The 144,179-nt window shown below is 39.7% G+C and overlaps 1 protein-coding gene across 1 annotated transcript; it reads right to left on the bottom strand.

Annotated features, from left to right (window-relative positions):
- Window positions 1-25,263: 25,263 nt before the first annotated feature.
- On the bottom strand, window positions 25,264-97,089 carry UNC5D (unc-5 netrin receptor D). The gene is made up of 16 exons (XM_032204017.1): window positions 97,008-97,089; window positions 94,038-94,256; window positions 87,144-87,287; window positions 82,873-82,976; window positions 61,028-61,208; window positions 60,016-60,183; window positions 59,188-59,352; window positions 51,412-51,597; window positions 48,143-48,520; window positions 44,406-44,490; window positions 39,311-39,479; window positions 37,441-37,668; window positions 35,951-36,100; window positions 33,559-33,723; window positions 31,515-31,693; window positions 25,264-30,418 (listed from the first exon to the last, which is right to left on the bottom strand). Exons 1-16 carry the CDS (start codon window positions 97,087-97,089, stop codon window positions 30,214-30,216), a joined length of 2,808 nt encoding a protein of 935 aa, XP_032059908.1. The 3' UTR covers window positions 25,264-30,213.
- Between the last annotated feature and the right edge of the window lie 47,090 nt (window positions 97,090-144,179).

Raw genomic sequence — 144,179 nt, 5'->3', positions numbered from 1 at the left:
AAAAATACTTTTAAAGATAGAGCCTTGATAAATTGAAGAAAATTCTGGATGTATATAAAGCCAGCCTAACCTTCCTGTAGCCCAGTTATGATCCTATTTTATTTAGAGCTGGTTGGATAATATTTGACTATAAAGCCTGCTGTTTTTTAATTATTTAGCAATAGAAGCTTGTGATTTTTGCTGTTTCAAAACTTGCAAAGTTTTGTGCCCTGCAAACACTGGTCCAAGCATTCTGGACTTGATCAGATTGCACACAGTACTGGAACAACAGACAGTTTTGCAGGTCGGGTGCTCTAGAATGAGGAGAGGCTGCCCAGCTCCCATTTGTACTTCGGTAGTTCTAACATTGTGTGTGCTTTACAATTATGAAATGCTGTAGGATCCTGGCATGAGACATTGCTGCAAAATGGACAAAATACTGTCAGTGATCAGTGCTCCCACGATCAATGCATCAGAGTTACCTAGATTGAGATGGAGATTTTCTTCCAGTCTGGCTTCAGATATGTATGCAAACCATGTACATTTATGCGGTTACCCGCATTATAAGACCCATACATTGGACGGGTTGGAGCTAAAAATGATGGGCAAAGGAAAAAAACAAACAAAGCAATACACACACACACACACAAAAAAAAGAACAAAAACCAAAAACATTTCCTAGAGGGTAAGATTCTTTGAATTGTGTTAATTTTAGCCCTAAGAGATTAATGGGTATAGAAAGCTGAGAAGGAATTTATGATTTAAAGTGCCTGTTGAAGAGGAAAGCCAAAATTTGCTCAACCTCATAATGCTCTGACTTTGACTAGGCATCTCTTTGCCTGACAGGCTGGAAAATATCCATCTCTGAAGAGTTAACATTGTATATCCTTTAGGGAGTGCAGTCACAGCTGGTGGGGGCTTTGCTGAAATAAAAAGCCTCTGGCAACTTCCCGCTCGGCAGGCTGCAACGTTCTTCAGAGCAGGGCAGGCTTGAAAAAATGAATGAAAAAGTAGCAGTTGGTTTGCAAAGACAGATAAAGTTGTTCTTCTGAAAAGGAGCTGCTATTTTCTGTCTAGCTTTTCCAACTGCTGGTTTATCATTCACATTCACTACTTCTCATATAATGATATTGTATTCTCTGAAGGTTTTGATTTTTTTTTTCTGCTTTAGCTCTCCAAAGTTCAAGTTGCTCTCCTGGAACTTGCACTTAACCTTTAAGAAACAAGCTGAAGTCTCTGTCTGTGACCTTGAAAGATGGGGGCAGAGAGGGTAAGAAATATCACTGTGTCTCACTAAAGACACCTTTAGAAATATCTAACAAGGCATTTCATCTAAAAGGGGAGAAAAGGGCACTTAACGTAAGTGACAGTATAGGGGATGGGGGGGCCTCTTTCCATAGAGACTAAAAGTCACATCCAGGACAATCAATGACAGACACATGAGCTGGAAAAGTAGTGTCTCTTCTGTCATGTGAGGCTGTTCCTGAAAAAGCTGCCAGAGAAATGAAGATATGAGCAGTGCAGGTAGGAAAGAGAATGGAACCCAGTTCACATGGCAAGATGACTTTTCATAACAGATGTAAAGGTTATCAGTCCAAAGCTTTGGGGTGATAAGCCTAGGAGAAAAAAGCATTTTCCTTCTCACCTCATTTTTTCTTCCTTTCCTTTTCTGTTGATCATTCAGCGCTGTGGTACAAATGTGGGAACATTGCATCTGCTTTTGAAATATCTGCATCACTACTGGAGGCAGAATACTGATTATTAGATGCAGACCTGCTCTGATGCAGGAACGTAATTAGGTCTTTTTGAGACTTCTAAGCCTTCTCTAGTGCCCAGTCTCTGCTACTTATTAGTAATTCTAGCAGTAATTGACAGGAGAGAGTACTGGCAATAAATTGTCCATCTTTGACATCACTAATCTGACTGTAACCTTAAAACAGACCTTACACATTCTACGTGGGAGCAGCTGATAATCATTTTTGGGTCTGTAAATTGCTTACAAATCAGGAGATACTGTCCTGATTTTACAGAATGGCATCCAAACAGCACAGATGAAGTGACTTTAACAGTTTCAGAGGGAGAATCTGTAGCAGAGCAGAATGCTTTCATTAGGTTCACGTAGGTGAGCTCTGCCCGTCATGCTCTTCAGCCTCCTGTGAAAGCTGTGTTCTGCGGGAGCTCGAGGCCCTGTGAGTTCGCTCGTTCTGTGAAAAGCTGCAGGTCTCTCACCAAAACCTTCTTCCTCTTTACCTGCCACATTGCCATTCTGCTTAGCTCAGGGTGGAGCCAATGAAATCAGCGTTGTTGAGTCAATTAGTCTGGCATAAATCTAGTGATGATGCTCTCATGTGGAATCATCCCTCAGGAGGCTACAAATTGGGTAGAATCACAGGATAATTTAAGTTGGTGGTGACCTCTCGGGTCATGTATGGTTAAGCCTAAATCCGCTGTATTCGTTGCATACCTTCTGACAGTGACTGCACAAGGCTTTTGTTTTAGTGATACTTGCTCTCTACTTCAGTTTCAGCACAAGAGTTACCTGCTTCTCTCTCATAAATACACTGCACCTCTTCGTAGAGCCATAATTGAGTTAGGAAGGTTACCATAGCAACTGCTGCGATTAATTAAAGCACTTGGGCATGGGAAGTTTATAGATGCAGAAAACATTTTCATGTACAAATAGTGCAATCTGTTTATGCTCGAAGGATTTGCCCCTTCTCTCTTTTTCTCTTTCTATCTCAGCTGAGTTATTGGGCTTTTTTTTTGTTCTTTGGGGCATTGATAAATCATTGTGTTATTCCCCATAAACTGTGCAAATAAGTCTTTGCAATTAATGTCCACTGAAGACCTAATGAATGCTAAGTGAGAAACACAGCACTGTACCCTTCATGGGAGCGAGCATTTCCAGGGCTGTGAGGACAGCAAACCTCTCCGCTGTCCACACGTATCTTCTGTTATCCTGTGGTAACATAATGTGGGCAAACTGCTGCTGCTTCCATCTTGTCGGGTCTGCAGTTCCATGCCAACAAAATAAGCCACTAGATAGTCTCTTGTCAGCCTGTTCCCAGCTCTGTCACAAGCTAGATGTGTGACCTTGGATAAATCCCTCGTAATCATACAGTGATCCTTCCAGCCTCGCTTCTCGTCAGCTTGGACGTAGTGACAACAGAGCCTGGTGTCTGCTGGTAACAAGCTGATTACCTCTAAAGATAAGAAGCCGATGTTATTTTTTCTGCATCTTTTATGGGCCATTCACAACAACTGGACATTGAAATCTCTAAGGTATAAAAGAAAAAAAAGGAGGGCAGGGGGAGATGCTGACAAACAAGGCTCGATAGTCAGTTGCCTCTTCTGATCTCAGTCAGAAGAGGAGAGGAGGGGAGCTTTTCCTCCTGTTTATTTTTCTTCTGGAAGCAACTACTTCTTGTCAGCTGGAAGCATCAGACAGAATGCAATTTGTATGCAGTGTGGCGAGTGCAGCAGGAAATGTGGACAAAGCGGAGGTGATGCTTCTGAGGAGAGTGTCCAGTTGGACGTGGGGAGCAGCAGGTTTCATATGTGATGAAGAAAAAAGGATATTGAAAGACCAGAAAACACAAAATACAAGGCTTTTTTTTTTTTTTTTTTTTTTTTTTCTCTGTATCTTCTTAAAACGCTGCTGCTTCTACAAGATCTTTCTTTATTCTTGCTCCCAGGTCTATCAACAAGAGATAGTGATTGGCTTACTCTGTAAGATGCTGTTGTTAATAGGGATTAATTCCCCCTCAGTGAACATTACATATCAGCACTGTTCTGTATAGAAGCACTACTTTTATTTAATTTTTTACTGCCCAACAACTTATGCTGTTGTAGGCAGCCTGACGGTTTTAGATAGAAGTCACTGCCTAATGAGAACGGGTTTGAGTCTTTTATTTTCAGTCTGCCTTACTATCAAAGTTGAAAAGGTTCCAGGCATCAGGGAATTAATTCCCTTCTGCTGTGGTTTTTATGTAAAGGGGCATCTGAAATCTGAAGGCAGTAGCACTGATAATGGGAGAATGTAAGCACATGACCTTGTCTGAACAGATACCCTACTTTTAGATATTTATTACATACTCCATTTTACAAAGGAGGAAATTATATACAGAAAGACAAGGCATTTCCCCTTGTAACTTGCACTTAGAGCTGAAAATGAAACCTGTGAGTCTTAGCAGTATCACTCTCAAACCACTAAAATCAGACTTCATTTTCTTTCTTTCAGTGATGTTATTATTACTCTTCCTGGTTGTGGGTTGTGTTTTTTTTTTTTTCTTTTTTTTTTTTTTTTTCTTTTTTTTTTTTTTACAGTAGAAGACAATCATTGGCTCTGTTGAACTGAGGACAAACTTTTCCCTTGCAAGCTATTTGTGGTCAGCTATGTGTATCCTGTTACACTGGCAGCTGAGACATTTTTCAGAATTTGCTTATACCTTGTCTCTTTGAAGTACTTTTAACTAGTCAATGTGAGAGGCAAGGTGGATAATGAACAACATACAGCCAGGAATAGGTCTATATTTCAGTAACTGAGATAAATCTGTAATATCTGACTGAGATGGGAACCCTGTCCTATAGGTGGACAGTCTAACTGTGAGAGGCCCGTGAACATCTAATACAGTTTTTAAATCAAATTTGTTTGTCAATAGAATTGGCTTTATCAGTGGTTTGCAAAATCAAAGGAATGAAGGCAGAAGTGTTACTGAGAGGCCGAGCTTCTGTGCACTCAGCACTGGAAATTATTTTCAAACGCCATTGGCTTCCATCTTGTATCTCTGCTCCTGAAAGTTTGTTCATTACAGTTATTAGCAAAGCACTAAGCATAAATAAACTCCTTAATAAAGTACTTCGAGAATCTCACGTAAAGAATTGGTATAACATAAGCAGATGTTCATTTGCAGACCAAAAGCTTGCCCGACACGGGTGGGAGGTGATGGTGGCTGCGAATGTAAGATATTAGGAAGGATATTAGGAATCCCAGGTAAAAAAGCCTGTAAGAAGCAGTCAGCAGTCATGAAGAAGGTGGAAACACATACGAACATGCAATGCAGCAGCTGGCTATTTCCATTGCTTTTCTGCTTAGGGATCTACCACTGTATTGGAATGAACTGTGCGCACAGCCTATAAGATACAGCAATAGAATGATAGATCTTTTTTAAATACTGGGGCATTTTGTGGTTTTATGATGCTGTAAAACATTCTTGAGGCATGACAAGCACAGACTGACAGGGACAGTTTTATCTGTATCACATTAAAGGATAAGTGCCATGTTGGACGAGTATAATAGAAGAAAAAAAAATCTCTAAGACAGAAGAGCTCCAGAAGCAAGAGGAAAACGAAAGAGAGATTACTTAGTGGCACAGAAGGTGGATTTAGATTGGTCAAATAGCTAATGTTGGGATGGTTTGTGAGCGTGTTTTGTGTTCCTTCAAATTGTTTGCTACATCTTTGATGTTGGAATCTTCAGATACAACATGGGTGAAGTTGTTAGAGTCATCTGTAATAGTAGAAGTTCCCAGATGTCCTATTAGAAATTCCTGAATTAAAGCTGCTGCCATGTATGTGCTGTGTTATCCGTATAATCTTCTGTGTGCCTGTCTCCATGCATTTTCATATATTGGAAAAGTGCAAATTTCACTTTCTAAGCACTATTCCATTTCTTCCTATTATTTAGTCATTTTATCATCAAGTAGTCAAATGCACTGGGGGTTTCTAAATCGTGTGTAAAATGAACATCTGTCTAGTGGCAGAATTGGCACATCTGGATCCATTAATTTTTCATTATTTCCCAGTGTTGGAGGTCAGATGTTCACAATGTAGTAAAGAGTTTCCACTGGTGGATTTTAATGTCTCTGAAGCAGATAATTATACTTACAAAAGTACTAACAAAAACAAATAAACAAAAACAACCACTACCACCACCAAAAAATCCCTGTAGGAGCTTGCTCTCAAGATTTACTTTTCTAATTACCTTTATTTATTTATTTTTAAATCCAGGCATCCTACAGCACTTATCCAAATAGCAACCTATTTCTGATTTATGACAGTTTTGGCAACCAACTTCATTTAGCTACTATCACTGCTGTTTCATAGGTGGGTAGATAGATTCGTAGATTTAAGGAGCCTTCCAGTATCATAAGAATTAGCACTCATCACAGCAGTCTTCATCATTCCCTGCCACAGCTGTGGTGCTATATTATGGAGTTGTCACATGGCGGATTGGTCTCTCCTGGTGCACATATGCAAAGAAAATGTCACACAAAGGTCACCCAGCATCAAAGTACTTCACTAAAATGTATGTTGAATTTCAATGGTGTACCTTGTTAAAAAAAAAAAAAAAAATTAAGAAAGACAAAACAAAAAAGTTCGTATTAAATTTTCTTGGCATTTGCTGCATGCTCAGAGGCACTGCCTCAGGCTGGCCTCAGTGTCTGGGGTATGAATAGGAAGATAGACACTGCAAAGTTGAATGTGTTCCTAGATTGTTTATTCATTTCACCTAGAAGAAAATATGAGGGCAAAGAAGGAACAAAGAGAGAAGGGATCCATCTGTCTCTTTCTGTAGGGCAGAGCAGAGTTTTCACCTGGATTTAATAGGAGAATAGTATCTCAGCATACAGAGGAAATCCTTTATATGTTCACTTCTACATGCTACTTGCTTTTGCCTTTCAGTTGGCTCAGTCAAATGTGAATTTTATTTTCTGATTTCCTTCTCCCAGTTTAAGGCCAAAATATTGATTTAGGTCTGACTGGGAGCAGGCTTTGTATTTGAGCACCTAAATCAGGATTTGGCATCTAAAGCCATGTCTTACTCTGTTTCTTATGCTAGGCATAGGTGGCATGGCATTGTTTTAGCTCATACTTGTCAAAGCAATATTTCTGGCTCTGTTATGCATGGGTGCTTTGCAGCATGTGATTATCTGCAAGTCCACTGTCAGGCCAACTCTGTTCTGAAACCAGAAATGTTCTGCTATTTAGAGGCCATGTTTCTGGGGAGGATTTTTACCATATTTTGTTAAGAGCCTAGTGCTTGAAACAGAGATTTGGTCCTGTGCAGTTGTTTATCTGGCACTTGACATTTAATGGCAAGCTTGGTCCTGTGTCAGAAATGAATTACTACATCTTCTTGGCAACTTTTTGCTAGGCTCTTCTCCATTTGCTTTTTATCCCAACTTCTCTGCCAGATGTCAGCCTAATGTAGGAATAACAATTCTTGCTGGTGAGACTTGAAGTGATAAATGTTTCTAAGAGTAGAAATGGTGCTTTCCTGTAATAGTGTATAAACGGTAGCACTGTTTCTTCTGCTAGGTCCCAGAGATCTTTTTTTTTTTTTTTTCTTGGCATTTGGAATAGTTAAAGAAACAGCTCTCCTACCTTCTGGCTCACACCTCAGACTAACATTTGGCTGCAAGTCTAAAGTAATGGATATTCTTAGGAGTAGCTGTAATGGGCAGAATTTAGGAAATGAGGAGAGAGCAAGTGTGTGGGCATAAAGCTTTTGATCTCTGTAAAGGCACAGAAACAACAGCCACTTGGAAAAATGAGGAGGCAGTGCATGCTGACTGTGTTCAGGTTTCTGTTTGTGAACAGCAGGAAGAAGTTTGTGTATCACAAATGTTCAGTTCACACCAGACTTGTGTTATTTCTGCTGGGAAATCTAAGAGATGAACGGAGCCAGCGTTTCCACAGTGTTGCAACGCAGTGAGCCTAAATGGCAAAACACTTGTGCTGTTGAATATTTAAATGACTGTCAACTACTTGTTACTGTAGCAAAAGGAAAAAAAAAAAAAAAAAAAAAAAAAAAAAAAAACCCTTGTCATGTTTTAGGTTGCATTTCCTCATGATTGTGAAACAGGTTAATCAGTGGGCAACACAGAGGAACAGAGCAGAAAGATTTGGTCAAAGGCTCTTTGTTAGGATTACTCTGCCTTTTAGCCACCAGCTAGAATCTGGCCCAATTGCTTATGTATGACCTCTTCTGTCACAGGTGGCTTGTGCTAAATTACTTTGTGGAAATGGGTTTCAGTATAGTTTTCTTAGATCCGATCTGTCCACTTCATTGGTAGTCCCCGAAACAAGGCTCTCACGAATTTTAAGATTATTTTGGAATAATCTCTGCCATTCCTAGTCCTTGGTTGTCCTTTCTGGGTTCTCTTCAAGACGTAACCTTCTCAGTGACAGACTGAAAGTGTATCATGGTGTTCTTGTTCTCTTCCATTTAAGATTTGATCTGTGGACTGGAGCTGAAAGCCATGTCTGAGTGAAGCTGCTTCCCTGGTTGGTAGGAAGGGCAGCGTAATTTTTATAGCCACTGAATGAATTAATAAAAATAAGAAGTGGAAATTTTCAACCTTTTAAGTCACAGAAGAAAATACAGCAAGCTTTGAGACTCTGGTATCTGCTCAATCTGCTATTTGTCTTCATAGATGGCTTGAGGGAATGCTGTTTAATCTGTCGTGTCCTCCATAACATGTTTTACAATGCTAAAGGTTGCTGCAAACGCATGAAGTGTGCATGGATGTGCTCAAATGTGCATACAGGGAGAAGGTGAGTCAGGTTTAAAGGATAATCTGCAGCTGCCTTAAAGACAACAGCAGAAATAAGCAGATGCAATTTGTTATGTTTGCAGTGCTGACAAGATTACTGTGGAATGCTGTCGGCAAAGACAACAGCACTGAGCTCACTTCTGCCAACTGTTCTGTGTCTTGAGGGAGCGCGTCGATTCGCTGAGTTGACTGAGCTAAGCCATTCTGCAGCATGTATGAGTCTTTCCTCAGATCCGGGCTTTATCTTATTATAGAATTTTCTACTTGCTGACAGGAAAGTACCTTCAGTCCATGTGTGAAAGACCTGGAACCTCTTTTCCTTAGATTTTTTGGAATCCTGTCCTGAATCGGGTGGTTGACACTCAATGCTTTTTAGAGGTGAAAGTGGGCAGAAAAATCTCAGCCCTGCTGTCTTTAGTTCTTGCAGGTGAGCACACCGGCATACAAAGCTTCCCAAATAGCTGTCAAGCCATCTGGTGTAGCTATAGTAGATAAGACCAAATGTAAGGACAAGTCTGTGTTAAAGTATGTCTTCAAGTAAATAGAAGAAATTTAATTTCATAATGATGTTCCTATCTTTCTCTAACCTCACATAATAACCAAGGATTGCAAGGAATTGATAATTTGGATTTAGGTTCCTGATGAGTGCTTTTATGTAAATTAGCAATTGCCCCTGTGATGATGAAATACGATGTCTAGAAACAGAACAATATCAGATTAATTTATACTTTATATGTCCTCCTTCGATGTGGCATACAAATCATAAATGCAACACAAATGCCCTTAGTGGAACTTCTAGTTCTGTTTACTGACATGAAATAAAACGAGGGATCAGTAGATCATCATAAATATATCCCAATAGCAGAAATATACCCAAAATAAGCTATTTACATAAATATGTTGCTGAGGCTAGTCCTTGTGGTATGTCCTTATTCTTATGATAATAGAAGAGGTTTGTTTTGTTTTGTTTTGAAAAGGAAAAGTCCAGGACAAATTGAGCCAAGGTGTTATTAATGTGAAGACAATAGGCAGGCCTTTGCTCTAAATGTGCTTTCAATCAACTAAATGATTTGTTATGATGTGAATGTAGCATCTCCTGTATGCGTAATGTCATTTGGAAATCAGAACCCCAGGTCTGAAAAGTTAACAGGCTGGAGAGCCTCACCTCGCCTCTCCTCACCTCGCCTGTGCCCAACCATTTAACTAGTTGCTGTTCAATATTCCAAAACCAGATTTTGACAAGAGGCCTCCTAAGCACTCAAACTGCTCAATTTAATTTAAAGTCCATTAAGAACCTCAGTTTGGTTCTGAATGTGAAAATTAACATATTTAAACTGTGTTGATTGCCTTTAATTTCTACAGTGATGTATCACTTCAAGCCAGCAGTGTATCTCTTCTTTTCCTTGAGGACTCTATGTTTCAGTAGCCTATAATATTAACAATTAATGCTCAGATTTCTAGGATGGGTTTACTCTAATTTTAATAAAAGGCCTCAAAGGAAGGGTCAGTGAACTGTAAGAAATCAATCTTTCATAAGTAGTCTTTGGTTCTCATTGAAATATTTATGAATGATAAAGCTATCTTGACAAGGCAAAGTTCAGCACAGAGGCCACTTGTGACAACATGGCAAGGTTTCATAACAGACAATGTGTATAATTAAAGCAAGAACGTAGAATGAAAGCAGAAGGAGATGTGTCCGTTTCATTAGATAAGTCTTCAAGGAGTAGTAATCTGATATGACTGCGTATGGCAAGAGGCTGTTCTTGAGTTAAGTCTAATAAAGGCTTCTCGAAGAACACAGCCGTGAACAAGTGAATAAAAAATATTCATTTAAACTTGTCTCAATATTTGTTAGCTTGCTGGATGAGCAAGAAAGTTCTGAAGTAACAAGTATATTTAACCTCATTCAAGCTTTGCCTGAAATGAGGGATGTGTATTTATTCTTTTATGTGTACATAACATGAGGTAAAACAACTGTCTTTTTAAACTTATGTGATACAGAGAAACGTTCCCCCTTTTAGAAGAAATTTGCTCTAGTCACTAACATGTTCTGTAGCTGAACTGGAATCAGAAATTGTTTATTCTGAGTCCCAGTTCCTGTGAATGTTTTCATGTTTTCCTGTGAAAATCTGTTCAATTTGATCTGAGATGTTGGACTGTCAGAGATAGCCATCTCTTAGCTCTGGGATTTGCCCTGCTTGTACCAGCAGCAGGAATTGACAGATCTGGCTGACATCAGGGTGCCGCACTTGGAGGTCAGGGAAAGAAGGAAAGTTTGAGATAGACCTGCTGTATATGTACATATTTAGAGTGTTCCCAGCTGTGATCTTAAGAGTTGTTACCAGCAGATAAATGTCCAGAGTGTTTGCTTTGCCCACGGCAACTATTTTGGTGCATTAACTTCTATTTGTGATGGGATTTTACGTCTGATTTAACATCTAATTTACTGGTGAAATTCATGGGAAAGAGCTTGTCATTTAAAAAATGCAATCTCATGCCTTTGTCTGCTCATCCAGTAGATGGTATGCCTTGAAGTAGGAGCTTCTTTTTGCTCTTTATTGGGAAATAGGCTGAACTGGTACTATAAGTACACTTCTTGTTTATTATTTAAGTATTACTATTTCTGTTACAAGGAAGGACATCAACAGTGTATCTCAGATATTTAAGGGTATTTGTTGGAGAAGACAGAGATTGGGTAGTATATAACGCGAAGCTCCAAACTCATCTTTTGTCCTTTGGCTCACATCTCTTCCACAAGGCAGGGTGCTGCTCTGTTCTTTAACTTCTGGAGCTAGAAGGCAAACGTTTTCTTGCACTCTCTGCTACTGTTAATTACAGTTGAAGTACTGTCCAGGGTGTCCTGGTCTCAGACACCAGCCAGACAAGGTTTGCAGCTGCTTTGCATTGGTAGGAAAGCTGGAAAGGTGTTAGGTTTAGTAAACTGAACCGTATGTAAGCTTTGGCATTCTGGTTGCTAAATAAAAGGTGAGGATGTAAGGGTAAATGTTTGTCGGTAGGTAAAGTGCCTGTCTTCAAAGGCAAGATCTTGCTGTCTTTTACTTACCTGAGTGATGTTACCCACACAGGCTGTTGAAATCAATGCGCAAAGGAGAGAAGGAGAAAGCCAGCTAAACTGCATTATAAAACACAATTTACATCACAACAGGAATACATTAATTTAGAATAAAATTAGCAACCTTCTGCTAACAGAATAATGAATAGTTGTAAAGGTTTATCATATGTAAAAAAAAAAAAAAAAAAGAAAAAAAAAGCACTAATTGTGTTTGTTAATTCAGAACCTCACCACTATTGTAAGAAAAACTAAATGTGAACAAAGCAATAATCTGCCTCATATTCTTGGAAGCTAACACAAATGCTGGTTATCCATTGCCATTATTTCTGCAGATCCCATCTTAATTACAATGAGAAACACAGAGAATAAAAGAGCCATTTCAAATGAGACAAAACTATTGCCTCCCTAAGCTTCTTAACATTAGTTCTTTCTGGGGCTTATGTTGTTCTCTTCCTTTGTCCTCACTGTCGTGTGAGGGTAAATATACTGCCAGGGGTGTCAGTACTGGGTTATCAATACCTTACATTTGATCTAGTTTCACAGGGTTATAATGTAGCAAGAGGGTTTCTTCATGTCTAGTAATTTAGTTCTGAACTCATCTCTTAATGCATCTTTTTTTTTTTTTTTTTTTTTTTTGGTAATATGTATAGTAGGGCAGAATTTATAAAGTATTTTTCTCTCTCTTTCTCTTTTTGAAAATATATTTTCATTTTTTGTGATGAGTTTTAGTTGATGTGCATCTCCAAACATCTCTCTGTTGTTCCGTCCTTTGACATAATGCCCTACTGAAGCACAACCAAGTGCTACCATCCTGTCACAAAAAATATAAGAATATTTTCTTTGCCTTTTGATGGTAACAAAATGGTAGTTTGGGGTTGGATCACAGTCTCTGATCTACCCACTTGTAGATAGATTTTGGTACAGCATTACCACATGACACTATCTAATGCTCCTTCCATTACCATGTCCCAAGGCATAATGAAAGGGCCAGAGTCTGAATGCTGCCCTCTTCTGCCAGCTACTGCAGTAAGACAGTAAAAGGTAAGAAGGAATCACTGCCGAAAATTCCTGAAAAAACATCTTATGACTTAGGAAGGAATCAGGTTGTTCTTCCTTTCATTCTGCCCCTCTGAAGGAACTGGGTTCCTTACTTCTCCAGCCAGACCCTGTCATAGCCCCACATTGCTGGCTGAATGCCAGCGCATTTTTTAAGGAAGAGGTATTGCTCCTGACTTGTCTGTTCATGACACTTATAACATGATTGATTTCAGTCATTGGGCCAGAAATGCCCTTCCAAATTGCCACTGCTTAAGGCCACTGTTCAGGAAAAAATACAGGCACAAATCATTCCCCAAAATAAAAAGGTCAACTAGTATTGAATTAGTTCATTTACAGAACTCTGTGGAATTAGCAATGTACTTTTAAATTGCTTCTTGATTGAGGACTTTTGCCTCATTAATCCCAAACAACCTATGAACACCATTAAAGTCTAATAGAATAATGAGTGAGACTTCAGAGACTGTGCACACATACTGTACTACAGAAGGCAACAGGCTACTTTGTAATGCTGAAGTGTGCACCCGACAGCGGCGTCTGTAAGGCTGCGAGCCCTTTGCTGTCTGTAACGAGAGCACGTCCCCTGCTTTTGCCATGATGAAGACTCAGAGGCTCAAGTTGATAAGTTACCTCCAGATACCCACAACCTGGACTTTAGCTATTATAATCCAGACAATTCTAACAGTCTCCCTGCTCTTCTCACTCATGTAGTAGTTTCGCATCTAGTTTTCTCCTAACTTCTTGCATTTATTCCAGTGACTGAATTTTTAGCTCTATCACGGCCTCCTGACATTCACTATGTGTTGTTATTTTAGTCTTCTCTTTGTTTCTAGTTTTCCTTTCTTTCCTTGCTTTCAAAATAACAAAACCAAAGCAACCCCAAACAACCTTTTTCAGTTTTGCTGTTATTTATCAGAAGTATGGCCTCGCTGATGCCTATGTGCTGTATTATCCAGCTCTCTCACCACACAATGGATGCTGGCTAAACTTGTGGATTTTGAAAATGTTGGCCAATTCCAGATTGCTGCCAGATTCATAATGCAATATTATTTTTTCATGTTGTTTTTCAATATATTCCTCCTCTTCCTTTCCCTTACCTTCCACTTGCCTTTCTTTCCTCCTCTCTTTCAAAGAAGAGATGTCTGTCATCTTGGCTGTCTGGATATCACCAAACATTGCACCTAGCTTTGCATGTAGAAACAGCAAATTAACTGTGTGATGCTATTGCTCTAATCTTTGTCTTTCGTCACCCATCTTTGGAGACACTATTTGTGTCTGACCCAGAGCTGCATGTGTAAATTAGACTGTAAACTCTTCAGCTCTGGGAGCAGGGCTTTTTTTTTTTAATCTGCTCTGTAAAACACCTCAGAAAATTTCTGGTGCTGTTATGAATAATAATGAGGATAATAAGTCAATTTCCCTTATTAGTGGTTTAAAAAGATTCTGAACGTATTGGGAAGGGTGGGGGGAATCACTGGCTTCCTCTTGCAACTTGCCCATTGGCAGCAGGAGCATTCGCTTGGCTTGTCAAGCAGTTCAGGCAGGGCACTGTCTTTTTCCATTCATTTCCCACCTCCTCCATTTCTGTGGCATCAACACGGCTAGATTGCCTCTCTATACGTCTTCACAGGTAACACCCCCTCCCTTTTTATTTTATTAATGTCGAAAGACATTTTCAACCCTGCAGGGGACAGACAGCATTACCGTCTGGTCTCATGTTGAGTTATTAATTTAGCCAAAAATTTCAATTTCAGATAGCCTGAGGTTAGTCTTCTGCATTGGCAGCCCCTCATCATTCCAGAAGTGTCCCTAGTAATAACCTTTGCCTGCCTCATTACCTTTTTGCATGCATAATAGCACCATGTACAGTAGGATTAAAATAAGCATGGATAAAAATGGTGCACAGTTGTCTAGGATATTTTATAATGGTTCACTCACCTGTTCAGAAAAATGACAGTCTGTTCCGCATGTTACTTATTCTTTAAGGAGTATTGGAGTATCAGGGGAAAAAATGCACTTTTAAAAGACCATTGTCCATTTTTGTACACATCTGTAATCTCTGTAAGCTGTATTGCAGGGTTTTAATGAGGCTGATATTTGCAAAGATCTTTCTCCAAGTGTATTAGATGGCAGAGAGTTTTAAACAGGGAAAGTAATTAGTGAAGGACAAAATGCAAGGAAAAAAACAGCACCTTTTTCTAAGTCAAATTTTAATTGAATTTGTATGCAGCAAAACTGTTAAGTTCTCCTTCCCCATAAATATTAAGTACAGAGGTTTCACGACTCTATTATGGCCCCATAAATTAGTTTGATCATAACACATTCTTTAAACAACTGTTGCTTCCTAGAAAAGTTTGTAAATCAAGCCTAAGCTTAATGTACTTTTCTTCCTTTGAATTTTAATGTTATTGATGTTTTCATAAAGCCAGCATCTCTGCTGCTTGCTTCCTACTCAGTTCCAGTTCCCTGAATGTTTATATATATGAACTAGGGATGAAGAAATCGAGGATCCTGCTCTCAGAAGTGCTCGTCACCCCAAATGGGATGACATTTCTCAAAAAACCTCAGCTTCTAATTAGCACCTTTAAAAAGTCAGACTTTTTTCTAAAGCTGTGTGGGTCTCAGCAACTCACAAGTGATGGTAATTGTTCATATATTTTTCAGTGATGAGTCTCAGTGGGGAAGACCAGGATGCTGTGCTTTTGCAAGGGCTGTAATATGCACCCCATGGGGTGTTAGTGAATGCTGTTCTGTTATATGGGGGGGAAGTGAGCGTGGTTTCAAGGTGTGTTTGTATCTTCCTAATTGTGAGTTGTTTCCTGATCCGCAAGTGCAATTTCAGCAACATAATAGGATACAATAAAGGGAGTTACGGCAGTTTGTGTGGGGAAGGGAATGCTGGGGGAAAACTGTAAAATGTTTTTTGTTTTTACTGTGTTCTAATGGAGTGTGACCACTCTGAATGCGTCAAAGAGTAAATAGAAAAGAGTGGGCATTTGCAGTTCTTGAAAGTTTTCTTTGGGGGAAAAGGTAAAATGAAAGCAGAGCTGGTTAGGAAAGATAATGCCTGACTGGTCAAGGAAATAGCGATAACAGAAGGAGGGGAGTAATGGTATGATTGTGAGAATGAAAATGCCATGTTTCCTAGTGGGCTTCTATTTCTAGGATGTCTCTATTAGCATTAGGAAAATATTATAGAATTATGTATAAAACATAAGGAAAGACAGTGCAAGGAGACTGTGACTATTCCAAGTACTGTAGGTTTGACAATCTACACCACCCTTCAAATCACACTGCAGTGCTCGCTGACACTGTAATTATACTTAGCATTTTTACAGCCTTTGCAGCCTCTTATTAATCATGGGATTGCACCAGTGAGGTAGCTGAGTTATTAACCATGAGCTGCAGGTCCCACAGTCAGCCAGTAAAACGCAGAACAAGCGACCAGCAATTCCTGCATCAAACAGGGATTTTGGTGTGGTTTAATGGCTTTGCTATTAACCCTGTTTGTTTTTGTTTTTGTTTTCTTAGATCACTCTTTAATTTGGTAGGGGACCACAGCTGAGCTATTTTCTGTGCAGTCACCGTTCCTTCTTTCTGCTGGGCCCTTTCACAACAGCAGCAGTGGGAACTGTGCTGCAATCTTTCACAGTGCCATCCCAAATGGCTTTAATCTGGGCTGTGCCACACAAAGTTACTGTTCTTTTTTGGTTTAGACCTAAAAGGAAAAGCAACACAGCCTTCAAAACTCTGCAAGAAAAGAAAATCAGTAGAGATTAGAGGCTGGGGAACTCAGGAAGCTTCCTTTGCTTCTTGCTTTACAAGAATATTGGTGGCTTTAGTCACCATCTCCCTCCCCAAATGCCATTTGTCTCGTAGTGCTCCACCAGCTATATTCTTCCTTAAATATAGAGTAAAGAATTTGGGTATGTATCTTCTCATTTGCCTGCCTGCTGCTGCTGTGGTGTTAGGCAGTACATCGCTACAAGGTAGGATCCCCTGCTGCCCTGTGTTGGGCGAGCGCTGTGCTGCTGGGATCATGTGAAGTTCTTTTGAGGACTATAGCAGATACTGATAATCCCAGGTTTGGGCCTCTGCATGAGGCATTAGCTTTTACATTTCAAACTCTAAACTAGCTGCAAAGACTCAGCTTCCTTACTGCTGTAGAGTTTGATTCTAGTTCTTGAAATCACCAGAGGCAGCTTGGTGGCATAGGGAATAATGGCTTTAACACTACCGAAGATATTTACTTCTGCTGTCATGATGGTGGAGGTGCTCCCAGTCCTGCTGCTTTCACTGGGCTGCTGGAAAGCATTGAATAATCAAATAGGTCATATCTGTTCAACTCCTCTAATTTATTGTCCCACTGAATCCAGATTTTCTGAATGTTAATGAAAAAAATACCTATCACACCAGCTCTTGCCATTCTATTTTATGACCTTATTAAATCTTACACTTTCTTATCATGCAGTGACAATTACTGGAGTATAGGACAGAACTCCTTCTCTGCATCAATTGTGGCATGTACACTTTCTCCTGTCACCAGTACAGGCTGAGTGATTTAGACCAAATGAGCAGTCCTGAGAGATATTTTTACACTCCTGACAGGATTATATAACAAGAGAAAGGCCATTAACAAATACAAAGGAATAAGCAGAAGGGAGAAGGCAGGTGAAGAATGGGGAAGTAAATCTTCAGATCTGTCACCTCATAATAAAATAACCTTCATGTTAAGATTTAATGAGCTGGTTATCCCACTAAAGAGGGATGAAAATACTGTCATCCTGCTTATCCCAAGGATTTTTGGCACAGCACATATCTGCTTACTAAGGCAAGACAAGGGCTGTGTGTGTGTGCGTACACACACATACCCAGTGTACCGTCCTGTTCCTTATTAGTGTGATGTTTCTGCCTCTAAAATCAACCCCATACTGAAATGTGTCTGCAGGCAAAACAAAACTTATGCTCTCCTTACATTGGTACAGTGGTCTAGAAAACTTTAGTAAATTGCAACGTTTTAGTTTTATATACTCCCAGAAAACCAGTGTTACTTTTTTTTTTTTTTTTTTTTAATAAGAATTTCTTAGGTGTTGCATATATTTCTGTAGTTCCTCTTCAGCTAGCCTTCTCATCAATTCTCTAGAAAAATTATCCTCGTAGCAGGCATGAATAGGAACCAAGAGCCCTCATTCACAGGGAAGTTTTCTTTACTAATAAATGATTTAAAACAAAGCACTTCAATATTTCTGATATAGGGAACTGACCTTTGTAAAGGGCCTACTTTGAAACTCACTCTGAGCACTGAACTCATCAGCCAGCAGCAGATTGATCGTTTCTTCTGAGGGAAAGCAAAACGGGGGACTTCACTTCCCCAAGAGACAGCTCCTGCGTTTCTCAACAGCAGTGCTTCCAGTGCGTTAGGTTCCTGAAAGTTTTGATTAAAATGGGCAAAAGTCTATGCTAATATTTTCTTTCTAAACTTATGTTGAGGGAAGAAATGTAGCATTACAGATACTTCAACCCTGGGAGATGCTAGGATGTCAAACTGCTGGGTGTCAAACACTGGTAATCTCTGCAAAATACTGCAACACATCAGTAATTGGGCTTGGTTAGGTTTCTTTTTTCCACTAACAAAGCTTTCTGTAGGACTTGAGGCGTTGACCACTACTTGAGGTTTGAATCTGATAGTGGCTGCAGTTATTTATTAAATACAGCTGACAGGAGAAAAGAACAAACAAAAACAAAATTTGGGGAGATAGCCTTGAAGCTGAGGTAAATATTGGAGGGAATGCTAACAACATGAAGTCAAACAAATATCTCACAAGTGAAGGAAGAAAAATACCACGAAAAGGCACAAACCTGCGTAGCAGAGCACAGATTGGGATTTATTCAGTTTGGTTTAAATTAGTCCGTGGTGTTTGTCACCAGCAGTAGTTCTCTGCATTGCTGCCTCCTGTCGCAACAGAAGGGTTTGAGGATTTGAGTAAGCAAGCAAATGGCCTTAAAACAAAAACACATGCAGGGAGAGAATCCATTTCTCTCCTTATCTGCTCTCTATCCACCAACTGAAGCCATCCCTCCTCCCATGTATTCTGTCCTAGCATCGTTCCCAGAACACACTGTGCCCAAACCCTCCGCTCTGTGACGGGGCCTTGGGGACATCGGCTGTCACCGAACAGTCACCTGGTCAAGGGACCAGCCGTGACGGCAGCTGTGAAAGCGGCTCATTGCTTCGTTATTCCTCGCAGATTCTGTAATTATTCCTTCTCAGTTCTGTGGAGGTAGGACTGGAAAGGAGAGCTGAATGCAGCGCGTGTTGAGCTGAAGCACGCTGCTGCTCTTCAGCCGAGCTCCCATTCGTTCCATGACCATATGCTTAACTTACCAGATATTTTTTCTCAAACAGCCTTTATCTGTAGGAGGACGGTAAAAGTTACAGGAAATAATGTACTTTTTGAGATGACACTAAACTTCCTAATGCTATGGTAATGCAGCTGCAGGTGAATTTTTGGGACCGAACAATTACTTTTCTGACTTTCAAGGTCTTATTTAAGTGGTGACAGTTATTCAGTCATTACTGGTATGTTTAGGTTTGAAGTAGGAAAAAAGCCTTTTCAAGCGATACTTTGTTAAATGCAATCCTTCAGAACTGTTTGAAATTGAACGCACGTTTTACCTAATAATTCCTGACATACTTGCCAGTAGGTGAGTTCTGGTCCTTCCCTTGAGTTGAAAATTTGCCTCCCCCTCCACATCTCTGGCCTTCTTCTGCAGAAGGGAGTAGCTATTTATTTATTTATTTATTTATTTATTTATTTATTTATTTATTTATTTCATTTGTAAATGATTGGATGCAGTGAAGGAGGAAAGCAGGGTGAAACTTTTGTAGCTACATTGGGTGAAAATCCCTTTTTCTTTCTTTGCCTTTCCCTTCTGAGCTTGAGAGCTACATGTTTCTGACCAAATGTCTTCACAGAACATCTCTCCACAGTGCATTACAAAACTCAGCCAGGCTTTTTGCTTTTGGAGGCCAAAACAGATTTACAAATCAGAATAGATGGGCCCCTTGCATTATTAAGTAACAGTTATTAGTTGTTGGCATTGTGGTTTAGATCTCCAGCTGCTTTTGGTTTTAGGTTTTATCTTCCAACAGCATCATCTTGCTTTCAGTAGCTTCAGAGACCCGTCAATACTTTTTATACTTGAGCTTGTGAGCTGACATTCTGCTTGTGTTCCAAACAGGTACCTACGAACGGCACGTTTTAATAAGCCTTAGTCCTACAAAAATCCCTAAGTATGTACAATGCGAGGGGGAATGGGAGTAATTATAATTTTAATTGCATCAGTAAAGATTGCTTCCTGACTCTGGCAGGGAGAAGATAGTGATTTCAATGCCAGGTTAGCTAGTTGGCTGTTCAAAAGAAAATGAGTTAGTTTCAATGTGATAACAGATTTACCCGGTAACATTGAGGTTCCTTGCTAATCTCAGACTGTCTGGGAAGGACAGAGAAGCATTTGCAGAAATGTGAAAAAGCGCTCGTGTGTGTGTGTGTGTGTGTATATATATATATTTATATATATAAAGATGATTAAGGACTCTTTGAGATTCAAAGCTCCCTTGGGCTTTCTACTGTAGCACTTGCCCTGAGGCACCTTCAGACAAGATGGATAAAACAAGAGGAGGAGAAAGTGAGCAGAGAAACTTGTCCAGTGGCTGTGCAGTTAGGACCAGAACCAGTGCTGGAATACCAGTGGTCTCCCAGTCACTTTGGTAATGGTTACATTTTAGGCATGCTTTGCAGTGCTATAAGGGTAATAGGTAAATAAGTTGTGGTGTAGTTTCCTGTTTGGTTTTCGGGAGTAAGGAAGGCGGCAGTTGTTTTACCTTCACCAGGCCATCTTCTTGAATTCCCCAGTGCCCACGCTTCATGTCTTTATTGACAAGCAGTGGCACAGGGCTGTGTACTGGGCAGCAATGTGAAGAACAAGTGGTGAAAACTGTATTCCAGTTATTATTTACACTGGTGTGTCACAAGACTTGTGGTGAGGAATTTGATAAAATAATATTTAAAAAAAAAAAAAAAAAGACACCTTTTTATTTATGAGCTGAAATGGGAAAAGACTTTGGATGCTGTGAGCTCTCTTAAGTATATGAGTGCGGGGCGTTAGAGGTGGGTGAGGGAGCTAGACAGGTGTAAGGAATGTGGCATGTAAATAATGAGAATGGCTCCCTGCTTCTGTGTTCATTAGAGACCAGCATTGTGTTTCCAAATAATCTGATAGCAGCCTCTACTTGCAGTAAAATTTCTAAGTAGCTGTTCATTAAATCACAATACAATGCTTCTCATAATAACAGACATTATTTCTCTGCAAACATAATTAATCCTGAGTAATTTTACAATGACTGTCAAAGGCAGTTAACATGTGATAGTCCTATTTGTTATAAACGGTGGCCATTACGTTATATGGTGTAGGATGTCATGGGTGGTAACAACTTAAATGCATGTAATGAAGTGTTTGAAGGCTATCTTGATTCGTAACAGCTTGTTCTAGCATCCAATGCTAAGTATGTATTAATGATACCTTTTATAACACCTCACTTGAAGTTAGTGCTATATCCAGATTCTCTTTTTGTCAGGCTAATGTATTTGTAGATGATGCTTAATTGCATGTATTAATGTGACAGCCATACCTGGCGTGTAGATCAAAGCCATCCAGAAAAGAGCTTTATAACCATGCCTCGCAGAAAGTTGAAGGCTTTGTCTCTCCTTTTCCACCTAGTTTATATAAACATAACATCTGGCTAGGGTGACTATGAGAAGGATTTTATGAGACAGTGAAGTAAGGCTGGCAGTAGCTGAATTATTAAAACTATTTAAGCTATTAAAAACAAAACAAAACTGAAACAGGGCCATAGTGGCATAATCCAAGGGCCCAGCACTGTTAGAGTCTTGTGCCTATGCTGGTGCAAGCAGATGTCTGTGTCTGCGAAGAGGATAAACACAGATGATGCCTGTATTCACTTGCCCCCTTCCCTGTCAGGTTGCAGAGTGCAGGTAAGAGTTACTTGGTGAGCAGAGGCTTGCTGACTGCAGGACTGGGCGCTCTGCTTGCTGACAAGGTATTGCCGGTCTTCTAACCAGGGATCTAAGAGTATCAGTTCATCTGTATAGGGAGGCTTAATCAAGACAATGAGTTATCATCTGCTGCATCTCAGTATAGGGTGTTATAAATCAAAAGATTGCATTTACATGGGAAATGGAAGAGAATTCATATTTTGTTTCCAGTGATACAGGATTCAAGGCACAGCCATTTGTTGAATGTAGCAAAGGAGCTATCTGTGTTTTAGAGGAAATCGTCAGCATATGCAGAGAGGTTTTGCATCTTACCTCTTGCACAAAGCAGAATAGATGTTTCCTTTGCAGTGCCAAGGACAAAGACATCCTTGTCCTGGATTAGAGCTTGTACGTATATGCAGACAAATAAACAAGGCAAGGCACTTCAGTGAAATAGTATAAAAGCAAGATGTTGTTCTTGAATTGGTTCACTGTTGTCACTAAAGGGTAAACTTCAGTTCTGGTCCCTTCCCTGTAGACTTGTAGTTTTTCTAGAAAATGGTGCCCACTACACAGTTTTCCAGCACAAACTCCCATACAAGGCTCACTATAAAACCAGTGAAGCATTGCAAAGCACTCATATCTCAACATCTTGTTTTATCACAGAAATTAATGTGCCACTCAGACAGTAATCTGAGATGTCAGTAAAAGACTCTTTATTCATAAATAACTGATATGCAGTAATTTATGTCTGTACATTTATCTTCAAAAGGCTATAGCCATACAATTTTTGCAAACTCTACATAAAACATCCAAACTGTCCATTATTACATTTTCAGTACAATATAACACAGCTGTTTGGCATTACCAAATATATATATGTATATATATTTATATATGTACATGTGCTGAAAAAAGAAGCCAGTGCAGCCTTTTCCAAGGAGTCTTTCCCAAGTATTTTACTGTACAACATTCAGAATTTACATCGATAGAACAAGGCACAGAAAGTGTGGTATGAAGCCAAGGCCATGCTTCTCATTTAATGTTCTTCTAGCTCTCCTTCTTACTCCTTCAGCTTCATACTATAGAAAGCAATCAAACCTCTGCTCTTTTTTCAGTTCTAAACAAACCATGGGGAGAAGCGGGGGGAGGGAAGAATGCGCAGTTGACTGAGCAAAAGTCAACGTTTCAGAACCTGTTCACTGTATAAATAGGGGAGCAGAAGAGAAAGTATGTCTCACTATGCAGGAATAGTGGTTTTAATATTTATTTAGTGTGTGTGTGGTTTTAATATTTATTTATTGTGTGTGTGTTCAGGTTGAGGTTCCTCTCTCCCCATTTTGTCTAAAGGCTGGTCAAAAGTTTGGGAAGCTGGAAATGCAATGGAAATTTTCAGTTAGGTAGCTCTAGCCATGAAAAACACTGATTTAAGTCTCAACAGACTGACCAGCATTCAATTTTACTTCATTCGAATTAAAAAAGGTGTGCATTTAAAGTTTTTGTACCCATTTATAAACTGAGATCAGAGTTGGAGTGGGAATGAATTTGATTAAGAGGTGGGAGAAGGTGACTGCATTTCCCAAGTCACAAGGTATGTGGTGCCTGTTTGTTATTCCCAAATACATACCAGGAGTATGCCACCTCCCCAGTGAGGCACCTGTGTACTGCTAACTGATGCATTAGGAAACTGAGATTCAGTGATGGTAGCTGCTTTTTTGACTGAAAGTGGAAAGTACACACGTAAAAATATTCCTCCCTCCCCTTCCAACTTCAGTGCACAAATGGGGGAAAACTGAAAGCACTGTTTGGGAAGATGCCATCATCGTTACGTTAATTTTCCAAACTTCAGTAAGGGAAACACCAGGTCTTACAATTTTAAACTGAAAAAAACAAAGCTTCAGCCAGTTCTAAGTGAGGATTTGTTAGGAAACATTCTTGTTCTCTGTAGCAAATACACTTGCTGTTAGATCCATGTCTTCCCCCTCCTGCTGTATCAGAAAAAACTTACACCAGGCTTGGTGCGCAGCACCCTGAACTTCCTATTCTGCTACACTTTTCCTTTTGGGATTAGACAATAAGATTTATATACAGAGACCAGGTAACACGGGGGGTTGACATCTTCTTAAATCTGCAGAAGTACATTCTCAACCAAGGTTACCACACCAGGGGCAGACAAACTAAGTAGCTGCTGACAAAACCACAGTTCTACAGTAGGTGAGTGGCTAATCTCATTAGATTACAGTACACTACATTACAGATCAGGGATGGGTCATCTAATCTCCCTATCCCTTAACTAAATTTTCACAAGTGACTTCAGCTCTAGTTACCCTGTGACAGCAAGGCAAGAAGGCTACCCATTGAATCCTGGCTCACCTGGATTCCCTTGTAAAGCACAAACCAGTTATTCAATACAACTGAACAGCTTATTTAAATGCAGCTTTTGCAATAGCTTGAAAATTACAATACACCCCTACCCACCCAAGCCCCAGACAAGAAACACTAGTAAAGTCTGTACTATTCACCTCTAATACAAAAAATATAGTGGCAAATTCCTAGACATGTATTTTATTTTTGGACAGAACAGTGAACAAGAATACTGATAGGTTTTTCTTGTGGCAATGAGTAGAACATCAGTTCTGTTTTCTGCATTGCGGGCACTGTTACTATCAAATGCTTCTCTAAGCGATTCTTTAATCTTAGAGTGGTTTCTTTATGTTTGTCCATGTTGGAAAGGAGATTTTTGCTACTGTTTGTTAGTGTTGGTAATGAGAGAGAAAAGCTAGACTGTGCGGTATTAGAAAATGATTCATGATCTTTCGCCAGTGGATTGAGGTTTGGTTGTTGTTGTTGCTGTGGGTGTTGTGTGCCATATACCTGCTGGTCGAGTTACTGTATTTATCCAGGAAACCTTTAAGTTCTAGGTATTTTTTAACTAGACAATCATTACCTATGCAGGAGAGGAGATATGTGCCATTTTACATGCTGCTGCAGAAACACCGCCAGCCTCTCCTGAAGCAGGAATCGTGTCAAGGGAGTAATTTTACCAAGCATAGATCACAAACAAACATCCCATAGAAAACACTCTTCAGCAGGTTTAATGTGCAAAAGGTTCTCGGTGAATAATGTTAACCATCTCTACTACTGTGTAACAAGTGTGAGAACTTCCTAGGTATAATCCTAATGAGTAAAACAAAGGCTAGAAAGACAAACCTTCAGATCATTCATAGTTGTTAAGGACTTAGATATAATTTCCTCTTTTCATTCATTTAATTACCGTCCAAGACATAACGCAGTCCTTTGCTTAAAAATAACTCTATGTTTTACAGGCTGAAACAGACTGAAAAAAATAATTCAAATCATGACAAGAAGTCCCCCAACAGTTTCTCACTTGTTTAGCTTCACTGTATACCTAAGCTACATTTTTTTCTAGTGGAAGATAATAGCTGGAGCCAATCAGTTACTGAATGTTTTAAAACTCTCTAATAGCAATGTCTTTCACCTGAAAAAACAAAACAAAAAAAAAAAAAACAAAACCAACCAAACAAAAAACATAAACGAGAATGGACCTCTGGTATGAGGCCCACATAGTCCTACGAAGAGATCCCTGTTCCAGCCACTTAGGCTGAATTAGCTTCTCTCTTAACATGCTGAAAACAAGCTGTGCACAGGCCCATGGAGGAGGAGACCAGCTGCTGCCAGAGATAAAAATATTAACAAAAATAGTTCTTAGTATTTTAAGAGAGTTGTGTTGATATCTTTCCATCTATTACAAGAAGTCCAATAACATTTTTGTAGGAGTACATCGTGGCTTTATGGGACTTGCGCTGGTAAATGAGGTTAGAATTTAAATCTACAGAGCAGGGTTCTTTTCTTTGTGGCTTAAAGGATTTTAATGTAAACTAGTAAGACTGCAAAAGCAATGTTGTAAAAACTGTAAATTAGCTTTACGATGCTGCAGTCTGGCAAAGCTGTGAAGTGCACCATTTTAGTGACAAAATTGTAAGTCATTTAAAAAATGTAACTATTAGTCTTAAATGACTCACAGTACAGAAGTATCTGGAAGTGCTTCGGAAGATGAAAAAATACTCGAGCAGATTCTTTGGTGATGTAAAATCAACATGGCTATTTCACTGCATCAGGCTCAGGGCAGCTAGATGGAATCTGAAGCGTACAGCATTGCATTTCTCTTTCTTTTAATTTTTTGGTTTGTGAAAGACACTTTTTAAAGTTATATTTCAAACGTCATCGTTTATAAAATAGAGGAAAAGAATCGAGTTTGAATTTCTGGCCCCTAGTCCTACTTCAGATGCGCCTTTACATCTGGGTTTTGGATCAAATCACATACATACACACACATACAGATTTCCAAAAACAATCTTCGTAACATAGTTGTTAAAAATATGCTCTTAGAATTTTAAGACTGCTAATCCTTTCCAACATATCTATTTGTACAGCATTTGCATACAAATTCTAAATTATCATTCTGTGAGAACACTGTATTGCAAAGCATCCTCAGAGCAGACTGTGGGGGAAAAAAGCTGACAGAATTTATCAGCTGCTTTTTACTGTGAAAAAGCAAAAGAAAACAATATTTAACATCTTTTACTTATAGTGTTTTGCTATTTGTTGTTAATGGTAGCAAAATCCATTTGTAGCTCATTTATATGGTAGCAGAAATATCCCCCCCATGTTATAATTTCTCTATCTCTAAAACTGGGACAGTGCGTGAAAAGGGGAGGAGAACAGGCACAAGCCTCTATAATTAAAAGTGCTAAGCTTTATTAATATCATCCCATGATGCTAACATAAAACAACAGAAAGGGAGCATCTGAAAACAGGCATATCTGTACCAGATACAGACGGTAATCAACAGATGCAAATTTCCCAGGAGTAGGAGAAAAGGGAAGAGAAAAAGACTGAGCCTATCTTTCCACCTCAAGTTATTGTCTGCTTACTGCTTACCATGAGCATTGTTATCACGGAGAACAAGGACTTTTCTTTTTTACAGAAGATTTTCTGATTTGACATTCTCTGTCACCTCTGTCTGATCTTAAAGCTACGCAGTTTTTTCCTCACAGTTTTATTTTCTGGATGTTCAGGCAGCTGAATCCACTCTGATGATGTATTAGCTTGAGTCATTTGCACAGTAAAGTCACTTACTGTGTTCTCAGGAGTCCCACACTCTCTCACAGGCATTTCTTGTGGCTTTATGCTATAGCAAGATCTTCATCCTCTGTGATTGATACTGAATGTGGGAACAGTGAGAAATGGAGGAAATGAAAGAATTGAGTGATTTAGCCTGCATTCTTGTTGAATAGCAGACAGGTCATTGGTCACTCCATCTCCAAAAAGATACATAACTAGAGATGATACAGACAATAACAAGGATGTTCAGGGAAACAATAGACCAGGATTTTTCAGCCTAGAAAAGAGAGTGAGGGGAAACGAAGTCTGTAAGATAATGAATAATGTGGGCAAGGTGATTTGGTAACAGTTACTCAGTATTCCTTATTACAGGGAACCAGGGAGGCCCAGTGCAAGTGCTAGGCAGCAAGTGGTAAACAAAGGAAACCTTGGAGAGGAAAGGAAAGGATGTTTTAAAAAAAAAGCAAAACGGGATTGTGGCACTTGTGGCTAAATGGGTGTTTTGTCTGATGTACTATGGCATTTCTTAGAAGACTCAGGTGTCCATCTCAGTAAACTCACATTAGCAGTGTAGGCCAGCTGCCTAGTTACTGTTTCAAATTCTTTTCCCGGGGGATAAAGGTACGAAAGTATTATGGCATTTCTAGTCCAGTTAAACACTACCAGGGCATCAAACAGTAATAGGTTAGAAGTCAGTGTTCTTGGTTTAAGTTCACAAAAGGAAGGTCAGCAACAAAGAAGCTGCTTTGGTGTAACTGAACAAAAACCAGGAAACGAAACTTAAGGGGAAGCAGGAATGCTCCATTGAGCACTGCAAAATTAAAATTTTACCTCAGGCCCCAAGCTGAACAGCTACTTCTCTGGCATTGTAAGACACTTCAACATCTCTTCCTGTTCAGTACATTAACTCGGACACTAGACGTTGTTGGCTCTGACTTGGATTTTGGCGCACAGCCCAGATCCCTCCCGTCTGCAGCCCTTTCAGGGGTGCTTTGGGGCTCTGGCTACCTCCTGGTTCCTCTCCCTCAGCCGTACTCAGCGGTCAGCAGCAGCGCTGGGTGTCGCTGTACAGGGAGGATTTTCAAACCTACCCAAGTCTTGACTGTAAACACTATGCACTTCCTGAGAAAGGCTTTAAGGTCTAAGCTCCACATAGCAGCTCATTTGACCCTACACATTGTGAAACAGGAGAAGGCAACACACACAGCTCCTCAGAACAGCACGACTGTCTTACGGCCTGTGCAGGGTAGTATTTAGGTCTTTGTTGTAGGAGCTAACCTAAGCTAGCTTGAAAAAGCAGCAACCAAATTAAAACTGCATCTTGAGGAGACGCTGAGAACAAATTAACTGCTGGAGAGTGACTGTAGCAGGTTTCCCAGACAACGACAGCTCACCAGAACTCCATTGCTTTCTGTAGATGCCATTCCCTATTTTTTTTATTCATGACATTTTGTCCAATGAAAAACAGGTTTCTGAGGAGGAGGAATGGAAGTCACTCGAAATATAACTCAAACACAGACAGTACCATGTGCTGCTGAAAAAAGTGACAGCTTGCTGCCAAATAAGCTGGTATTTTTGTCTCGGTCTTAAATATGCCTGCAGCCATTATGATTTCCCACCGCAAACAGGAACTCTGATGTCAGACTGCATGAAATACTAAAGTGCAAAAAATGTTTGGGGAAGTCTACGTATTTGTAAGTCTAAGGCTATTCCAGCCTGCTGAGCTGGGAAAGCAATGAAATTTGCAATTTCAGATCAACAAGAATAAGCAAAGTTTCACATCAAGAGCTGTTGATTGCACTTTTCAGAACTGGCATCCTGGATGAAGAAATAGTTTCAGCTGATTATAGATTTGCACACTGAGTACCCACCCTGTGGCTTGTTGTGCTGGTCTCAGCCAAATATGAGGTTTTAAAAACAAAACAAAAAAAAAAAAACAACAGAAATCGCATTTTCAATTTCTTACTTTTCCATAAAGCTCCTCAGGTCTTGTTCATGTTCATGCTTTGTACTGACTGTGCTCCTGTCACCAAAGCTGAGAGCCTTGGGCCAGAGCTAACAAGCACCTTGGCTAATTTTCAAAAATATGAATGAAAATACTGGTTAAATTTGGTTTGGTACTAGTTCTACTAGGACACTCACTCACAGTGACAGCTGTTTTTTTTTGGTTCAGTTAAAGTAATAAATTATTTTTGTATGAGGTGGATAAAAAATGAAGAGAATTCACTAGTTAAATTCTGGTTTTGGTGATAAATGCAATATGTTTTTAACTCAACCAAGCATAACATAGCCAGCTTTATGTTCTACAAAATTTGCAAACTGTACAATGAAACTGAGCCAATTTTTGGCAGTACTATGTGGGGTTTATCCTTTCAATCTGAAACTAAACCAAAATTAAGCTGTACTGATTGAATTCACCTTTGCTTTTTAACTTAGCTTCCACTCCCCCCCCCCCAAGTGTAAACTTGCTAAAGTAGGGCTGGCAATCTCCTGAATTTTATTTGGTTATTTAAATCTACCCCCAAAGAAACATTTTTGACTGAGTGAAAATTTCTCCCACGTACTCGCGAACACCAATTCCACAGAGAACGGCCTTGTTCAGTTGCTTTGTTAAGGGAATAAGCAGGAAGACTGCAGCAAAGGTACGTGCAGTGGGGGACTGACTTTTTTTTTTTTTTAAATTGAATGTAGTTTGAAATCAATTAAGTAGTTAATATCAATTAAGTAGTTGTAAGATCTCTTAATTCCTCAAATGTCTGAACAGGATAAGACCAGATTTTCAGTTGTCCTGTAGCTCAGTTACAGCAAATACAAAGTGACTACAAGATGCTAGGAAATGACATTTTAAATCCGCTCTTGAAGTGTGTTAAGTTGGAAACGCAGGACGAAGGGGACTCAAGGCCCCAAGAAGAAAACCTTTAAACCAGGATTAACCTCTAGTGGCTCTAAATATTCACCATCATGTTTGCTGGTAATTACTAGGCATTATACTCTCCTTTAGCATCACTGTTTCCTTAAATACATCATGTCATAATATTTACCTTGTACGGCTCTGTATATCACTCCTTCCTGCCCCGGGCAATGATAGATGTGTAGTTTTGTTTTTGAATTTGATATATGAATCTTAAATGAGAGAGGACTGTAGCACAGGGAGAGCTTGTGTTTTCCTTATTACCGAGATGATTTTTAATAGGGCTTCTTCTGCTCCTCCAGCTGAAAACTGCATTGTGGAAATGAGCATCTGCTTCCTTACAGTGTGCAGAAACCCTTATTTCCTCCCTGCCAAAGAGATTCTCTAGTGTAAAAGTCAAAGCTGGCCATCGGTTCTTGAATGGAAAAGAAGGGACTAAAGTCCATTTTGTCTGCTGTAGTTGAAGTCAGGCTCCTCAATCTCAGTTTCTGTTATGTCTGAGATTTTAGAGTGTGTCCTTCCTATTTCTTCCAGCGCACAAGCAAGGGAGTCAAGGTCTCCATCATGTTGATGTCGGGCTTCCCAGAGGTCCAGAATGACAGCAGATGGACTGCGTTGTGTAGCGAAATAGGAGAGATTCCTGAAAGGGGGTGGGGAGATGAAGCAGAAGGATTAGGAGAACTGTACAGTGTAACACTATGAAAATGTTCACTGAAAAGGGAAGTGCCCTGTGTTGTGCCTGTGGAAGTACAAAACAAACAAACAAAAAACAGCAGGAAACCTTCAGCAAGATCTAATTAGATGAGTGCAGGGAATCCTCCAAAGGACACACACTGGTGCTTTTATTCTTTAATTGTTACTTGCTCAATTTAGCAGAAGTAGAATGAACACAGGATTCGTTCTTGTGAGGTACGTAAATGCTGGCCAGCACTTACCATCCTGTGTATTGATTTAGAAACCAAGTCAGTTCTGGAGAGTGTCATCATCTGGACAGCAAGCTTAGTAAAAATTTGTCAGGGAGAGAAATTGTGTGATTTAAGTTGATGTTGCAATTCCATGAAGTTAAACCGTATATTTTCATTTGTAAATTTAGATTTATTATGGTGTAGTTTTTAGAACTTTGCAGGAGTGATATTGGCAAAGAATTTAGTAAAACAAAGTGATTATCTTTAACGCATTATTCTAAAGCTCCTTCTATTGACTGGCCTTGGACATAATCATCCAAACAAATAAATGACCTTTATGCTCACAAGCATAAATGTTATTTATAGCACAGAATAGTATTACTCCTAACTGTGGAGCACAATTTCCTTTGAAATATGCCCTTTCCTTAAAGAAAATCTTCAAAACATTTAATTTGGTTTGGAATAGAACATAGCAGATAGAAGGCAAGACAGCAGGCTGTATTTTTTGAGAGAACACGTGCCAAAATCTTCTTGAGTCTTGTACTTTACCAAGACCTCAGTCTTGTGGGTGTACCAACTGAGCTTAGAAGCCAATGTCAGGTGGGATGGGACACCTGGGTTTATTCAGAGGAGAAAACAGTTCCTGTTTTCAGTAGCGAGTCATATAGATAAGAAAGTTACAATTAATCCTTGAGAGTAAGAAAGGTGATTACCATTTACACATCTTTAATACCAGCAAGCAAGCAAACAAACAAAACCCATAACATAATAGCAGAAAATCATTCTTAGTGCATATGTAAATGTTCACCTTTCAAAATTGCCTTCCATTACCTGCTGATGCTGTTTTTTTGTGCTAACATCTGCCAGTCTTTGCCTTTGGCGTTGGGTGTGTCAAATGTTGCACAGATTCTTTGTCTGATGGAGTAGGGGATTTTGAATGCTTTTGCGCCCATCTGTGCAGGGAAGTTGCTGTCGTCATGTGCAAAGAAAGTGATGCTTTCTCTTTCACTCTACACAGAATAGAAAAACAAAGCAGTTAGCACAGCATCAGGCTTTGTGCCTACCTTCAGGTCTGTAGGTGGCTCTCTTTAGCACGGTAACAGAGTAACATCAAGAGTCCTACCATGTACTCCTGTTTACCAATGGGGACTGAGACAAGATTTTTGCACAGCCTCATCAGAAGGAGAATAACTGTGAGTGCAGACAGTTCTTTTCTGTATTCTTTCTGCCGCCTTGTTATGCAGGATCAACCTGCAGTGAGTTTAGCTACAGGTACCTGTTGGTGCATCACATCCACTTTTGGAGGAAGAAAGCATCAAATCTGAGTCTATGATTCCATCTACAGTTTGTGGAAGTGACAACAGAAAATGAAATAGCTAGGAGGTTTTTTTCTGATCTGTGAAGGAACTTCTAGCACATCACAACCACCTATGTCTAAAAACATTTTAAATAGCATCATTTTCCTTCCACAAGTTTCCTATTTTTGGGTAACAGATGAAGTCCAAGAGAGCAGTGACTGGGAGGTAAATGCCACAAAAGGATATGTCTGCCTAAATCTTTAATAGCTTAAACCTAAAATGCAGATAAAAATCTCCCATTTGTGATTTTTTAAAAGCAGCTAAATTCTGTAAGTACCTCAGTTCTTCCACATTAAAGATCTCTATGGAATCCAGGTCCTTTTTGTAGATCCGTCCCTTTCTTTTCCTACGAAATTATACCAGCCTTGTGTAATGGAGTCACATTTCCATGCATTATTCGTTTCAGAGCAATGCAGCATAAATATTAAATAACAATGATGCTATAGTCTCTTCATATAACATTTATGACACATCCCAAAAGTCATCCATGCAAAGTAATAGCAGTGCTGTAGATATATCACGTTGTCTGACTGTTTAAATTAAATATGCAGAACAATAGTAGGTTTTCATACCCTGCACATGTGAGATAAGCTACTGCTACCTGGTTAGTTCAGGGAATTCTAAAGCAACGAACAATTCAAGTATTCAGTTGTTATTTATATATTTATCTTATAGTCAAATTATCCTCACTTTTCCTTCACTTTTTGAGATAGTCACGAGAAAGTCTTCCGTATTAGCAAATCTGTTTGAGGACAGAATTGTTAGATGCTCTGGGGACTTGTGGATAGATAGGTCCCTTACAAGAAAAAAAAAAAAAAAAAAGGTCACAGATATTTATAAGGACAGAAAGTACTGAGATGTTTGGAGAAGGACAGACATTTTTTATGAAACTTCTACAAAGAACTGGCAAATGCTCGGACATTCAGAAACTGTTTTTATACTGAATGACATTTGTGGTTTTCTTATTTAGTTGCCACATTCTTTGCATAGTGCATTTAGCACATGAACATAAATCTTTAATACAGAAGTATCTGGATACTTTTTAAACATTAATCAATCAAGATGCTTAATAATCTAAAAAAGGTAGCTGAAGTTCTCACTGCTGTAGGACTCATTACCAGCTTGCTCAGTGCACCATTGCTTTCTTTAACATGTGAGCAATGCTGCAGTCCTCGAAAGACATTCTGTGTGTACAAAAACTCCCCAGTGGCCCGACAGCATCCAGGCAATCCATCCATTTTCAACTCTCAGTGCTCTGCAAGATGCTCAAAAACTTTCTGCAAGAAAACTATTACTACTGACTCAAATATAGATGATTTTTAGTGTTGTAAAATCTCTGTAAGTACATCGTTTGATTTCTACTGGAAATAGAAACTAATGCTTTGTAGGGTTGTTACAGCTTTGAACAGGCCATGAGAAAACAGACTGAGGTAGAAAGGGCAAAAATGGGGAGGGATTGTGGCTCACCGTACTAAACAACTTGAAAAAAACACCACAAAACAGAGAGAACACTTTACCTCTAGAATGGATGTCTGGATCTGTAGGATTTGCTCGTGCCCCTTGACTTGTCGGACGCAGATCTTGCAGGACAGCTGTGTCGTGGCAGGAGTGTAGCGCTCCAGAGAAAAGGCACAGTGCAGCGGCTTCTGGTTGCTGCACCACACCCGGGAGAATGGGACTTCCTGCGACAGAAAGCATCCCCCGAGAACGGGGAGAAACTCCTTCAGTTTGGTTCTCCCTTTGTAATTAAGTTCTTAGCAGACAGAATGTAAATCATCTCACAGCTAGAGTGACACTGGATCCTCCAAGAGGCACAAGACGCCAGGCAAACAGCTGCTTTCAACACCTGAAGGTGCCCGTCTGCCTTCCTAACATGCTTGTTGCAGCCTCTTCCTGCTCTACCACCCCAGCAGTTTTTAAGGGTTCCCCCTACTGACTTGTGAACATGGTGGGAAGGCTGCCAAGCACTCAGCATCTGCTCCTGCAGGATGGCCAGGACAAACAAATGCACTAGAGGAATTCTGACTGCCACCTGCTATTAACTGCTTCAATGCCACGCTTTTATGCGATGGTTTATTCATCTGTTCAAGCCTTGAAACAGGATCTTCGCTAATTTGAGAAAATATTAACATAAAACTTTCCTCATCATAGTGTCTGACAATGGTTTCATTTGGTGGACTAAACAGACGATAACTGAACAGGCCCATCTCAGTTGTTCTAGGCAAGCAAAACTCTTAAAGCCAGTTTGTTCTTGAAGTGCTGGCTCGTAGGAGAGAAAATGATTAAACACTGGAAGAAACCCCATAAAGAAATGGGTTCTTTTATATATAAACAGTCTGGAACCAAATCACAGCTGTCAACAGACTTGGGACATTTCACAAAACATTGCCCTGAGAAGGAAATACAAAGTCAGTGCAAGTCGTTCTGCATTTCTGCTAGAGACAATTACTGTCTTTCTCAGCTGTCCAAGCCATTCAAACTGTACCCAATTATAAAATGCAAATATTTATTTGGCTTCAGTACCAGCATTGTGTCAGACCCCTCTGTCAGCAGAGGTTTTGCACATGCTTCTTTTTAACGCTGAGTTCCTGCTGAGAGACTGGGTCGTGCCTGCTGTGATCAAAATCTCCAGCAGGTTCAGAGCCCTCCTTAGAGCAAACACAGCACATAAGCATTCTTCCACAGATTATGGATCCCTCATCTGACTTTTTAGTTTTTGGTTTTATCTTGAAGCAATAAATTGAACAGCTACTTTGGACCATGCCACTTGCATTAGATGTAGCAAAGCAAGGCAACATGTAAAGATTACTACAGATCAATTTGCACTGGCTATCACGACTTGTTTTAATAGCACCCTGTAGTTTAATTTGACTGAAAACTCTAGACTATTACTTGCCAACAGAGAACAAAACTGCCTGAGTTAAGTATACTGTAAACAATGCATTTATTCCTAGAAGATGTACACAGCCTTAGGAAGAGTGCTAGGTATTTGATCTACTAGTGGGGCATCCTAATACTGATTGGTTTATCTTTTAAACTCTAAATAAGTGAACAGACTAAACAAAACACTTAAAAGCAAGTTGTTCTTCACATGAAGCTGAGAATGAAGTTGTTTCTTTAATTTCTTAAATTGCATCATGAATTATCCTCATGTTCTCGTAGATAAAGGAATTTAGATACAGATCACTATCATTTTCAGAGTCCATTATACTCATACTTTGGAGAATATGGCAATACATTAAAAGCAATTTTTTTTGGCTAAAATACTCTATGACAGACAACTGTCTCTCTATATGCTTCTGGGAAAGGGAGATTACGTAGTCTGATTAAGTTCTGTATTTTAAAAGACCAGCTCGCTCTATTTGCCAGCACATTGCTTATAATTTCCAGTAACCAATACATTTAGAAATCTTTTGTTTTGATTTATACTTTCCTGTCTTCAACAGCCTCTCTAATTAATGTCTTACAGGAAAAATAATTTGCTCTTAATCATTTCTACGAATATGCATGCCATAATTTGAACTCGTGACATTTAAATGCTGACATATATCCTCTCCTTTTCAGACGTATATTCATAGCAGTATAGAAATTGGAATGACAAAGACATCAAAAATAGTGATAAATTTTAACATGAGTATAGGCTTTCCATTGGAGGTAATTGAAACAGGTAAAAGTACAAGCTTGCTTTCTTCAAAATGAAAAATTTAAAGCATTCTGCTACATAAGAAATGTTTCATTCTGTATTTGTCAAAATCATAACGCAACACATTTTTTCTTGTATCCTTGAGATTAAAACCTCACCTTTCAAAAACAAAGGGGAGACAGTTGTCTTACTTGTGTTATGTCTATACCAGTGCAAATTCTTACTGTCTCTGTATTACAATGTCAACAAATAAAATTAGCAAGTACCTGACATGCAGTAAATGGTTTGATTCTCCAAAGGAAAGGAGGGATATCAAGGACAGATATCTGAAGACTGAAGGTATTCCCTTTGAAATGCAAAAGTTTTGGTTCCTCCAGTAACTGTCCTCCTTGGAGTCTTTCATCCAAAACCACTTCCTGCAATGGCAGAGGAGAAAAAAACATTTTTAAAGTGTTAGAAACAAATACCAACTCTAATGAAAATTCACCTTTCTGAAAGGTGCCTAGTTCATAAGGTTTGTATTAACTGAATGTACAAGTCAAAGTTAATCTCTTGTGTTCAATAAATAACTGAAGAAGGAATTTGGGCCTTCGAATTTCAGGCAGACTCATCCAGGAAAATACTCCTAGCCCACGAATCGTGTAAGTATTAATAAAGGGTATAATTACAAAGCTATTGTAAATCTTTAACAATCCTTTCAGTGGCTTTGCTTTTATTAGAAGCACATAGACATTAGTGTGCGCTCCATTAAGATTCATGTTTCTATTCTGTACAATAGGAAGAGGAAGTAAAAAGTCATCTGTCACAACTGTCTTCATTTCAGCTCTGAAAAGAAAATCATTTTGTTAAAGGTTCTGAGTTCACCATCTAAAAGCCAGTGAATTTCTTTGTTTTGTCTTGGCATGCCGTGTAGGAAAGTCACACAGAATCCCGAAATGGTTGAGGTTGGAAGGCACCTCTGGGTATCACCTGGTCCAACCCCCTGCCAAGGAGGGTCACCCCCAACACGGTGCACAGGATGGCATCTGGGCAGGTTTTGAATAACTCCTGAGGAGACTCAATGGGCAATATGCATCAGTGCTCTGTCACTCGTACCAGGAAGAAGTGTTTTCTTACATTCAGCTGGAACTTGGGACAATTTTTTGTTTGATTGATTGTTTTGTTTTTGGAAGGGGAAATGAACAATTATAACTTAGTTCTTGAAGGAAAAAAAAATCTTGCTCAGATTGTAAAAAGGAGAGGAAACCCTGAAGTGACTAATGACAACGTAAGGGTAATAACTGTGATAAATTCTATACATCAAATGATAATGACTTACTTACATTTTCTCTTTGGATTGGAGTAGCACTCAGCTGCAGATGCAAGCAGGCTCTGCCTGTGCTCATGTGGCCAAGGCACTGAGCCCAGCCTAACACTCTGCTTCCCAGCTGGAACTTTGTGCTGCTTTAACCATGGCTGTGATTTCTGGTTAGTCTAGAATGTAGGCAGAGCAGGTTTGCATCTGCCTGGCAGAAAATGAGTGGACAGTTTGGCAGTCCTAAAGCTCCTAAACTGACAAGTGAAACAACACTGCAGAGAAATTAAAGGATTTGCACTAAGTCATGCAGCAGTGGCATAAAAAATAACTGTTCTTGTTCTTATTCATTTTGAATTCTGGACTGTTGCTGTAGCCTATGGACTATCCCCAGGAATAAAGGCATGTTAGTATTCTATGAAAAAATAATTAAAACCAAAATATCGAAATGAAATAATTTACCTGAAATGAACAAGGTGTGTTATCCATACAATATACTCTCAAATTGTAATCCAGAGAATTGCAAGACAGGCAGCCAAAAACCGCTACTTTCAGCTGTCGGACGGCACAGTCAGAGATGGGTTCTCCAATAAGTGCATAAGTTCCAAAGCTGTTTAAGAGAATGTGACAGGCATAAGGATCCAACAGGCAGTAGCAAGAAGTAGTTTCCTCTTCCACAGACATCACTTCCTGCAAAATGAAATTCAGGTAAAAAAAAAAATTTAATAGGCCTTGACAATAGAAGTCATGACATCATTTATTTATATTTATTCAACTGCAATGTAAAGTGCTCCTCAGAGCCAGTATGCACATTCTTAACTGATGTTGACCTCAGGGAATAGGAGAAGGTAGACTACCTATATGAGTAAACAGTCTCCATTTAGCCCCGAGTCAACAATAGGAACTCTGTGCAGAATTCAGTGTGTACAGCTTACATGTATAATAATAATGATGATGCATAAGAAATTTTAGCATTTTTTTTTCAAGTGTTATTGACTTTCTGGCTAATTTTTTCATGATGTCGAGGTAAGAAATTACCTTGAAGATTAAAGTCAATAAGCAAACCTTGAACGATAGTAGGTATTTGACATCCTTCAGAACATCCATTACAGTTATGTTTACCTCAATCAAAAAACTACCTTTCCCATTCTTTTGTATTTCACACTTAGTTCTGCATTACAGCATCATTAGATGAGGTATTTGAGCAGTCTACAGTCTGGTGTTACACTCCTCATTATTTCCAGGATGCTTGTAACTGACACTGTTGGAGCTGACAGAGCATTGAGTGAACTTAAGTAGGAAAATGAAGCTGAATTTGAAATGGTTTAAACAAGAGCAACAAGCAGCATGGTGGTTTAGAGGAAAAGGACAGAGTGAGTTCAGGTATGCGTGAATGTTTAACTACTGTTTCTTTCCTTGCAATGCTAGGAATCAAACAGTTCCATCACTAGCAGTGCAATAAAGTGTGATCAATGATGGACTTGTGCCTTGGTACTGGGTACCATGGTTCTAATACCATGTACAGTGAGCATCTTAGCTGGGAAATTCTGCTCCTTTTATCCTGTGTGTATACCTGCCTAGCAAGCAGTTTTGGTCAAAGATGGCCAATGGGCTTAAAAAAATGCAGATGAGCAGACAGAGATGATCAAATGCCCATGTCGTGAATACACAACGCTTAATTTCCTCAATAAATCAGTATATAATAAAAATATATTTGAACTAAAAAAGCAGATTATTTCAGTTAACATACATACACTAATCCTTCAGAGGTGATGAGCACAGGGTGATCACCAAATGCCCATTAAAGTGACATGTACAAAGAGACGTTTTTAAATCAGGAGGATCCTTCTAGGTTAAAAGAAAACAAACCAAACCCACCACCAACAAAAACATTGAACTTGAACTGTATATTTTTAAGCAGTGCCATAACTTTCTTTATGTCATGATAAATTCTTGCTTGGATATCATGTTCTGTTCAGACTTAGGCTTCTTTGGGAGCTATAAAACATCCAAACAGTGTTTTCAAGAGCAAATGGTTACTGGCTCTGTTATTAAGTGATCTGAGAAAATGAATACTTTCTTGTGTAACATGGGCTAGATCATAAAATTGACCCTTTTCTGCACATTTTAGTACAGCACTTGAACAGAGTTCAGCTACTTCTGAACAAAATGCAAAATCCTCTTACTTTTGAAAAGAAAAAAGATGATTTCTTTGAAACACCCAATTATTCTGTCCCTTGAATCATCTTTGACCAGTTCCTGCCTGATTAAGAGTAATCATGTTTCCATTGTTAGTGTAACCTTTTAAGTGGGAGCGGAAGTCCGAACTCACCTCCCATTTTCCTTGCTGTGTCCTTTTTTTCAAGTGAATACTCCAGTGCTCTGAATTTACTTCTGCGCAATGTGGGATAGTCAAGGCAAACGGAGTGCTGACAGACACATCTGAGGGGCCACAGGTTACTTCTGGTCCTAGAAGAACATCTGTGCCTTCTGGCTGTAGGCTGGCATGTGGAGGAAAGTAAGACCATCTTTAAGATCTTTTAAATAATGTGGGAAAATGTATTTATAGTAATGGCAATATAAAAAATTTAAAATATTTTAGTGAAAAATCTAAGTGCTTCATTCATCTGGTACAGAAAAGATAGAGCAAGCCAACTACAACACTCATTTTCACATAGAATTGGAGGCAGGAGATGAAACAAAACTATTAAGCCACATCTACTGAAATCATTGGCTGGTCAGTTTAGGATTCTGGTCTTTAAAATACATTTCAATTTGTTTAAACCAAATGAAACACTAAAATTACTCTATGCAAGTAAGCCTTGTTTTACGCACCAGCTGGTAATATTGCCATCTAATTCTGCCTGCAAAGAATGTCATCTACGATATTTTCACAGTAGTGAAGATAAAACAAATTATGGTTTAAAAGCACAGCCTCATGAATTTTTCCAGACTGAGCTTGATCTCCCTGCTTTGAAAACACATTCATATTCTACTAAATGAACAAGATAGGTAACTTACAGTAGACACCACTGAATAGAAATGTTGGTTCTAAATTAGAAGTCAGCAAAGTAAGATATCTGCACGTGGTCTCCCTTCCAGTCAGTACTTGCATTGCCATGTCACAAGCTAACAAGCCCACAGAGCTGTGCAATAGCAGCATGGCAACGAACCAACCCTCCCATACTGCCTATGCTGAGTGCACTCCTACATTTCTATACCTTTAATTTCTGAGTTCGTCTGCAAGATGAGACACAACATTAACAATGCAAGTTTTGCTTTTTTTTTTTTTTCAAGTATCATAATTGCTCCCTAAGCCTCAGTGCTTCTAAGCATTTGTAGGATTATTAGGGCAAAAGAAACAAAATAAAGCACAAACAGACTCAACCATAGCTGCCCTTTTTCTCTTCAAGCCATGAGTGTGCATAAGAGCAGAGAGGAGAGGGCAAAGTAGGATGCACAAAGCAGCCAACGCTTGCAGGCCATGGTGCAGCAAAGCATCTAAGCACTAGCAGCAGCCTTAGCGCTATTAGCAACGCATGGGAATGTGTGTTGTGTTGAACTAACGTCAGAATGACTATTCCAAGCACAGTTCAAGCAAAAATACTTGCTTATGCAATGGCAAACAATTTTTCACAACTCCCTCATTGCTAGGAAAACACCGATTCTGGAAAAAAATAACGTCACTTAACAACCACTGCTACCCTTTGCAAATGGTATTTGAGTTCCTTAAAAATAAAACCTTCCAGCAGTTCCCCCAAATCACCTCTTTCCAGATGGTTTAAGAAACCATCCAGAGTTCTTCACAAACTAAAAAATGTCTCAGAAAAACCCTCAAGCCAACTTTCATACAGATTTCTTTTTCAGTAAGTTATTCTGGTCTTATGCTTTCTCTCTGCTGTACCTCAGCAAAGGCTGGTGCCTTCACGTCCTTAGCTCTGCTCTGCTGCAGCTGCAGGAAGGGGTAACAAAAGCAGATTGCCAGTGAGCAAGTCAGCCCTTAGTTAGTTGGTGCTGCTCTCTCGCACAACAGGCAGTGCTTTGCCAAGTGGATGCTGGTGACAAACGCTTAAAACACAAAGGCAAGATTGGAGTAGGGAGGGTAGGAGACGAATTCTGCTGAAGTTACTCCCAGTACAAAGTTTGACAATCCTCAATAACAGGAGCAAAATACAGGTTACCTTGTTTTCAGCCTCACACCTCCTATTTGGAGGATGTGACTCCAGTTTTATTTCCGCTGTTACTCATCATTCCTATCAAAAATAGCTCAGATTTTTCAAGCTTCAAGAATGACACAAAACTCCGCAGGTATTCCCTCCTTGGTGGGGAGAATTTGTGTGCGTGATAACAGTGGCCTAGGGGCTGTGAGTCATTTCGTGCACGTTCCCTGCAGACTGGCTGAGTTTTGGCTGAATGGCCCTAGCGAGAAGATCTCCTGGCCAGCAGTGCTGGGACCTGCACGTCCCAATCCTGTTACCTGAGTGACACTTCTGTAACTGCAGCGAACCACCGGCTGGCAGCACATCCCTGCAGCCCGTGCAGAACTGCAGTGACGCAGCTTGAGGTGTTCTGCTTCGAGGCACAAGTAGCAGACAGCTTCCCCTGGCCCAGCACAGCTCTGCTCTGGCTTTCCGGCTTAAGAACAAAGTCAGAATTATGCAAGGAGGCGAGAGACATTTCACTCTAATTCTCGCTTGGGCCAGAATCAATAACTTTGTTGTTTTTTTGCAGACATCAATAGCCTGGACTTTCTGCCAACATCAAAGCATGTGTACGGTGGTTGGAGGTTTAGTTTGGCTGTTTTTCTCCGTAAGGAGTCCTTTGGTGGTCTTTAGCAACTTCCATCTGCCAGAAGCACTCTTTGTAGCAAAACTCAATAACCCTGAGATTTTTTGGTTTGGTGTCTTTTTGGAGGGACAATCATCTCCATCACTGGTTTGCTAAGTTTTTAAACTTAAAAATTTTTAAACTTTTGTCTTCTGTTTAGGATACAAAGGCTTTTTCATGCCACAGAGGACATTATCAATTTACAGCAAAACCAGCTGATAACCTCATGACCAGAACTGTAGTGCACAGATTGTATTTTCCCCCCCTGTAACGGAGAATTCAAAGTTGCTCTATCAGTTCCTCCAGCAATCTCTGTTCCTATAATTATGTCTTTCATGTATATCTCACACCAACCTACCTTAATAGCTAAATGAAGATTAGAGTAAGAGTGACAGCTACCCACTTCCTAAACAATTTAAACCCGAACAATATGATCCTTGTTGTCTCCAGGCGCATTTTATGGTGACCTCAAATACTTGCAACACAGAATTTCATTCTTGTATGCGTCTACTGATCTGGCTAACTTTTGTATTAAATTAAACCTCACTGAATGTAATTTGATGTGGACAAGACTTCATTCAGAACCTACAACAAGACCTACTGCGTTTTTAATGGCCATACATCTTCAGCTTGTGAAGTAAAGAACAGCTTTCCTCACCTCCTTCTCTAAGCCACTATTTTACCTTTCCTCCACCTCCGCGCACTGTGCCTGTCCAGGTGAACAATCCTCTCTACATTTTAGGGGTAACTGAAGAGAGACTGTATGACTGTTGAGCAATTCTGCAATGTGGCTTGGTACTCCTTCCTGTCATCCTGGATCCCACATACAAATCAGGTACTAAGTCCAAACCGATGGCATTTCCTCCCACCATCAGAACGCAGAAGCCCACGGGCAACAAAAGAGAGCCCTTGCTCCTTGCACGTCAGCACGATCTGCAGCTGTTAGAAAAGTCTGTTTTATCATACTCAGTGCAGATAGGCAAAAGATACATCACTGTTGCCTCAACTATGTCAAGAGAAATAACAATATTTTAATGCAAAACATAAATGAACGTTTGCCTTTGTCTTATTTTATAGAAATTCACTTTAAAAAAGAAGGAGAGAAAAACCTTTCTATGGTAATTTAAAGTTTGGTTTGCAACCTATGTTTCTGCCCACAAAAAAAAAAAAAAAAAAAAAAGGAAACAGTAGGCAAAATCTGCTGCTTGTATTTAATTAACCTATTTTAACTCACTTCTGCAGAACCCGTGCAGATAAAACAGCTGGTTTTTTTTCCTCCTTCCTTCCTTCCTTTTACATATCTTAATCTTTCACTGAAAATGATCAAAAACCCATAGCAGCAGATGGGGATGGAATATTGAAGTTTTCACAAAGGAGTTCAGATATCAGAGGGAAAAAAAATCAAAACAGATTTCAGATAAATTTTTCGAAAATATTTCCAGGCTTTAAAATTTATAGGCAGCTCTGTATCTTTCAGTTCATGTTTTTCAATTTTCGTTCTTAAAATTTACCTCCTAAAAAAACCACCACGAGATAAGAATTGTCTTACTGAGGAAAAAAACAACTTTGCATCTAAAAATGAAGAACACGTTCAACCAATCTTGACAGTTCAACAATAAGGCCAGCTTCTTGTAAGTTCTACTTTTCTTCTGAATCAGGATAGCAATATAGTGAGATGCTACACTTAGACTAAACAAGCTGTCATCCTTTCCTGAATTACACTTAATTACGTACCAATTTGGTAATTTTACCCTCTGGGAGCATTTGATCAGCTTCTAGCTGAAACCTGGTGAACCAGCCAAGCAAACTAAACTTGGGTTACACTGATGTGTGGTGCTGGCAGGCTCAAACAAACAAGAGGGTTCAGAGCACTTTCGATTATTTGTAATCTATGTTGTGCAAAATTAAAGTCACTAGGACGTAAACAGTCTATGGGAATGGTGACCAAAAAGCTGTTAAAATAACGCGTTTCTGTAACTGTGCTTATTCCTAAAATTAAAGGGGAAGATCCACTGTAAAACAAGTGACTTTGGGCCAAATTCCATTGGCCTTCTAATGTGGAATGAAGGCAACTGAACCAGGTACAGAGGAACTGATGAACACATCCACCTGTGTGGTCGACTGCAGAATTTAAAGCCATAGATCTTAACGGAGCATCTAGTTTTAAAAGCATCTAGAAGTCACCTAGGTTTCTTCTGTATGACAGACAGCTAGAAGTCAGCTAAGTTTCTTTTGTATGGCAGACATTTGCCACATACACGAAGCACCAATATAAAAAAGCAACGACCTGCATTTTTTTAAAAAGCTGTTTCTTCTTTTTATCAAAGTCTGTGAGGTATCCCATCCCATCCCATCCTTCAGCAGCATTTGCATACTATTTCACAGAAATACCACGCAAAGATCATTTTTCTGTCGTTTATATAGACACATGTGTATTGTGTATATAGTCATTTATATACCATTATGTCCCAGCAGTGCTGTAACACCAGCAACACTGAAGACATTCTATTCCTTTAAACAGCATAGACAAGAAATCCATGAAATGAGCCAGTTCCACAGATTTCGCATGTATTAAAGCGTTTCTTTCACATACTTCATACCTGGACTCCCTTTGATTGATGGCAAGGTAAATTTCCCATGAACTCTCTTCAGGAATTGCTCCATGTGGTATCAGCAGACTGACTCCTGCAACAGAGCAAAGGCAGCACTTATCTTTTGGAAAGACACTGGATGGAAGGACCCCAAAACTGGCCTCTGATTTACAGCATCTAGAAGGGCCACCTACTAGAGCTAAGAGAGTGCCTCTGAAAGAGTGGTTCTGACTGCAGCATTGTCAGATGAAGGGAAAAATACATTATTAATATGATCTATCCATGGATCTTATTATCCATGGATCCATTATTAACATTTTACTGTCTTACAGCTGGGAGTCATACAGACTTGTGCCTAAAAACCTCTTGCCCAGACAGAGCTTTTAAAAAGTGGACTTGGGTTGGTTTGTGTCACTGAATAAGGCGGGATTTGTTGTCTACATTTGACTGACTTCATCCCTGGGTATGGGCAGACTCTGTCTGCTTCACCACTTAGATAAAAAGGAATGATTTATGGAAACAAAAGGGACCACAAAGTCTTTCCATGAGGCTGCCATACAGTGCTGTGTAATCCCTGTCATTTTGATTTCCTTAACCTATATTGTAAAGTGTTTGTTTCCGTTACATCTACTGCATTTCATCCACGGTAGATCTAAACCTAAATATAGTCCCAGTCTCAAAGGGTTGAACAAGTCTTTGGTCTATTAACAGTCTTCAGAGTAATTTTGTTCCTATACCAAATGTTTTTATGTCATTGATATCAGGACCTACTCGATTTTTTTTCCCGACAGATTTCCAGGAGGTATATTTCAGGGATGAAGGTGCTGTTCAGAATTCTCAGAAGCCACTCGAAGGTGTGCACAGTACATAGCAAGGCCATGAAGCCCAGCCCTGCAGTTCACACAATCCTCTGCAGCAAGTACTTTGAAGTAATTTTTGTACTTTTTATGTTAGGTAACAGATAAGAGACCATAGAGTGCAGTTTTTCTCTTTAATGTATCTTCTTGTTTATGATAAAAAATGAACCGGGTGTATTGGGAATGGGGAAAACCTCCCAGTTCTTTCATCAGAAGCAGCAATGCTAGAGTACAAAAACATTCAATTAGCTAATTATAATTTCAATGGGAAAAACAGGCTTCTTTTAATTCCAGTACTGATGCAGCCAAGGCAGCACACTTTTCAGCCAAGATACGCTGTACAGTCAAGCAGACCAAAACTCCTTACAAATCAAAGTTATTTGTGTTTCAAATATATGAACATTTTCAGTAACAACACTGGTAATTGTTAGGTGCCCTTAGTTGTGCTGAGAGTGAGGTTCACATTCTCCTTCCTTGCAGTGAAATGTATGACTATGATCTCAGTATGACTCTTACAGAGATTCAGCTGTTGTTACATTTGTTTGAAGCCTTGCTTTTAAAAATTTCTTCCATGGTGTTTTGCCATCATTAAGTGGCAAGCATTTTCTCATTGAAATCTGGAATCAATGCAGGTATTTCACATCATTTGAACAGGGGAGAGGTTAATTCTCCTATGCGGTTGATAAAACCCACAAAAAGTTGGAATTTTATCTAAATTCCTTTTCAAGAATTCTCAATTCAGAATTCCAATTCTCATTGCCAAGTAATCAGAAATGTTAAAAGTACCAGGGACTGTGCAGCTTCTCAAGTAACCCTAGGCTGTGGATAAATGAATTTTAATCAGTTTGTAACAGTAAGCTTTACTTAAACCAAATTTAAAATGCACTCTCGGCTTACAGAGCTTAGAGACAGAATGAAATTATCTCAGTCTCACCTCAGTGACCTATTATCTTGCAGACCAAAAGGAACCACATACTGAGACTGAATATATCTAGCTATCTGCATGATCAAAAGGCAAGTTTCACTTCATAGAGGAAAACTTAATAGACTGTCTAGTAGCTTCATGCACGGGGACCCGGAAGATCCCCTTCAAGACAGAACATGTATCTTTGATTAAGGAAAGGGGACAAAAGCCACCAAAAAACTGTTACCCTGCCAGGCTTTTATCTGATACAGCAACAGAACAATCTCCTCTACATTCTCTATTTAATTTTACTTTTCCTATATATATATATTTTTAATAAATTCCTTAGTGGTACACATCCTGTCATCTGCATAGCTCCATGTTTACATGGCTTGGTTTGAACTTTTCTTGAAAGTTCTTTGTGCTTTTGAGATAAATCTGTTACTTCTAGGATTACAAGGCATTTCCTAATGGAGAAAAAAACGAACCAAATTAAGCTTTTGGTTTATATACAAAATAGCTAGTGATTCAAAGGGTTATGATTTTACTTTTGATTCACTAATATGAATTAGAAATTAACAAGGATGCTTTCTACTGGGCGGCAGTGAAATGAAACCATTGCACAGCACACTCAGTACAAGAAGACTGCATTTCAAATGCTCTGAATATGTCATACATGCAGAACCTCAGCTGAGCTGCAACACAATTGGCCTATAATTTACAACTGACAAATTTGATCTTACATAAAAATAGGGAAAAGGAAGTACATGTAGATCAAATATGCATTTAAATAATCTAATTGATGGGACTATCATTACTTTAAGTAGCAGCATAAATGAAGGACTTCCTCGTTCATGACTTAGTGCCTGTGGCTTTGTAATATTCATTCCTGAACATAAAGAAGTCTGTGGAGAAATGTATTCATTCTATATGTCGTGCATGATTGTGCACTAAATATTATATCCCTGAGTTACATACTTCTATAAATCATCTCTAAATACAGACCGCATTTCTTATGCTAACCTTTAAAATACTGATTTTCTGAAACATGAAGGATAAGGCTCCAAGCACTCAGTTTAACTAGTGAAGAGCCAAGCCTGGACACACTAACCAAATGCAATCAAAGCTGAGTTTAAAGGAAACCTTGAAAAAAGATCAAAAGAGTTGAAAAGATAACCTGTTAGCATGCTGCTGGAAAATGATCTTAACATCCTTCAGTAGATTCTAATTTGTTGTCCTATGTTTTCATCTAATTTAACAAACACTGTAAGTCTAAAATTCTGTCTCACAGAACTCTGAAGTCACAAAAAATCTCTATCTACTTAAACAATGCAAATTGAGCATTTTTACTGCAATGGTTCAGTGCATAGCCCAACCTTGAAATGGCAGCTGACTTTGAAGTGCCCTACTACAGAACTTTGTCAAGCTATTAAGCTAAAAGAAAGAAAAACCAGAAAGCCAGAAGTAAACGCTAATAAAAGCCACACTAGAGTTTTCATTGAGAGTGGAAGCTATTCTCCAGAGATGTCTCATTTGTTATATGCTGCAGACTGCAATAATATAACGAAGTCTGACAGTGTTAACGCAGTCAGATGCTGATGCATTTAGACTCTGCTTTGAATATGACCCCATTATCTAAGATCCTGATCCAATATCGACCTCCTTCTTGGTGAGTGCTTCATTTGGATCAAGATCCAAGTAAGCAACAGCTTTGATTAATATGACTTACATGCTGAAGACAACAAGAGAGGCAGTAATCTGTAGCAGTTCAAATAGGTATAATACCTTTTTACTCTCATCCCAAGCATTGTTCTTATCATAGTCATCTCCAGTGTGGGCAACATGCTATAACTCCCAACATTTGTGTTAAGGAAGACCCTACTTTTTTATTTATTCACAGAATAAATGAATAAAACACTGCATCAGGCAAAGTGAATTTCATCTAAAATTATGGACATGCTTTTAATAAGAAAGGATCTACCCACCTGTGTTTGGGACCACTAAACGACCACCCAGGTGTCCAAAAATGGCAGTTGTCTTCAGCTCGCTTTGTGTTGAAATAGAAGACAGGTTCTGAATATATGTAGCCTTGTTTCTAGACTGTATCGTACCAAAAGCTCTATTATTCCCGTGAGGAAAAGTTCCAGAATGCGCCTTTCCGTGATATTCGGCCCTCTCTGTCACCCCTAGGGAAACCATGAATGAACTGTGAACCTTGACTTTGATGTCTGACAGGGGGTTAAACAGCGAAGACTCCGTCATTAGCTCCTTGTCCATCGGGTCCTGCAGGCAGATCGGCCCACTGTACGTTCTGCTCACTGTCAAGTCAGGCTGCATGGATGAGTTCAAAAGCAGGGAGTTACCTGGTGAAACGAAGCGGATCAGGCAGTTAGTCCCTGTGTTATACAGTGTGCAGCAGTGCCCGGTGAAGCATCTGGACAGCATGTAGCTGGAGAAATGATATTAGAGAAAGGGAATGTTCCATCGTTTTATGTAGATCTTCATAAAGCACAGAGAAGTGGTAAGCTGGACTCCTGGCCTGCAGTCCCGGTCATGCAGTAATTTCTGTTACAATCTTGAAATGAATAAATCTCTTTGATTTTAACTATGCCCTTAAGCTACATGAGCTGCATTTACACTGAGAAGTGAAAAAATAACATGCATATGGGCTTAGGCATCCTGAGAACCATGACTCATATCCTATCCATGTAACGATCGGTGTTCTTTTTTAAAAATGGCAAATTTGGTGGAACTGTTGGTATACTGCATGACACTGCATGTGCACCTGCTTCGGTGTCCCATTAGTCCAGACTAAGTTTCAGCCTGTACCAAGCATGCTACAGCTAATTCCTTCCTCCTTGGCAATGTCTGGAGCTTGAATCCCTCTGTCCTTAAGAACTGCCTGCAAATAAAAAATCCAGTCTGTATTTCACTGTCACTTTCAGTGAACCATTAGATGCAGTTTTAAATCCCAAGCAGTACTCAGCTGCACTTTGATTTCCCCACCTATATATAAATTGGAGTTAGACAGGTAAGACTTAGGAGATCTGGCCAATGTGCATCTAATACTAACTTGTTTGATGCACTCAGTACATACTGCAGTCATAGGAAAAAGAATTGTATTTGGAGAGTAAAAGCTCTCCCCGTTTTGCTCTACGCAGTATTAAAGCAAAATACCAGGGTAGGCATTGGAAATTTACATAACTGGGCTTTAAGATGTTAAATCACGAATCTATTTCTGGCCCTTCCACCATTTCCTTTTTGTTTTGCTCTTCCTTTCTCATATTCTCAGAGAACATCATATAATACATAATTATATATAACGGAATATAATATAGGGTATATTATTATATCATATAATTACAGAGGGCAATGTTTAAAATCAGATGAAACAATGTAATGGATCCAACAGGTACTTGATCAGTGTGCTTCCTGCACTTCAGGCAATTCCAAAGTGCATGAATCCAAGCAGCAACTTTTGCTTTTGAGTGCATTATTATTTTTTCAAATTAAAACCCACTGTGTGAACACACAACTTCCTGCAGACCTTTTCAGTGAGCTTACACAAAAGGATAGTTTTTTGCCTGAGGGAAACTGGGTTGAACAGAAAGTGGGACAAGAGAGTAATAGGAGGATGAATACCCCAGCTGTATATCTAGGAGCATTTTAGCTCGGAAAACACTGGCTGCTGTTAGAACCTGAATTCTTTACATGGTTTGGTCTTTTTTGTTTGTGCTGTGCCTTTTTTTTTTTTTTTTGGTAGCAAATATAGGATGTCTCAACTAATTTTCTAAATGTTTCAACCTTGAAAACTTGATCCTTTTAAAGGGACAGCAGGTTGGGTAGCTAAAATTATAAATAAATTTCTCCAAAGAATAACATTTGGATCATTTCAGTCTGTGTAGCTCCATGCAAAGTAGCACAGAATCTCAGATTACAGACAAATGGCCAGTAACAGCTTTAGCATTCAAGAAGTTGCACTATTTTTTTTTGTTAGGCAAGGAGCTGCATTCTGTATGATTTCAGGTGAAAACAAATTTACAGCTCTGATGGCTTGCTTTGCAGCTCCACTTTCTTTTTAAAAGTGTCATTTCAAATGCCCACTCTCAAAGTACTTTCAATAGTTTTGCTCTCAATATATAACAGAAGAGATTTTCCCTGTACATTATCCAGTTTAGATGGCTTCAAAAGAAACAGACTGCATCTCGCTGTTTATACACTTATCTAGTGGTCCTACAGACCCAGCCGAATAGAATTACACAAAAGCCTCATTTTTTATTGTCCTTTACGCTATCTGTTGTCCTTCTGTCTGTACTGTGCTCTCCTTTTGTAGCAAACTGAACAGAGAACTGGTCTTTGTTTTAGCTGAATTGTTTAGTTTACAAATACTCATATTTAAAAAACCCACAGACAGAGAACCAAAAGTAACTGAACTAACAGCATCCCAGCACAAGAGAAATTTGCTGTCTCGGGTGTTTTCAGCACCCAGAACTAATACTTTTGAAACATGAAATCAAACAGTTCATTCCCCAACCTCAAAACGAGTCTTTCATGGCAAACTGAACAACAAAGGAAAAAGTTATTGAGGCATTTGTTGAGAATTACACAACTAATTAAAAACTTGAATTTATCTCCATCCCTCCACGTTTTTTTCCAATGGAAATATAATTTCAGAAACCACCTGAATGCTGCTTTTAGTAAAAGGTTTTATTTCTTCCATAGTTTATTGTATCGGTGGATTTCTGAAGTCTTTAAAAACTAAAATGAAAATCAATAGGTGTTTACATGCCTTTATCTCCGACAGACCTCAGCCTATGCTAACAGTTACTTACAAAATATGTACAGCTGGGATTCTCAAATTAATGATACAATAAAAATCTAATCACTTTTAAGGGAATAAAGAAAGCAGAAGAGCTGAGTAGGAAGGAACTAAAGACAAATACTTTTCCTTTCCCTGTGAGTCAGAAATGTCAGCCTAGAATCTAGTGACAGTATTTGTAAAGCACTTAGAGTGTGGTCAAGAAAGATTATATGTCCAAGTTGCCATGACAAATCAGTAGCAGAGACAGCAAAAGACATTACTGTTCTAACCACCACATCCTGACCCTCAGACTGTAGCTACCTGTCCCTGGCTTTGGGCACGTCTGCTTCGCATCACGCTGGAATGCCCTCCCACAGCCCGTCCTGAGCATGAGCTTAGTATCTCTTTGTAGTAGGGGCTCTGGAGAGAAGAAAATGAAATCACAACACTAACCTTGTCTGACTGTTTTAAAATTAAATGTCTGGAAGCCTCCTGTCAGTGCAGATGAATCAATCACATCCACGCCGTACTCACTCTGACTCCGTCTGTAAAGGGTGACGCCGACCACCAGCACAGCCACGGCGATGACTGCTGCTCCCAGGCCGGAGTACAAGGCAATGTCACTGGCATTCTCTATATCTGAAAGGAGAAAAAGCAGGTTCCGAGTCAGCCAAGCTCACGAACATGCCCTGGCTGGTCCCAGCTGGCCGTGAGCAAAGGGGATTGTGTTTATGTGTAGCCACAGACACGTGGCCGGGGAAGCAGAGCTTGAGGCACAAATGCAGAGCAGGTCACAGGAGGGAACTGTGCACAAAAGAGCACTGAAAAGGCAGCCTTTGAAAGCACAAGCAAATTTCCTGATACGTCACTCCATATAGGTACACTTAAATCATTTTAGGGATTGTTGCATCATGATATTTGCAGGTTTTTTTAAGCAGAATCGTTGGACTTTTAGCAGTCAGCAGCAGGGTGCTTACCACCAGCCAGCCCTCCCATCAGCACACTGCTGGCTCGGGCTGTGCCACCATCTCCCCTTCCAGCCCAGTGGAGATGATTAAAGTATGGAAACACAGCCCTTCAAAGAGAAAACATGGAACAACTGAAGCTAGGGAGGGCTCTTTTAGGTACCAGCATGGTTTTCACCTACTGACAGCTCTCAGGGACATTTAAGTTTTCGCTTGGAGTTCTGGAGATAATCCAAGAGGTCACGAATCCTCTGAAAAACCTGAGGGAATCCTCTCCAAGCCCTGGGTCCTTCTCCACTCTTTATTGTTTGTGCAAGCTTTAGTTTAAGAAGGAACAGTCCATCCTCTCAAAGCTTGGCGAATGGCTGACGATATCCTGCAAATCTTCCTGGATTCCTGCTGGCACCCGCTCTGTCTTTAGAAACAGGTTGGAAACCAAAACCAAGCCCTTCCTGTGATTGCAGCCATGCGTATTAAGCTTACAACCAAGGTTTGTTTTTTTTTAAAGACTTCAGACTTTTTACAGCAGATAAGAATTTATTTCTTTGAAAGAATAAATCCAAATGAAACCTGCAATATTATGTAATTGAATTATCCAGTCCCGCTGTTCCAGATCTTTTGGGATTTGGGACCACGTACCATGAAATTAAATTACTTGGCAAGTACACTTAGCAGGTCCTTAGATAGTTCCCTTAATGCCAAACTCCAGTTTAGAGGAAGAGATAATCATGTGTTCATCCTGTACATCATCTGCTATCCCATTATATGTTGCTTCTTGCTATTAAGTGAGGAGCATTTGGTACAAAAAGTGCGTTTATTTATAACAAGTGACAGTGACAAAAAAAATAACCAGGAAAAACAGACTACTCAATATAAGTAAAACTGCAATGTACAGAAGCATGGCAGGAAGTCAAAATTGGCATTTAATAAATAGCCAATTATTGAAATTACTTAATTACTATTTGGGAGGAGGCTTCTGTTGTGCATACAATTTATTTTTTGCAAAAAGATAACTTTATTTTAGCTGAATTTTTAGAATGAATATGAAACTTCAGACCACTGAAACGAAGAAAATTACTACCTATGGGCAGCATCAGAAAAGCTTATTTTCTTGGCTCACCAGCATCTTATGTAGACCAAATGTCTGACAACTAACAATACAAGCAGCTGAAACTTTCTGGGAAGGCACAACCGCTGCCAAATGCAATAATTAAGTCCAACTGTACTCTTCACATAAGTAAACGCCATATGAATTGCAACAGCAAGGAAACTGAGTAGGAAAACACTGCTTTAAGTAGGCTGAAGCACATGGGAGATTTTCCATGAATAAGGCAATGCAATCGATTTTAAGTTGGGCAGCTGAATCAAAAGTAAAATTAACAGTTGAGGTCAAACTTCCTTAAGAGAAGCCACCCTTCCCTTCCCATTCTCTAACTTTTCCCAGCCACCCTCAATTCAACATTTCCAATGTCCCATTCAACCACAAATAAACATTTTGCAATCAGGTTTACTAGGGCCACCTATTCAGCCTAGAAAGTACTTCTGCAGCTGTTGAATTTTCAAATAACCTCATATCGAAAAATGTTTCAGTTTTTAGCACTTTTTTGCCTCCAGAAAACTGTAAAAGTCACCAAGTTTTAGTTTCTGTGCAAATAACAGCTTCCAGAATAAATCCATCTTCCATGGCATGTCAGACAAGTAATCACAACTGAATGAACATGGAAATAAATAGCTCTTATCCGAATTCTTAGCATATTACAATTGCTACACACTCTACTAATAAATTACTAGAGAAAAATATTTTTTTCTGAACTGTTTAGGCTCAAAGTTTGTAATTCCAGACAGTAAGCTTGTAGCTGGCAGCGTGTTGTGGTTTAACCCAGCACCACGCAGCCATTCGCTCCCCCTGCCCCCCAGTTAATCACAGACTGTTTTACCTCCATTTTATTCTCTTTTTATCAGGTACAGAAAGAAAAGTACACAAACAGTTACCTTTCCGTTTCTTCCAATTTTCTATTCTCTAGCTATTTTGTTACAGGGAATTAATTATGAAACTCTAGAACTGACTTAATTTTGGGGGGCAATTAGTACAATGAGTAAGCCCAGAGAAGGAGTGGTGTGTATCTCCAGTGGTAGAAGAAATCTAACAACACGTGGGTCCTTTCCCTTTCTAGAGAACTGCAGTGACCTGGTAGTTATTTCACCATAAAGCATCTTCGAGTCTTCCAAAAGAGATTGGTTTGATTCCAGGAAAAATTTTGTCAAAAAAAAACCCTCATCCACAAACCCAAGGTAACTAACACATAGACTTCAGGGGAAATGGGTATCAATTCTCATGGTATTCCTTTGGCTTGTTCCTGTGGAACACAACTGCTTGGAAAAGGTAACTTTCAATTTTATTTAGGATGTCAGTATTTCTTTAGAAAAAAATACTGTATTTTAAAAGTAATTTTAATCTTTTCCCCTTTCTATTTCCCCTTTCTTATTTCTCCATTCAGCTGTAGAAATTAAGTAAGAAAGCAAGGGAAATTAGGGAAAGTAGGTAATTTATGCTTCTACTTTTCAGCAAAAGGGAACAAAAAGAAAAACAAACAAAATGAGAAAACATGTACAGTCAGCCAATTACTATTTAATGGACTGCATCCTCCCAGCCCAGTGGAGGTAGTGACTGTTATAAAAACCTCAGGTTTCTATACATTTCAGTTACAGGGTACATGGTGGTGGTAATTTTAGCCTATATTTCACTCCACCTTCTGACACTGTTACACAACATTTATTGAAAGCACATTTGATGGTAATGAAGTTTCTATTAACTATGATTAAGTTTCATAAAGCACCTGAAGATAATTTAAGATGTGCAGAAGCAGAAAATGAAACATTTGGTTTAGTACATTAGGAAACGTAATTGATTAAATTATCTCATTTACAATAAGTGCTTTCCAGGAGCTATGCAGGGCATACGTTTCCCCCAGTCTCCCATTAGAGTTTGCTAGGAGATAGGCAAGATTCTTCCAGCTTCCCATCCTCCCCCAGTTTTCCACCTCTCTTACTTTTGGTACCCTTTAGCAATACGAAATCCATTTCTTCATATAGCAAGTCTTCAAGAACAAGGACTAAAAGTCAGAGAATAATGGAAAAGGCTAGATAGTAGAACAGGTTGTTTCTCAATTATCTTCATAATTGACTTTGATTTTGCATCAGTGATGATTCATGTAGTCTTAAATGAAGTTCCTGTTTCACCGAACAGCAGCAAGCTGCATCATGTGTTTCTAACCCCACAGCTAAAGAAACCCTTTAATTCTCCTAGGAACCTTGCATGCTAAAATCAATCCCATTAAGGTTTCTATTTTAATAAATCAGAAATTAAAGCAATTTAACTAATGCTCTTACAAGATTCTCTAATTAAATGGGAACAGCACAGATAAACAAAAGTGTATCAATTGCCTGCGCTGTCACGGCACAGACCAGTTGTATGCGACCGATCAGATGACTCCAGCAAGAATGTGGCTCCTTTCTTAATTTAGGGCCCAAGTTCCACAAAATTTTAAATAATCTCATGACCCTCTGCACCTGTATCTTGGAGGAATACTCAGAGTTAAACCCCACGCTTTATGATACAGAAGAATATCTCTTTAAAGAAGATAGGAACAATTGCATCCATCTCACAGTACAGATGGATTCTCCTTCCAAGTCTTCCAAAGGACTTGAGCCAAAAATGTATTTATAAATCTGTTTGTCAAAATTCAAAGATTTTTTTGTTGTTGAAAATTAAGCTGTGAGAAATCCTCACAACTTTGTGTATGGATTATAAAAGAAAAGCAATGTCTTAGCTTTAAAAGAAGACAGACTTCATGGAAATTGTGGCTTTGATGAGAAGAGTGCCTTTTTTAATGAAAACTTTCAGCTAGGCAGCTCGATTCACATGTGCCGCTCTTATTTAAACTAAAATTCCACTGAAATCAATGGAGAGCGAGAAACCAAGACTGTAGGATAGGAGCCCCTGAAAACAGCATATAAATTTATATATACGGAAAGATATAAAAATATACATGCACACTCTTTACAGTGCAAAGCATACCAACACCCTTTACTGACTGATAAATGAAGGTGAAGCGAGCTGACCAAGATCAGACAGAGCCACTGGTGGAAAGAGATTTGAAACAAGCAAGCTGAACTCCTATATCACTGCTCCCCCCCCCCCACGCAAGTTCTCAAAAGATCAATTTCCAGATAAGCATTCCTGTAGAAATGGCTCTCAGTCAGTCAGACACAAAATTACTGAAGCGCAGTCACTTCTTTTATTTTTAGTCTAAAACCTATGATCACCAAGTCGCTAAGAAGATGCTTTCAGTAGATGCAAAAGCCTTTCATATAACCTTCAGTTTTATTTAGTTCCTAAACAAATAAAACAGAATGGCAGAGAAGATGAGAAAATCATATTTACAAGAGAAAAAAATAACTTACTTTGGGATTTTATTTCATGAAGAGGTTTTTTATCTAAAGAGAGAGAGAGAGAGAGAGAGAAAGAGAGAAAGTTGCACTTAATAAATTTACATGGAGCATATCTATTTCCTATATCGCTTCTGTCTAGCTCTATAAATGAAACATTTTCTCCTTGTTTGCTGACAATATGAATATTTTATGTTGTCCATATTTTTTCCCTTCATCTGCTTTTTCTAAATCTCTTTCAGGATGTTTCTTTGCAGTCATTCCTCATGTGGTTAATTCAAGTATTTGTTAGCTTTTGGATGCCTTTATTTTAGAGTATTATGCATCCCAGCAACAAGCAAGTTCAACACTTTGAAGTGGATCACTTGGCAAACAAAGTCAGTTAAGATTTAATTATTTCTCTGTATGTTTATAAACTATCAGAATTTACAATATATTCACATTTATGTATCTAAATACACACAATAATTACCTCTATATGTGTATATAAATAACATACAGAACCAATGTAGTACTGAAACATATGCAAGGATATTATATTATATATTTAGATGTTAACTTTATAAAGCAGATTCTATATACTAGTGCATCTCTCTCAAAAATGAGGCTTCTCTCTCTCCCTCATAATAAGCATTTGATTTATCCTGTATAACCTATACCTAAAAAAAGTAATCTTTAGATTACCTTAGGACTGTGTCAAGACACGCGATGTTCATCATAGTTTTTTGGTACATGACAATGTAAGCAAATGGTCATGAAATGCCTTTTGTTCTTTACTTTTAGTTAAATTGATCACTTTAATAATTTTCAACTTAAAAGCTTCATGGTTTTTGGCTTTGCCAAAAAGCTATTTTTGAGGTTTTTTTTGGTTGGTTTGTTGGTTGGTTTTGGTGAGGAAATGGTGTTTGCAAACACTGAATGAATAGTATCAGAGTTGGACTCTGTAACGGAAAGAAACATTCCTGTGCTGCTGACACAGACTGGTATCTACAGAAAACTGCAATAGAATTGAAATGAGTTTGCCATATAAACTAATGAGATTGCTAGAACCAGAAGCCTCTTGGCAATATTCAGTATCACAACTGGTCAAAAAATAAAAAAACAAATTGTTTATGATGCATTAGTAAATAAATAAAAAAAAGTTTGCAGTTCATCTCCTTATAGCCTGCATGTTTCTTTCTTTTTTGGGCACTGGGAAAAGAAATCGATAATTTTTGAAGTTATATAAACAAATAACTTTAAAGCAAACAGATAAAAGTAAAATAAAAAACTCTACAAAATCCTCTTCTATTAAGCAATGAAAAAGTTTTCACCTCTAGAAGACAGAGAGAACCCCACCAAGGACATGTACACTACTGAGAATACCAGCAGGGAATAAACAATGAAATACATGCAAGAAATACTAAGTTATTAAGACTATCTGAGCCAAAGTGACCTTTGCTTTCAGATGGAGGCAGTCTCCATTTTATCCCAACTTGGTGGGCCTGGCAATCATTCACATAGCTCAAAACAAAAATAATTGTCTTCTGCAAAGCAGTTTCTCTCCCTTCAACTGTTTGACATCCCAGTACCCATTCCCTGCAAGGAAGGTGCTTTCAGCTGCTCCTTAGTTAAGGACTGGGCTATCTGCATCCATCCAGAAACAATCAAAAACCAAAGCAACAACAAGAAAGAGAAATCTTCTGGGAATGAAAGGATGCCTTCTCTGTGTTCTTCCCAATCTTTCCTGTCAGGAACTGAGTAAGGAGTAACTTGGGAGTAGGCTCTGTTTTATCACTGCTGCAATTAGTGACTCCAAATTGAAAATTCTTGCTAGGGATTAGAACTTTTCCTGCCAGTTCAGAATCGGGCCACATATTTCCGGCATCTTTCATTCTCACCCTTACTTTCATTAGAGTTCTTACTTGTTAACCAAAGACATGTTTCATTTCTATTTTTGCCTCATGAAAGGAACAAAGTTAACAAGTTGTGCCTGATAACCTCCAAGAGATTAGTTATCTGAAGCACTGCACTGCATTTCCTTCACAATTCCCGATGGGATGAAAAGCAGAGCAGGAAAGGCACATATTGGAAGATGAACGAGAGAAAGATTTTAAAAAATAGGGTAATTGCATCAATTCCTATTAACTGAGAAAGCAATTATGGTCCTAAAAATAATTTGACAGAAATATATATATATATGTACAGCACAACCCATTAAGGAGTAATGGTATCACATTCCAAGATGAAAGAAACAAGAGACACTTAACACTTCCATCTATTTGAATGCATACAGAAATTCAACTTTCAGAACCAACACATACTCGCTATTACTACCCATCACAGCAGAAGGAAGAGACGAGCTTATTTGAAGTACAAGGAGCATGAAGGCCAGAGCTGATCTCAGTTCCACTCGTTACTGAAGAGCAACAGGTTCTGATTCACTGAGTTAAGTTCTGCTTTTAAAGCTTAGCTCAGTTAGTTTCGGTGAAAGGCTGTTGTATACAAGGCATAATACTGAGAACACTCTCAACGCCAAATTATATTGGAGTAGATTTTTTTATCTCCCCACAAAATACCAGTTTCTGGTTCTGATATTAGGTAAAAAAAAATTGCTGGTGCAAAGAAAAACCTTCAGTTATATTTCTCTTCAAATTAATCTTATTGTTGTTAGTTCAGTTTCCCTAACTCCCCTCTCACCTTACAAAAAGAACAGTAATACTTTACAAAATGTAGTCAATATAAGAACTTTCATAGGCATTACATTTAGAAAGAGAAATTATATTGATTTTAAGCCGTAAGTCCTAAATCTACTTTGGTGCAAACAGATACCCACCTTGAATGCAAAGCCCTTCGGTGCAGTTCTCAGACTCTTGACTCAAGCCCTCGCAGTATTTTCCCCCATTTCGAGGAGGCGGTGCGATACATTCCCGAACTCTCAAATGTTCGCACTCTGGGCTGCACACAGACCACTCACTCCACACCTCCCAGTTTCCATCCACTGTATGGAAAGGGGAAAAAAAGCAAACATTGTCATTGCTTATCAGACTGGTGGAATTCAGAGTTCCTATAAAGAAAATTTGTTTTGTATCTCTGCTCAGGTCGCACCAAGTAAAACACAACACTATATTTACCTTTCAAGAGTTGGATACCATGTCAGATGTGAAGTTAAAATTCTTCATTAGAATGTACCACCTCACACGTGCAATGTGAAAGCTTTTAAAATAGCACCAGTGTACAATGTCCTGCAAATATAGGCCATTAAAAACTGCAGGAGGAAACATTTCCTTTGCCACATAGCTATTAGCTATTATTCTTTAAATACCAATTCAGGACATGTTGTACCTAAAAAGTCATAAAAGCTAGAAGAGAGGCTTGCTAAAATCCAAACACGCTACGCTATGATCCATGCAAATATCGAGTCTAAAAACTTCCATGTACACAATTGTACTAACTTTCTTTAGCTGTATATGTGAAACCCCAATTCCAAAATCAGGTAAGGGAGGTTTTGTTCACTTGTGAGGATGCAAGTATTTCCAATTTCCTTTTTTGCCCTCAGTGGGCTTTTCAAAGCACAATTGTCTACCTGACATTTCAGACAGAAAAAGGTCTCCCCTAAGTGTGACGGTCAAAGTTACTCCTTAGTGAACTGTGCATATCTCACCGGGGCAAAGAGAAGTGCAGGTAATTTTCTGCACTGACATTCCTTCACAAAAAGCACCACCGTTGAGTGGAGCAGGGTTAGTACAGGTCCGTGATCGCTTCTGCCAGCCCCGACCACACCGCGCGTTACAGTTTGACCACTCGGTCCACGATGACCAGCCTCCGTTAACTGCAAAGCACAAACGTGTTAGTGGTTGCAGGAGGTGCTCTAAGATACAGTAAGCAACAGATCTGTTCACATCACTTAACACCAAAATTTTGCTTTTGAATGATGTTCTACAGGTAAATTCCAAGCTGAACTAGGAGCCACTGCCACCTACAAAGCATCAGGACACAACTACATGAAGGCCATGGTGTCAGAGAACACAAACGCTTGTTTTGGAGGAGTACTATGCTAAGAGGCACAGTAACTCATGGGAAGACTCAGAGGAGAAGGTAGAAGCAAGTACATTAATTCTCTTAAAGCATGCTTTGTTTAAATCGTGAACAAGACTTTTATTATTTTTAAAAGGATTATTTAGGAATGCTCTGTCTCTACCAATAAAACTTCCCATGCAGTAATAAACAGGGAGAGCAACAGGGGGGTGGTAATAAAGGAATGGTTCTGCTCTTTTTTGCTTTGCTGTGATTCACCAGGCAATGCCTGTACACTGCAGAACCCCAGTTAAGGAAGCCCTTTAAGTACCTCCCTAGGCATGTGTTTAAGGGTTTCCTGATACAGGCATAACTTATTTGTATGGTCTATCTTATAATTCAATCTTACTAATATCTGGAGCAAGGATTGTTAGCACTGACATAGCTTCTAGAAGCTTTCATCACAAACAAGAAGCTCATAACTCTAACCCCTGTAACAACAGGCATGATCTCAGCCTTGAGCAACAGAGCTAAAATTCATCATAACAGGAATGAGGTTAGCCATTTGATTTAGAACCAGTTGTATGGTACAAACAGAACTTCAGGCAGAAAAAGCACGCACATCTAAGCTTTTCCATAATTATCACATTTTCACCAACCATAAACCACAACTGTCGCAGACATGCTCCTTCTCTTGGCAACAATGTTGGCAGCCATGCAGGTATAGTTCCCAGAGTCAGACAGACGTGCCTGTCGAATGATCAGGTTGTGGTCTGCTCTGGTGTCAATGTTCTCGTCCAGGTTGGAATCGATGGGCTCTTCATTCTTCAGCCATTCCACCTGGAGAGGGGGAGAAGACAAGAACGTGACATAGGAAAAGGAAAGATGGAAACAGGAAGTCTGCAAAATTGTTTTTCAGTGATGCCACTCTGATCTTTATAATAAACATTAAGATAAGAATCAAGCTAGGATGGGATTCCCAACAAGGCGGATATTCACAAACTCAAAAAAGAAACTAATCCTATTCTGAAGAGCCTGGAACCTCATTAGCAAAGAGGCACCAAATGAAATGCTAAAATAGGAAATATTAAAAGAACTATAAATGGCAACAAGCTGGTTCCGAGTTGCAAGAATGTGGATTATAAAGAAAATGTTACATTTGTACTACTGGGAAAAAGGAAGGGAAGGGAAGAAAATGGAGACTAGCAGTCCAAGTGAATGTCAACTAAGGAATTAACAATTTTATTTTATTTTATTTAAATTCAGGGGAGGGAGGTATGGGCTAGGAACTTAGAATGATTTTTATTCTAAGATAAAAAAATCTGACAAGAGAGAGTAGGAAGTGTTTAAATATATTACTCTTTATATACAGCCCTTCACATGTTCAAACCATTGGACAATGATCAGTTAAGCTTTGTGATACACAGGGTTAATACAGGGTACTATTAACTTAATGTTTTTGAGAGAAACAGAAGGATGAAATCACTTGCTCAACACTGCACACAGTGGACGACCTGTCATCATAACAGATTCTCATTTTAAATAAACATTATTAAAATAGAAGGCCATTAGTATTTGTTGTCAAGGTACATAAATACTGTGAAATGCTATCTATAATATATTTCAACACATCTCATATCAACCAGCATATTTCTGAGTAGACCCAGGAATTATCTGCAAGGCATTTCACCACTTGAAACATTTAAACAAAATATTTAAAGCATGGTAAGCTGCTGCTACAGAACTGAAAAATTAAAAATAGAAGCAGAATCTATTAGAAGTCTGAACAAATGTGACTCATTTTAATAGCTTTTCTAGACCTGAAGGAGGTATGGCTGTACTCTGAAGTCAAATACCCTTCTCATCTCAGTTCTGATGAATAACCTCATTTGGGAACCTGTGGAAGGACCTGTAACTTTGTGGTAATGAGCTTATGGATTTGCTAGCTACAGGCATTCATTAGCACACTGTTCTGCGCAGATGGTCTGCAATTTGTAGATTTTCCAGTTTATAAACAAATCTGCAAAAGCTGACCATCAAAGCCAATTAGAATTCATGCCAGACAGCAGGTTCCCCTTCCAGTAGCATCAGTCATTTTGGTTAGCTGGGGACAGAAGGTGTGGGACTGACATATCTGTTGCTTCTCACATCTCTGCAGCACGGCAGTCAGCTGGGAACCTACCTTAAAAAAGAATTGGGGTTTGTGGCATTGCTACCTTACCTGGTGACTCTGGGAGTAAATACAGTGATTATTTTATGCATCTGTTACAAGGGGATCTAGATGAATACAAAATGCATTACATTTTATACAGAAAATAGACTATAGCTCAATATACTCTTTTCTCAACCTGCGATTAACCAAGAATAACAAAACCAAAGATCATCATCAAAGGTTCCATTAAGCATTTAAGACATCTGTCTTTATTTCTGCATTAAAGCTTTGATACAGCGCTGGGTTTCAGCGCTGGGTTTCGTTGCTGTTGTTTTCTCTTTTGATGTGTTTTTGTCTCAAATAGTATTAAACAATCTCCCTCACAAAAGTTTTCCATTCCTAGAAGCACCCTAGGAGATGTCACATCTAGCACTGGTGCTCGGCTCCTTTCCTTCCCCAGGCTAAGTGTTGTGACAGGCACTGTACTGGCAGCAGATGGCCAGCCGCCGCTCCCGAGCAGCAGACAAATGACCTTACCAAATCCCCTAATGCCGAACTCTTCCCTTAATAATATCTGTTTGAATGTATTCACGCAGTTGTATTGCATTTCTCTTTGGTCTGAGTACGATGGGTACGATCAAGTCATCCACCTACTGCTGCAGAGCTTCCCTTTTGGAGGTAACTGCAGTACTACCTGTCAGAGGGGATACACGCATGTAATTTTGCATTTTGACTCTCATCAGATCAGGGCCTTTTGTGGGGCAGGAAGGCTCCAGGTCCCGATTACTGTTACACTCCCACTTTGGCACCTCGAGCTGTTTTTCCTCTAGATAACTGTTCCAGGAGGGAGTGCATCCTGCTCTGTTCTTCACTGCGTGTAGGACTGCGAGGCATGGTGAATGAAAAATGTTTACATTAATGCAAAGCATTTAAAAGAATGATGTTCGCTATGAAGGGAGAACATTAAACAGACGGAACATAAATGTGAAAGCAATCAAAAGATGATTTGTAAATGAGGGCATGCATTGCTTTTTGCTTCTTATCTGGAGGCTCGATGACACTGAATACGCTTTAATTCCAGCCTCCTCCTCACTAGAAGATGACTGCTTCAACCTCACCAGATGAATGTTTTCAAAGACAGAAAACTAAGATGAATTTAAAGGAAAAAATGATAAATTTGAAGCGAGCATGATGACAGAAGGTCATTGGTATTTGCCGTGGTGCAACCTTTGGAGAATTTCAGCACACACATACACAACCAACACAAAACAACCAAGCAAAATAAAGGCAACAAAGAAACTGGCTGTGTCTCCACATAAAATGAGGCATGTGGTCTGAGCTGCCAACTTGTCATCTCTGAAGAATAGACTCAAAACTCATTAGCATTTAACTTCACTTGCTTTATCATCACTGGAGGTCACAAAGTTACTTGTAACACACTGAAATACATTTCTATTTAAGAATTAGTCTGTCTGAAGATCTTAAATGTTTTATCTTGAACTAGACCTAAAATGGCTGTCTATAACTGCAGTAAGTTTATAAAAAGAGATCTTTTTTTCTGAAATAAAATCTGCTCAGAATTAAAATACTGCCATCAATTTCTAACAAAGGCTAATCACGTAATGATCTACAAAAGAAATGCAGGGACAGATATGGATTAACTCAGCTACTACGTATTGGGTGGCAGCAGATGAATTAGCGTAATCATAAATTTGTTCCAATTACAGAAAGCAATTATCAAAGGCAAGCTTACAGCATTATCAAAATGAAATCAGCTAAATACACCATATCCTAGGTAGATTAAGATGAGAGTTAGCAAACTCTTTAATTATTTCTTTATTTCTTGAAAAATTAAGTTTATCCATCTCATCCATATTTCCGTCTACTATACACAACATCAAAACCCCCACCAGCTGCACCACGACTGCCCTTTGAGTTGTGTAGGTGATGGGAGTCTCCCTGTGCAACACCAGTAACATATGTACATCATCCTTATTTTTATGTGTGTCCATACAGATAATATGGACACGCCTCTTCCATACAGCGAGTCCAAACACTTTGGGGAATTGCAAATATCCATGAGAATATTGGCAGAAGCAGGACCACAGCTGAGTTAAAAAACCGGAGGAAGGTGCTGGTGGAGGTTGCTCACTTCCTTCGAAATCTGCCCATTGTAGGGGCTACAGCTGTATGCCCCAAAACCTCAGCTCCTTTTGAGCATGATAGCAATATCACTGGGAGCATTTTATTTCACTTTGACGGGCATTGTGTTAGGCCTTTGCACAGACATCACCTGTGAAATTCAGGGAGAAAAGGTGACCAACCCCAGATAGGAACTAACGTTCTTGTGGCTAAGCTTCACAATTCCCTTGCCAAATTTGAGAGGGATGCTGTACAACTTTTAAAATTCCTATAAAAAATCCTCTAAGAAGACATCTTAAGAATATTCTTATTTACAGTAACAGAAATTACTTGATGTTTCTGTTGTTGTTGTTGGTTTAATACCAAACTTAATATTTAAACCTTGAAGACAAGACAGTATATCAGATAGTTACGGGCCTTAAAAGATCTTGTACCTTAAGGGTTCTTCATCAGTTGCTGTAATTTAATCATCCCAAGAGCTAGCTGGCTGCCCATGGCTATATTTGCTATTCTTTTTAGGGTGTCTTGTTTGAGAATATTACGAGTTTAACACCCAACAGGAGCAATACCACTCAGCCATCTTTTGGGCACACATGATAATTTTATAGGTCAGAAGACAAAAGGCCCTGGTATTCCTGCTTTTAGATTATACTGTCCTGCCCTTTAAACACATCTGACTTTCTCATGTGGTCAATAACCTGAGTACACATATATCAGAGATAATATAGTTAGAATGTCAGCTCCTCTTGAAGAAAGAATCAATTGCTTTCTGTATGCAAGATAAACACTTCATGATTTTAAGATGGGAAAGGTCAGCACCTGACTTATGGCAGCACAAATGTTTCTTATATAGTAGTCAAGTTTACAGATTTTAAATACCCTCTCTCAGATGGAGAAAACAGTAAATAGATCCTTAACCTTTCTTTATACATCCTTAGCTTTCCTTTAAGCCAATACCACTGTTCAGCACATTCCTGAAAAACAGTTTTTGCATCTTTCAGATAAAAATGTTTTATCAGTCCTGGATCTGCTTGATATTTTAAATGTAAGCACAGCAGACTAGCATTTAGAAAGTCTGGTACAGAATGCAATAAGTAAGCAGGTACATTGCTGCTCATGAGATTGCAGGTAATTACACTAAACACAATTTTCGTCTCTACTATCTTATGTTTCCCCTGCACTGAGGCAGAAACTGTCTTTCCATGAACCAGACAAAAGCTGATATAACCTAATAATATATATTATCCTAAACCACTCTGAGTATGAAGCTGTTAAATATTTCTATTTATGTTAAAGCTGGATATAAAGAGCACCAGAAAGTGGGTTAGAGGGGCAGAAAACAACATAAGAGAAACGCATCTCTGTGCACAGACTATTTAAAGAAAATGTAACAAAATAATCAGGAATGGAGGTGTCTTTTTATGTCTGTCCTTTGTCAGGAATGTTTGACAGATCTATCATCTGGCTTTGAAATAAACAATCCTCCCCCACAAACTTCACTAGGGAGGAATAAAGTTTGGGCATGAAATTTTGAGCTAACAGAACAAAGCTATCCAAAGTGGCCAAAAGTCATTAAAACAGGACTCAAAGACACTTCTCCAGATCTTTGTTCATACTCTGCTGTAAGGACAACTGCTGAGCAGCGAACATAAACTCGAAGTTGATTCTGATACCGTTTTCGCTGTGTCCTATTAAGGTATTTAAGCAATTCAATATAAATAATACAGAAGGCATCTCTGAGAGAGTTGTTAGCTCCCTAAGAACAAAAGGAACACTGTCAATATATACAAAAGAACTAGGCAATACTCTGTCTTCCCCTTGAAAATCAACCTTTTCATTAAAAAAGAAGGAAAAAAGGCAGAGCTGAGAACATCTAAAATCAAAATATCTAATGCCTATCTGAAAGCTTTTCTTTAATTGGAGAATAAAACTGTGAAGGAAGGATAATTGCTTTTCTCCAAATAAATTTCCTGTAATAAAGAACACTTGCAGTAGGTTCTCCCCCTCGTGCAGGTACGGCAGGCTTCTGCCACTTTCTCTACCGACTCTACAGCAAGCCTAGGGAGATTTTATCAGTAGGCTAACATTAGCTTTTGTGAATATTCCCCCCACAGTAATCAGTTCAGGCCTCAAGCTAGAAAAAATTCTTTCTACCTTATCATAGATTTAAGTCTCATATTCCCAAATCTTTAAAAGATTAAAGATTTATTATTTAAAAGATTAAAAGCCTTATTAAAAATGGCTTTGCAGTGACCTAGTGTTTTATGGAAGGAAGCAAGATACATTCCCTTCAAGACTGAGCTAGACCTGGCACGAAATTTGTATTTCTAGAAGTGCCAACGTCTAGCTTGAGAAACCTTCCCTGCTGTTACAGTTAGGATGGATGTATAGGTGGGGCAGGTGCTCCAATTACAGTGATGAATTAAGATGGCAGCATATCTTTGTTACAGTTTTATTTTGCTTTCCACCCCAACGCTCAGAACAAATACACACGAGAAGCCTCCCATCAGCATAAGTCATCGTGGGAGATTAATAATAAACAAAAGCCAGTTTGCTAGACCCAAACCATTCACATCTACCTTTGTGATCACACAGCTATTTTATCAACATGATCAAAAAGCATTAATCTTCCTTGCAAGGTGCCTATTGGTAGCAACACAAAGGAAGCAGGTCAACTGTACCTGCTGCATTTCTTAAAATTAATCCACTGAGGGAATATTGTTACTGAATCGTTTAATCACAGTCATACTGTTCTGGTAAGCATATTTTTCCTTCGTTAGATTGAATCTATAATCTCATTGCAAAAATCTGACGCATTGATTAACTCATAAATCAGTTTGCACTCTCGTTGGCCGTACTGTGGAAGCAGCACAGCACAGGACCCTTCTCTTTGAAGAGATGCGCTCGGTCGTTGCAAGAAATACCTGAAAATTCAACTGCTGCATGCTGCTAATGCACATTTTTTTTTCTTCGTGGTTCATTTGATGCAGCACGTATCTAGTGTAAACCTCAAATAGCAGGGGAAGCCAAGAGAAATGATATTCTGTCAGGTAGTTTCTATACCGCTGCTGTCTTCTCTTCTGTAACTCATACTCTGAGCAAGGTCTGGTTTACAATGAAGGAAGTATTTTTCTTTGTGTGCTTTAAAATCCCTACCAAAAATTGATATTGCTGAATAAGGAAGAAGGGCAAGAAGGCTAATGTGGTAGGGGGAGGTGTGAGTAGAAAAAGAATTTCATATATGCTCTTGAATAGGTATAAGGGGGAAGATAACAGCTTTCATGTACGTCTCTATTTGTAATTCTGAAGAGGAAGGTGAGCAATAGGTTGACTCAGACAAGCTATTTTAAAACACTGTTAGAAAGATACATCTGCTAAATGTACCATTGCTAATGGTATGTTGTCTGATGGGTAAAAATATAATCAGGTCCCCCAATACATTTATTTCTTATTGTTGGAGGAATAAATCCTAACATGAATTGGAATGCCATTTTTGTTTTAACCACCGTGCAAAAATTATGAATGAATCGGCATTAATAAACCCCAAATTTTTCCTTTTCTAGATGACACGGAATCTAAGGATATATAGTAATTCACAGATCTTGTTTTAAAAGTATGCTACAGAAAGTGTGTGTTTCTCAATATGATGAAACAGGACGGGCAGAAAGAAACAAGGAGCTAACACTCTGGTGCCACCAGCGACGTTTTGTTTCTCAGTGCGGAGACATTTGGAAAGTAATAGCATGTGCAGTTGACACTGAAAAAACATTTTTAGATAAGATTATTGGAAATGTTGTTCACAGTGTTTTGCTAACACAGCATCCCAATAGGCAGCATCACATTTATACCAAGTTCTTGGAGATAAGAAAATCATCACAGAAAGCTTATAGTAATTGAAAACAAAGGGTACAAATAAAGAAATCTCTTCTCTTGCACTTTTATCTGGTTTTGATCAAATATCGCTGCATGTTGTTAAAAAAAACACAACACAGTAGTATCCCTACCCGTGCTTCAGATTGTTTTTCTCAAGAAAACTTAGAATAAAGGTCTGTCTTTGCAAACCAAATGCCAGCAGCATTGCTCAGATAGCAAACTACTAAGAAGTGTGAATACGAGCCTGACTAGTGCTACAGTCTCTGCTATTTGCTTTCCAGAACCATACCTGAGATTAGTTGCATCTCTAAGCAAAATGGGTCTAAATTTAACTGAAAAATATCACTGATGAGACCAAAATTACAGTATCAAATCAATATTAGGAACTACTAAGCCTATTAATCTTAAAATGAAATGAAATGAATGAATAAGTAAAAATGGAAAATGAGTCAAACTTAACCAGAACCGACAGTTTGGTTTTATAGATCATCATTTTTAGATGATTCAGGAAAGAGCTTTCAGAATAAACACAGAAAAATGCATTCACAATGTCACTTACATGGAAATAATTATTTTAGTACTAACCCTTCACAAAATTATTCTCTCCAGCTACTTAGTTTCTTTTGTCGAATGAATCAATGAATTCAACAGTAAAACCTGAGCAATGCAGATGGAACAGTGACCATCTCTAACTGTGTTCAGAGATGTGACTGGAGTTGCTTCACCCTCAGTGTAAACGCTGACAGCACTCACATGCTTTTGGTGGATATTCATATTCCCATCTTGCAGACTGGCAATACTCACTGAGCATTACACTCAGAGGAACTCTTAGAACTTCAGGTATTCATGTCTGAATCTAACTACTCACACCGGACAGCTTCTCACTTTGCCATTTATCCTGAAGGAGGTTAACTTCAGCTCTGCACGTTTACTATTAGGCAATTACTGAATTGTTACCTCTCCCACAGTCTCATTTGAGATAACTACAGATTACTTCATTTCCATTTGTTTTACTTTGATTTTTATTTTTTTTTTAAAGCAGTATTTTTGATAATTTCTCTACCAATACCTTGAGCTCGTTAACAAGTAAATTTATTCCAGTGACCGTCCAGCCTGCAGCCACGGTTCAGAAACAAGAGTGTTTGCTCTAGCATCCTGTAGCACCAGAATAAATGTTCCAAGACTACACACAATAAATTACATCCCTTTGATTGGCTGTGTGGTCTCCTTATCTTGATTACCACAGCAACTTCTGTACTCCTGTACATTACAGCAAACAAGGCTATAATTTTACTGTTCTCAAGAGTTACAGTGAATCACGAATGCGTAATGTTGTTCTTCTTTGTAAGTATTCAGATATGATAATTTCAAGAACGAAGCTGAGATATTACTAACAGAAACATCCATTTTATCCATGAGTGAATCATCCTTCTCTACACACAGAAAAAAAAAAAAGGTATTTAAACTCAAAATCTGTCTCTACATTTGAAGAAATACAGTTTTTAGTTCACAAATATGCAACACTTACACTGTGTCACTAAATGCAGTTGAGCAGATTTGCAACAGGAATAACTTACTGCTTTCTCTTGGAACACTGTTTGCAATTTAAAAATGTACAGATTTATGTTCAGAGAGGCAAAACATTCCCTAAATCTGTGATGTTTCAGCATTTCAGTTTCATGGTACTTCAATGACATTTATTCCAGATTATAAAACAATCAGCACAAGTATATTGCATCAAAGAATCTGAAGAGAGAACCCTTGCTACCTCAAACATAAAAGGCACGATGTAAAAAGAAATGCAAATACAAAGTGCAATACCAAATGTGGCTGCTACTCTGAAGCTGGAAAACACCCCGATTTAGGTAGCTACCAGGGGTTGTTTTCTTGTATTTGGAACAACCTTTTCACCTCTGAAAGAGCATAATGTGATTTATTTATTTATTTATTTATTTATTTTTAAGCTATGTAAAATTTCCCTTTCTGGGGAAAAAGGGAAGGAATCCATCTATACGAGGGTAGACTTTTATTTTAGCAGCTTCTGTTTGTGTTGCTGAGTGGAGCTCCCAATGACTACAGTAGCACAGAACATCAAATAATCATTAGGTCGTTCTGCTTTCCTTTGGTCTCACTGGGACATACATCAAGGTTAGTCCAATTGCGTTGTAACTACACACACACATATATACACGTGACTATACAGAGAGAAAGGAAAAAATATGATTGCATGATGACTACATTGTGTGTGGCTTGGTGTGTGTGCTAGTGAGAAGATTCAGGAAACAGAATTGCTTGGAAGTACTCAATTAGACCATGATTTGACAGAACAGGAAAGTCCTAAAAATTTGCAACAAATCTTGAACATAAGGGCTTGTACACATCTCCCTTGCTTGTGGAAGAAGACAGCTTAAAAGCGATCAACGTATTTGGGGATTCCTTATTTTGAGAGGGAGACATGGAGAAGCTTCCTTAGATGTAAAACTAAAACCCAGTTGTACAGAAGTCACAGAAATAGAAAGGAAGAGCAAGAACAGCATCAAAGGCAGTTAACAGACTAAGATAAAAACACTGTGAACACATGGGTAACAACAGTTCAGCACAAGATACTCACTTTCTAGCAGATGATATTTGAATCTGCAGTGAAACGTAGTAGAAACGCGAACACTTGACTCCACAGACATCTCGCCTTTTCCCTTCTCGCCTCCCCCTTCTCGATTAGAGCACTAGTCACAATTGACAGTAAACCAGCTGCTCCTGTTATGATTTTGAGAGTGCAATTTACCAAAATGGGCCCTAACGTAAGAGGATCGAAAATGGCTAATGCAGTCTGTTTTATTTCACACAAGCTGTACCCAAACTGAATTTTGTCCTGGTGAGCAGCAGTGCTTGCCCAGAACCCACACTCAGCCTAGAACCGAGCCCTAGCAGGCTCTTACCTCCTTTATTTATCTATTTTGCCTCAACTTAAACTGTACCGTGTATTCCTGACCATTTGAATGGATTTGGCAGGAAAGGAAAGAAAAATGGAAAGGAAAAAGGAACCTAGCAATTCTAAAACAAGTTTTCTTTGGGGCTTTGAAGAGGTCTTACGTAATTTCTGTCTACGTGAGGCAAATAAACTGCCAGTCAGGGGGTAATATAGCCTTCTACCGAACAGATTTGATCCTTCTGCTCACAGACCTTTGCTTTCAGCATTCAAGTTCAGAAGTCTGAATCCCACTGGAAGGGGAATAAAAGCAGCTGTACATGAAAGTGTTGTGTAGAAGCGCTATATGCTCCTCACGGACTCAGAAATACATCAGGTTTGTCATACTATAAAGGCGTAAGTATCAGGAGAAGATTGCCAAACATGCTGAGGATGTAACCTGTGGGCATCAGGGACAGAGAAAACAAACCAGACCTCTAGGCACATGCACTGCCTAACAAGTAACTGCGGCATCATTCCTCCTGCTGGCTGAACAGTGACCGGGACAGATAACGCCTCCGACTGTGCTGTTCTGTCAAAATATGCACCAAGGTTTCCTACTCCTTGTACAGGTCTCCTTCACCCAATTTTATCATTTATAATTGTAACATAATGATAAAGGCTTGTAACTTATCTTTTCATGTTCAAGCGTTCAAACTGAGGACGTTCTGGAAACAGTACCAGAAAAACACAACCACTGCAAACCGGCGTAGGTAAACAGACAAGCCCAGAGCAATGTCTTTATAAAAGGGAATCATCTGTTTAGAGGAACCAGGAAGTTCTCTCACTATTTTCCCCTACATTTTAGCAATCCTGTTCAGAAGTCTTTTACTTCAGCATTTCCATTTCATGACCCCTGCCTGCAGCTCCTGGGTGGGCTGACATACTTAGAACAAGACAAACCTCGGATGTGGAAAAAAAACACAATGTTTTCTCCTGCAGGAAAACACAGTGCACAATTCACTTGCTCGCATGAAATCCAGTACATACACTCATTTTGGACAGTTATGAGAGCCTTTGGAGACTGGCAGGCCTTCTATGATGAGCAACAACACTGAACGCACGAAAAATGCTCAGGTTCTCCCTGCAAGAAGCCAGTTAGAAATTCCTCTTGTGACTCAAATACTCAAAAAGCATTAGTTTATCTGCCCATGTCACTTTGTTAACACTAATGTTTATAACAATACAAGACAGTCAAAGTCTTAAAACCCTTTTTTTTTTTATATGCAGGGGCTGGGAAGCCCGCTCTGTGTGACTCACGCAATGCACCTGGCTGACCTTGTTTGCTCATTCAGGTATGCTTTAAGTGGGGTGTTTATTTGCTAGTCAGCTGTCTGGAGTGGAAACAAGGACAAACATTAGAGACAAGGACAGGACAAACATTAGAAAAAAAAGTACTGAATTGACAGTGTGAGCTCCCTGTAACAATTCAAGAGCTTGCAATGTTCAAGAAGGAGCATCCAAAATCACACCCATTACAATGTTAAATAGCTTAGCAGCAACATCTTTAAAAATGGGATCGTAACAAAGCATAAAGAAAAAATGCACACTCACCATAAACTCCGGCTGCACAACCAGACATCCCGATGTATATAACTGGCTGTGTTGCCTCGAAATTTATACAGCTAACAAAAAAGACTTGTATCTCTGTAATATATTTAAAAGGCTACCAGTACTAGGCAAAAACATTTTTTTTTTATTCCCCACTTATACAGAATAACTGAAATCTAAGGCTTTTTATTTTAGCATATTGAGCAATAGCATTAAAGTGGTTCTTACAAGCACTGATAATCAGAAGCCTTTTTTGCTTTGAAAACTGTTCTTTGTTTGAACCTCTACAGAGTATGACTCCAGGCTCTGTACTCTGTATATTACAACGGCTGTTGTAATACCTAAATCCATGATCTAGGTTAAAGAATAATGATAATAAAAAAATATGTTGAGGGCATTGAAGATGAAGTGCTTCAGGGAAAAAAAAATCCGCAACAAAAAAACCACCAGAAGGATAACACGGAAGCCTTTCTCTCAAAGAGGTGGGATGATGAAGGGCAAGGAACGAACACTAGACTTGACCAAAGATGAAACAGCATATAAAATAAACAAAATCTTGATTCTGTTTTTGTGGTGTTCAGGCTTGTGCGAAACACAGTCAAAGGCTTAAACAAAAGGCTTTAATTGAGCAGATGTTTTATAGAATAAAGAGGGCCTACATATTATTGTGTAAGATGGTGATGTCCTGAACACAATCAGTCCAGACCAGCATGTCATGTATTATCCACAATAACTGCACATTTTTCCATCTCTACTGGATGTGAAAGTACGAAAAATGATAAGGATGAAGCAGCTAAAAGCCTCAACTGAGCAGGGCACATTTTGTCTGCGTGTGTTTGCGTGCAACAGAGAATTTTAAAACGCAGAGCAAATAAAATTGGTGCAGACATTACTAGAATAATTAAACTGAGCAATTATGAGTAAGCTGCTGCATGGTTTCAGTGACACAGAATCAACATTTAGAGGTTGCTGTGTCTCATTTGGTAGGGTATGTTGAGAACTGATAAAAGGACGTTAAAGGGAAGGTAAAGTCTTCAACAGATTTTACGTTCTAAGTGGGTTCAGAACTGCTTTGGCCACAGAAGCAGCCATTTGGTTTTATTTGCATAGTAACTGCTGCTTTAATCTGTGGCACTTCTTCACCACGTATAGTGTTGGATAGTGTCTAATAAAAGAATCTAAGTTCCTTCGGATTGTTGGAGGAGTAGCAGACAAAGAATAAAAGCAGTAACGATGTGTGGTCCTGCGAGAAATGTCTATTTTCCCCAGCTACATGAGTAATTGCTCCTCACTTTGCAAGTGGTTCTGTAGTTAACAGAGCCTTGTCTCCCCAAAGACAGTCCTAGACATCTGAGTCTAAAAATGATGATCTGTTCAAGGATTCACATGATGTGGCCTGACTCTGGAAATTTAGTAAGGGTAATTTGTAGGATGCTAAAGCCTAGGCATATGTGCTACTAACCAACTGCTGAGAAACAGTCAGAAAGGCTGAAATGTTGAAACCTATGTGTCATAACTAGCATCAAGAATTAAGAATTTGCATAATTCCGTCATAATTCCAAAGAAAAAGGAATTTCTTTCAATGTTTTAAATGTAAACGTGTAATTTTGTCACGTCTAAGTTAACCACTAAATTTCTTAAAATCCTAAAATTATGGGAAATGGTAAGAAAGTTGGCTGCAGTAGTTGCTTAAGTAAAACCAGTTTTTAAGAAGAGCTCAGTTTTAGATAAATAATCATTGAGACGTATTGCACACACCGAGCTCAGTCTTCAAAGTGAAACAGATTTGATGTAAAATGAAACACGCTTATTGTATTTGTAACTAATGTACCTTAAAAGTAAAGCAAATATTGATATTTCAGACACAAGACTCAAGATCTATAACAAACTCTATAAAATGCATGCTGTTCACATTTAGTAATCATACTCTGTTCTATATAACTAGAAACAAGATTCATTGAAGACTATAATTCACCAGCCTTTTTTGCCAGTGTTTTACTACAATACCATTATCCTGCCATATTACATTTTACAGTATGTGTGCAAGTCCCATAAATACACCAGCCTATGCAAAATAGGCAGTAATGACTCTCGCTGCTTTCGGAATACTTGCTGCTTTTGAATTTTATGTGAGTTTCATATTTTGTTGATGTGTTTGCAATGGGATATGTACTGCCCAGAAGAGAAATTATTTTACATTTTCATTAAAAGCTTTAGCGGTAAATAAACCATCAGAACTCATGCAGATATTCACTGAAACATCTACAGCAGTCCATTAAGGTGTCAAAATCTATGTTAACCATTTGAAAAAGTAGCTGGATGCAGCACATTTAAGCCTTGAATATATAGATATGGGTATAAATGATCAAGATATTTTAGAGTATTACACAAACCTCTGCAGAGCTCTAAAGGCAAGTTTACACTCATCAATAATGGCTCGGTACAACAGCTGCCCTTTTATTACAAAAAAGTCTATTCAGACAGTAGGTGTGGAAAGATCTGCAAGTTGCTACTAATGCTCAAATTATGAGCTATTCAGAGACTTAGTCTCGGGAAGTATTTATTTATAATAAAGGAGATTTAGAATAAATCTTAAGGTCAACTTCTGCTCAGATTTACTTCAATAGTGTTCCCCATCAGGTATTTCTAGCTGGGACTTGGCTCCCCTGAGCTAATACCATTTTCAGCACAAAGCTGCAGGTCTCACGCTTGGCAGCAGCAGTCCTGTAGCATTGCTCCAGCAAAGCTGAGCAGAATCCACTAAGCTAAAGGTTTTTAGTTTTGTTTTTATTTATTTGAAAGCCTGAGGGTTAGAAATACTAATCTCTAATATCATGGCTTATGTGTCTCTTCAATACAAAAGGCCTGACGTTTGTAAGAAACAGTATAAATCTGCAGTAACTACAAAAGATGATAGAATTTATTAAATCCACCACAGTCCAACTGCATGTACTTCAATGGCAGTTTCCAAAAGGTGCTGCACTTGAGCACGAACAGGAGGATCAGTTTTATGCCCATCTTCAAGTTCAGTCATACTAAATTCACATCAAGCACAGGTCTCAAGGACACAATGCGAACTCCTGATGGTTAATTTCAATACAGAATATCAAAGTTTGCTATCCAATTAAAGAAACATAAAGAACCACCTGATTAGCAAGCTCACTGAATTAAACAGGAACAAGCTACAACAGCCTGAGAACTGCAGGGCCCTTCTGTCACCGACGGAAGATTCATTACGAATGTGCTCCCAATGTATCACAACACCTGTCCAAAGTATCAAAAGGATTTTAAAACCAGTTGTCGAACAAATTACTAGCTAAAAAAGCAAGCACTTTTTTTGCTTCCATATCCAAATAATATTTATTTATTTATTTTTACTTGCTGAAGCACTTAATAGCATAAAACATTCAGAACAGAGATCAGCCTAAACTTAGCCAAACGCATACTGACCAAGTCTTTTCCTGGCTACAGTTCGGGACTGGGTTGGCACAGAGTGCAACGTCACGGCTATCAAGAATCAGACAGTTTGAAGGAATTACCGTCAATGAAGGAGGGAGGATGCTGTAATTTATTCTGTTTGCTGACTGTTGCAAACCACCCGGATCTATTAGATTGATTCCGGACACTGCACCCAAACTGGTGCAGAACTGCACAAAAGGACAGCATCAAGTTGTCCACATTCTTCATTGTTTCACTTTTCAAGTAAATGAATGCATTGCTGAGAGGCTCTGACTCCAGTGCTCAGTATGTTCTTAAAATTAGTAAAAAGAAAAATATCCTTTGGCAAGAGACCAAGAAAACGGTAAGGCATGACTAGGGTTACCAACCTGCCAGCTTTATGGATATGAAATCTTACCCAAGTTGCTTTAATACCGTCAAGGTAATAGGTATGATCAGCACTATATCACGTTAATAGCGTGACTGTAATACAGAGAAAATAGCAGTACAACAATGAATTTCTTGAGGATGAGGGGTTAATACCCATTAAAGAAACTTGCAGCTTGCACCTCTGTTGCTTTGCACTTTGTGTATTGATTTAAAGCTCAGGTTTGTAAAAACAGAACAATGGGGTTTAGGGCCTCAGATGTATTTAACTCCTTTATATTTGTGAACATGCATGCAAAGGGTTACAGATTCTTTCTTAAAGAATGTGGCAACATCTCAAACTTGCATTACTGAACTGTAAATGACATCAAGTGCAAAATCCCACTTTACTTTCCTAGTCCTGCATGCTGAACCTTTCGAATGTTGTTTTAGCCCCACAGGGGCCAGCTGTATGCTGAAGGGGAACAAAAGGAAAAAGACCTCGAAGAGTTTATGCTTTAAAGAAGAATTATTTAAGCCGAGAAGGAGGAGAAAGTATTGAACAGAACGAAGAAGAGACTGAAAATGCTAACGCTCAATATACAGAAAGAGCAGCAACCATGTCAAATGCAGCAAAAGGATCTATCTAAAAACGACTAAAAGTAAAGGTTAGCTGAGCAGACAGGGAAAGAATATGTCAGGAAATTCACTTGAGAAGATGTATAGGAGAGGAAACAAAGGCCTTATTATATGCTGTACTCTGTAAAACAGAGCACTGCTTAAAAGCCACTGGAATTATATGAACAGAAAGCAAAATCAGTGTGCATCACTTGTTGACAGAACTGCACGTACAGCTCTGGCTTCAGCATATTGCTGTTTGAGAGATCCCAAGATGGACTGCACAACTGTCTCCTGATGAACCGTTTTCCAGGATTGAGATGAATGAAGAGAAAATACTTGAGAACTTGGGGAAGGGGGAAAAGGAATGAAAAATCAGGATAGACAAATGAAGGCACCACATAACACCTTCTCTCTTTTAAAATGGGCTTCCCCTTCTGTTATTATTAGGTTTTCCTCTTCTGCTTCATTCCTTTCTCCCTCTTTCTTTGAAAACAATATCCTAGCTAAGTTATTTAGAGGCTGCTGGCTGACAGGTGCTAAATGATTCCTTCTTTTCCAAAACCCAGCATGTTGAGGCTGTCAATCTTCCTAGACGTTGCAGACTATCTCTGGAATACTTGAACTCTACTGTCATTGCATCTCATGCATAATTTCTCCATTTCTTGCATTCATTTCAATTGGCTCGGGGTAAGGAGGCATCTTAATGCCAGTTCTGTTGCTGTTCACACTTGAAGCATCTGTTTTGCCAACATCACCTTGCAATTAGTGCCTTCCTGCACACCCATTAATTTCTTGCCTTCTTCTGAGTTTACAGTTATCAGAGGGGTAAACAGAGTGGGCACAAATGTGAAAATGCCCAAAGTTCACACTTTGTCAGCCCTGCATGTCAAATCCACTGCCTGTGAAGTTAGTTGGGCTCAGGGTGGGGAAGCAGCATAATCTGCTAGCAGATACGGTCACGCCCAGGAATTCAGGAGTAACTGGTGAGCAAACTGAGCAACACAACCCACAGACTTACCTTTGAACTGACACAACACGGCCAGGACAACCCCCCTCGTGGTTTTTCTATTGCTTTTGCAACCAAATTTGAGGCCTATTGTAACTTCATTTTTCCACTTAAACCTTTCGCTTGCATTTTTGACCTAAGCTACACCTCATTTGCTCTAGTTAGTTTTTGTTTCACATTTCCAAGGCTGAACTGCAGCCACTTCCAAGCTCCACACAGGACTCGAGAGTCTTTGCTACAGCTGAATGCAGAGAGTATTTTATACGAGGCTGTAAGCTAAGGACGCGCTCTAAAATCATCTGAAACCAGTGCAATACTTCCTTGGTGCGAGACAAGGGAGTGCAGCATGAGTAACTGCTGGGTGTTCCTAGGAATAGTGCAAAGGAGTAAAATTAATGTTCACAACAATAAGTGAAAAAAACACATAGAGAGTAAAGCAGTGTGCAGCAGATAAAACATAAAACATACCAGTATGATGAGCACGATACTGTAATAATGATGCATTTTTAATAGCTGCAGAGGCTGCTCATACATGGGCTGACTCTAGGAGAAGAGTCTGTGAATCTCTCTCTTATATTTTAGAGACAAACCGATGGGCTCTGAGCTGACGGAGCCTGGCAGGGAGCCATGCACTTGCCCAAGGTGCTGCAGTGACTGAACAGACACGGATCTCGGCTAGGATAAGCTGCTCTGCACCATGCCCAGTGTCTGACTGGTAGGCTGCAGGAAAGCTTTCTAACAGCTGAAGTTTGTGAGCGAAGGGAGGAGGACGCAGAAGGACGGCTACTGGTTAGTCAGACCAGCAGATAATGCAGCTTAAAGAAACACAGCATGCCTTCATGGATTCAGCAGACAGTTTATCCAGCTCCTGCACTATACCAGAACTGCCTTACTGCATACACTCCGAGCTAAATGAAGCCCCTATTGCACACAATTAATAAACATATCTATGGGGAGAATCTGTTGTGGGGATTGGAAGCCAGAACTGTCTCTTCTCTAGGCCAACTCCTCATCAATTGTGAAAGAAATGGCTCTGGTCCCATCAAGCTCGTGCCAGCAGAGATTCTGTTATATTTAAATCAACATTTGCCGCAGCAGGGGATTATCAGATGCTCTACTTAAAATGACGGATTTTCTTTTTTGTTTTGATGTTTAACTCATAAAAAAATGAATTTATTTGGGTTGGGTGCTGATGCCTGCAAGCACAGCTGCTCACCAGCTCTGTTTTGCTTGCCATGCAAATGCACAAGAAGAAGATTTAAAACCCTTTTACAATATGGCTAGTGTCAGGGTTTGCGTTTTCTGATTCTCTTACTGCTGTGGCAATGCACACAGAAAGTTCCCCACACTCATCAACCTCCCAAAGCAAAGATCTGCAGAATTTTCTTACGTTCCTCTCTTTACAGGAACAAACTTCGGAGATGAGAAACCTGAAAAAGGCAGCAGAGGCAGGAACACAGGGCAGAACACAGGGGGCTCAGTCCTGGCCCTGCACACAAGCTGAAAAGCAGCACGCTAGGAGCAGACCAGCCGAGCTCCAAAGAGCAGTTTGTGGATGTGGTACTCCCACATTGAGAGGCAGGTGCCTATCCCTGCCCATTCTTACTGCTGCAGAATAAAAAATGGTTCAGTAATTTGCTAATGCTACCTGAACTATTTGCAAGGGTAAAACAGTATCTCAGTTACTCAATTCTCTCAGCTGCTGTTGCCACATGAGGATTTATTAGTAGTAAAAACCAGGCACATTTAATAGCATTTCATGCACAGGAGATCGACTTTGGGTCTATGAAGACCGTAATCAAATTCTTGGAAAGAGGATGCAGATTTAGAGAGATGCTTCTTCTATGTCTCTTACTTAAGACCCAGCTGACACAAGCTACTAAAATTTGCTGCTAAATGAGTCAAGACAGTACAGCGCATTTCAAAGCAGCATTAAAATCAGCGCTTGCCTCAGCAGGATTTGGTGCTCTTGATTCATGCCTGTGTAAAATTAAAGCTGAATTAGAACACCGCAGTTCTTTATTTGTAATCCTCCTTGATTGTTTGCTTTCACTAATATGTTATTCAGCTTAAAGACTATTTACTAAAAGTGAACTGTGTGAGCATGCAGAGCATTGACAATGGTACATTAGCTTCCATTATTTGTAAATTAATTTATACGAGTCAAATTTTAAGCCATCTACAGTTTGGATACTTTAAAACTATGGATCCAAACCTTTAATCCATATTCTCTTAACTGCTTTTATATATGCTGTGTGCAGAAATTAAGACAAATAAGCAAACTTAATCCAGATATTTTTGTTGCTACCTCTTCATGACATTTGGTCTCGATCACTGCATGATCACCCTGTCATCCCTGCCATCTCACCCCCAAAATAAAGAAAAACAAAGATTAGCACTAAGAGGTGCCATTGGCAGAGGTGCCGACTGTGATGACATCTCAGGAATTGTCAGATGCGGACCCCCAACGCTGCTGCTCACTTTCTCTTGCACAAAAGCACAGAAAGGGGTTGCCACTGATGGCACATAATGGCATAAACACAGCTGGGGAACGCAGGCAGTACCAAGTACTGCTGCCCACTAAGGACTATGCTGAGATCCACTAAAACAGTTTTAAAAAAAGGAAGTACCAGTCATGGTTAAAGTCACTGAGGTAAAAATATTTGAGGAATGACTAGCAATGCAGACAGGAATAGTGGGAAAGAACAGCTCTCCTTCCCAGTGCTTCCTAGGAAACTGTCAGCTGTCACCACCAACGCCCCTGCTTTCCATTTCTTCTAGGACTAATGACTTCGGATTTTTAGGATTAAGCATGGTGTAGGAGATTTGTATAAAGAACATTTACTTTTAATATTTCTGTCCTTAGGTTTAACAAGTCTTCAACACCTTTAAGCTGCAGAAAAACAATTCCAGAGATGAAGATTTATATTGTTGATAATGGGGCAGGCTCACATAAATAATTGAGCTGAACTTGAATCTCATTCCAGTTGTAAAGGAGCTGCCTCTTATTGAACTGCATTGCATGATTAGAGGTTTGACTACATCATTCATTCATAGCCATTGTCAGAAATAAATCGCTAGATTAACTTGTGACTACGGCAAGCACAGGAAATGTGTGCTCTTTGGGAGAATAATGTGCCTGCACTTCTGCACTTGATGGAATAGAATAATCAGAATCTTCTCTAAGGGATTCAGATAGATATTGGTGACACAAATGGGGCATGAATCTCCTATCCATTCTGGTTTCAGTTTGCATTTTCAGGTCCATGCAGAGTATGGATTAAAAAAACAAAACAAACAAAAAAGCAATGCCTCAATTAGCATCTATTTTGCATCTAATGAAACAAGCACAGGCTTCACCTACCATTGCTTTCAAGCCTTACGTTTTAATCTAGGGCTTCATCCAAACTCTAAAGAAATAAATTCTTGTTTAAAAGACATTGATTTGTTGCCAGCCCTGGGTTTTGCAATGTTCTACACATCTTGGTACCCACATGCACAGACATAACAATTATTGAGCAAGACTTACAGGCTATCTCAGTTATTTCTCGTCCACTTATTTAAGAGGTCAGGTCTTTCTTAACTTGAATATACCAAAAGAGTTTATAACCTTGAGCTTACTGCCACAGACCATAATCATTATTTATTTGAGTCTGATACCCAGTTTCTAAAGACACTGAATTATTTTCAGTAGACTGTTTACCTTGATGAGCACAGAATTAGGCTTGCATGCTGAGCCTTTATGTGAAATTTTACTGTCCACAACAAGATATGACCTGTTAAGATTTACAGGCTTTATCAGCAGCAATAACAATTTTACAATCAACAACAGTAAATCAGGGCTTACTGAGAACTCTACAATTTTTATCTGTAGAAAACAATTAAAATGCCAGTTTTTCATTCAACATAATTTCTAACTTTCATAAAACACAGATATTTTATTTGATTGTTGACTGTAAAGCAGGTAATTCTAAAATTATCTTCCCAATTCCCAATAATTCCCAAGTGGTTGAATTCCAGCAACGATAGCACTGCTTGGCTATTTAACTATGCAGACGTTGGAAACCAGCCAAATGCATGCAATCAATTCAGCAAACCAAATCAGTGTACCTATTTACTCAATAGGTCATAATTTGTTTTTTTGGGTCTCAAAGAAAACACATGGAATTTAAATAGTTTTTCACTTGAAAACTTTTTTCTCACCTTTAAACACTGTAGTTTTTGAATGAGTAACAAAAACATGAAGTGTTTTTTACTTACTCTGTGAAGTGTTTACTTACACTGCAACCAATATTAAGCCATGAAAACCACATGGTACCTGAGCCCTTTTGGCCTCTCTCCCCATTTCCCACCAGCCCAGGAGGCACCAGTAAAATGCAGAAAGCCTCACCTCAGCTGCAGGGACTCCCTCAGGGGGCCGGCAGTGGAGAACGATCATCCCTTCGATAGGAACCTCCTTCCCCTGCGGGTCTTGCTCAAAGTTTTTCCGTAAATCTGCAGAGAGTTTATGTAATAATTCATTATTCCTTCAGTGCAACTTTACTTGGGTAAATACAGACTTCAAATGCTGAGATACAGGAATTCCAAAAGCCATTCTTCCCCAAACAATACTATGTAGGCTACAGAAGTAACTACACTGCCTTGCATATTCTTAGGGATGTGTGTAAAGCAATGGACAACTGACAGTTACAATTCTGCATATGAAGAAAGGTAGAGGGATACTACATCTATAGCTGAGTTTCCTTTTCTCCATCTTTAAGAAAGTGGGTGACTACAGGGCATGGTACTGTTGGAGGGTGTTGTTTGCACCAACACCAACAAATCCAAGGCTGGGTGAATTATTTTCTTAGCGCATGCTGCCTTTAATCAGTGCCAGGGTATTTTATAAAATGTTCTAACCTGTGTGTTTGTTTAGATTGCCTGGACTGCAAGCTGGAGGGAAAGATGGGAAAAGAAATAGATCAATTTATCCAGTACCAAGAATCCAAAAGCAAAAAAGAAAGATCTGATTGCTGGAGGGAGGCTGTGCAATCTAGCATAAATGAAAAAGAGTGCACATGAACTTGAGGTTTGCCCAGGATTCCAACAGATTTGCTTTAGAACATGTACCCTAGGCAATATTCCAGCATGATGTTCTTCAGGAATATTGATTTGCTTTCTATTTAGATGATAAAAATCATGCGGGACCCCTGCCCATGCCTAGATTGAACTCAATTTTTCTATCTTATGGTGGAGATAGGAGTTTAGTAGATACTATAATATTTATTGCTTTGGTCCTCCTTAAACCAACTTGCATGTGAACAACTCCTGGTATTATTTCCATGAGCAGAGCAAGGACTGCAAAGGTGAGGACATAATAAGCAAAGTGGAGGTCTACGTGTCTGAATGCCTCCCACCTCTGGCCTAGAATCCTGGCACAAGACCAGTATCAGAGCATTTTGCTTTACGGGAGGTTGGGAAACGACAGAGAAAGCGTGTGAGGTATTACATTTAATGCTTCAACAAAAAAAAAAACTGAAAAAACAATTTTTCCAAACTTTATCCCCATGGAGAAACCCAGATTTTCTTTTCTTTAAGGAAAAACACAGACTTCAAATGCTGAGCAAAGCAGAACCTATACATTTAGATGAGAACAACCAGCCCCACGGCTGCATTATCAGCAAAGTAAGGTGAGAGAAGGTTCACAGGGCCAGCAAACGCTGCCATCTCTGCATGCCAATTTCCCAGTCAGATGCAGGCTCTGGACACATTCCAAACCGACCAACGACAAGACTGCTTCAGTTCAGAAATGTAATTACTCAGATACCATGGCCAAGCCAATAATTAAAGATAAGAAAACACGCATATTGCCTGAGTCATACCGATGTGACCACAGGACTTCTGTGTGCAAGTGTCCGGGTAAATCACAACATCAAGAAAACCTGTATCTAATGACATTGACCTGACCCAGGTACGCCCATGATTATGTAAAGTTTTGCTTGTTGTGATAGGGAAGCATAACAGAAGGAATATTACTTACAACGTGTGCTTTGAGAGTTAGGATGTTTCCATTAGACATACTCATTTTCTTCAAACAGTGTCTCAAATTCCACAGTGTGGATTTACTGATTTAATTTTCTCCATTGCTTACACTTCATGAAATACAGCCCCTTAAACAGCAGAGGCTCTGAATCAGTTACACTTTAATATATTTTATAAAATACATTAAGACTTATTTTAGCAAGCCAGCCAGTCACTAGAGAAAAGATTCATGTAGTGCATGTATTCTCCTTTTTATGATTCTTTGTTAATGATGATTTTTTCACACAGATAACCAATCTTTTTTTTTCAGTATGCTACTTAAAAACTCATTCATTAACACTTCAGATGCAGTTGTGCCTACAAATGTCTTTATTAGGATGAAAAATGGAGCATGATCCATCTTCTCGCTTTCCCTGCATTCAGCACTACCAGAAAGAAATACTTACCTGCTTTTTCTGAGAAATATAAAGTGCTGTAATGCTTTGGACTCAACTCACAATTTAGAACCTCAAGACTATACGTTCAAAAAAAAAGAAAAAAGGAAAGACAGAAGTCGACACTACACATCGCAGTGACAGGTGCTGTGAAAAATCTCTGAAATGGTTACAAGTTCCGTATGCTATCACAAATTAGATCTGCACATTCTCATCTCTAGCCCTCTGCAGGGTATTCTCTAGGTCAGAAATCCATGCCCCAAATTAAGTAGCTGTGTTGTTCACCGCAGACAGGGTGGCACAGGTCCATGAAAGGGTGAGCTCTGGAAACTCACGGAGGGGAGTTGTTGCAGACATCTCCTGGCAGCTATTCATTTGCTCTGTCTGGACTACTAAAAAGTGTCTACATCTCCGCACTCAAGAATTGCTTTTCTTTTCGTAAAAAAACATGGCTGCATGTAAAAGTAGCAGAGCCACACCGTGCTCGGATGCAACATTCAGCCCGTCAGTAAGACAGTACAGAGAGCAGAAATGAAGAGTGCTCTCTGGAGTGCCTGCTAGGCTAATGTGATATCTGCAGTTAGGGATGGCAGCTGGGGATGCAGCTTGCAGGAGAACTGGTACCACAGTGACGGGTTTAAAAGTCCCAACACACGGCTCCACCTGCTTCGCCTCATTCTGATTTTTACTCATATTGCCACGTTATGGGGTTGGGAAATCACAGTGCAGAGAAAAGTCAATAAAAATTCAATTCAGAATAATAGTCCTTTGCAGCTCAGCAATGCCGAGGAATTATCAGATCATTCAATGTTATGACAGTTAATGCAGTAAAATAAAAAACCTGAGTTTACACATATTTACACATTCAAACTAAATCAGCCAGCTAAAAAATCTGTCATTTATAAAATCACGGAGTTGGTACATTGTCCTATTTCTTACTTCAAATGTTTTAGTTATCATGATAGGAAAAAGGGAAAAAGATTTATCACAAATTGCTAGAATGCTATCTGATAAATTTAGCAATCAGAGTTTCTTGCTTGAGCCTCCTGACTCACCGAGACCTCCCCCTGCGTTCCCATTCCCTCCCGAGAAGCATTTCTCCCATCTTTTTTCAGCGTGTTGTCATCATTTCCTGGGACTAGGTCTATAAAGACCTGAAGTGGTGATTTAAAGGAAAAAGGGTTCACAACAGACTGGGGGAAAGTAATTTCCTGCTAGCAGCAGCGCTGCAAAGGACGTTTTCAGGCTCTGATTCTGTTAGAACAATGCAGCAGATCTAATTGCAGGGTAAAAATTGGATGAGTCTTCAAGTATCTCCACAGTCTCAAAATAACAATTGTGTTTGGGTTCTGTCCTTTGATGTCCCTCTTACTATGATGGCATTTATTACATTTTCCATTCCATCTTTTTTTCAGATAATGAATCGTTGATTGAGAGTGGTAACACTACAGCATAGTACTTCAGATATGAAGAACAGAGATAGACTGAGTCTGAACACTTTCCAACTGGGGAAACAGTTGTCCTCTGCTCCCTGTTATGTTAAAAATTTTTGTCTTTTGCGCTAAAGGAGTTTAAACCAAGTAACTGTTCCTGCCTGCTCATCATAACTCTTAATTAATCTACAGTGCTTTTATTTAAAGCTTAACATTTTTCCTCCACTGATTAGAATAACCCAATTTTTCCTACCTTCATCTCATTGTCCCCACATCTTATCATACCTGACAACCAATAATATGCTTTGATATTGAAAATTAAATTTAGAACACCATGCTACAAAATATTCTAGTGTATTTTTGCACTTTTTATACGAAGCATATTAGATAGTGTTAAATGGTTTTCCAGATGTTTTAGACCCGTCTTTCCTATGTGGAGTGGAGCAAAAGGGCACTTTTCAGGGGGCTTTCAGTTTGCATTAGCCTCTTTTATCATATTGCATTGTTATGAAACTGTGAGTATGTGATCCAGGCAGAATCTCTGAGAGAAACAGACTTGCTGAGTGTAAATGCAAATCAATCAATCTACATTAAAATAAAAGAAAGCTCTGAAAATAATAATAATTTAAAAAAAGGTATGCTTTTCTATGGTATGTCAAAGCGAGCACTTGTAAAGACAATAGTGCCTCACTGGTATCAATATGTATTTAACCCTAAAAAACCAGCATGTTTCCATACTTTACAAAACCTTGAATAGCAGAACATTTACTCACAGGCTATGCGGACAGATGCCTTCCTACTCTTTGAGGTCCCTAGGTGGCTCCATGCAACGCACTGACACCAGTAATCTTCTGGCCCATGGAAGTCCTCCACCTGCTGTCTCGTCACGTTGATATACACCTCCCGAATTTTCAAGCCTGAAGGGGAAAGACACAGAAAATTAGCCAATACAGGCTATCTTACTTGGGCTTAAGGCTAAGGTTAGCCAAACCTTTTCTTTTAATTAAACAATTCCATTTTAAATCAAGGCAAAGCTCTAATTACTTTGATAATGACATATTACTGCTAATTAAATCCTAAGAGCTGAATAGGTCACAATGCACTGGGTTAAAAGAATTACCCACCCACTGTGGTCTTTGCAAGAATGTAACACTTCAGAAACCTTTTATCTTGTGCCTTTTTCTCCCAAATGCTTATTTGGATTTTTATAAGATGCAATAAAACTGTATTCCACCTAATTCTTAGCGATCTTGAAAACCTTTCCCAAGTACCCCAGTAGGCCCATCCAGAACTATGTTTGCGTGCCAGGAACTAACAAAGCCCCACTGAATTCCAGACTTGGTTCCAGCTGTTTCCTCACACAGGAGAGAAGAGCTTTGCCCTACAAGTGCAGCATGAGGAAAGCTAAGCTCAAGCCAGTAGAGTCTGGAAGTTGTTAGAAAAGACGAGGGGAAAGAAATGGCACATCTCACAAATGGAGATGGTCCTCTGCCACGGGAACCAAGGGATCCAGCTTCAAAAGCAAAGCCTTGACTTTTTTTTTTTTTCCGCTTTCACTAAAAGAAGCATTTATAACCTCAGAGAGGCACCCGGCTTATTTTATCCAGTTTCTTTCCTCAAGTAGAGCCTTGCTGAATTCATCTGCAGTGCACTGCTGTTGGTTTTCTACTGCAAACTTGCTTGTTTATTAAAATGAATACCTATCTCTTCCCAAGGTAGAAATCAGTTTCACCCAGAGAACTGAGAGAAGGATCTAATGGAATAATGAAGGCTAGCCGGGAGTAAGGATGGAGAAAGTCCTGTGCTTTTTCTTAGCCTGCCACCATTTTCGTAACCTCCTGAGCACAGATGAAATTTAGCAGTGTTGCCCTTCAGACCAGAAGCATTTGCTTCTGTCAAAGTTTGCAGGTAAATACAAGACAACAAAGACCAAAGTCTTGTAAGCCTGACACTTTATTTTACATGCTTGGGATGGTTGCCATGTCTGCAGCTCTTTTGTACGACAGTGCTGAGGAGAGGAAACATAATCCAAATCAGGGTTAAAAGGCATTAAGAATCATTTAAAAGAGCTAGTCAGAAAAACATTAATTTGAAAATTGAAAGAATTCATGCCTACTACTTTCTTCTATTTCTCCTCTGGTGCAGTCCCAGGATACTTATTTCCCCTTCACTGGAAATGAATGAAAACTCAATCTTAAAATATTTCATGCCTGTGAAGTTTATAAAGCAGCAAGAAATTTCTAAACCTGAACTCCATAAAAATTGGCTTCTACTTAATCTCAGGCATCATTAACAGCTGGGTATTTCACTTCTGAAAGGCACCAGGAAGCCAGTTTGTTCCCTGGGTAAACAAGAGAGATGAGGCCCACTGGGGATGCTCAGGGAAGAGGGCTGGGGAAGGTCAGGCGAGCTTTAAATACTACAAAGCAAGTCAAAATTTTTGCTATGTTTTCAGCAATAGGCAAAGGACATTTTTATTTCTTTCCATTTATCCTGTTTGGCTTGTCATATTTCACAGTAACACCTTAAGATATGGCCAAACCTGTGACAGCTTCCTAAGTTGATTCAATAATCATTTTAGTCACTCAAATATTTATTCACTCTGTAATAAACAAACAGAGGTTTCCTGGCTGTTTTTATTTGTGCCTTTTTTTTTTTTTTTTTTTTTTTTTTTTTTTTTTTAAATATGTTGATGCATTTTTCAAAATTGTTTACAAAAAATCCCTTTTGTTTTCTGCCAGCATGAAAACAAGCCATTAGGAACGAAACCTCGCACCCGGAGCTCAGCAGGTCTGTCAGCAGCTCCTGTCCTCGCTGACACAGACTGTAAAACATATGCTTGAAGTGCACCATCTCAATTTAAACATCCAGGCTGCTCTGACAGCAATGAATCCTCAAATTCTCAGCCATACAACCATTCTGTAGTGATCTTTAGAAGTTAAAGATAACGGCAGTGAGTTCTGTTAAAGAACATCTCAGTCCTGCTGCACAGGACCTGGACCACAGCAGGCCTCAACTGGCTCAATATTTCATGTCCCGCCATGCTGTACGACCCTGACAGACACACACTTTCTTGATAGTGTAAGCTCTGATAAATGAAGCTGTCTGCAGTCCCTGGATCATCTCAGTCCAAGCTACAAAGCATCAAGCTCCAGAGCCTCCAACTCCAAGCTAATTTGCAGCCATGTCCAACAAGGTTGCAACCCATCTACTTAAAGACTTCTTTGACAAGGATGAAAAATGATTAGTCCTTGACAAATACTGACCTATCAATGATGGCCTGTCTCAGTCAGGAATCACTTGTCCAGCATTCAATTAGCTGACACACACTTCTGTGCGACCCTGTGCCCCATATCAGTGCCCCTGCTGCCCTGCACGCTCCTGTGAAGGTGCTGGGGCCTACTGGGTGTGCTCAGCCTCCTGCTGGACCTGAGCACATCCAGCTCACCTCCCATCCTCCCATCAGCTTATCCCCACCATGACCTCTGCGTAGCATCTTCCTGGGGATGAAAATCCTCCCTGTCACCAGCCGTTAACCACAACCTTGCTGACAGTGCTACCGTTCCCCCACCCGGTTATGATGCACTGTCTGTCGTCTGAACTCTCTCAATTTCTGAGCTACTCGAGGAATTTTTGGATGCAGCGAATGGAAATGAGGAGCTGAGAACTACCTATTATACAGCTTACTGGTGCAAGCAACAGAACCTTCCCTGATACCAACCAGAAAAATCACCACGTGTAAGAGCAGGAGTCATTTCTAGGCTCATTGCTGCTGTAAAATTCTGAGCAGTCATCACTGAATACAGGCATCTGCAGCTTCAGGTTTGTTAAGGTAGAATATTCTCCAGCCCAGCGCTTCCTTTCACTGACACGTTATTTAATTAGTATAGATAAGCCTGCATTTTCTGAAGCAATGCTTAATGTGCTTTGAGTCAGGCAACTAAACAGCACAATTGTGAGGGCTGAGGGTCCAAGGTTTGAGAAGGGGAGAGGTAGGGATCCAGGCCCTTGCAGAGGTCTCCCCATTTCCCAGTCCACAAAACGGATCTGGAGAATATCAAGTCTTTGGGGAAAGTTAGGTGTTGTTTATGGAGGAAGCACACATATTTTCATTTGTTTTAGAAACAACTATGAAGAGCAAACCTACTGGGAACAGAAGCATATATTCTTCCTTCATCATCACTATATTTTATCAACAGATATATTCACCTGCCCTCTGCATCTCAAGAAATGCCAGAAAAATTGTTCATAGGAAATGACACAGAACGAAAAATCCATGCAAATGAAAAACAGGCACATCATAAACACGAACAACATTTTACCTGTAACTTGTAAAACTCTAATAAGCACTGCAAGTCCAACCCTTTAAATTATTGTGCAAATTATAACCATCATCTTTTGTTACACGGTACAGCCTTGCAGAATATAAAATTATGACTCTGGTACTGATATGCTAATAAGCTTTCTGCACTGCTGGATGGTTTAGCTGCAGATAGACTAATGCTGGCAGCAGATGAATAATTGCTCTCCATGTACTAAACATAACAGAGCTGCACAGAACTTCAGCATTTGTCAGCTTTATTTGTTTAAATGAGAAAAACGCTGACAGCAGTTATTGCTGTAATCCTTTTCTTTATCAGACAAGAAAACTCTAGTTACTCTTAGCAGGTTTGATCCTGTGGCGAAACCAAAAGTTGAAATATTTGTAAACTAATTCTCAGATGAAAAAAACACATAAACAAACAAACAAAACAGAAGAAAATGAGTCAAACCATAACTATTATATTATTATCGCAATAGCATCTAGTAGCTCAGGCTCTTACTTTCCACATATATAGTGAGCGACGTTCCTGTTCTGCTACATTTATGGAATAAATAAAAAAAAGGCAGACGACTGCTTTCTGCAGCTCAGGAAGCAAGGGAGAAGATGAAATAACTTGGTCTCTAACTGACCAATCGACTGTGACAGCACAGAGATGGGAACATGGATCCATCACAGCCACAGTATGCGTTGGCTTGCCTGCCTGGACCTTCTGCATCAACAGCAGCAAAGCCACAACAGACTTCAGTGCAAGCTCCTTCAGCCCACCAGGACCCCTGTACATCCTCAGCATGTGTCAGAGCCCAGTATTTATCCATGGACCTTACAAAACTACAAAAACTACATCCGTCCTCTTGTGCAAATTAACACATTGACTCTGTCTTACTCTAAGATTTGTATTTCTCCCCTATGAAAACAGTAGCCTGTGAAATTGCATTTAATATTCATCACAATGACAAAATATACCACTTGCCTACCAGCAGCTGTCCTTCCTGTCCTTCTAGAAATACACAATAACAAGCTGTAGGTAAAATCCATCATCAGCAGTGCGCCTTCAAGTACCACTGCCAAGTACTTCTTGCATACACTTGGCTAGGAGCATGCTGGCAGAGACGCTAAGGTACATTTCTTGCAGTCAGCATTAAGTTTCCTCTTTTTTGTTTTTGCTCCTATTTTTCACCCCTCTTCAAAGCTTCCTCTCTGAGTTGTCATCATATAACAAGCAGTGGAGGAATGGAGAAGGACAGACCCCTTTTCGCTCAGTGTGGCCTCCCTTTTGGTGAGCACATCAGAGCGCTCCCTTTAACCAGAGGCACCATTCGTGGCGCAAATTCATGCAGCTTCTCACCAACGGAGCCCACGCAGCATGCAGAACACTGCGTGTGCCTGGTAACAGACGTGTTTATGCTCAGATTTGACTCCAGAAATGAGGGCACTGCCAGTATGCATATTTATTCTCCCCCACAAAAAACAACACCAAACAACAACAAAACCCAAGTCTGCTGTTTACTGAAGACTGGGTAAGAGTTCTAAAATAATTTATGGATACGGATACATCATGGGAGAGAGTATCCAGGACTGTCCTTCAACATTACACCGTAGCCTTTGCTTCCATTTCTGTGCCTAAGGACCACTGGGGTAGCTTTCAGAACACACAAACCCCCTGAGCTGTCTGGACCACACGCTGTACAGACAGCAATACCTTAATGGGTAGCTCTGTTCTTGGGCTAAATTAAAACCTGCACCACTTGTATTTTAGATCCCATTTTCTAAGGCTGTGCGTCCACATTTCAAAACTCAATGTTACTGGTTTTAATAATAATAAAAAAACCCACACACATACAACAACAACAGCAAAAACCACCACACTTAAAAACCAAAGACCTAAAGTTGCTTGATCTTTTTTCATTCTGTTATTAATCCAAAGCTTCAAGAACATAATTGCAGTATTCACATGACAGATTTTCATTAACCATACGGAAGGAAAACATTCAGGGTCGACATTTCTCCTACATTGATTCAGCATTGCCTTTAGAAGTAAAGGTTACACCTATTAAAGTCTTTTTGAAAAGGTAACTGCAAAAATTAAAATTCATCCAGATTAGCATTTACAAAAAGCCGTTAGTATGAAATTTCTTCAGAATGTGTCACTTAAAAAGAATTCCAAACACCACTGTCACGTTAGGAGACATATCTTCTTTTTAAAACAGCTTTTTTCCTCTCAAAAGGAATTTCTTATATTGATAGAGAGGATGTTATGCCTACGCTGCTATTTCCAATACTTGGAGTTGCCTAGCAATCTTGGAATTTAAAAAGAGAAGGAAAGCAATAACAAAACTGAATTGTGAAATTACAAGACGGTGCAGCATTAAATTGGTTTGCAATACTTATCAAGATTCTTCTAAATGAGAAAAGATAAAGGGTGTGCAGGAGGCATGATAAAATCTTTTGATCATTTTCAACTTTCTCCCTTCTTTTCCTCTTTGTTTAGATATACACTTTTACACAATGGATTTCTCCTGCTTAACTTCATTACTTACCAAATCCCTATCAGCGCTTGGGGGTGAAGGTAAATGTCGAGTCATGCAATATACTGATGTTGCCATTGGTTTTCGGGGTTCATCCTGACAGAAATTTCATAAAAGCATCCTTCTTTCCTGTTTGTATTTCCCACTACAAATTACAGCACTGAAACACACAGAAGTTCCCTCTAAAAACTGTTATTTTCTTACAGAAAGCTCTCTGTCTATCGTAGCCCTATGTCTCCATTTGGAAAAGGTGGTGGTGCATATGCAACTTGTTACTGTCTCTGTGCAACACCTCCTGCGCCTTCAGTTGCTTTAATTCCCTCCATCTCCCCCGTTATAGTATGTCTCTCCTGCCGGGATCTGTATTCCCCTTCTCTGCCTTTCAGGTCTGACCTTTTCTTACCCTCTCCCACCCACTCCTTTCCGTTTGCATTTAGGAAACTTCTCCCATCTCCACAAAGCTGTGTCTACGCGGTGCAGCACAAGCACACACAATCTGTCTTTACCCACACACCGAGCCAACCAAAACACGCTGCTGTGGTAGCCCAGCAGTGAGCTTAGGCTGCTGCTCTGCACCCACTAGCACGGCTCACTGGCTGTGCTCTGAGCAGAGCTGGCATTGTCATAGGACTCCTGAATGTGTGTCTGGTCCCACTCCTTCAGCTCAGTGCAGTCCTGTAGCTACCTGCCCTGCAACAACCCCCAGTGCTCCTGTTTGTGTATTGTGGAGTGTGCTCTGCTGTACCTTGCTCTGGTTTGTACATTGCTGAGTGGCACCGTACTCACTTCTGTCTTCCAAAGGACACATCAGCCCTTACCTGTGGTCTCATCCATGCTTTCCTCCGACACGTGCTCGTTTTGATGGACCCATTCACCGTTGCACTTGAAGAAAATCTGCATGGCTGGCATAGCTTTACAGCGTAAGACAATGGGGTTGCTTTTTATAATGTAGGCATCATCTGGTTCCTCCATAAAATGAGGCAGAGTTCCAGGAGCAGATGGGATAGACTCTGGAAGGGCTTCACTGTTATCATTTCCTGAAGGGGAAGGAAAGGAAAATACACATTTTTCATGTTGTTCCATCTTTGTATCATCTCATTTAATTGACTGGAAAGCATTTTGCGTTTTATTAGACAATAATTTTATTAGAGAAAAACTTGAAGAACTTGATGGTTGTCAGGATTGTGCTTTACAAGGAATTTGACAGATATATACACAAAAATAATAACTTAAATGCAAGAACTGTCAAGAAAAGTAAAGCTTCAGAAAAATATATCATCACTAATGCCATTTTTACAGATGGCAAACTGAGGCACAGAACCATTAAATGGGTCACCTACGGTCACACACAAAGTCTGTGCAAGAACTAGACCTTATTCTTTTAAACAACAGTCCAGAGCCTTAACTACCAACCCTTCCTTCTTTCAAACGCTAAATGTAATTTCTTTTACACAGTTGCTGCAGATTTAACAGGGATCAGAGTGCTAACCACAGAGAAATATATTGATACGAGCAGCATTACTGTAGCACTCCAACAGTGGAATACGCAAACTGCGATTTCATACCCACTTGGAGGAAATTTTCAATATGCTTTTACACCGATCCCATTTACTGCAGCCCCTTTCAGATGATATAAAAGTGGAAAAGTGGTTTCTGTACGGCTAGAACCTGCAAGATGTTTATAATGTAGGCTTTCTCAGCCTGCAGCACGGGCAGGAGGATTCAAAGGCGTGCAGTCAGCACCGTACAAGCCTACATGTTCCGATTTCTTAGACATGAAGACAGAAACACTCAAACACAAGCTTCGCCTCACTGCAACTCTTCTAATCAAGTCAAATCCTAGATCCTGTGTGAAAATCAGAAATATCCCATTGATTTTTAGCAACACTGGGATTCATCTCAGCAGTTTGTCAGCTTTGTGAGAAAATTCAGAGAACAGCAGCAAAAAATAAATCGATTTATGAAGGAAGATTCCAAATTACTGAGCACATTCAGCACAGCCAAATGGCAACAGAGGAGGACACAGGCTGTATGCAGATGAAGGGCATACAGTATCGGAGAAAGAACAGCCGATGGCAATATATATGTGATTTAACCGAAAATAATGAGGTAAGTTAGACAAAAAGTAATTTATAATGAAATAAATAAGTCTAAAAATGGTCACAGGTCTAGAAGGTTATAGAATAGTGAATATATTTTGCTACTTCTCTTAAAAATACATCTCTCATTTAGCGCTGGATATCTGCATGCAAAAATATACCCGGCATAAGTGCTGTGAGATGATTATGATTTTGAAATAAACTCAAGAGGGTTCCATTTTTCAAATGGGCCCAATGTTTTAAACCACATTTTCAGTGTACTTTATAAAATATTATCATAATTCTTAGCATTTTACTGCTGAACATTTATGCCAATTTCCATCTTGTCAATCTTCAGTAATACTGAGTCCCTGCAGGCTTTATTAAATCCATGCTTTATAGGAAATAACAAAAATGTCATTATAAGACTTTTGGAGAGGCATGGAAATCCCAAGCTCCCATCAATATCTGAGTGCTTCACAAGGCAGCAAGAAGCCTGTGTGGAGGAAGAATGGTGGACAATTTCCTAAGGACTCATTTAGCCAGAGAGCTTTCCATGACCACCGTTATCCCACTAAATTTGCTCCTTAGGGCAGGACACGAAGATGAAATTCCAGCTGTGCTGAAATTAAGGGCATAATTCTCCTTGCGAGCGGGGTCAGGATTTAACACTATCGCTTTCCATTGTTAACATGTTACTGATGAGCACCTTAAAACTAACAGATTGTAAAATAACATTTAATGGGCAGAGGTGATGCAGTGCCTACAGCTCCCAGGGCCTGGAACAGGTACGATCACACGCACCGAGCAAGAGCTACTTTATATTTAACTAGAGCTCCAGCAGGAAATTTATCAGTAATTGAGAATGCGTATCCTTTCTCATGTCCATTTGTAACAGTTTACTGATGGCAAAAGTGAAGCTGGATTAAAAAAATGCGATTTTTAAACTTCACTTTCAAGGGCCACCTTTTTCTTTATTCTTGCTTTTCTTTTCATCCATCCTGCATCCTCTGCTAGCAAGGACTCCTTTCCAGCCTTGAAGTCTTTCCATTTTTTAATCTCCAAGTTATATATTCTTACCAATCTCTACAAGGAAAGTTTGTCATCCTAAAGAAAGGTTAGACTTGTACAGAACTCCTCAGTGAGGGATTGCAGAGTGCTTTACAAATCTTAAAACCTCCGAATAAACTAGAAGACTTTATAGCAGAAATATGTTTCCCACATTATCTCCTCAAACATCTGTACAGCAAATAAATGCATTAAAAATAAAATCACCATTAAGTCCGATCTCTGAAATGCTTCTTGTCAAAGCCCACAGTGCACCCATTAGTAACAAAAACGTAGTACTTGTACAAGCTGTCCATCACGAGATGCTCGTGGATTCACTGCCAGCCATCTGACTCAGTGGTGTCCTGCGATTACCCCAAATGTCTTCAGTAACAGCCACTGCTGTGATGTACTTCCATTTCCGATATTACCTACCAGATCATCAAACTCCATATGTGCACGCAGGCATGACAGCGCTGAGAATTCAAATGTTCAAGGAGAAACTGCTCCGATTCCACGAGCTGCTGTGCTGCAGCACAGCTACAAGAAGTCCTTCCAGCGTACTGAAGTTCTTTCAACCACACTGGAGTATCAGAAGTGAAATTTGCTACACCCCTCTCCCTGTACTTTTGCAGCTCTGTCAAAGGGTGACTTCTGACCCACCGGCATTGCCCCGTACTGACCCCCAGCTTTTCGAGGCGATAGGCAATTTCCTCAAGACCACCACCACGACTGGTCTCTCCATTTCAATCTGCTCATCTGGATGCTGTGCAAATGGGAGTCACACAACAGCCTTGTGTGACCTCCAGGGGAGGGCAAAATTATGGGAAGAGGGACTAAAAAAAAGGAGTGTTTGTCCCCAGATGTTATTTCACGTTCAAGTTCTAAACAATTTGGCTACTGCAATCGGTAGCAAACAAGATCAGACAAATTACGATGATACATTTCAACTCTCCTTAAAAACAATTTAGAAGTACTTAGCTGAAACAGGAAGATGTATCGAACCAGGCAAATCTATCACACAACTCAGCTCCCTCACTGACCACCTGAACTGAATGCCATCCATTGCTTCAGAGCTACACTTCTTGGAGGTAAACTGCAGAGTCCAGAGTTCCAGAACATAAGATAAAAACACTTTTTTGTGTCTCTAGGAGCATACATACATATATGCAAGCACTCTTACCCACCCCAATAAATAAAAATAAACAACAGGAGCTGTCACAGACCTTGAACACATCAATGCTAATCTAAGGGAAGACAATGCCCAGACTGATGCTCTGACATCCCGAGAACCAGATGCTGCCCACCCATAACCAGGTAGAACAAATCCCAGGGTCAGGTCCTAAAAAAATATTATCTAGAAGGCTATTGCTGATGTTATATAGATATACGTGCATTTCAGGATAAATACTGCATTAGCTGAGATAACTACAGCAGCTGCTGACCAAAGCAAAACCTCTCCTAAAGTGTACTTAATACTTGTGGTTTTTAATTTAATGCATCTTTTTTTTGCACATCATTTTTCTGTACCCTAATTTGTTTTAAAATTTATCTGAGGCCTACTAGAATTTTATACGGGTTTTGATTTCCAATTATTAAGGCTTTTAATTTATAACTGTCGGTTTTCAAGATTCAGGCCATTTGTGGTTATTGAAAATTGGCTGTTTTAATACAACAGTGAATGACAGAAGACCAAACTATCAAACACAATTCTTATATTTTTCATTCCTGGAAAATTACCTTTCAGGAAGTGCTTTGTGTTTTATGATCTGCACACTAGTCCAATAGGGGCTTTAAATCTTTTTATGACAATAATAGAAACAAAAAGAAATGAAAAAAAAAAAAAAAAAGAGTTAGGAAAAAACACAAAATTCTTCTATGAAATAAATATACCACTGTTAGTTGTCAGGTCACGTTTTAAAATCTTGATAGCAGTGGAAGGAAATCCTTCAGTAGTTCAAATCTGATTAGGATAAAATGTTACAGTAAAATTTTGAAACAATGAAAAATCGTGGTTCCCAAACTTTTTTCCCAAATTAAAATTAGATTTTTAAAATAAGTAAGTAGCTTCACCTTTCCGTTAAAAAAAAAAAAAAAAAAAAAAAAAAGTTTAGGAGTGTCCCAAACAAGCCAAGTAACTTGCAGGAAACAAACATGTATATTGCTTCCTTTATCCAAGTCCCCTGAACTTACAAACCTTGGCATTACCACTTGGCTTCCTTATGAAGCTCTTGGATGTGTTCTGCACTCCAGGCCTAACCCCATGGGCAATGCAGAAAATGAGTCAAAAGACAGTCAGCGATGACCAAAACTGAACTTCCAGACACCTTCTTTTTCCCCTTTTCAGTTATTTGATATCTGTTATTTACTACAGAAGTAAGTAATGACAACTGTCATCTTCAAGTGCGCTCATTTTTATGGGAGAACCAGAAGATAAAAAATTCCTACCAGAGAGCACATAAATTGCTTATGCACGGAGCAGCTTCTGTAACAAACTGGAGCCATCCTTCAGTCAGAAAAGCAACTTAGGTGAGATCTGCCTACATTCCTTTAATCATCTGACCCTCTCCCATATGCAAAAATGTGATTTTTTTTGCTCAGACATTGAAGGAAATACGATTTTGCTGTCCACATGAAATCCTTTAATGCCTCTGTTATTTCCTCTAGTACACGGATTTACTAAAGCCTCCAGGGACGTGGTATTTAGCAAAGATTGACAACACAGGCAACGGTGAGAGCGGTCAGTAATAAAACATGCATGCTGATGAGCTCACTGCATAATTTTTCTTTAAGTTCTATACATTGAGGGCGAATCCAATTATTACCTACTCAGCACCACTGGTAAATGGTACAGAACTACTTAATGAGCATGATTGCCACGGAGCACTTACTGCACAGCCTTTTTATTTGCTTTTCCTACTTCAGTATATTCTCCAAAGATGTAACTTTTAAACTTACAGAAATGCTTGAAAATGCTTTTTATGCTTTTAACTGAATTCCTAGTTTCTTTTGCTATTGCATAACACAGTCCAAGGCCTGGCTTTATTAATAAGCAAGCCTGCTCACACCTTGATTGTGCATTTCAGATCCAAGGTAAGGAAGGCTGTACTAATTATTTCAGACATTCAGTATTTGCTGTTATTTTCCAGCAGATTCCACATGACAATGATTTGTTTACATGATCAATATTTAACTCCAGAAATGAACGTATTAAAAGCAGTCTGGGAAGAATGCTTTCAGAAAGAAAACACACCTATGAGCACACTGTGTTTACAGGTGAGAACTAGTGTGGGTAAAGCTTTTCACTACAAATTTTCCCACAATGCCTGTAAAAAAAAATTCCATATGGGGTTTAAATGGATTAAACAAACTTGGATGTAATTCAATTGGACATTGCTCTGTGGGAATCTCATCCTATTTCACTGTTGACATGATCTGATTAAGCATAGTCTGCTTTCTTCTGGTAATAAACCATGCTACAAAAACTGGACAATATTAGGAGGAAACTTCACTGCACGTCAAGGTATGGAATTAAGAACCCCCTGGGACTGCTGGGCTGAACCAAAGGTTGTAAGATATGTGAAACACCTTAGGCAAACGAACAAGTAATTAGAGCTGAAGTATGCATATATACATCATGAACAAATATTTAGGATCATTTTTCTTCTCCACCAAGACGTTTGTTCCCTTTTCATTTCAGCAGGGCCTGAAATCATAATTAGGTTGCCAGGACAATACCCCACGAGTATAAGACACTAATAAAATATCAAAGTAGAAAAACATAAAGATGCCACTGATGTTTGAACCAAAATTACTTTCTGATGTGAAAACAAATCAAAACAATGTCAGTGCAAGTCTGTAGAGACTGATGAAATGGTACCGCAAAGATGCCAGTGCTGCCATACATTTACAACAACCTCACCTATAGAAAGCAGCACGACACCAGTGGAAATCAATGAGATTCCTGTCAAAGTACCTTTTGTCCATCTATTCCTCTCTAATTTGCACATGGCACATGGTGTGGCTGAGCCAGCATGTATTGCACATCACAACCTGAGAATTCAGGTAAGTTTTCATCCTAATGTTTTGTCATAAGACAATGCAGTTAAGGAAAGTTTCCATTGCAATGCAATACCTGCCCAGCTGCCCTTTAGTGCTTCACTGAAGGATAATGCTTAATGAACCAGGCACTGCAATAATTAAGTCAGATACACATGAACTAACAGACTATTTGGGGTTATGTTTCCGTGTGTTACTGTGACACCAAGGCAGAGAGAACAGGAACACTGTCAAGCAGATGAACTTGCTTTTGAATAAAAATACCTTTGGAAATAGCAAACAAAACCAATACATATTCACACCAGTTCTCTGTTTTTTTGTGTGTGTATTCTAACTGTAGTTTTCAGGGTTGTGAAACACAAGATAAAAATCAAAGAAATTCAAACCTAGAATCATCCTTCATGATCAATCTAATATCACGGTGAAGACTCTCAGCAGGTAAAAAAAAAAAACATGACAGCTAAATTATTTCTACTCAATTTCCAGAGTGGACTGAACCTTGTAGCAAAACTCACAACTTCAAAATTAAGTACCTAAAAAATAGGACTTTTTGAGGATGCTTATATACCCAGGAGTAATAAAGACTAAGAACACATAATTTATTATTTTCAGAGAATTCTGTCATGGAGCGAGTAGATTGCAGGCCTTTGTTAACACAACCCAATAAAGCAACTCTTTATACTGGACATTCATCTACCCTACAAGGGACCATTTCTCCTGTTTTTAAGTTCAGTGTCTGAGACAGTGGCCACCTATGTTTTTAAGAGATGTCTCAAAAATTCACACCCCATCGGATGCCCTCTTGTGGGGAACTGAAATAAAAGCTTATGGACAAAAGAAAAGCTACACATAGAACCCCTTCTAACTCTTGCTGTGCAGATGAGATTGGCAACACTGATAGGGTACAAGGCCTACTGGCACTTGAAATACTCGCCTGTGGAAGTGGAAACCCCAATGCTGCTATAACTATCTTGGCACTTAAAAGGATAGGTGATGCTCTGAACAAAGGGAGCACTAGTGGGAAACCAAGGATTCCTTAAGAACATGCTATAGGACCATGATCACTTTTTATTTTGCATCTTAGCAGCCAGGGTCTCCTACATTTTCAGCACGTGTTGAAAGTCACAAGTGCAGCACACACATCTCAGCAAACCAAGCCATGATATCAGTATATTAGTTTCATCAGACCCTCTTACTTCCTATGGATATAAAGTATAAACTTCCAGCAGCTGTACCGTAATCCTTCTCATCAAATATTTGGGCGACAGGTGGAAAATTGTTCTGCCAGCTGAAGGAAGACAAAATCCATTCCTCCTGGCAATTTTCTGCAATGAAAACTCCAAAAAATGAATGTGCAATAAGTTGTGGAAATAAATCTAAAATATTATCACACAAAAGCAGTGTGCTCAAAATCTTTAGCTGCAAACTAAACCTGCTTATCTGAATTTTAAAGAATTTCATTTCTTTTTCTATGTGCATAGGCCTAGATACTAGGCTGGGTGCTTATACTTGAAACTATTTGTTTTACACCTGTTTGCTTTTTTTTTTTTTTTCCTCCTCCCCATTACATTTTGCTTGAAATGCTCTGTGGTTTCTTTGATCACTGCTTTTAAAGCATCTTGCATGCATCAAGAAAGTCTGACAACAAATCTGGGAAGTACATATTATCAATTTCATTTTCCAGAAGGGTAAGCAGTCAGTCTGCACACAGACTCTGTGACTGAGAGCAGGCCACGAGACAAGGAACCAAATGCCACCGAGCTGTGCTCCCATGCTTAGTAAAACCACGCCAAGCTGCAGACACTGTTCTCTTCTTATTTACAAGGCTTTGGATGACATCGTGTCCAGCTTCTTTGCAGAAAAGGAGAGTGAAAGTCCATATCTAATCATGGACTTCAATCCCCTTTTTACCCCACTTTTCACCAAAGCACAGCAACAACATTATCATCCAAATGACTTCTCGCACAGAATCCATTTGAAAAAGACACTCTGATGTCAACAAAATTTTGCTGTGAGAGTATAAAAAGATTATAAAAAGAAAAAAAAATAAAGCCTTTTTCCTTAGTACCACTTTCCTTTCTAATACGACGTTCAGCTGGCATTGCTGTGCCCTCTCTTCAGCCATTTCACAAGAAACTTGCAGTTGCATGAAATTCATAAAAGCATCTCTCCATAAACAACGTTTTTAATGGGTTGCAGGAGAGTAGGACATTTATTTCCACCAATGAGGCTTAATACGTTCATAAAACATTACTGGTCTTTTCTATGCCAACAGAGATTTATGTGGTATACTATTGTAATCCCTTATGTATTCTAAACCTATCTATATCTAAGTTATACATATTTATAAAAATGATATATTGCATTTATTAAATATTAAGTGGATTAGTGGATTACAAACTTGAAGAATCTTTCATACAGTCATACATTTATTTAACATCTAGATTTTTTTTTCTTTAAGCAGTAGGCAAGGAATATAAATCTTTAAAGGAAAAAGATTCTCCAGCATTCTAAAGAGATGAATCGGTGACAAAAAATGCGGTGTGTGAAGAATATCAAACCTGAAGAAAAAAAAGATCAACTTTAAAATGCAGTGAGAAAATACTTGATAATGCCAGATTTATCCATGTGAAGAGAATCAAACGGATGAGGACAATGACTGCAGATTTAGCTGCAATCAGCACTGAAAGGACCAAGGCCTCACTGGTTTATTCAATGAGCTCAAAACATACCTAAAATTCTTCCTAGGTATCAAACACCTAATATCGCATGCTGACTAGACGGAGTTTAGCTTAAATAGCAGCAGAAATTTTATCAGTTTCCTGAAAATTTGTCATATTTATCAGCTGGTTGTAGAGAGAGGGAGGACACTTTGGTGGCTCACTGCGCAGCCACCTATTTTCAGGTGGTGAAATAAGATGTTGAAGGTTATAGCTTTGTTGTTGCCTAGGATAATTGGCCTGTTTAAGGGAACAAGAAGTGAACTCTGAATAAATTAACCAATATCGTTTGGCTAACTGATGTTCCAAGTGCCTCAAAGGGCTGCCAACTGTAATGGGTGCCATTAAAAAGTCAATATTTACTTACGGTTCCTACACTAAGGAACAGGTCTTGTAGGCAGCTAGAGAAAATCACGTCTACAATTTAACACAGAAGTACAAGATAAAGCAGGAGATATAAAAGCGAAGGAAAGCTTCTCTGGAGAGCTCTGCCTGGACTTTGGTATATTTAGATATCTCACATTTGCATCGAAAGCTATAGCTATTTCTTCAGGCAGACTGGTCTTCCACGCTACCAATCATCAGATTAAGCAGCATCCTAAAGGAGATGTTTCTGAGAGCAGGGACAAGTTCTCCTCTGAAGGGCTTGTGCCACTCAGAGTCAGTAACAACCTCCACTCTGTCCCATAAATGGTTTAAAAAACAAACAACCGTATTTGAGCTGATTTCTTTTTTGAAGCCTTATTAAATTTCCAGTTTACATGTTAAAAGTACGTGTCTCTGACTGAGAAGGGGTATGAATCACAACCAACCTAGAAGAGGAAAAGCCAATATGCTCATTGTGATCCTAACAATGAATATGAAGAGGGTGGATTTCTTCCATCTGTGAGAATCTTAGAAAAATAAATCAATTATCTTACTGATGATACTAAGAGTGCCGCATATAAAATTTGTAACTGCTTGGGTTCTGTTCAAGGATAATGTATAATTCACCAACAGAAAGTGAATGATGTTAGGGTAATGTTAATGTGCTTATTAATGTAAAAGGCAAGGGGAAATGATCGTGATGTGAGTAACTTGTTCTTAAATATCAGCAACTCGCTTTTATTAGGGCCCAGTAAATTGGAGAAAACCAGTAACCTGCTTACATATTTGAGCCGAAATCTAATCAGATTTACTCTAATAGCTTAAACCTTGCCCTTATTCCAAGTCCCACCCTGAAATTTGAAATTATGAGGATGCAATCCAGCTGCTAGAACTCTTCAAAAGATACTCCAGCTTTATTACTCTCCCTTCATCGACAAGAGTGTAATTATACTTTGGATCAGCTACACTGTGATGTATCAAAGAGATTAACTTCCATGGGAAAAAAATAACCCGAAGGAAACTAAAAACTCCAAGTTGTCCACAAATGATGAGCGTAAACTAGGATTTCTCCCAAGTACAATTACTGACTTAACGTAGCTGCTTATCAAGCCCTGGGTCAAAATACCGTACCTGCTCATGCAACTACTCCAAGCTCAGCAGCACAGCAATAATAAGTATAATGAATTCATACCCAGCTCATAATTACACCTGCGGTACAATGCTTATTCTTAGCTACAGCAGCATTTTATTTACTGAATGAGCCACCAGAGCTCTTTCCGCGAACTCAATTCACAAATCAATTGTCATTATTAAGGCTAAAGGCTTTGATGTGCCCAACTGCCAATTCAGCTGCTGAGGAGACGCTTACTGCAGAGCTATTCACATCCTGCTTCAAGCTGGACTACAGAGGAGTTTTTGTTTTGTTTGTAAGCAAGTAATAAGGCTGCCGCATTACAACTGCTGATAATATATTAAGAAGGAGGGGGCAAAGAAAACCCACACATATGCCAAACTGCTCTTCTCTTAAAACTAGCTCAGCATCAAAGCTGTTCTGCAGATAAATGTCAGTTTAACTTCTTTTGGAAATGTTGGAGGAAAAAAATATTCTTCCTGCACCACAGAATGATAACGCACACAATTCTTGAGGACAGATGTTGCATAACAAAGCATGTCTACGTTTTTCTTTGGCTGCCAGCATGGAAAGATAAGCACTATCTGTTTCATGCTGTGTTTATAAGCTCAGCACAAAGTCTCCCTGGCCGCTGTCCATCCAACCTTTCCCATCCCGACATTCCAGCAAGAAAGGTGTCAGTGACCTGATGTTCGCAAACACTGAGGGTGTATGATTGCATTGGAGCCAAGGACAGGAAGATATATACCACATACCAGCACATACCACCTCTGAAACAATAAACCAGAAAGATCAGGGAACACTTATTTGTCCAGAGACTGATATTTGCATGGCTAAAGCAGGATTTGTATTCTGGTACAAAAACACCTCAAGGCAAAAATCAACCTGCACTTTGTAAACATGCAAACATTGACATCAAGTCCTATTATTTTTAAATACAGATAAAAACAATCTTTTTTAGAAAAAAACATACGGAGATCCTATTTGATATTTTCAAAACGTTGTAGAACGGGATGTTTTTGTATTGGAAGTTTCATATTAACCAGTAGTATCATTTATCTTTTACTCCTCTGAGAAAGAACAGAAACCTAACGTTTGTGCTGAACTTCAGCACAATTTATTCTCTTGTACTTAATATTTGGATAAATCCTGTACTACAACAAGGCAAGCCTTGAAAAAAAAGGTGGTTGGTTCAATGTACATTGCCATGAAGCCAGCCCAAACCTACTTAATCAAAAGGCTCATTCTAGAGTTTCTTTGCTCGAAGATCAGTTCAGCTGTACCACTGTGTAGACAATGCCTGGCTTGGCATTAAAGCCCCACAAGATCTTGATTTGATCCCAAGTAACACAAGGCTGCCATCCAACCCCCAAATGAATTTTTATCTACACAGGAACTGTGATAAATAGGAGTAAGATGATGAAGATATTGAGGGATATGTAGAGAGTAAGCGTATTGACCGTATTCTGTTCAGAAATAGCTCTTATGCCCACATGCACTAATTATAATATCACCTACGATATCTCTGCCATTTGAAAAGTTGGCATTTTTCATCTGCTTTCTTCTTTTGCCTTACACAGTAACCTTGCTGTGTATCAAACTCGAGTATCAGTCACTGTCATAAGGAAATTACAGCATGAAAAATGTGAATCGGCATTGAAATCAGTCGTGTCTGAACAGACAATACCATGATTCCAAATGCAAGAGGAACTTCCCCTCCCACCCATTCCCTCTTTCAGCCAAAGTCCATTACCAAATGCACAAGCAAAGTGGAACAAAACTCAAGAGCACTGCTGTTACGCACATCTTGAGGTGCTCCATAGCCAGCAGTGGAGACAACAGTGAAATTCTCAGCAACTGTGTTTTAAATCCCTGATGATCTAATTAAAACTGGACTAAAGAATGCTTCTTAGGTAACTGCAACCTAATAATATAAGAATATATGTAACATGAGGTATTAACAGACATTTATTAGAATGAATTTAGATGAGATGAATACTAGATTACCAAATTCTTATAAAATACAAAAGTGAAACTTATATATTAGCTTGTGTTTGCAAGCGTTTCCATTCCTCGTCCCATTTTACAGGAATTAAACAGAGCTAGAGAGACAGATGAGCTAAATTTAATGAGAATTCTGAGTTGGCTGTTAATTTTATATTCATAAACTTTTTCAAGTAACCCCTGCTTCAAACACTTTATGAAACAGACAAACAAACACACACAGTTGCAACAGCTAAATGAAATAATCTCAAAAAGAGAAGTAAAAGCCAAGAGTGAAAGAAACACCTTTTATATCCTGTTGGTCCAATGGCACTGCAGACTGGGCAGCTCTTCATTAACCCAGCTGCCCTGTACTGGTCACTGTTCATCTGCAGCAGTGTTACTGCTGGCTGCTATGCATGCAGCCCGATCCATCTGCACAAGGACTATAATTCAAATTCTGAAGCAGCAGTTGAGACGAAAACCCCAAAGGACAATCCAGAAACAAAAACACACTCATGCATTCCTGTGCTCCCTCTCCAATTAAAGGAATGAATTCACCAAGTCGGACATAACGGGGAAGAAAAGATTAGGCAACAGAAGGAAAACGAAAAAAGAGGAAAATTGCTCTAGAAGGAACGTATCACACAGTTATCACCAATGTTTCAAATTAGCACAGCAAGTTATCTGTATCCGATTGCAGTCACGAAGCATGCTGCATGTGTAAAATATACAATATATTTTCCAAATGAGATTGGCTTGCCGTAGTCACATCTGCTGTAATAATACATTTTCAACACCACCTGGCAGTTTTGTCTTAAAGCCCTACAGCAAACGGAACCCAATTCACCTGTGGTCTTCGCTCTTATTTGCTGTTGACCATGGCGATTTAATCTGGAATTGAAAGCCTGGATCCCCTGCACGCCTTCTGGCTCCTTAAGTACTACAGCCCCTCTCCTCTTGAGGAAGACTTTATATTCCCATGCTTCCTAACAAAGGGTAACCAGCTAATAGGTTGAAAATGGGTGCCATTAAATGCTTAAAGAATAGCTATCTTTACTCACCTTAATAACACTATTTTCAAAGGATAATCTTATATCTATCCGTTTCTTTACAAGTATTCTGAAGATATCCTGCAGCTTTATTGGTTGGTTTGATTAAGCCAATACATCTGCAATTTCCTAGCCCACAGTAAGTAGATGTGCTCTGCAGATTCATGATTTTCTGCAAAGCGTATTTTCAACTTTAGTACCTCAGTGAAATTCAAGGAGTGACTGGGGTTATTCTCCTGCCCTATAAAGCTTAAAATTTATAATAGATCTTAGTCAAAGATATAACTCCCATAGAATACGTACTACATATACATATAAATGATAAAATAAGAAAAAGCTTATGAAACATCATTCATACAGGATTCCTGAATATTAAGTTTTACATACAGGAACAGTGGACACACAGAAAAAACTGTACAGATAGAAAAGAAAAAAGAAAAAAGCATTTATGGGAATACGTGTTACTGTTGCTCTCCCTTGTAGAATCACTACCCTAACCTCCAAGCAGCTGGAAGTAAAACAGTAAAATATGCTGGCACGCTGTAATATTATTTATAGAGACCTGTGAGGCATTTCCATTCGCTTATGTTACTACAGTTCTCAGAAGTTGTTTTGTAGTACTAGAACATAAGATTTCTGTGGTGCCCTCCAGTAAACTGTTTGAACAAATAAAATACAACTTTTGCAATTCTTCTTTCTTCCGTTTACTTACACTCAGGTAACTTTTCCTAAAACCAGGATGAATTTAAGCAAAGATATCCTACCTGAATGGAGAGAGTAACATCTTTTGGAATTTTCTTGAGTGCCAATCTTAAAGATCCTTTAAACAGAAGGCCTAAAATGTCATTCATCAACAGCCGTGATGATGGCTCTTGTGCTGGCACTGGCTCCATCTTCTTTGCACCCTCCCTCCAGGTATCATGTATTTTCATCTCTCCTCCAGGCTGGGCAGGGCCAGCTCTCAGCCTGTTCTCACAGGAGATGCTCCAGCCCCTTCATCATCTTGGTGGCCCTTCATTGGACTCTCCAGTAGCTTCATGTCCCTCTTCTTTTTCTATAACTAATTCCCCTCGGTTCTCTGAAATTTTTGCTACCTGGCAGCTATTGTCCTAATTATCAACTTAAATTGCCTGTTTATGCAGCTACCAGTAGGGGGAGAAACAAAAGAACCCCAAAACAAAGCAAAAGAGAAAACCCAAAAGAGATCAATTTGAAAATACTGTCTCTCAAGAACCTCCTACGCCAAACGCCCCTACAGCTGACAGTTTTGTGCAGCACAAAGATTAATAATTTTCAAAACCTGACATTTTCCAGCTGAATCACATGCTACTTTGCGAAAAATCTTTTCTATATCCGGCCCCGTGCTGCTTTTCAAGGAGAAGGGCATTTTAGGCTTTGGCTGCTTTTGTCATGTTAAAGGCCTGAAAAGACTTACAGCTGTTGGCTCCGCAGCAAGCTGTTCATGCACCAAACATGCACTTTTGGGTGAGCCTGGCAATCTCTCTGTATTTGACTCATTTATCCTTTGATGCCCATCAACTGATTTCTCTTGAACTGAAATCTAAATAAATCAGAAGCCTTTAAAGTAATAAAGCACATCCACTCTTTTCCCCTTCCACCCCTCAAATCAGTTAAAGTATTCACCAGTCTTATGGCTTCCTCTTGCATGTATTTCATTGATTACAACCTTCTCTACCCATGGGTTTTCAAGCAATTTTACTAAATGCTGTGTTTTCTGATCTTTTACAGTACTGAATGCTCTACAAAGAAGCCTAGAGCAGACTACTCTTTATCGCAAGCTCTGGAATCTAGACCATTTCCTGATGTTGAAAATCCCTGCACTGGGGATAAGGAAGCATGAATTTTGAAATTTGTGATTCCAAAAGTCCCCCAGAGTCAAGGCCAACAATTCAAGTTTTACATTGAACAAGCCAAAGGAGTGTATCGACAAAGTTGATGTCAGAGGGACTGGACAGTGACTGAGGAATTGTGTTGAATTTTCTTCTCCTTCTGCCTGGATAACCAACAGAAAAGGACACGGAGCTTTCTCACAAAATCTTTAAAAACACAAGAAGGTGGATAACTGGTTTTACTTATGATCTGTAAGTTCACATAAAATTGCCCTCTCCCTAGATCCTTTTAATAATTAGCTGTTCCCTATTAACTCATTTTCTTTACAGAGCTGCAGGGTTAATTCAAGTAAACAGTAGGACTATTCTAAAAAACAGTAATACATTCCTACATTTCAAACTGCAGTCAAGTCCTTGGAGAGAAGAAAATTAAAGAGCTCAGAAACAACCCTTAATAGATCTTCTCTGTGGTTTTTGGCTTCGCGTTATTCACAGATTACAGAAAGCACCATATTTTTCCCCTCCTGAGGTTACTGAATATATACCACCAGATAAATGCCAGAGAATGCCATTAAACAACCAGACATATGCAGTTTTCCGTTACAGGCAAAGAACTTGCTCTGCTACTTTACTGAAGAATAAATGCCTCCTCTTTGTAGTTGCTAGAGAATCCTAGCAATGCCTCCGTTTGTAAGCATTGATCCATTCTTGGAGGCAGAAGCCCAGGATCTTACTTTGAAATTTCAAAAATCCATAAACTTTTTGTTGACTTCTTGATATATTTTTTTTCAGTTTTGTGTGCACACAAGTTTTCAGAGCTTGTTTATTACAATTAACTGAACTGCTGAAACACCTAGACTGAGAGTACAGTACATCATGGTGAGTCAGATCTGAAACACATGGGAAGAGAAATGCCACCACCCAAACTGTTTGTGTGATAGATAAAAAGCTTTAGGGAAAGAAGCCACAGAGCATAATTTTTCCTTCCTTCTTGATAATGACTTTGTTTCTTGCAAAGTACAATGCAGTCCCTTCAGATTTCAATGTACAGTTCAATTTTCCTAAGCTCTACTTCTTGTCCAACAACACGTTACATTCTTCTTCATAACTTATCCTAAAATGGCCGGTAAATTTTATGTTGGACATGCTGAATGACTAAATCAACAAAGCACCCGTTGTACAGGGGTTTTCATGCCATTATGAGCTGGACTATTTCAACTCTGAAGTGGGGCTACTTTACGACACGAGAGGCAGTGTCATTATCTGTAATAAAATGTACAAAATGAAGTGCTAGGCTAAACCAAGAACAGGTCAGAAATACAGGCTCTGGTACTGAATGCTAGGTACACATAACCCACAGATACAAGCCTTACCTGATAGCAAACTACAAAATTTTTCCTAACAGGTGAGGGGAAGGCAGGCAAATGGCCACCTTCCTGCATTCCCAACTCAAGAGCCACTCTCAAAACAAAACGCAGCAATAACGTGCTAGCACACTTCCATTTTTTCCCCAGCATGTCAAGAACTATGGGCTATGACATTAAAATCCATCTCCTTCAAACTCCACATGCATGATATTTTAGCTGGACTTCTCTAGTGGCTGTAATAAACGCCAACGTTCAGTTAGCACTGTGATGGATAAGGTGCCAACGACACTGACAGCTGCTCCCACCAAAGTCCAGTACAGCTGGGTTTCGTCATGCCTCGCCTACCAAGCCTTTCACTGGCACGTAGGGACACAACGAGAAGCAGAAAGTTGATCCAACAATATTCCCCTAATTCATTCAGTTACCATTTAAAGCACATTTACCATTTAAAGCACGTTATTTATACCCTGCAAACACTGTGCTTGTATTTCTATTCAAGTACTATCTTTGATGACCTCTAATTCTCATTTTGAAAAAGGCAAAAATATGGTACACTTCTGTGAGAAGTATCAGCACCACAATCTTAAGTGAGGCTGGGTTATTCTTCATCATAATGAAAATAGTAAGTGTCTGGAACCTTCTTTTCCTGTTCCTGTGTACGGAGCTAAAAATGAATTCAAACTGTTGACAGTGAACCAGCACTGAGTTGCCAATTCTGCACACAACAGCACTCATCTTGCTTTTAGGAAGTCGATTAGATTTAAGCACGTGCTTGACTTACAACTTACGCTGAGCTCATGTGCTGAGTCTCGTTAATCTGAAGAACTGGAGTCTATCGGTGATTGATGTGTCTGACCGCCCTAAAGCTGCTATCAATTTATGAAAGAATATGTAAGTCAGGAAGGATTTTATTTGGATACATGAAGGACTGAAGCAGTATCATCCTTCTGTACGCCTCCCCTCATTTAGGACCAACAGCAGGGAAAAAAGCACAGAGGAAACAGACTCCCTGCAACTTGTTTCTGCCGTAGGACTTATTAATACCCAGCTTGATCCCATTGATCTATGTCATAGGAAACAACACACAGCAACAAAACCGACCCATCGATAAAGTTTTACCTTTTTCTAAGGTAATTTTTTGGGGGCTTTGTTTGACATAACATTTACCTGAGCAACAAGATCTTGAGGTGCTTTTAGGAACCAAGAGCACTGTATGCTTGAATAAACTCTCTTTAGTTCAAGTCAGATCATCTACAAATATTACAAACATTTCACAAAGAACGGGAACTGCTGCTATGAGAGAATCAAGCTGGAATACACACATGAATTCAAGCTCGCAATCATACACTACACAGCATATTCAAAAAGACAAGGATGTATTACAAAGGCATGGCAAATCTCTTCTGATGCTTAAAAACCTCAGCAAGTTTGTCATAAACACAGAAGTAGCAGCTCTGCAAAACCAACAAGTACTCACACATTACACATGGGGAACTGAGAAAAAAGAAAATTATACTGATCACAATCATTTTATTAATAATGTACGAAGCCTTTGCTCCAAATCTAGAGCCTGTCAGAGATGAAAGTATCTTCAGTCTTTTCTTTTTTCTTAACCAGAACAAAGTATAGAGGTTTTTATCTTCCCTTCTAAATGCCAACTGATCCTAAAAAGTCTTGCTAACACTACTACTGCCTTTAATGAGTAAAGGCTGTTGAACAAAAACACACTGTCACAGACACACGATGCACTGAACTAAGTCATAAGGGCTGACTTCAACAACTAACCCCCAAAATAGTGACATGTTTGGAAACTACCATATAACAAGTAAGAAACCTGTTATAATAATAAAAAAAGGAAACAAGCGGCTGCATGGTGCTCAGCTACCTACCAGGGTTAACGCACAACCGCTATGCACGTGATGGGCACAGGAGCTGCATCAGTGTAAGCAGCTCACCTTACACAATATGTGCATCATGAACTGAAAGAGAAATTGAGGGGAGGTGAATTGAAATGAGTTTCACACAAGCCTGAGTGTATTATTACAACCTTTTTGGGAAAGTCGTGAAATTAAGGATTTTGTGTGGGTTGGAGGGGAGGGAAGTACTTCTTGTGTATGCTTGACCAACTAAATGAAAATCCGCACCACTCAGAACTGAACTGCTACTTTAAGCTGACTTCAGACTTAGGAGGAAGGAAATAGCATCTCTTGGAATCTGACAGCCTGTAATTACCTTCACGTATTTAACAACTTACACACACACGTGCAGAACCTGTGATTATTTAGGAAATGATCACAAACTGGTTTTGGACTGCCCGAAGCCTTACCAGCCACATTCAGAATGTCTTTACCTATCCTTTATGAAAAGCACTGAGAAGGATGGGGATTACTCAAGAACTACGTTCAAATGCTCTATGAACAATATTCTTTTTGTATCTGCAAGATGATAAAAATCACTTGTTACTTCAGTGCTGTTTGAGTCATCCTCTCCCTAAGAAAAGCAGCATTATTAATCTAGAGTGTTTATCACCAGCTCTGTGATTGAAAGGCCTTTGTTCCAAGACTTGAAGATTTATTTGTCAAGTCTGACAGCTCAGATGTAGTCTAGCAGTGAACATCAGTGTCAGAAAAGGAATGTATAAAATCATGAACTCTAGAAAATAGCCGAAATCACAGTTAAGTCTGATATTTGAAATTAGGAGACAAACCAGATACCTAGATAAAAATGCACATTTGCATTAAAAAATAAAAAGGAAAGATTTACTATACAGATATAGAAGTCTTATGGAACACTGAAATGCTACCTCTCGCATGTTTAGGATATATTTTAAATATTTTGTAGAACATATACTTATCTGAAGTTCATCTAGGTATCGTTCATTCTAGATCTTGAATAAAATCAACACGTACAGACATCTGGTGTCAAAGACAAGCTGCATTCTTTGCTCTTGCCAGTGTCATAAAACTAGTGGTGTTACTGTAGGTTGAATTTTAATATGTGACTTTGAAAAATAAGCCCTTTATATGACAAACCTTATCACGTTTCCACAGTGTTGTATGATAACTTATTTTAAGTAATGTTCTTAATCAGGCAAGGCCGTAATATATAGTGAGAAATCTAACCTACAGGCTCTTCCAACCACAAAACAGCTCAACTAAATCAGGATCTAATCAGAGCAAATAAAACAGCTTAAATCAAATAAAACAAGAGTAGATTCACAACACATAAAATTCAATGTACGTATCCAATGGAGCATTATATACCAGGTACTCTTATTTGATAAGATTTGGGTAAAATCTGCTAATGTATTTGTGCTATTTGTGCACGTAATCATATATCGCATATGCATACAAATTATGGATCAGATCCCTCTTTGGCATAGTTGCATAGCTTCATTGAAGTCAAGAACTGAATGCATAAATCTTTTCATTATCCACAGACACGCTTATAGATTTATATATGTCTATAATTGGCTTTAACACTGGACTTGACATTAAATCTGCAATCTGTCAGAATCTCCATTATGTGACTTACACAAGCCTGAGTGTAATGCAGCAGCGAGCGGAGCTGCCAGGACTCTGCGTATCTCGCTGGACTTGGATATTCTCCAATTACACCAAAAGGTGTTTTGTCAATGCGAGAGGAATAAATCAGAGAAGACGTATTTCACCTCTTAGAAAGCCAAGCAATCAGCTCATCCATCATCTTCCATCAGTAAGAACTTTAGTAAATAGAAGCAGAATAGGAGTCGATAAAATATGCTTAAATACCACCCAGGCCTTTACTTGCTGTGCTTTTAATTTGGTAAATAAATGCCTTCCATTGGGCACGCACCCCAGAGTCTTTGCCATGACGTAGATTAAGTGCTTTGTTAGCATTGCATTGCTGAATTGATCTCAGAGGTATAGCTAACTATAATGGCCTTGAAACATTCAGCTTAAATCTCCCCGCTGCTTAATTTCAAACATTAAAAGGTGCATGTGGGGGTAAGAAAACTCTGGAGTTAAAAATATATCCCTTTTTATGGTTTTATTTAATCTCTTAACTATGCAAACAAGAAACATGTGTCTTGCAGGCAAGAAGCACAAGCGTAATAATATCGAAGAATTCTGGTAGAATATATTGTTAATTAAATTGAGTTTAGCCCCAAAAGGCATGTTCTGTCTCTTTTTTGAGGCTTAATTAAGAATAACATCAGGGGAAAAAAATCACCATGAAATCACCACGTATGAATTAAGCAGTGTGGGCAAGAAGAGGGATGCTCTATTGCAAGAGTTCTTATATTACTGTATTTTTCATTTGAGTCATCTTTTTATTGACTTTTTAAAAGTAATGTATTTTATATGGCAAATACTTAATAAGTTTTTGTTATGTTCAAACCGTTTGTCCATAAAACCAAGTGAAAGAGGAACAGGGATGCACAAAGAATTGATTTCCAAAAGTGCTCAGGTCCAAACTTAATTTCAGAAGAGCTCAGTACCAACCTAAAAACAAACAAACAAAAACCCACCAACATTTGGGTATATCAGGTAACCATCCTATTTGGAGCAAATCAGCCAAGAGCCTCGTAATAAACAACCAGAACTTCAGATATTTGGGCTGGTAAATGAAATCTTGGTTGCAAGGTTGCAATTAAAATGCAAAATAGTAAAGAAAAAAATCACTTTAACTTCTATCAGTCAAAACATAACAGCAACCACAGTCTCTCAAATAAAATGATTTCTTTGAATAAAGAAATGATGGGGGAGACAGGATGGTAAAGGAGAAAGAATGCAGTTCTATTTAAACTCAAATTCAGTAAGTATGAATAAAGGGAAGATCCAGACAAGTGAAAGCATTTCTTTTAATAGATGCATGTGATTGTTTCAAATGTAATTTTGCACTTGAGAAGAAATAGAGGCAATCATGCAAAGAAGCTAACACGTGGTGACTATACATACCTAGTCATCGAGGGATTTTTGCAGTGAATTCACAGATTTTGATGGACGTCCTGCAGGCTTTTAACACCAATTTATTCCAAGATGGGGCCTAGCAGAGCTGCCAGACAGACGCTATTTGTAGAATCTTGCTTCCTGCTGTTTAAATGACCTTTACGGTTTTTTTTACGAATGTTTGCCTGGAATCCATGTCTGGCATAACGCTGAATTATTAATCACAGTGCCTGGAGTCTGTGCAACGGCTATTTGAGTGCCAGGACGCACCACGCTGCGTGTTCAGGAAGGGAGGCTAAAGGTGGGTTGCTTGAAGACCGCAGGTAGAGGCTACTGCAAGGGGAACAACCACACAGCTTGGGCAGAGGAGGACAGAACGCACCACTTGCCTTTGTCTCTAGGCATGAAGTCCATTTGCTATGCCACTAATTAAATAAGGAGTATTACAGAAATGAGAAGTAAACTTGACTTTGGTTGCAAAGACTGGGCATAAGAGTAGATAAAGCCACTATTCTCTCCTGTTATTAAACAACAGAACTGTAACTTATTCCTAGGATAAATATGGTTTTGCTTGCAAAATTATATTCTAATTGCCAAAGGAGGTGGCGATTCATTGCGGTGTTCAGCATCAGCCAACACCTAACAGCCTAGGAGAGCATACAGGCATTTGTACAAGAGCAGAGGGCATTTAACACAGCACAAGACAGAATGCCAAAGAAACAAACCGAAGTGGGAAACAACAACACTATCAAGACACAGGTTTATCTGAGAGATTCCTGCCGTTGAGTAGCATCGCCCACCACCGTGTAAGCGATCTTCCCGTCCTCCTCCCTATCACACTGCAGCTGCTTCTGGCCCTGCCAAGCAATGAGATAAAGATTTCTTCCTTGAATTGCATAACCAAAACGCAGAAGGCTTTGAAAACACACAACTGCTTGGTTTCTTTATACTGCTGGCAGATTTCATACATAAATTAGATGATGTTACGGATGCTTCAAGAAAAACTTCTTTTTATTCCCCGCATGCTTTGCTATTATGCTTAGTAATGCACTACACAAAACGCATGCATTGTCAAGCACCACAGGGAAAAGTCATAAAAGTATCAGTAGGGAAGTAGCAAAATGAGAAAAAAGTGTTCAGCAATCTCTAATGAGGTCCTTCTGGTCTCTAGCCAGAATCTCTAAGAGCAAGGCAGTGAAATTTCAAATAATTTCAAAAAAAATTCTTTTAAATCCTCAAATAAAAAAAAAACTTTTTCAGGGTAACAACATACAGTTCCTTTTGTGGATGATTGTGATATGAAAGGCTATCAAGTCTCATCCTTCTCATTTGTATTACTTTGCAGTTTGAAATCCTGAATTCTAAATCAATCTTCAGCACTTTGGATTTTCACCTGAGAACAACCTCTTCTATCTGGGCATCTTCTAGGGAGTGAGAAGCGTATAGTTTGAAGACACAAGAATAAAAAGGAGCAATCCCAGTCTCCCGGCTGAGTAAGCTTCTGCATCTTCATAACCCTGCCCACGAATCTACAGAGCCGGCACTAACTCTGCTTTTTAAAGGACTTCAATACCTAAGCCAAGAGGACAGCTGAGGCTATAAAACCTAATTCAGAAGATCAGGTCAAAAAACATAAGATGCCCCCCTGTCTCTTGAGTCACTGGGGACCAGTGACCATGAAGTATGTTAGGTTATTGGGGAATTTGTCTGAAAAGGCTCATCTGTTGAAGCTGCAGTTGTTGGGTCAGGAATTGCCTTTGCTTTCCTCTGGCCTGTTGGACTCGGTCCAGCTGAACCCGCTCTGTATTGTAGGGTGAATGAAATAGGAATTAACGAGAGAAAGAGGAGGCTATTCCAGGTGAGGCAATCAGGAGATAGATTTGACTTCTCCACACTGCAAGTCGATGTCCCAACCCCTGACCTCATCTTGCAGTGACCGTGAGGGACTCTTTGTGCTGCTGGCTTGTACCACAACCTCAGGCAGAGCCCTGCAGACACCGCTGTGACCTGCCAGCCGCTGGGCAGCTCAGGCCAAGCACACGGGAGCAGATACAATCATCAAATACCTCTTGCACTTGTAAGAGGAGTCTTTGCTTCATATTCTACACCAAGGCAAACAGCTCTGGGAAAATGCATAGACTTAATTCAGTAATTCAGACTCAGCATCTAGGCACGCGGTTGGATGACAGATTTCCTCCCCATACACAGAGAAGTTCTTTCCCTCCCTCAACACCTCCTCTCCTGATGCTCCCTGGAACCAGCCCTCCTCTCCTGCTGTTCCGCAGAGCCTTCCTCTTTGCCTTCTGTTTGTTCTTTCATCACCTAAAACTCTTGCTATTCCCCCCCCTCCCTGTCCCCTGGAAAGCAATCACACTCGGGGAACTTTTCATCTCTTTTAAAAAGCAATATAAATTTTTAGTATCTCTTCCTCCATAGTGATTTAAGGAGGAAAAGCTAAACGTGGATGCTCTTAGAAATCAGATGGCCTGGCCTGGTTTGTTTCCTAAAAGCCACATTTTATGACAACTGTATGAGCACTGTGAAATATCACCTCCTGGTAATGGCACAGCAGGTCAGAAACCCCCTCCTATCACCAGGGTAAAAATGGGACAGAAAAAGGATGGGAGTGCAAGAGGCAAAAAACACCCAAGAACAGCTGCCTTCTGGTATTCATTAGTATAGAATTGAGACAAGTAAAGGTGATTTTCAAACTGTATAAATACTTTCCACAACCTATGACACATCCCGAATGAAATAAGCCACAGACCGGTATGCCAGCAATGGGTACAGTCTGCGGGAGCAACAGCTCCCCTTGGGGCACTGAGCTGGTAGGCAAATTGCATCTACAGGAGAGTGCCCCACCAAAATCCTGAGGCTGCTTTTGAACAGCCTGATAGAGGCACTGGGCATGAGAAAACAGGCCAGAAATAATGGAGGGGAAAAGAAAAGCGTTGGAATAAATAGGAGGAGATGACAGTAGGATAGCTTGCTAGGGCCTCCGCCTCATACGCTCCTCTTTGGGAGTGCCAGGTACCCCAAAGCCTACCCGTTTGAGGCTGCTTTTTTAAAGATGCTATCAGAAATCTCCTGGTCTCATTTCTCCCAGGATTGAGAGACCCCAGATGCAATTGGTCAGAACTTTATTACACCGGGATTAGGAGGAAAGGCCAAGACAATGCTCAGCTTCTGTATCTCCATCTGAATTTACTGCCTGGAGCAATATTTTCTCCTGGAGTACACACGCTTGATTAAAATTTTGAAACCTGACATTTAATGCTAGATGAAAAACTGAATTCTCTCCCCTGAATAAAAGAGTTTCTTAAAAGGAAACACCTAATTGGAAATTGCAGTTTGTTCTTCTGCATATAAAGCTGCTACTTGGTTTCAAGCGGCTTCTGATAGCTGCTGCTTACATATCGAGAGAATTTCTCCCCACTTTATACTGGTTTCCTTTCCAAGACAAGAATAATTATTCTCTTTGCAGCTCGCAAAAGTTCATCCTAACTGCTTTTGCCTCTTTTTTTTTTTCTTCTTTCCTTATTACATCCCTTTTCTAAAATATCAGTGTTGCAAAATACTCTCTACACCTCTTGCTAACATCTTTGATTTCACGGGCCATTTCACATCCCCATCAGCTGCCGTAGAAGCAATGTTCTCCCACGTGTGTCAAAGGATTTGTCCATCAAGAAAGCCGATTTTCCCAGCTGCAGAGTGCAACATCTGCCAGAAGGACAGGAGGAAGCGAGCCCAGCCCCTCCTGCTGTAATCCATCACCAGGCACTTGGCAAAGGCTGAACTTTGGACATCAAGGTCAGAAGTGTGATTTCTTTACCCGTGGCACATTCTCACTTCTGCTGATTCCACTGAGGGATGATGATCTTCAGCAGAAGCACAGGATAGAGAGTTTAGGGCTCGTAGCAAGGTTCAGAGTTTATCTGTCAGTACTTCCAGTCTCCTGTTGTCAGATGCAATGCAGGATCCGTCTGGAAATCGTGTTCTACTCAGCTTAGGCACATCACAGACAGATCAGGCTTGGGATTTATTTTTAGCTCAGTACGCTTCTCCTTATTTTGTGTTACCCTGTTATTTATGAATGGGTGAAAGTGTTATATCTTTTATTCGAAAAATACCCCACTATTAACTGGAGAAAACCCAAGGTCACCAGCTACGCTGACAACCGAGACCACCGAGCTGCAGCCCTGAGGGCTCCTGCAGAAACCTGCAGTTTCTTGGAAATGAAAAACATTGATCTCCTGCTATTAAAAGTTTATTCTAACAAGAAATTTGCTCAGTTTCCAGCATTTATCATCAGCCTGGCATTCACAGGAATAATGTATCTACAGGCAACATATTCTAGGATAGTTCCTGTTTCGCATCTACTGTAAATAGCAGCCTTTTCAACGAAACACTCTGGACACTTCAAGATTTCATTTAGCTTTCCTAATCTGGGACATGACAATCAATTATATAAGTCCAGTTAAGTACAAAAAAAAAACCAACCCAAACAATTCTATTTGTGCAGTGAAAATGGGTCTCACGAATGGTAAAGAACACAAAACAAGTGAAAGTTAGTTCATAACACTTTGTAGATTTGAAGGTTTGGGAAATACTGAGTTAGAGGTTCATGGCCAAGTCTAGGGGAAATACTGTGGTGGAGAAGAGCTCTATAGCATAGAGTTGTAGTAACAAAGAAAAAAAGATTTCACAGATTGACACTTCACACAACAACCCGCCAAGTTCCTACCAGAAACAACTTTTAGAAGACTTGCAACAATTCTGGCATGCAGACATTAGGAATTTTCTGTAATTTTTAGCTATAGCTACAGTTGCCAACAATTTCAACAAGCATTATATTACAAAAAATTAACCAAACGTCCCAGGGAAATGAAATAAAACCATAAATCTGCAACTTGTGCTTTCTTAATGTTCTGTATTTCATCTCCATCTAATTAACGTATAATCAAATGAACGATTCTTTATTCACCGAGGACAAATTTATGCAACACCTGTAAGGACTGGAGGGGGTTATTTGGAAGTTTGATCAAGATGGTGAAAATAAATAGATCATCACTGCGAAGCAATTAGCTGAATGCACTTAGGTTTAAACTTCCCAAACGGAGGAAGTGTTTTCCTCCCTCCCATCACACAACCAGCACGTTCCCCTCTTCTTCCTCCCCCTCATTATTATGCTGCCACTCGCAGCTTCCACCTGAGAAACTGGATGAAACTTTAGCCTAGCACTGAAAGTTGCTTAAATAATTACGGAAAACAAAACTCCTGCTTAACTCCCACAGAAACATCTGATTTGGCCACATCTGCCCGTGTCCCTGTTCTGCCATCTCCAGAAAATGCCCATGTTGGTAGGCATCGCACCTTGCATGCAGCCAGCACTTTTTGCTCGGTACGGCAGCACTGGGTTGCTTTTCTAAATCATTTTATCAACACCACATCCACTGGAGGCTCTCCGGAGCAGCAGGCACAGGTCCCAGCATTACAAAGCTACCAAACAGCCAAAACCGGGCCAAAGACTCCGAATTACCATTTTACACCAAAGAAAATAATTGTATTTTGGGAAGGCCAAATGCCTCCCTGAACGGCTTTGACTAATGGCACTGTAATTTACTGCAACCTGCACGTTTATCATTTTATTCTGTTCATGGCCAAATTCGCCCCGAATTGTGCTGTTTGCACTTTTAATCTTGTGAAGACGCTCTGGCAGCCATATGCATGCCATGGGGGAGGTTTCCTAATTTATGTAAAGTATTACAGAAAAATGATCTATATGACAATTTGGTATAAAATACTAACTGCAAGTCATTACTCACTGAAGATAATTTGAGAGTATTGTGTCAGGGGAGACATTAGATTACAGAGGATAAAAGTTGGAATAGGTATTCACATATTTATTCAGATTTGCATAATCAACTGAAGGAGATAGCGGATGTTCTCCTGGGCCCAACTAGCACACAATGAATTGAACAACAGCTTAGAAACTTTCTATTATTTTTCATGCTATCAACGCTACTTTCGCTTTTTTTTTTTTTTTTTTCTGGCCTTGTAAAGAAAGAAACTGTTCTTATCCCAGAAATAAGCGCACTCACACATTCTGTTGCTGCTTACAACTAACAAAAGATGTTGTAAAAGCTGGCGACTAAGAAGATGCATCTTGTGCAAGGCCATTTTGGCACCCAGACATTGCACGTTTCTTCATTTATTTACTACTTGAGTTGCAGGATTTACCTCATGTTCTCTGCCATGGGGAAATGGTGCCCCACATTTCCCTCCCTTTAAGGAGAATTGGAAGAAAAGGAAACAATAAGTGAACAGCATTTATCCACACATTGCCATACATTAAATTCATGACTGCTTCTGTGTTGTGAAATACAACCAGAAAGATTTTCATTAACAAAAGCCCAGACATTTCTCCTATCCTTTCATGCTAAAGGGCTCAGATCTCTTCATCTGTGCTTACAGCTACTGCTATTTTGACCTGCAGCAGCACCTACAGGTTCTGAGACCACCGCAGTGAGCACCAAATTGAAAGCTCTCGAGCAGGAAATGCCCAGAAACAGAAAAGGAGTAGAAGGGGAAGGAGAAATGGACCTAAAGAGAGGATGTTACTTTTGCCATATTCACGCAGCAAATATACAGCAAATATTCAACGTGCAAATAAGTGAGTTCCTGGTGTGATTCAAGTCAAAATATCACAACCAGACTGCCCTGCCCCAAATGGCATCTGTTATTTTAGCAAAATGAATCCTTTGTGGATAAATCTCTTCCTGAGAGTAGCTTAGCAAAGAACTCTTATCTCGAGCATTTTCCTATTAATTGATTTTTTTTTTTTATTGTGAATTGCTAGTGGTTCCTCTAATGAATTCCAATGGAAAACAGGCCAAAACTGCGAGAAAATAAACAGCCTCGGTTTTCAGATGCACTCAACCATTTCACGTCCTGTGAACTTTTGCTAAAGTGGTTAGCGAACATACCTGAGCAGTGTGCCTCTGCTGGCTGGCTAAGTCATCGTCCTCCCCTTCTAATTTTATTTCAGAATGTGTTACAGAAAGTGACAATTGTGTCATTGAAAATCATTGAAAATCATTCTTTTTTCCCCTCCAGACTAACGTACCAGCTAAAATGCACTACAAACCAATTATATCCAGCAGCTGTAGAGCTGGATTTCCACGAGTAAACATCAGCACTTCACCCAGACAGTACTTAATGAGATATCTGGAAGTGGCATCCACACATCAGCAGCTTTGGAGTAATTTATCTGGAATTAATGACCTGTCACAACTCCATGAATACACAGAAAGCTTTTCTCTCCGGTTTTGTTTACTACACAGAAAGCACTACAGAGCTGCCCGTCCCTCCGTTCTTTCCTAATTCTTATTATGCTTATTGCAGCTTCTGTACCTCAAAGATTTTAATTCTCTGTGCAGTTTGTGTCCTCAGAACTCTTTCGTTTCCATGGCTCTATCTCCTGTTGTGCCCCCTGTTGCAGTATACTGTTTATACAAATCCTATTAAACCGTCTTCTAGAAAAGGAGGGCTGGTAGAGCTGGTAGGGTTTTATCTTCCTGAGTTCCTTCTGTTCTGATCATCCCACAGACACCGCCCCAGACAGATAAGCAGCTCAACACTTAGTGCTGCATTAAGCAAGTTCAGCTGAAGTCGCAATGCTCTTGCTGTGGCACGTTCCTGTTCCCTGCACCTCCACTTTTATCCTAAATAGGTGCTTGAATTTCAGACTGCACTGAACAGCAAATAATTGGGATAGGCAGAGGTCTCAGGGAGTCATGCGAACTTCCCTCTATTTTTATGACAGCAGGATCCTTCTGCAATTTGTAATTTAAACAAAATAAGCCCAAGACAAATACAATCCTAAGTGTCCAATCGAGAGCTCTGGCAAAGCTTGGTAACACGCACACTGAGGAAGCTGCATGTCACGGCCACAATCTGCCCAGTAACTTTCAGCCCTCGTCACTGCACATGTCAGCATAAGAAGTCAGCAGCCAGATGTACAGGCTTGCAGGGATGTGCGCCCTGATAGCCAGGTCCGAAGCCTTAGTGCAGCACCAAGACCGTTCTGCAGCTCTTGTGCTGCCCCAAGATGCAAACCTGGAGCAAGCCGGAGCCATCCTGCTGCTGTCACACAGAAGTGCTACACCTCTGATTTCTTGCGAACATGCACGCATTTAAACATCAAATATATTATCCACAGCAGTAAATGACATTCTCAATATTGACTTTTTTTTTTTTAATCCATACGTCTGAGGGGTGATGTACCAACAGAGGGTTTTTTTTATGGTATTATGTGCCACATTTCATACTACTTCATGGATAACCGAGGACAAGTTATGATTTAGACTTGAGCTTGGTGAGCTGCCTTAAATCACCCTGACACGGCACCGCCCAGATGAGCCTCCCAGTACTTCAGAACAGATATTCTGAAGCAAATTGCGAGAATTTGTTCCCTGAACCAAAATCCACAAAGAGTAAAACATTCAACTTTCATAGAGTTTGCATCACTTCCACAGATGAGAAGCACTATCACAGACTTAAACAATACTGGGCTTTTGTTCATTCCCTTGAGGCATTTGTATTTCACAAACCATTAACACTTGCATGTACCTTAAATTATTATTGTATATTAATACCCTTGTAATTCCATTATCTCAGAAGCATTGTCTTTGGCAGCAAGATTTAGCTGGCAGAAGGAACAAAATTTGCATGCTTATAATCAGCGCACTCAGATTTATGGAACTGGCTCCTACAAACTGGACGGTCAACAATGAGCAATGACCCTATGGATTCAACTAGATAAAATGAAGAACACGTTTCTGGGGAAAAGGAAAATAAAGAAAAATGAAAGATGCTGTAGTTTCAGCAACCTGCTCCTAGCTCTCTTTGGAGTTGAGCTTTGTCCTTAAAAGCAGGAGATTAAGCAGTCAGCATTGTTCTATAAAGCCCACGGCTCTTCCAGGCAGATCACACCAGAACAACAATTTCCACTGGGAAATTCAAAGTAGAAACATTAAAAATAAATAAATAAATAAACGAGAATTAGAAGCCCTAAAAATCCCTAGATGCAGCAATAGTAACTCTAGAACTAGTCAGCATAAACTCCTGGGGGAATTTGTAGGATTAAAAATGAGCGGAAGACATTAGTCACTTGACTTCTTAGAATCATGAAAAGGGGAAGAAGAGGAGAGAGCAGCTCCAGCAGCACTAACAGTGCTCTGCTCTACAGAGGCTAAGGGATTTTTTTCCCCATTTCTCTCAGAAGTGTGTTTTGTACAGTTGACTCCAGCAGATTCAAGAGAGACATCACCAAACCAAGCTTTCAGCAACTACATGTATTGTCCAATGCTGTGCCCTGGGAGCTTCTCGTGATCACTACCAGGATGAAATCTTAAAATGAGGATTTTTTCTCTCTTTTCAAAATGGCGAGTTTGCAGAGGGTAATAATCTACAAGTTTTCAGTACCTAAAAAGCCTGCAAGCACGCAGCTCAATGGAGAGCTTCTTGGCCAGGAGGTTGAGCATGCTGAGGAAGCCCAGAGGGTGCCTGGTGAACAGCGCAAACCCACACCTCCAGGAGCCAAAAGACCCAACCTCAAGTTCGTTTCCATCCACACAGATTCCATCGTGCTCTTCTGCCCATGAAAATGCTGCCTGGGACTGCTGGCCTAAGACTAGGATTAAGAAACTGCATTTTTATTTCTCATTCTCTCTCTAGTTTTTAGCTTCTTACTGTCACTGGCAATTGCTTTCCCAGAAGTTTTAAAATTCTTTAATATCCAAGTAAAGATTAGTGAAGGAAACGTTTGCAGGACACTTTCCTTGCAAGGAAAACTTCTGAACTTTAATGAACTTTATTTGAAAACATTTGTGATCCTCAACACAGGACATTTTCAAGAACCTTCTTACAGACCTGCAGAAGTGTAATTTTCATGAAACAACTGATGGAATATCAAATTTAACTCAGAAACAAGAAACAAAAGTATCTCAAGCTACTTCATGTGCTCTGTTTTGTACCGTTTGTTTGTTCACATGGGTTGTTTCCACTTGCCTGTTACTCACTGGCAGCCTTGCAAAAAAACAAACAAACAAAAAATAATTCCTTAGATGCAGTATCCTTAACAGCAACAATTTAGCATCAAAACTTTAGTGAAATTACTTTTTGCCATAATCTAATGACTGCTTACTTTTACCCACACAGTATTCATATGAAATTTCCCAGACAATTGTATTGAAAAAGCATCATATATTTTAAAAGAATATGACAGAAGCGTTAGTTAAATGTTGTATGAAAGATTCATTGTAAATTAAAAATTGAAAAGTACTCAACAGCTCCAAGAAGAGTTCAAAACCATCTGTTACTATGAATTACCTTTTTTTTTTTCTTTGTCTTAATGTAGCCATATGCCATGGGATAGTAACCCACATTTTGGCACACTCTTTAAATCTCTGTTTAGGATTGGAGCATCCTGAGTTAATATTGAACTTTAGCATAGTAAAACACACATTTTGCATGTTGTTAAAAGTTCTCTGATGGAAGCCTCAGGATCACCTTGTGACTAGACTATGGTTGGGAAGGAGTTCATAATCAGTCTACAGAGAACACGAGAAGACAGAAATTCAATCTTCAGACCACCAGAAGCTTGCAGTAGGTATAGCACAGAAGGGATACAAGTCAATAGATAGACTCTGCCAGACTTCCACAGCTCTAAAGCTTTAACTCTTTAAAGGGACATCTGAAAAAAACACTTTGCAAGATCTGTGTATGATGATTGTACAAAATCTGCAAAGATTTAAAAGGGATACTCAGAGCAAAGGGAATCAGGGTCCAAGCAGAAAGAAAAAACCTCATGAACTACCTGTTCTTAGCAGGACACTTCTCCAGTTCAGACCTTCCCTATAGGGAAATATTCTGAGCATGCTCCATTTATGTATCACAAACTAGAGCAGAAGAACTACTGCCAAAGCCTGAATTAGCCCACATCAAAGAAAAAGAACGGGATAAATGCAAACTATGCTTACCTTGAGCTATCAGACAAAAACTCCACGCTCTTCAAAACATGTTCCAGTCATTAGTGTATGTTACAGTCTGCATTGCTGCTTCTTCACTGCCAATCCTCTTTTGGCTATGTAGCCTTAGAGCTCGATATCTTTACAGGATGGAACAAACACTTCTGGTTGTCACTCAAGAGGTCAGGGGAGATACACATAAAAAGCACCAAATGCAGAAGTACTACAAGGGAAGGAAGATTATTCTAAAGGCCATCGGGGAATAGCATTTTATAAGCATCGTGTTTTCAATTTCTGACATGATTTTGCATAAGATAAAAACATCAACTCTACTACTCCATCACTGTTAGGTTTACCACTCTTTTTTAAATGTCAATAGAAAAAAAAATATTACTTTGTTTCCCAAGAAGTAAGACTCTCTGTTTCATTACAGTATAAGGCACTGTTACTGGAGTGCAGAGCAATCTGAATGCCTTACATTATTTTCCTACAGTTATCCTTGGAATGTGATAAAGTATGCATGATTGCTAATGTGCTCTGTTATGACATGAGCTGAGAAAATAATTTCCATTAATCTGAAGTGATTAAAGTTCATTTTGCTTCTGTCTGCCACACACCACGGAAGAATATATAATGCGTCTGAAGTTTCTATAACATCCTTTAATAAATGTGTGCTCACTTCTCTTTGTTTTAATGGTACTGTAAAAGTTCACGTACACCCACGTGCTGTTTTCCCACGTCACCGAAATTTAATTGATCCCGATTCCCTTTGGATGAAGCTGAGTAGTGCAAACCTGACCTTACAGGGTGCCTCTGCCCCCAGCACAGACACACAGCCAGGACAATCGCCGTGCCCAGCCATGCCCAGAGGTGCACAGACATTGCACTAAGCAAGACAAACTGGAGAATTTGGGCACTGACAGCACTCCTAAAGAACAGGAACAGTGACACGTCCAGCTCGGCCATAATGCTAGCCAAGCACAAAGCCACGTGCATGGCTTCCACAGCACACGTTTCAGCAATAATGAATAATAAAAAAGGAAAGAAAAGTTAAAGATTTTTTTTTAAAGAAATGCAACAACAACAAACAAAAAGCAGGGGTTCAGCAAACTGCCTGCTCTGCTGATTTTCTAAGTAAAACACCATGCGAAAGCTCTTGAACAAGAAAAAGATGGGCTCGATGAGCAAAGTACAAACTGATTCACCATTTCACTCCCTAAGGACGTATTTGAATCCTAATGGCTTTAAACCCTGACACTGAAGGGTCAGTAAGGACACAAAGCGATGCCTTGCTCCTCTCCGTTAGCTTTCCATAAAGATTTCTGTTGTTCTATCCCGGTAAGGCCGGGTGATCCCAAGTGGCCAAGTTACTGCTCCCCTGCTTAGCCAAAGCCACGACAAATTACGTTACATACCCTGAAAAACACTGGAAGTGGGACACCACTTGTATTTGTGTGGTCTGTGGGCAACTTTGTCCACTTACATGAACCATTTATCTCACCTGTCCAATTTTAATTCCCTATTTACCTGAAAACATGACGTTTCCAGCCTTAATACCACCAATAAAATGGAAGGAGTAAAACAAAATAAATAAAACTCAACAAACAACCCTCCCAAGAAAGCAGGAGGCATCAACCCAAAAAAACCCCTCAGAAAACTCTCTCCCATTTCATTCAGCACGCTGAGACGTGGCAGCAGTTTTCAATTCCCAGTTTACATGCAGCTGCTGCAGCCGAATGCCCTGCCTTTGACTTCCAAGTATGACTGAAAACCAACACAAGGTCATCTCCACGGAGGTCCCCATCCATTCTTGTTAGCTTAAACAACAGTCGTTCCACACCTGCATACTCATGACTTTGTACTCAAAATTCCAAATTAAGATTTAATACTTCTCGCCGGTGAAAATGCAGATAGTGGGCTGCAGAGCAGAGAGACGCATCCCTGCTCCCTCCGCAAGGTCAGGGCAGCTGCAAACCCTCTCTTGCAGGGGAGCAACGTTTAAGGCAACTGCTTGACTGCCTTTCAGAGGAAAGGAGGATTATTTGGAGCAAGGTATTTACGTGTTTGGATACATTTTCCGATCATATTAAGGGTGATATTGAACTCACAGGCTTCGGTTAGGTTCTGTTTGTGCTCATCAGAAGTACCCACAAATACTGAACACACAATTTAGCAATGAGCTGACAGCTACGGGAAGGAAGGAAGCAGACAGGGCAAAGATGAGTTAGAGACCTCATTCTGCACTTCTAAAGGTTATTGCAACGCTTGGACTAGACCTTGCACTCAAATTGTCTTACACTGATAAATATGATGCATATTTTACATTCCCTGATATATATATATTTGTTTCTATTCAGGAGAACATCAAAATAAGCTTCACAGGGCAAACCCAACAACATAAAAAACCCTCCTGTTTTGCTAGATGTCTAACCAAAGTTTAAAATGAATTTGCTTTATTTGTCATGCCAACAGACAGCAGACAACTGAAGATTTAGCAAATAATGTAACAGCTCTCCAATGGAAAGGAGCTATTTTTTTTTTAAAGAGGGAGATTTCAGCTGAACAGGAGGAAAAACTCCTGACAGTGAGATCTATGAGACTGTGGAAGAGTTTCTCTAGGGAAAAGTGGTGGAAACATCACCTGAGACATTTATAAGTAGTCAAGATACAATATTAGAAATTGCTCTGTAGGGAACAATTCTGTGCTGACAGACAGCATGAATTCAGGTGACTCACAGACTAAAACTTCTTTCCTGCTCAAAATTACCTCTACATACACACACTGCTGCAGGTATTGAGAAAAGATCATCCAAGGAAGGCACGAAGCGGCGCAAGGTTTATGAAACCCACAAAATTCGTGTTCATTACTACAGTACAAACACAACCCTGCCTCTCCAAAAACATTTAGGAAATGTCAGCAACAACAGGGAGCATGCAGGCAGAGCTGATGGCAGCACGACGTTAAAAGCAGATACACAACCAAGTCTTTTGTCCAATTGCATCCACGTGATTTTCCAGTATGAGAAAGATCAGCAGTGTAATTTGTATAGATTGTTTCTAAAATGCGTATGTTTTAAAAATGTATTACTATTAAAGTCTAAAATACATTAAGTGCATCAAATGACACCTCCACAATTTCAGCCCCGAACACAGTTTAAAAATATATTTTTTGCATCTGTTAGTATTCCACTTCTGCATAAAAGACAGCAGAAAGGATCCTTATGATTTTAAGGATAAAATATTAAAATGGGTTGGAGATAACGCTATTACATCAGCGCTAGATAACTATTCACAGAAGCTAAGGATTCGATGTTGTAAACCCCTTTATGAGACTTTAGCACTTAGAAATGAAATTGTAAATGGGGAAGTGTAGATTGCTTTGATTTAGAAAATTGTTGCCATTAAACAGTTTACAAAGCGCCTAGTGTTTCAGCATCATTATCCCCAATGTGTCAAACTAAGCGGTTTCACAATATTTAAAGCACTCCCAACTTCCTCATAAATATCATTTATATTCCGAGGATGCTATTCAGTGTATCAAGAATTATCATTTACATTTCTCTGTAGTTACACAGCCCGATTACCTGAGCAGATCCAGCCCTACCTGACTTAAATAACGAGAAAACAAAAGGCCATGGCTGTTTAAAGGGTTTAATAACTAAGGCAGCATTAAGCCTTGTCCTGCAGTTTGCTTATGTTTTATAAGCACAGAAAAACTTCTCAACGTGCAGGAAATGTGAAAATGCTCAAGTCCTCAGGTCATTGTGCTTCTCGTTGTGTACGTGTCAGAGTTCGACATGCTTCAGTGGATGGCCAACACTGTGTGTTGGGTGTTTTTGGCCTTTCTAGAAATTCCAGTAAAGTTTGCTGAAAAACAACGAAACTAGCACTTCCTTTACTCAACCATAGTACTGCTGAGCAGAGTTTGCTATCAAACTTAGCATTGAAAGATTGCTTCGGTCTCTGTGCACGATGCAAGAACCCGCCAACGACTGCTGCATCTCCACGCATCAGCCCATGGGCAAGGAGGAAGCTGAAATCCCCATTTCACAACATCACTGTCTGCCTGTAGGAGGTCTGGAGTAAAAATTGATGCTTTACCTGTGACCTGATGGTCCGAGTGTAAGAGAAGGTCTTCAGTTTTACATTCCAGTTACAGGGAAAAGCTTTATCTGGCGCACACATCTCTACCAGCCTGCTGTGCCAAGGCAGCAGACTTCCCAGATCCCCGCGTGCACAGAAGTGCCCAACTCAATTTTTGTTCTGCCTCTCGTCTGGACAACTGGCACAGGAGGCAAGGGCAGCAGCAGACACAGCCAGAAAAGGGCTGGCTCTGGCACATAAATTGAGAGGCCCCTGCAAGTAGATGCTCATCTTCTCAATATAAGCAAATGAATACTATAAAAAGCAGAAAATATGCTTTATGTACACAGTTACTGCTAAGGAAATGGCTGTTTGCTGAGAAAATCTTGACACAGGAAAGACAAATTCCTCTAGAATGTATTAAGGAATCTGCGTGCATCAAATAAGGATAGATGATCCGCTATCTTGGTTGTTTTACAAGCCTTTTTTTCATGAACTACACTCTGCCCTGATAATTCACTTGCACAGGGTGACAAAAAACCAGCTAAATCCAAAGGAACACCAAAGTCCTAAATACACACACCGCATCTGCAGGGAAGTGAGGGAAGTCAGGAGCAGCACCAACCTGGTAAGCAGCTACAGAACAACAAAGAAATCCATCTCTTTTTATTTCTTTGCAAGAAGACATCAAAAAGGAATCCAGCAATTTTATATGTTTATATGTTTACGCAAGGGGAGAAACCCATCTTTCGGCACAGATGTGCAGCTTGTGTCATTTGGCAGCACTGCAGCAATTCGAGCCCTGTGAATCTGCTGAGGAGCTCGACTGCGGTGATGTCCCAAGGCAGTTCCAATTTCCAATTAAACTGTTACGATCCCGAGCTTTGTTTCACTGCATCCCTGATGCAAATTCCTGTGCACTGCTGAGTTTAGGGGGTGAGCCTTCTACAAAGCTCTTCCTGCTCCTGCCCATCTGCTTAGCCTGGTTTTGCACCTCACCACACCTACTGCCCTCAGCCCAAAGGGGCTTCAGAGGAATTCTTCCCCTATTTCCCTGTATAGCTACAGTTCAGGAATAGCTTGGTTTGGACCCATTACTCTAAAGGAAAGAGTAGTGTGGTGCATTTATGAAATCTGTGAAGATAATTATATTGATTACGTATGCCATGCTCTGCACATGCTGTAATGAACCAGCCACCGGTCACTGCTCTGCAGTTCAAGGCTTCCACCACGGAGCCCTTACCACCAACAGCAGCGGGGGTATCTCAGCCTCCCAGTTCCAAACTCACCTCTGGCTGAAAATCCAGTCCATTGAGAGGGTACTTCACGAGGTCAGCACCCACAGATGCTGATCAGACTCTGAAAACTACCCTGTATCACTTCAGAGAGTCTGGACTGAGAAGAAAGCAATCGGCACTAGTACAGACACTGCAAAAGCAGAGAAAACTTCACCCAGGCCCCCTGCGACAACCTTACACCCAATCTATTTTTGCTCAATTTCTCTCAAAAGCAACATGTTAGGAACACACCAACTATAGAAGCAAAACGGAAAATGAGGCAGGCTTCTTTTCTTTAAAAAAAAAAAACAAAACACACAGAAGCAGATTGGTAGAACAAACACACAGAAGGCTCAGAAGAGCCAACATAATTACAAGAAAGCATCGCTTTAAGAATCTGAACTTGGGTACATCCAAAGCTATAAATGAGTAATGCACACAAATGATTCTGAAGACATGCAACTAAGACTTGTTTTTGGTAGCAAGAAGTCACGTATATCTTCCAGAAGGTTATTTTGCTGTTACATATACTAAAATAAATAATCTGCGCACCAAGAAACCACGCAGCATCTGAAGTGCCCCTCCACAAAGCAGTGAAGGTAACACCAGGGTATCACTGGGCAAGGCCTGATGTTTGCATCCTGTGAAGGAGGTGGAAATGTTTTCTACAAACCTCCCCTACGCAGATAGCAGATTTTCACAATTGACCTGCAGGCATCATCCAGTGATTCTTAGGAAACCTTGGCTCCCGATCAGTTACCTGAAGCAGGATGGGTCAAACTTTTAAGTGTGCTCACAAGCTCTCATTTGTTCTTAACAGGAGCTGCTGGATGCTTAATAGATCTTGAAAAAACCTGGCTGACAGCACTTGTCTTATTCAAAATCACTTACAGTGATGCATTTATTGATTCCATCACCTCTCATTTTACCTCCTCAAAATCCACCTGCAACAGGGGAAAAAAAAAAAATCCTACTTCTGAATAAATATCAGAAGACTTAACCAAAGGAAGCAAAAAAGCATACAAAAGAAGCCAGAGGAAGACGTAGGCGTCCTAAACCCTACTTTTTAATTATTAGTGTATTAGTCAATGGAGGTCACAGCCTTTGGTGGTACAAGCCCATGCAACTTCATCAATTTTAGCAAAACAGTGAGAAATTACAGATGCTGAGAATCCAATTCATTACTCACTTGATCTTGCACACCATACCGAAGGTCATGTTTTAATAAGCAGACCAACAGGGAGCTGTCACTCATCTTATGGCAAATATGCAAAAACTACGAAAGGCCAGTTGGAAGAACAGAGCATAATGAAATACCTAAAATTACAGTAACAAGTACTGGATGTGAATGTTCCTTCAAAACAGAGCACACTGCAAAGATGTTATTTCTAGCAAAAATAGATTAGATCCCGGGATCATTTCTGCCATTCCCTACCTATCCATCCCACTCATGCTACATCATCCGAGCTCATACTGAGACTGTGAAATGTACAGAGGATGCTGCATCTAAATCCACACAAGATTAAAAATGCAAACCTTCGATGAGATACATTTTCATCAGCAAATTCTTTTCCACACACTCTGCAATTTTTTCCTTTTTGATCCTTCAATATTAAAGATGTTTTGTGCTTCAAAGATGTTAAGTCAAGGACTTTGTTTCCAGGCTTCATGCAAACCCTTACTGACAATGTTGTATCCTCCTGCATTTCATAACGGTGTGAAATCTTAATGCTTCAACTGTGTGTGGGGGGGTTGGTTTGGTTTGTTTTTAATATCACTGTCAGTTAACAGAGCTCTAAAATCCAACCTTTGATTAGCACTGATGGACTTCGGAACTCATATCAATGTTTCATGCAGCTTACTTTTAAGATTACTAAGATTTAAATTTCAAGCTTTTAACTATAATTTACATTGTTTTAAATAAATAAAAATTTAAGAGATTAATGAGATTTCTACATGCTCAATGTCTTCTGAGAATAATGACAAGAAAACAGAGACAGATACAGAGGTAAAATCTCAAGAGCAGCCATTGCCAGGTCCAGTCCCCAGTACTCTAGCCTGGAGCCAACTTCATCATTTGATATTGGATTGAGTAATTGGTTCATCCTACAGATAAAATGAAAGGTATGTATAAACGCTCAATTTTTAAATACTCAGCCTAACTTTTAATCTTCTTTAAGGACAATGATTATTTTAAATTCAGCGTTGTGTTTATCTTCCCCCTTGCAGCTCATGATGTGACGCTATTTTGAACAGCAAGCTTGAGAGAGAAAGAAAGAAAAGAAATACTTCAAGAAAACTGCAGCTGCAAAAAGCAGACACTTGCAAGTGACAGAACAACACACAGCAACCTACATTCTGGTCCCCCCAGGGTAAATGCTTTATTGTATGACAGCGTGCTGTACTTACGCAATAATTTTTAAGCACACTTATCACTTTATCCCCATTCTGTATAATAGAGTGAAGGAAAAAACTAGAAAGCTCAAGCATCAGCACATTAAACAGGCCTGTCATGGTTCACATCAAGTTCAATTTCATAGGCTTTTCTATTAGAGCCTCAAGCACTATCACTGTATGGTCATCAAAACGCTGGAACGATCCTTCCTCCCAAGCATATTTCAAGTCTTCAAAACACAGGTTAGAAATCCAGACGTATCATTCATTTGCGTTTTTTCCGACACAATGCACAGAGCTTGAAAAACAATTTCAGATTAGATCTGAATGGAATTATAGCGCTTTAGCTACCACTGGAGCGATAAACGCTGTAATCCTGGGCAGCATCTCTGCGCCCAGTGGCTGCTGTGCCATCGACGGGGCTGTCGTTTGCATCCAGCCAGCGTTAAAAGCCTCCAGGTTCCTTCCGAACAATTTCAGGCAAGCTTGCCAAGTTCCTTTCAGATACTTTCAATTACCGTGTCTCCACCAAAGGTTGCAACTGCACTTACTCTTTTCCTTAGAAATGCACAATGAGAGATAATATAATGTATTCTCCCACATGAAAGAGAAGCAGCTTTAGCTAAGAGGGGTTTTCACCCAAGCTAACGTTTATTGCATTGATACTTAAAAATAGCTCTGGAGTTCTCCGGCTTCTTTTCAGGAAAGCCAGCTGTTCCTAAAGCAGGATTCACAACAGCCTAAGTATGGCCTGGAAACAGCCCCCAACGTCGTTCTAAACAGAACAGCCACAGCAAGGCAGAATGGGTACGATTTTTTTCCCCTCTGATCCTACTATGCTACTTCAAATAGCCTAGATGATGAGGATTATTATTGCTGATGTCATAAATAATTGATATTGCAGACAAATATTCTTTAAAATGATGGCCATGGATTGCCAAACTTTCAGCTTTCTGAACCTTTTGCTGCCACAGCTGTCCTGAGCTGACCATACGCGTTCTTCAGGACAGCTTCCCAGAGCTTAAGCTTAAATAGAGTGAAAAACAACGTTACGTGTGCTTGCAAGAGCTTGCAAAAACACGGCCATTGTCATCATCTATAAAACACTTTAACTGAACACTAATTTAAACAAAACCTTTGGCAACAAGCAGCTTTACACCCAACTCACTGCCGTGCTGCTTTTGAAGTCAGATTTGTCACTGAGTTGAGTAACAGCACACGCCAGGAAGATTTACCTATTTTAGATTAATTGAGTCACAGAACAGGAAAGCTTCTTGCTTAAGGTCTTCGTCAAAATCTACAAAGGCAGATCCAAATCTCCAGCTTTTCAGTCCGATGTTTGAACCAAGTGACAATTCCTCTTCCTACGTCTATAAATCAAAGCTACGCTGTAAAGTAGCCTTACTGCAAAGATTATTTTTAAGGATTATCTGAAAATGCCGTGTGTATGCTACTAAAAGGAGAAAGGCGGCATGTTACTAAAAGGAGAAAACACGTTACTAAAAAAGGGAAGTGTGTGGACACCTCTTTTCTGCAGAGAAAAATAGGTGTCCACACACTCAATGTGTGCAATGTGGCGTGGAGCACCTGAAAATGCTGCACTACGTGAAATCACACCAGCAGAGCAGCACTTTTTCACTCTCAGTAACTCAAACTTAACAGAGATATTAAAAGCTGCTGAGCCAAGAATGTCCCTCCCCTAGCCAGGAGGGAAACCACTCTCATCTCTAGATAAAAATACCAGAATAAGGAAAACCTACTTAGAAAAACTCCTACATCAACTAAAACAAGAACTCGATTGGGGGAACGGGAGAGGGAAGGAATAAAAAAGAGAAGAAAAAAAAAAGGTGCTGCTAAGTATAGCAACTCCTTTTCACTTGGCTAGATTATGAAGACTGTCAGAGCCCAGACAGGGGCTCAGGTATTTCTTAACCTGCCATTTACAGCTCTTTTGTCTCACATCAGCATTTCTGCTTTCAGGAGGAAAGAGCAGTGCTCTGAAAATATATTTTTGAGAGACAGAATTGAACAGCACAGCTGTCAACAGACTTGTTTTCACGAATTTGGAACTGGCATAAACGCTTTCTTACGGCATCCCAGACAGAGCTATAGCACATATTTTAGCACCTGGGGATGTTAGCAGGCTTGGAAGGGCAAGCTCCTAAAGACAAAATGTAGGCACAGGACTGCCAGAGATGAAAGAGATTGCCTTCTTCTGGATTTATTGCTTCCAGCAGTGCATGCTAACCTCCCTTATTGCCATTTCCCCCCCTCCTACCAGAGTTTGCTTCAGGGCTCAGCTTTAGCTGAGGGAATGAAACAGCAAGGCGTCCAGAAACGGGGAAGCATTCACTGCGCTGCAAGGTGTAGGCAGAGGGCAGCAGAGGGGTGCTCGAGATCATTTTTGGCTACTTGCCAAAACATAAACTTTCAGAAAGGCCTCTGCAGCATTAGCTTATATAAATTTACTGCTACTACATTCAAAATACTGTAGTTGTCCTGAACCACTAAAATCTTCCGCAAGCAGATGGACTCTCAGAAGTGCAACTGTCAAGAGAGAAGTGGCACAGCACCAAGCTACGCAGTGATAAAGGTCTCAGGGCTCACAAAAAAATATTTACAGAGGAAAACCTAAGAAGAATTTTGTGTTTTGTTTTGTTTTTCTCCTCTGCAGAACACAAAGTAGCCTCTCCAGTCATTCAATGTGCACATTACCTCTGGCACTCCTTTTTCTGCCCTGCACCCCGCTAGCAGAAGATTCTTGGCTGGAACTTGCAAAGCAAAAACGTTGCTCTGGAGGTTTGAAAGGGACGTGGTGAGGACACTAAAACCTTTCAATTTATTTCTAAGCACTGGTACTGTGGCAGCAATGCGTCTCCTATCTGTAATGGTAAAAACTGTTTGTAATGGTAAAAACTGAACCAATTCCATGCAACGATTCAGAGGTTTGGGGGATGCTTAACAACACCTAAAACGATCCCTAGACATCAGACAGCACTCACTGATGACTGAAGTTTTTGATCAAGCAAAGAACATACTGTGGACAGATATTTAAATGCCTGCATAGCCCAGAGTAGTCGCTTCTGACATTTTCAAGTGACAGCAAGTGCTACAGGCAGTCAAAGCACAATTTCATATTTGACAATTATGTCATCGTGGTTAAGCAGCCTGGATATTTTTGCAAGCCTCTGAGAGGAGGTTGCAGGGTAGGGGTCATGGTTTACGAAATTCATCGATGGCAGTAATCCATCTAAAAAAAACCACACACACCTTAATTCGCCTACAATTAAATCATTTTTTAAATGGAAAACAGCAGAAGAAAGCTCTTTCAGCAAATGCTTCTGTAATTCACTGCTGAGGCCAAGTGCTCTCATCCTTCCACTGTTCCTGGTCCGCGGGGTGACCCGTAACCATTCACCAGTGGCAGAATTTTGGTTTTGAACCCAGACATCCCGTGCTGAACCCTTCTACTTGCCAGTACCTAACACTGTACGAAGCCAATGCCCTTCAGCAGTGAGCTGGGGATTTAAAAAAAGGAATATCCACCCAAGAAAAAGGTGTAATAAAGGGGGCTTAACACAACGCACACACTGTTGCAGGAGGCTCTTTCCCTAAATAGACGTTCCCTTAAGCAGGCAGGGATTTATTTTTTAATGTATACACTCAATAGTTGATTCGCCGTTTTCTGTGCTACACCCAGACTGTAATTTATAATCCATGACCTGCTCTTTTTAACCCTCACTCAGCACTTCTTCAGACTCGCTGCCTGCCCCAGCGAGCTTTGGGTTGCGCTGTGTTTGGACGCCCCCCAGCTTTGACGAGAGCCCTTTTTCTCAGAGATGCTCACCGTGCTCCTGTCTCATTCAAGCTGACGCCACCAATTCACCAACACTGGTGGTTTCCAGCTCCCCAAGCACACGAGGAGGGCCCGATGGGCAGCTCTGGCATTGCCAGGCACATACTGAGGTGGTTTCCACTGCAAACGAGTCCAATAATTTCCCTTTGTTCATGACCAAGTACATTACATCAGTCGGCTTCGAGGCCCAGCACTGCAAGACTAATTGGTTTTTACCGTGTGTATAATAGAAAAGCTTATAACACTCTCAGTCATAATTTTAGCAGGATTAGAAAAAAAAAAAAAAGAAAGTAAATAGGCCTGAGAAGCCACATGCTGCAGATGTAATTTAGGAGAGGCTATTTTTGTACTTTAATTTTAATGCAATTTAACATATTAAACTAAAAAAAAAAAATAGTTCCTCTGAGATACACCACAACAGTCAAACTTTAACAGCTCCCCAAGTCTGAATCATAATGCACTGAAGCTCAGCTATGTGCCACGATTTTATTATTTAAAGTCATTCTCATTTAGGTTTTGATCCATGTTATGTTTCTTGACACAGATTAAGTTATTACGAAATTAATGAAAATTGTCTGCATGACAGCAGATTTTTTCTTTGTGCCTGTAAATATAATTATCCACCCACAGAAGAGAAGGAAAAATGAAGAGAGGGTCTCAGTTTCTGACAGCTACTGCCCTACATTTTTAACACGGGGAGCAGAACGTGCCGTCAAACACGCAAATCAGCTCCAAGCGAGCACCCTCCCAAGGGACCGTGTTTACAGCAGCTGAAGGAGTAATTGGGAATGCAGCAACTTTTGTTCCTGTATTAGCAGGAAACAAGGTAGCATCAAAGCAAATCTCTGGTGAGGGTACAGCATGCAAAGTCAAGTCTGTGGCAATTCTTGCTGCCAATCAAAGGATTTCCTCTGGATTTCACAAGCTTTGCAAGCCAGACCTCCTCATGAGTAGATCAATGCTCCTCCCTTGAGAAAGGCAAACTAATATCCTTTGTTTTAGTGTGAGAAAGACAAAGAGAACCACGGCAAGGACAAACATCACACACTGTTCAAAATTATGCTGGCATACATTTTAGTAAAAAAAAAAAAAAGTCATTTAGCTGACCATTTGGCTTTCCTCTATATTTTAGCGACTGGAAACACCCAGCTTTACTTCTGAAAAAATATTCTCCACAGTGTCAACAAACAAGGCAGTCAGGAGACATGACTCTGGATCCTGTAAAGGCATATAATTCACATCAGAAGTGTCAGTACACTGCAATTTGCTGTTACCGGTACACAATCTTTGATATCAAGGATTAACAAACGCGTTCACTAAGCTACCTTCAGCTTCCAGGAAAAAAAAAAAAAAGAGAATCTGTAGCCTGAGTCCTGTGCACTGGAGTCCCTTAGTAAGACTTCCCACAATTGCCCTCCCCGCAGCATCGCCAGACTTCCCAGCACCTTCCTGAGCGCTGGGTTTGCAGCAGAAGTGACGATGCACGGGTAGCCCACAGCACCCGATCCCCAACACCAACAAGCAGTCTGCTGCCTGTTCATTGAGCAGAGGAAGGTAAGGATTAAACCACCGGTTTGTACAGGGCTTTGGCACCTGGGAATGACAAAGTCTACAGGCAGTTGGAGGATCATAGGTACAGGTTAGAGAGGGAAAGCCCATAGGCATATTCAGTGGCAGGAGAGGACACATATTGTCCTTTCTAGAACATGTCAGGCCTAAAGCTCATACAGTCATCTGACAATGAAACTAGTTTGGCGAAAAACCCCTGCAACAGAACCCGATCACTGCCACTCAGCCCCGCGAAGCATATGGGCACCTGCTCCCTTCCCAGCATCTCGTACCCGCACTCCTGCAGTCCGTATGGCAGCCAACCGGTCCTCACAGGCATCACTCACAGCCCACTCCAAGTCAGATCTAAAGCAGGTGTCCAAGAGATGGAGTCATTTCAAGAATAACATTTTAGTGAATTACGTTTCCTTTTTCCCCCTCAAACACTCAAATCCTGCCCCAAAAGCTTATGCTGAAAAAAGCAACAACGCACAAACCTAAGTTAAGAGCTTGAAAAGGAGAAAGCAGGCTTGTCCTGCAGGCACAGCTATCATGTGAATCAGAAAAACACTGATCAGAAATTGAACCCATTCCTGTGAGCAGTACTTTAACACCTTGAAGTACCCACACCAACAGTTTGCTGGCCTGCAGCACTGTTCCCTTCCCACCTTACCGGACTCCCTTCAGCTTCGGGGCTGTAATACTCCCAGTTACCAGACGGATGGAGCACAGCTCACAGCAGACAAGAGGAGTTTAGCCTTTAATCCAGCTCCTTTCTAGGTAGCAAGCCTACACGAACACCACTGTCATTTAAAATTGCTCCGACATCTCCAACAAATGGTGAAGTCCATTTGTGATGGTAATACCATTAAACAGTTGTCAAGATAGATTTGAGAGAAGACGGCAGTTTAAGAGTCCAAAAAGTATTTTTCAGCCTTTTATGAAAAACTAGGGAATCTGTAAGACAAAGATATTCTTTTGAAGTTTATTTTAAAAATGCAGGCATTGAGACATGACGTTCCTATTTCTGATAAGCAATAATTTATTAGCTCCTAGCGTTACTAAGAATTTCTCAAACTTTGTAAGAGCCGGCATGGCTTTGTATTTTTATCTCTCACAGCCAGACTGATACAAAGAACTGACTGATATGGATATTCATAGGTGAAAGGCATCTATCTATTTAGGTCATCTATCCTGCTTGCCTTCAAGTGCAGAATTATTTTGGGTAAAATACTATTTAGTTTATCAGAGTGTCACGGAGGCCTTGTTATTATGCTTGGTAACATAAGAAAGTAAATCCAACCTGACCATAGCGTCTCTGGGGCTAAATTTAAGTCCAAAGGGGACAAAAGACACACCGGGTATCTTTACCCTGACAGCCAGCAGCTGCAAGGTGTCTGCCCAGGCCAGACACAACCGTTATGGAGGCAGAGACCTGCAAATTGTGGCTCCGTGGCCTCAGAGTGCCCTTTTGGATGCGGAGAATTCTCCAGAAAAAAATAATTGTTCTCACCTGCCTCTTCATCACCAGCCTGGATTTCATCTAGAAGAGACTCCTGTGATTCACAGCACCTGGGAGCAGCCCACTGAGCATTCACAACACGAACACACGAGGATACATACACACAGGTACGAACCCATGCCTATGTTTACAAACCATAATGAATTCTTAACAATATTTAGGAAGACTCAGTAAAATACCCACCGAACTGCAGCAGAAAATTAAATCTCATCAAGATATTGATAACGCATTAAAGGAATAGGAAACTACCCATTGTTCCTTATGATACCTTTGGAAATTATTTTCTGTAAAGTTCTCTGATAAAGGTGAAAAATCAGGAAAACTCTTTTGGGAAGAAACACTGTACATGGACAGCCAAATTTAAGGTAATCATGGCAGACTCAAATTAGTATTTTGGAACTAGTGCAAGATTTAGTACGTGCAATGAGCCCAAATATGCTATAAACCTAGATGAAAGAATTAAAAATCTGGCTGAAATAATGCAAACTGAGGTGCAGTATGTCAAAGAATATTTCATCTGCCTCAGTCTTGCTGAGTTACCAATGCTGAGCAAAAGCCAGGGCATCGCTGGGATTTCATGGAGTAGAAGAGAGGAGGTGCGCTACACCATGGAGCAATTTACACCGCGGGGCATGCGTAAAACCATACTACGCGATCATTTCCTGCATTTCCACAAGTAGAGCCCTTTGTCTGCAGAATATAAACCAGTTACAACCATTGTTGCAGGCCCTGTTGATGTATGTTCTGGAGTTGTTTATGTCTTGATTACATACAGCTGAGTATATCAATTCCATCTTTTATTTCTTTGTCAGCTGGATTTCTTCTGCAACTAATTGGAAGCTGGAGAACTCTGCCTATGGGGAAGCCAGCAGCTACTGCAGCCTGCCTTCGCGAGGATTTGTCTTTTGAAAATATAACAAGGTCATTTTTAAAAGATGCAAATAAATGGAGAGGGGGGAGAGAGAGGAGGAGAGACCGGTGTGCAATGAGACATTCCAGGTTATTAACTAGCATAAGATGACAGAAAGGAGGCGATACCATTCACAATCCGCACCTTTGCTCGTTAGTCATTGCTGGGGCACACAACTGCAACACAATGCTGGCAACCGCTCTTTGTCTGGCAAGGTGTGATGCAGGCGAGGTGCAATTTGCAGGCTGTAAGAAATTGAGTTTTTTAATGCTCCCGTGTTTGTATTACAAGTCCAGGTCTACACAAACACAGTGGTGTTTTTTCCCTTTTCCCCCTTTTAGAGCAGATGAGCAGTGCGCAGTGTTTCCTTCCACTATAAATAAGTGCCTATTGCTTTTACTTGACACTTGCTTTCCATTTTCCCATCAATGGCCACCCAGGGAACCGACTTCTAAGCCTCCTCTCTGAATGTCATGTGGAAAACGCTGCACAAATGTTTCCATAAAATAAACACAAACAAAAAAAAAAAAAGGAGAGAATCCAAGTCAATACCTGTTGAAATAACTTTCCCCCTCCCTTTAGTTTCTGCTGTGCTTGAAATGAAAGCTAGGTCAAGTAGTTCACGGGCATCTGCTGGAAGAGGAATGGTGCAAAGGAGAAACCAAGTAAGAGAACAGCTACACCACACGCATGTGCAGGGTTTTATCGATACCACAGCTTCCTAGCTCACTTAGGAGTGGGACGACAACACACATTTGTTTACAAACATAAGCATTTTGCTGCTCGCTTTGCTTTGAGAATTTAGGATTGACCCAACAAATGTACAGCTTCCAAACTACTGCAGAATCAGATCAATTCTTTGTATCCCTACAATACCAATAAACTGGGGGGACCCACAGAGGAGGAGCCAAGGCACAAAGATTTAATTTGACTTTCTTAAAGTTCAGTCTAGCCCATACCTACCTACTACAGGAAAGGCAAGCCATAAAGGGGGTTTCAAGATTCATTCAGTGGCCGAGCCTAACAGCCAGCACATCTCAATCTGCTCTGATGTGGCTTTTCTGAGTGTTAGGTTACAAGACAGAAAGCTTTTAAGAACAGGCTAAATGGGATTGCAGCTTAAATGCTGATTTCATTATGCGACTAAGCAGATTGTGTATTCTCACAGTAGCATCTCAGTTATCACTTCAAGCATGGGAAGTAGACACAGAGTTAGGGATAGCAACTACTGATTATAAACTCGGGGTTTCTCACTGTAGCAGACACACTAAATTTAACTTCCACGTTCACAATGAGCAGTCTGTAAGAAGGAATATTACAACTGGCACAGTCATAACGTGGAGTTATTGACTCATCTTACACAAAGGGAAGGGAGTCAAAAGATGCTTTAAAAATGCAATGTGACAGTTTCAGCAGACACTACACAGAATAACCAAATAACACAACTTGTTGGTCATTTCTGCTGCACCCCAGCTTTTCAAAGGCCGATGTGTAACCTTGCTGAATTCTCCTTAGGTGCGCAGTTGGGTGTCACAACCCAGCAGCTGGAACACACGACTGGAGGTTTCCTTAGTTTAAATTCATTGTACAACTAGGTGAAGTCCTTTCTACTTCACTCTTTTTTTCATCCAATTATGAAACTGCTATTCGGTAGAGCCTGAATTTACCTGAGAGGTGCTGACTATGTTTAAGTAATGCAACTTCCATTTCTGTCCACCAAGAAGCACGTCAATTGTGTGAAAAACAAACAAGAAG

The sequence above is a fragment of the Aythya fuligula genome, chromosome 27 (genome assembly GCF_009819795.1).
Source record: "Aythya fuligula isolate bAytFul2 chromosome 27, bAytFul2.pri, whole genome shotgun sequence".
In the NCBI taxonomy this organism is placed as follows: Eukaryota; Metazoa; Chordata; class Aves; order Anseriformes; family Anatidae; genus Aythya; species Aythya fuligula.
This window is presented reverse-complemented; position numbering and strand designations above follow the sequence as displayed.

Coding starts and splice junctions, on each gene's coding strand:
- UNC5D (XM_032204017.1), bottom strand. CDS start 97,089: ATGGAGAGACCAGTCGTGGTGGTGGTCTTGAGGAAATTGCCTATCGCC. Junction 48,521..51,411: donor TTTTAAAACAGTCAGACAAG/GTTAGTGTTGTG, acceptor TCGTTTCACCAG/GTAACTCCCTGCTTTTGAAC. Junction 36,101..37,440: donor ACACACCTTGTTCATTTCAG/GTAAATTATTTC, acceptor CTGCCATTGCAG/GAAGTGGTTTTGGATGAAAG.